The 133510-nt window shown below is 41.3% G+C and overlaps 1 pseudogene; it reads left to right on the forward strand.

The window, feature by feature from the left end:
• The first annotated feature begins 53231 nt into the window (after nt 1-53231).
• Nucleotides 53232-112690, forward strand: LOC128518714 (uncharacterized; annotated as a pseudogene).
• The last annotated feature ends 20820 nt before the right edge of the window (nt 112691-133510 follow it).

Genomic DNA, 133510 nt, shown 5'->3' on the forward strand with positions numbered 1-133510 from the left:
TTTATATGCTGTGCATTTTGTACAGCATTTAAAAAAAATCAACTTACAGCAATTCATAAAGTTCACAAACCTTAAGTTACATTTAGTTTTTATTGACATTAAGGCTTTGCTTTGAGCATTCATAATTTCTTTCAGGAAAAAATACATAGGAGTATAACACTGTTTCTGGTTATCAAGCTGCATAGTCTACCATCACTAGCACAAAGCAATGCTCTTGTCCAATCCAATCTAAAAGACCAAAGAGGTCTATGTCAATTTTCTCATTCTTTCATTCCTTAATCAGAAGGAAAGTGCCTTTGTGCTTTTGGGAGGGAGCTGCATATTTACATTTTGCATCACTTGATACAGTACCAGAAGGAAGGTAGAGCCTGCCAAAAAACACATTTAAAACCAGTCACTATAGCACTTTCAGCAACAAAATACATAAAATACAGCAATATAGCAAATGTCATCTTAACCAACGCCTTATGAATTGCTTCTAAGTCATTTTGAATTGCATTTGAACCTTCCACATTGTGTTTCAGTCTTTCATTAGTCCAATGTGCTGACTCCCCTCACTGCTTTTTTCTCATAGCTAACATGAGCTACAAAACTAACTAGCTTCTAACGCAAAGCTGAACCCCAAATCTATTTTTAAACCCTTAAACAAAGGCATGTTGTGTGGAATGGTTTATTTATAGCTTTTTTCTATTTTATGTTATTTGGGATTCAACCATAGGTGTGATTTATATTGTCATAATGATAAACTAAAATTAAACATTTTTATGAAATATGATAAAGTGATTGGATTGCCTGTTTCAATGTAATTGGCAAGCAGATTCCCCCCACACCTGTGTGTAAGACTTGGTTGTGTCCAACCCATTCTCACCGTTCTAAAGGATGCAGCAGGAACTTCAGGAATGAGCAATAGAGGACTCAATGAAAAGAAGAAGAGAAAGATACACTGTCTGTACAGTACTGTAGGTCAATATAAAAAAAGAAAGAAAAATCTGTTCCCAATTAAAGGCATGCTTCTGCGATGTCCCTTACACTCATGGATAAAATAATTAAATGAATGTCTTATTTACAGTTGTCATTATGTTATATCAGCTGAACTGTAAGCTAGCTACACTAACAACTACTTTTGGAGTTACTAGACATTTGTCATTTTCTTGCTAAAATTACATAGAACTAGGTTACATTTTTTGGTTAAATTCTATTTGTAACATACACAGTCATACACAGTATAATATGCAGTGAAATACTTATATGACCACCAGTGATCTTAAAAAAAATAAAAGCTTATAGATAAGAAATAAACATGAATAAGAAGAAATAGGATAGAAAATAAATTTAACTAAGATAAAAAATTTACTGTGGAAATAAGAACATTCACAATCTAACAAAATATAGAAAGAAAAAATAGAAATTTGTAAAAATTTAGAAATTTAGTGTTAAAAAAATTTAAGTAAAAATGACTAGGGGTGTGCAAATATGCATAAAAAGTGTCTTATTAAAGTGTCTTGTAAAACGGTCCCAAAATTAAAATATAATTTGTAATATATAAATATAAATTGTAAAATGAATATGTAAGTGTAGGTGTGCATGAATGTGTCCATAGTGTCTATGAAGGTCTAGTCATTTTTGGATGTTAAAAAGATGGCATTAGTCCTGTGTGGTGGTGTGGTTGAGAGACCTTATCGCCTGTGGCAAGAAGCTCCTCCTCAGTCTCTCTATGTTGGCCTTCAGGGAGCGGAATCGCTTCCCAGACCGTAACAGAGAGAACAGTCCATTGTTGGGATGGCTGAGGTCCTTCACGATCTTCTTGGCCTTGGTCCTGTACCGCTTGCTGTGGATTGAGTGCAGGTCAGGGAGCTTGGTGCAGATGATGCGCTCAGCTGATCGCACCACCCACTCTAGAGCTTGTCTGTCCTGCACGGTGCTGTTTCCAAACCAGGTCGTGATGATTCCCTTTAGGATTCTCTCTGTGGTGCAGGAGTAGAAATTTCTGAGCACCTTGGAGGGCAGTCTGAAGTCTGAAGGCTGCCGGGCCTTTTTCACCACGGTGTTGATGTGACAGGACCATGACAGGTCCTGTATGATGTAAACACAGAGGGATCGGAAGCTTTCCACTCTCTCCACTGGGCTTCTGTTGATGACGGGGGTCTGATAGTTTCTCTCCTGCTTTGTACTAATGTCCACTGAAAAGATAGTAGCGGAGCAGCTATGCTTATATCTACATAGAAATGGCATACATGAACTGTATCAGTCAGGATTTAGGCCTCATCACAGTACAGAGACAGCACTAGTTAAAGTAGTAAATGACATCCTATTGGCCTCTGATCAGGATTGTGTAACTATGCTTGTATTACTCGACCTCAGTGCAGCTTTTGACACCATTGATCACGCTATTCTTCTTCACAGATTAGAAAATGTAGTAGGAATTAAGGGAACCGCCCTCCCCTGACTCAGATCCTATCTGACCCATCGTTATCAGTATGTCGACTTAAATGGTGATTATTCTGCATGTTTCTAGTGGAGTTTGGCGTTCAGCAGGGTTCAGTTTTAGGTCCACTGCTTTTTTCCCTTTACATGCTTCCTCTGGGCAACATAATCCGTAAGCATGGTATTAGTTTTCATTGTCTTTCATTGTATGCTGACGATACACAGTTATATGTCTCAGCAAAACCTGAGAAGAAAAAACAGCTTACTAAAATTGGATGCTAATTAACTTCCTTCTGCTTAATCCGGATAAGAAAGAAGTTTTAGTCATAGGACTGCATACAGCTAGGAGTAAAATTTTAGATCAACCCGTAACTTTAAATGGCCTTTCTGTTCCATCAAATGCAACAGTGAAAGACCTTGGTGTGATTATTGATTCCAGCCCTTCATTTGAAACTCATGTAGATAATATTACCAGGATAGCATTCTTTCACCTCAGAAATATTGCCAGGATAAGAAATTTATTGTCGCTAAACGATGCAGAAAAACTAGTTCATGCTTTTATCACCTCTAGGTTGGACTATTGTAATGCCTTACTGTCTGGTTGTTCAGCTAGATGCATAAATGAGCTTCAGCTAGTCCAGAATGTAGCAGCAAGAGTCCTCACTAGAACCAGAAGATATGAGCACATCACCCCTATCTTATCTTCACTGCATTGGCTCCCTGTGAAATTTCGCATTGATTTTAAAATACTACTCTTGACATATAAAGCATTAAATGGTCTCGCGCGGCAGTACCTGAGCAAACTGCTAGTGTCTTACGATCCGCCACGCCTACTTCGATCAAAGGATGCAGGCTGCTTGTCAGTACCGCATATTATGAAAAATACAGCTGGGGGCAGAGCTTTTTCTTACAAAGCCCCAAAATTATGGAATAGTCTTCCAAATAGTGTTCGGGACTCAGACACAGTCTCAGTGTTTATGTCCAGGCTAAAAACCTATTTCTTTAGCCAAGCATTTTTATAAATAGATTTGCCGTAGGTAAAGGAGCTGATCTGGGGGACTCATGGACGTAGAGTATTATGGTGAACTGGTATGTTTGGATGCTGTCTTCCTTACTCTCATTGATCACTCAGGTTTGCTGACGGTGAGGTGATTGTTTGCTTTACATCTCAGGAAGCCCTCATGTTTGTGTTTCCTTCTGGCTCTCCCTTTTAGTTATGCTGTCATAGTTAGTCCTGCAGGAGTCTCTGCTTGCACTCTACAGTTAATATACATTCACCTTATACATTGTGTGACTGTGACCATACCTAACTGCCATCTTTCCTCTTCTTCTCTTTCCCCCCCTCTTTCTCTTTCTTCTCTCCTCCTGTTCCCCCCTTTCACTCTTTCTCTCTCTCTGTTGAGCTACACATGTCGTTCCCGAGCTGCCAGTGATCTAGACTCCCTCTGCCCTCCGGACCTGTCTGACCCATCCTGGTGCCCCGCTTCTGGCTGAAGATCTCGTCACATGGATGCCCCGTGTGTCTCTCTGGGATGCGTCTGGTGTCTGGGGATTAATCTATCTACCCAGAAAATGGTTCTGGCCTTGACTGGTGTTGGCAACTGTTTCTCTGGGGACTTGACAGTTCGATAGCTCAGGACTGGAACTTCTTACAAGTCTACCTGGGTCTTCAATAACTACCTGGACTCCATATAAACATCAATTAACATCAGCTATTATAGCTGAACTGCCTGCCACCTAACACACTGTATAAATGCAAATCATTTACTGCTTTCTGTCACATACTGGTGTGTGGTCACAGCTAATTCGGGAGGCCAGAGAGAACAAAGGCAACCTGTCAGTGTCATGGCTTGACCTAGCAAATGCGTTTGGCTCCATTTCACACAAGTTAGTCCAGCTCACTCTGATAAAGCATCATGTTCCAAACAGGTGCGAGACCTCATTGTTGATTACTACAACAATTTCAAAATGAGTCAAAGTCAACCGCTACATGTACAGTGCATACATATAGAGAATTGAAATTACGTTTCTCTCATCCTCGATACAAATGACTCACGGAAGGGGGGGGGGGCCTTAAATAACACAAACTAAGAAAAACAACAGAGGTGAGGTAATTTACTGTCCTGCAAAAAGGGCCAGTTAACATCACAGAAGGCAGATATGTAGTTAGTCTCATCATTGTTGCTAATGAGACCCACCACAGTCGTGTCGTCCGCAAACTTGATAAAGAGGTTGGAGTTGTGTGTGTGATGGTGTGAGATTTTCCATTAACTAAAGTAAAAAAAAAAATGATATAGTTGATAGTAATGTGTAAATAAAGGTGGGTATCATTTTTATACAAGGGAAAAAATACATGTACAAGGGACATTCAAGTCAAAGCGGGACTTTGATTGTGCAGAATAACAACACACTTAAGTAAAGCTTCCTATATTTCTCTCTATATTATTTTCTCTATTTGTGGTTGTGCATTGTTCTGTAAAAGCAAAATGCTTTTGGTGATCAAAGCAGTCTGTTTTGTGTAAAACCATTCCACTGGAATGTTCACTGGAATTTTATTAGCAATTGTTTCTTTAAATTTAAATCAGTTTTACATCTTGGTTTCAGAGAACTTTCATCACAAGTCCCGCTTTGACTTAAACACCACTCGCAGATCAGTGTGATAATGTACAGTATATTAGTCCAAAGTGTATGTATTTGAATGAAAGTCCTATTCTACCAGTCTGGTAGACTTTATAGTAACTGTCACACTTGTACTTACTTGTATACTATTTTTTTAAGTGCCAGCTTATGGGATGGCGGTGTAAGCTCTGCACATTTGTCACGTCATTAAAAGGAATTTTGATCATTATCAAGTGAAGCATGGTACTGTTGGTCAATGATATTCAGTGTCCTGTCTTTATTTAGACTGTCATTGCTTCTTTAAGACCTGAGAAGGTCTGCACACACATTTGTATGGATCCGACAGTTTGCAGGAAACTGAAGTGTGAAGGTGTGCAAGCTTTCAGATGTAAAATGTGACTCATTAGATTCTAATACTGTCATGAGTCTGGGACTACGGGTTGATGGTATAGCCGTGGGCTTAAAGAGGCGTAACGCAGGGGTCCTTTTCAAAAGGAAGAGTCTTTTATTAACAAAACATAACTAAACACAGTGAAACTAAACAAACAAAATACTGGCTCAGTAAACATAACATACAAGGGTTTAGGAAACAAAACACACACAGGAATACAAGGAATAGACATACTGGGGTTCTGGGAACCCGTCACGGTTGACTGGCGCTTAGTGATGGAACCTCGGCTTTCTAACACAGGCAAACATTTAGGCTCTAATACCTAGGACACATACATAGGCTCTAACACCTGAGACAAACGACCCCTGGTATGCACCTATGAGCGGACCTCACACACACCTGCGCACCTATGAGCGGACCTCACACACACCTGCGCTCCTATGAGCGGACCTCACACACACCTGCGCTCCTCTGAGCGGACCTCACACACACCTGCGCTCCTCTGAGCGGACCTCACACACACCTGCGCTCCTCTGAGCGGACCTCACACACACCTGCGCTCCTCTGAGCGGACCTCACACACACCTGCGCTCCTCTGAGCGGACCTCACACACACCTGCGCTCCTCTGAGCGGACCTCACACACACCTGCGCTCCTCTGAGCGGACCTCACACACACCTGCGCTCCTCTGAGCGGACCTCACACACACCTGCGCTCCTATGAGCGGACCTCACACACACCTGCGCTCCTATGAGCGGACCTCACACACACCTGCGCTCCTATGAGCGGACCTCACACACACCTGCGCTCCTATGAGCGGACCTCACACACACCTGCGCTCCTATGAGCGGACCTCACACACACCTGCGCTCCTATGAGCGGACCTCACACACACCTGCGCTCCTATGAGCGGACCTCACACACACCTGCGCTCCTATGAGCGGACCTCACACACACCTGCGCTCCTATGAGCGGACCTCACACACACCTGCGCTCCTATGAGCGGACCTCACACACACCTGCGCTCCTATGAGCGGACCTCACACACACCTGCGCTCCTATGAGCGGACCTCACACACACCTGCGCTCCTATGAGCGGACCTCACACACACCTGCGCTCCTATGAGCGGACCTCACACATCCACGTTCCTATGAGCGGCACTCGTAGAGCATACCAAGGCCTAGAGCTTTGGTCAAACACAGGGGAATACATACAAACGGCATTAACATGAAACACTAGGACAATAAACACACGCAACATACTCACACATAAATGGTTTAACTCAGGATTAACTTAAGCCCTTAAACACATAAAACAAACCCACAGAGCCAGTACTAACAAACCCCCCTACAAACAAAACAAAACAAAACAAAACAAAACAAAACAAAACAAAACAAAACAAAACAAAACAAAACAAAACAAAACAAAACAAAACAAAACAAAACAAAACAAAACAAAACAAAAGCCCACTAGACAATACAGTAACAATGCTCGGCCCAGTTTCCCAGAACTAACAGCTACTTATAGTCTCACTAATTGGCTGCCTCGGCGCAGGTGAGCTCCTTCCTCACCTGACCGAGGTGCCTTCTGGGAAACTGGGTCTTTCCAACAAAACTACAAACAAACACAACACAGCCACAGTGCCCTCTAGGGGCAGTCCCTTAAAAATACAAATGTTTACTTTCCACATATTAACTGTATAATACTTGTGGCATAAGTATTGTTTGTGAGACTGTTTACTAATAAGATAAATTCAGCTCTTTGTTTATGATCTTGTTACATCTCATTTGCAAAGTAAACCAAGTTGAGTTTAGACTTCATGTCTTGTCAAATTTGGCAAATAAATGTTTAAATAAAATGGTAATGTGTGTATTGTTTCTTTCATTCAGTTAAAATATTTAGTAAATGTAGCACATTTGTTTTTTAAATAATAGTCTAATTTTTAGTTTCTTCTACCTTGCATTTTAATTATATCTACTCAATTATTTTACTAATTTTCACTTGGGGTAACCATTGCATTAACTTCTGATTTTTATAACATTTAATAAATTTTGTACATCATTGTACTACATATATACTCAGCAAAAAAAGAAACGTCCTCTGACTTTCAAATGTTTTTACTTTCAGTAAACTTAATGTGTAAATATTTGTATGAACACTAAAAGAGTCAACACCATAAGACATAAACTAAAAATGTTTCCCAATGTGTCCCTGAATGAAGGGAGGCTCAAAATCAAAAGTACCAGTCAGTATCTGGTGTGGCCACCAGCTTCTTGAAGTACTGCAGTGCATCTCCTCCTCATGGACTGCCTATTGCGGACAGTCTGAGCACTGATGGAGGGATTGTGTGTTCCCCTTTGTGACTCGGGCAGTTGTTGTGGCCATCCTGTACTTGTCACACAGGTGTAATATTCGGATGTACCGATCCTGTGCAGGTGTTGTTACACGTGGTCTTCCACTGCGAGGATGATCAGCTGTCCTTCCTGTCTCCCTGTAGCGCTGTCTTAGGCGTCTCACAGTGCGGACATGACAATTTATTGCCCTAGCCACATCAGCAGTCCTCATTCCTTCCTGTTATTGTGCATTTCGTGTGCATTTTTTAAAAGTGAATGCACGCACGGTGTGAGCAGCTTTAACTATTAATAATTAAATAATTATTCAATGTTGGACATAAACAGCAAGAAGCACTGTAGCGCAGCCAAGTTCAAGTTCAAGTTCAAGTAGGCTTTATTGTCATTACAACCATATACAGTTAGTACACAGTGAAAAGAAACAACGTTCCTCCAGGACCAAGGTGCTACATGGAACATAAATTTACAACATAAATTAACAGAGACACTAAACTAGCTAACCATGAGGCCTAGTTAACTGGCTAGCAGAGACAGGACAGAGAGACCTAACATAAATTACAACATAAATTAACAAAAACTAACTAGCTAAGTATAACTATTTTTACAGACAACATAAAGTGCACGTGCAAATGTGCAAACAAGAGCAACAACAAAGTGACAGTGCGCAACCACGACATAACAGAACATAAAATATGGTGTTAAGGTAATGGGTAAACGTAAACGTAACAGTTACAGAACATAAAAATATGGTGTTGAGGTAGTGGGTAAACGTAAACATTCTTTAAAAACAGCAGCAAGAATTGAGGAATTAGTGCAAAAATTAGTCCAGTAATGATCATTGTGCAAAAGATAAACAGTGAAGCATTTACAGGTTGGTGTGTATGATAATTTGTTGGTGTAGGTCAGTGTGTCTGCACTTGTGTTGATTAGTCAGTCCAGTCCCAATATTTTGAGGTAGTTGAGTTAAGCTGTGTGATAATGTTTGTGTTAGTGTGTCTGTGTGTGTGTGTGTTTATCAGTCCAGTTCCTTTTTGTTGAGGAGACGGATGGCTTGTGAAAAAAAGCTGTTGCACAGTCTGGATGTGTGTGCCCGAATGCTTTGGTACCTTTTTCCAGATGGCAGGAGTGTGAAGTGTGTGTGAGAGGGGTGTGTGCTGGTGGCTTTGCGGATGCAGCGTGTGGTGTAGATGTCTTCAATAGAGGGGAGAGAGACCCCGATGATCTTCTCCGCTGTCCTCACTATCCGCTGTAGGGTTTTGCGATCCGATATGGCACAATTCCCAAACCAGACAGTGATGCAGCCGCTCAGAATGCTCTCGATAGTTCCTCTATAGAAGGTGGTCAGGATCGGTGGTGGAAGCTGGGCCTTTCTCAGTCTTCTCAGAAAGAAGAGATGCTGTTGGGCTTTCTTGTGTAGGGAGCTGGTGTTGAGGGACCAGCTGAGGTCCTTCTCTAGGTGGACACCCAGGAATTTGATGTTTTCGACGATTCCCACAGAGGAGCCGTTGATGCTCAGCGGAGAATGGTCGCCTCGTGTCCTCCTAAAGTCAACAACCATCTCCTTTGTCTTGTCAACATTTAGAGACAGGTTGTTGTCTTTACACCAGTCCGTTAGCCTCTGCACTTCCTCTCTGTACGCTGACTCGTCGTGTCATCAGCAAACTTAATGATGTGGTTCGAACTGTGTGTTGCTACACAGTCGTGAGTCAGCAGTGTGAACAGCAGGGGACTGAGCACACAGCCTTGTGGGGCCCCAGTGCTCAGTGTGGTGGTGCTGGAGGTGCAGTTCCCGATCCGTACTGACTGAGGCCTTCCGGTCAGAAAGTCTAGGATCCAGTTGCAGAGGGAGGTGTTCAGGCCCAACAGGCTCAGCTTCCCGATCAGTTGTTGGGGGATGATAGTGTTGAATGCTGAGCTGAAGTCTATATACAGCATTCGAACGTATGCGTCCTTCTTGTCCAAGTGTGTGAGGGCAAGATGGAGTGTAGTGGAGATGGCATCGTCCGTTGAGCGGTTAGGACGATACGCAAATTGCAGTGGGTCCAGTAAAGGGGGCAGCAGCGTCTTGATGTGTCTCATGACGAGCCGCTCGAAGCACTTCATGATGGTGGGTGTGAGTGCAACGGGACGGTAGTCATTGAGACAGGACACAGTAGACTTCTTGGGCACGGGGACGATGGTGGTGGCCTTGAAGCATGTGGGAACGACGGCGCTGCTCAGAGAGATGTTAAAGATGTCGGTGAGAACATCTGCCAGCTGTTCAGCACATTCTCTGAGCACTCTGCCTGGGATGTTGTCTGGTCCAGCAGCTTTACGTGGGTTGACTCTGCGTAGAGTTTTCCTCACCTCAGCTGTAGTGAGACACAGCACCTGGTCGTTCGGAGAAGGGGTGGTCTTTCTCGCCGCCACGTCGTTCTGCCTGTCAAACCGAGCATAGAAGTTATTCAGCGCATCTGGAAGGGAGCCGTCACTGTCACAGGCAGTTGATGTCGTCCTGTAGTGAGTGATGGCTTGTAAACCCTGCCACATGCGCCGTGTGTCGCCGCTGTCCCTGAAGTGATTGTGGATTCTCTGGTCGTGTGCGCGCTTTGCCTCTCTGATGGCCCGAGAAAGTTTGGCCCTTGCTGTTCTGAGGGCCACCTTGTCTCCCGCTTTGAAGGCAGAGTCTCTGGTCCTCAGAAGTGCACGCACTTCCGCAGTAATCCACGGTTTCTGGTTGGGTCGTGAGATGATGTTCTTGGAGACAGTGACGTCATCGGTGCACTTGTTGATGTAGCTGGTCACTGATGACGTGTACTCCTCCAAGTCAGTGAAGTCGCCGTAAGTTGCAGCCTCCCTAAACATGTTCCAGTCAGTGCTCTCGAAACAGTCCTGAAGAGCAGAGATGGCTCCTGCTGGCCAGGTTTTCACCTGCTTTAGAACTGGTTTTGAGCGCCTGACGAGTGGTCTGTATGCTTGAATTAGCATAACAGAGGTGTGGTCTGAGTAGCCGAGGTGGGGGCGGGGCTCTGCCCGATATGCGCCGGGGATGTTTGTGTAAACAAGATCCAGCGTGTTTTCCCCTCTCGTTGCAAAGTCCACATACTGATGGAATCTAGGAAGCACTGACTTGAGATTTGCATGGTTGAAATCTCCAGCAACAATAAACAGTCCATCCGGGTGTGTATTTTGCAGTTCACTGATCTTTGTATACAGTTCCCATAGCACTTCCTTAGCATTAGCGCTAGGTGGAATGTACACTCCGATAATGAAAACAGTGGTGAATTCTCGTGGTAAATAAAAAGGTCTGCATCTAACAATCACAAACTCCACTAGCAATGAGCAATAACTAGAAACTAGCACAGAGTTCTTGCACCATTTCGTGTTGACGTAAACACATAAGCCGCCACCGCGATTCTTACCGCACAGAGCTGCATTTCTGTCGGCGCGTAACAAGGCTAGCCCGTCTAGCTGAATAGCGGCGTCCGGTACTCTGTCGCTGAGCCTTGTCTCTGTGAAAACAAAGACACAGCAGTCTCTAACCTCACGCTGTGTAGCCTGTTGGAGTCGGATGTAGTACAGTTTATTGTTCAGGGAGCAGACGTTAGATAAGATGATGGACGGGAGAGCCGGCCGGCTAGGGTTTGTTTTTAGCCTAGCACAGACTCCCGCCCGCTTGCCGCGCTTCCGCTTCCTTGCGCACCACTTCCAATGACCCTTCCTCTGGCCTCCGGCATCAGGCAACGCCGAGGCTTCGAGGCCTGGTTCACGCAGCAAGCCGAGGTCGCGTAGCTTTTCCCGCAGCTCATCGTCGATATTATTAACTGGGTTATTTAGGTTGAAAAGTGTCTGGCTGTTGTATGTACGGACACCAGTTGCGAAGATATCCATACACATATAAAAATAAACGCGCTACACACAAAACGTAAACAACGTAGCACCATTTTGGCTCCAGAGCGGCCACTGCGTGCTACTGCCACGCCGCCATCTTGGATCCAAAAAAAAAAAAAAAAAAAAGCAGCGCGCTGTAAAAAATCCACATAAAGCCCCTTTAAGCCACATAAAGGGGCATTTTAACTAACAGGGAAATGGATTAAGGAGCTAATGTTGCTCACCACAGTGTTGGTCACAGGGTTAAGCTCTCGCGAGCATGCGCGATCGCAGCACAAGAGGACCCGGAAGCGGCGTCGGGTCACGTGCGCCGGTATAAAGCCGGAACCGGCAAGCGGCCTGACACGGAGAGATTTTTTACAGCGCGCTGCTTTTTTGAGAGAGAGAGTTTGTTGGATGGTTGTAAAGGAGTACTTTTCCCCGGTTGGATTATTCCTCGTAGACACTAACAATTCACCTCTCGTTCCGTTGCTTGAGCTCCCGGATTTGTCATCAATACCAGTGAGGCCGAGCCAATCTCTCCCATGCAACATTTCACCCATTACAATAACATTGACTCTGGACAATCATACAGGCACTCACACACTCGCATATATCACACATGTTGTTTATATTTGTATATATTTTGTATATATTGGTTTTGGTGCACCTTGTTTGTTTGTTGGTTTGTTTTGTTTAATACACTTTGGTTTGGTTTATACATAGTTATTGTGTCATGTCTTTGCTTGTCCTGTCTTGATTGCGCAATACCTGAAGTGTTGTTTAAAAACCCGTATTTTGATTCTCGACCCCGTAGCAAAGTAACTAGTGGTTTAATTAAATCCAAGCGTTACAGCACGATGATAATTATTATTTTTATTATTATTATCATGTTCTTTTGCTGTTTGGGTTCAGCGTTGAATGATTCTGTAAAACTGAAGTGCTTTATGTAGATTTATGCCACGAGTAATTTTATCATACAAAGATTATTCTGTTGTGCTCGGACCACTAACCTTCTGCGGATTCAAAAATTCTGTTTAAAAAAACTGTTAAAAAATACAAATGTTTTTACAAGCCTTTGAGCTCTTGTTTGTGCTGTTTACTTCAATAATAACAATAGACAGATAGAAACAGAGAGCCTGTCTAAACAAAATTAATTGCAGCTGTTTTGCAAAATGTCCCTTTGCGACTTATTTATTTTGGCTGTTGCCGTTTAGCCGTGGCAGAGTGTGTGGCAGTGATAGACATTCCCCTTGAGTAACCATTGTAAACAGCAGTTATTATCACATGAGAAAATTCTCTTGGTAAATAATATGGGCAAAGTCTGACAGCCAGTAGTTCAATATTGGGACTACAAACACGCTTCTTAACAGTCACATGACCGGGGTTACAACACATGTTGTTGATGTAAACAGCCAGCAACCCTCCTTCCACCTCTGGATCCTCTCGTCCTCCTCCTCCGTATCTCAACCATGTTTAGAGTCCTATACAGAATCAGATCTCTAATGCCAGCTGGCTTCAGTGCGATCAGCTGTTCCCTGGTGTAAACAAAGGAGTCAGCTCCTTGCTGTTGCGCGCTGATCACCCGGAGCTTCGAAAACGTAATTGACATTGTGTAACTAAGAACAAGAACACTTTCAAAACGCATGGTTTAAAAGGGCGACCTTACTTGTTTAACACAAAATAAAGTTATAAATAAATAATAAAAGGAAAGTAGAATAAAAAAGTAAAAACACAAGAAAACTCTGAGAATAACCGCACCAAGCTGCTGCATGCTTGCGCATGCGCATAAAATAGAAAGTTGGAGATCCACTGACACATGGATGAGCTGAGTCCCAGGTGCTCCAGCTTGGTGGTAATTGTGGAGGGAATTATGGTATTAAATGCTAAGCTGTAGTCGATGAAGAGCATTTTAACATAATTCAAGTTCAAGTAGACTTTATTGTCTTTACAACCATTTACAGTTAGTACACAGTGAAACTGTGTGAGTGTCCAGGTGAGTGAGTAATGTGTGGAGAAGATGAAAGATTGCATCGTCTATGTTGTGGTTTGTGTGGTATGCAAATTGTTGTGGGTCCATTGTGTCAGGTAGTGAAGAAATGATGATGAGCCGTTTAAAGCATTTCATCACTACTGAGGTAAGGGCTACAGGGTGATAGTCATTGAGGGAGGCTCGATGAGTTTTCTTCAGGACAGGAACAATAATGGACTCTTTGAAGCATGTGGGAATCACCGATCCAGATAAGGAGATATTGAATATCTCTGATTGAATATCTCTGCAGGTGTTAGCTGGTCTAGGCAGGCTCTGAGGATACGACTCGAGATGCCGTCTGGTCCTGCTACTTTCCTGGTGTTCACTCTCTAATGGCTCATCTCACGTCATGCTCGGAGATGATGAACGCGTTTCCCGTGCTGGCAGTGTCTTCCTGCGTGCAGCCGGTAGCGCCGCTAGCATTAGCATCGCTAGCATCTTTATCTGCAGCTTTAAAGCGAGCATAGAAGGTGTTCAGCTCGTCTGCAAGAGTCACGTCCGCGTTTGTCATACCGGTTGTTGGTGCTTTATAGTCCGTTATTGTTCTTAGTCCCTGCCACAGGCTCTTAGAGTAACTCTGTTGGAGCTGTGACTCTAGTTTGCTTTTGTAGAGCTGCTTCACCTCTTTTAAATCCTTCTGCATGTTGCCGCAAGACGCAGCCTTGTACGGGTCCATGTACCCCGACGCAAGTCCCGCGTTATAGGCCACGGTGCGAGATCGCAGAGCGTCGTGGATGGTTTTATCCACCCATGGCTTCTGGTTGGGAAACGTACTGATAGTCGTTTTCTGCATGATGAATCCCCCAACCGCTTCCGTGAACATGCTGATGTCATCAGAGCTGTTTCGCTGGGATATAAACAACACTGATTATGACCGATGTAAACTCCCGAGGAAGATAAAAAGAACGACACATGATGGTCAGTAGTTCCAGGTTGGGTGTGCAAGGGTGTGTAAGAGGAACAACACCCGTGCTATTGCACCAGCTGTTGTTTACGCATGGGGGTGGGGGGATCTCAAATCCCCCAATGTTGAACCCAAAGTTACACTCTTGGATTCAACCCGAGAACAGTTATTTAGTTTCAACTATTCTACATTTTGTAGAATTTGTCTGAGGAGACAGAAAAAAGTAACAAGATTTACATTCACCACGTCTATCATTTATTTACTCCTTCAGGCTACTTAAAATCAGAAAGAAAAACTACTTTCATCTGCATCTAAGCAGTTGAAGACCCAACAGTGGCAGCTCATAGTGCTACAGATGGTACTCAAGAGGAATAATGATTTTACCACTGCGTCTCACTGCGGCAGCATCTGGGTTTAAATGTTTGCTGGCTTTTACCACTGAGTGGCGCTATACAACTATAGACTGATGCCTCAAGCCTTATATAATTCTCTCAGGGATTAATGAGCATAGTAGTAGATAAAATCAGGTGAATCATTGTAATTAAACAAATTTATAATCACTGTACTTAAATTGCAGTACAAATTTAGAATTTTAATTAAATTAAATCTTATTAGGTTTAAATTTAAGCAAAGTAAACTTTAACATAATGAGCCCTAAGATGTTCTTTAAATTCGTTGTAGATTTATTAACTAAAATGAATAAAACTAAATGACCACAAAATTTAAACATTGTCAGGACATTTTAACAAATTACATTTTTGCATATAAAATACAAGTAAAACATTAAACAAATTTACAATCATAGTACTAAAATTACAGTACAAATTTTAATTTTAAATTAAATATATGTTTCTTATTTGCATCAAAATTAAGCAATGAGAGCTTTTATATTTTAAGTGCAGTGTAACGCTCGCGTAGCTAGAAAACGTCTCGGGTTACTTTGCTGTAACCCTATTTCCTGAAAAGGCAGGAACGAGATGCTGCGTGAAAACGCTATGGGAACATCTTTTGGTGTTGCCAGTTGTGAAGCATGTGTGTGCCAAACACGCCAAATTTTTGGCATATATAACCTCGGTCAGGTGACGTCATCTGATGAAGCGCACCTGCAGGTTATAAATAGGAGTGAACCGGAAACATTCTTCAGATCAATTTTGTCTGAAAAGGACGTCCGTTCATGCAGGCAGTGCGGCATTGGAGCGCAGCATCTCGTTCCCGCCTTTTCAGGTAACAGGGTTACAGCAAAGTAACCCGAGACGTTCCCTTTCAAAGGCTACACTCGATGCTGCGTGAAAACGCTACGGGAACGAGAATACCAACGCCGCCGCACTGCAAGTTTCTGGACCCCAAGGTTGTAAAGCGTGTGTGCACAAAGGCCGAGAAGGTCTCAGAATGATCTCTGGGAGGCTGACTCAAGGACCTGTGAGCCCGGAGTAGCATGAACATCCAGACTATAGAATCTCATAAATGTGTGCGGAAAGGACCAACCTGCCGCATGACACACTTGCTGCAGGGGAAACCCTCTTGCCAGCGCAATAGATGAGGCAATCCCCCTGATTGGATGAGCCCTGATTCCTCGAGGCGAAGTGAAACCAAGCGCCTCGTAGGCTAGGGCAAAAGCATCTTTCCCTGATGTGATGAAAAAAGGCTGCTCTGACTTACGCCACTAGCTAGTGCGGTGGACGTAAATCTGAAGAGTGCATACTGAAGATAGTAGTTGAAACCTATCCTGCTCCGGAGCTGTAAAGGCGGAGGACAAAAGGCTTCGAGGAAACTGGGTGCATTGTCAAGAATAAAAATAGTTTGGGTGAAGATGCTGAATAGCTCTGACAAGCCCAGGGACAAAGTCTAGGCAGGAAGGAAAGCCTGCAGATCTCCCATAGTGATTATAAGAAAAACCATCTTGAGGGTCAGAAGCCAGACAGGCGTTGACTCTAGTGGTTTGGGAGGGGTGTCAGCCAGTCCCCATCCGTCAGAACATGACAAGCCGAAATAGCAGCTACGTACATTTTGAGGGTACTAGGGCATAAGCCTGAGTAACTTTTTGCAGAACTCCAGCACTGAAACAATTCGGCAGTGGACTGGGTCTACATTTTACGCCATGCACCACTTTCCAATACCCTCTCCTTGAGGGCATAGATTCTTCTAGTGCGTTGAAGGTACCAGGGCTCCCAACTCTATATGCCCTGAAGCCTAAACCGCCTTAAGGGCCAGAAACTCATCCTGTGCCCAAAGCAGAAACTGGTGCGCTAGCTTATTGAAGCGGCGCAGCACAGTGCGCTTTGGCAATCATGGGCTAAAATGTACATCGCCTTGAGGGACAGGGACCCACCCTGTGCCCAAAGCAGAACTGGTGCGCTAGCTTATTCAAGCGGCGCGAGCACAGTTTGCCCCGGCGATTATGTACGAGACTACCCTAGTGTCGTCCACTCTCACTAGGGCATGATAGCCTCTTGACTGCTGGAGGAGGTGTTTCAGGGCCAAAATAAAGCCATCAGTTTGGGGCAATTGATGTGCCACGGGAGAAGATGGCCTCTCCAGCTCCCTTGGGCTGGACGGCCATCTAAGACCGCACCCCAGCCCATGAGGGAAGCGTCTGTCGTTAGCATCTGCGACGACAAAAGGACGCACGTAGAGTGGGACCCAAAGTCAGAAACCGGGGTCTGAACCACATAGAAAGGGTATGAAGCCATCTGGCGCTTAACCCATATTTGCCTCCGGGGATTGGCCCTTGAGTAATCCCCTGGCTTTTAGCTATAATGTACATCGCCCTGCGGGACAGGAACTTGTCCTGTGCCCCCAAGGGGAACCTGGTGCGCTAGCTATTCAAGCGGCACAAGCACAGTCCGCCCTGGCGATTATGTACGAGACTACCGTAGTGTTGTCCACCCGCACTAGGACATGGTAGCCTCAACTGCTGGAGGAGGTGTTTCAGGGCAAAATAAAGCCATTAGTCGGGGCAATTAATGTGCCACGTGAGAAGATGGCCTCTCCAGCTCCCTTCGGGCTGGACGGTGATTCAAGACCGCAACCCAGCCCGTGAGGGAAACGTCTGTTGTTAGCATCTGCAACGACAAAAAGACGCACGTAGAGTGGGACCCAAAGTCAAAAACCGGGGTCTAAACCACATAGAAAGGGTACGAAGTCCTTGGTGCGTAACCCTTATTTGCTTCGTGGGTATGGCCCTGAGTATAATCCCCTTGCTTTTAGCCACAACTGAAACAATCTCATGTGTAGAGGCCCAAAGTTTTCACCGTGGACACAGCTGCAATGAGACCTACAAATATCTGAAAGTGATGAACAGTCACTTTCTGGCCTAGCTTGGTTTCCTTCAGGGTGTTGGAATGGATTTGACACACGCAGGAGACCCCTGTGCCCGCATTGTGATCGCATCCTAGGTGACACCCAAAATGTTGTGTTCTGAGCAGGAAAGAGAACGCTTTTATGGCGTTGAGTCTCAATCCAGGAACAGAGATGAGCTATGACGACAATCCGATGTCGAAGCGCTAGCTCCTGAGACTGAGCCAGCATAGCTAGTTGTCTAATGTGCGGGTTAGCTAGACCAAATGGAAAAACCAGATACTGGTAAGCTTCGCCCCCGAAAGCGAACCTCAGGAACTTCCTGTGTTGTGGCAATATTTCCGTGTGAAATATATGCGTCCTTCAGATCGATTGTCACAACCAATCCCTTGGTTGGATTGAGAGCAATCACTTTGACAGTCAACATTTTGAACTTGCCTTATTTTGGATGACGGTTCAGCCCGCAAAGATCCAAAATCGGACGCAGCCCCCCCTCCGTTCAATTTGGGAAAGAAGAAAAAAAAAAAACGACTGTAGTAGCCTGACTCTCTGCCTGGTAGGGGAACATGTTCTATGGCCCCTATTTCCAGGAACGTCTTGTAACTTCAGAGTCAGCAGATGCGCCATTTCCGGTTTGACGGAACTGGAGACCACGCCATTGAAACGCAGAAGGTAATGTGAGAACTGGATCCTGTAGCTCTCACTACAATGCTCAGTACCCAAAGAGATATACTTGGCAGTAGCTTTCATGCTGCCAGTTTCTCCGAAAGGGGCAGAGTCTTTGCGGTTAGACGGGGTGGGGGGTTATTAGCTGTTCGGCATTCTGAACATGGCAAAGAAAAACCGAAAAACTAACGACCTGGAGGTGCCAGGGAGAGCACTTCATCCCTGAGAGGAATTCTACATGCCCCTCCCCGGGGGGAGCCATCCCCACGGTCCTGGACGACCTCAGTACTTCTTCTTTGTGATGGAGACAGTACGTAGGTCCAACTTCTTCAAAGCTGATTGCAAAGCGTGGCGTGCCGCAAAGCGTGGCGCGCCGCATGCACGATCCTTATCCTTGATTCTCCAGTGAGATTTAGCCACAGGTAACTCTGTGGAACACCATCGAAGCCATAAAAACAGCCAATAGGTCGGACTGTCTGCTTTGTTGCACGAAGAGACAGGTCTGTGGCTCAGCGTAATTCAAGGAACGACGTTGTAGAGCCCCGTCAGTGCTCAAGTCTTTCAGCAGGTCAGCCTGGTAAGCCTGCAAAACCGCCATGGTGTGCAGTAGAGCACCAGCCTGATCAGTTGCCTGAAGCTTTTCCCCCACCAGGGAAGATGTCAGTCTACACAGCTTGGTGAGGAGTGTATGCTTCTTTTCAGGAAGGATGATGTCCCAGGAGAGATAGCCCAAGCGTCTCTTCTAACTGGGACATCATCCTATAACCACGCCTTTGCATCAACATCATTCGAATAATTTGAAGATGATGGCATGAGAACATGGGATAAATAAGGCTATTCCATGAAAGGGTTAACTCGTCATGAAGGTTGGCAAGAAAGAAGGGAGAGAGAGAGCGCTGTTTATCCGAGGCTCCCCCAACCCCCCCCAGCAACCCACTGTCGGGTTTTTTTCTTTTTTTTTTCTTTTTTTCGAGCGCTTGGGGAAATCCCGCTCGAAAAATTGCTTGATCGCATGCGTTACTTACCTGCGGAAGCGAGAGTAAGTCTTTCCTACTGTATCCATTCACAAAAAGCGCCGGAGCACGCTTAAGAAGTGGACGGAAAAGAGCGGAGGCATGGATCTCATAACAAAATTCACCATATCGGTGAATTAATATTTTTTAATTCGCTTGCACACATCACATGCAAACACAATATTCGGTCCTTGATGACCGCGATTATATATGCCAAAAATTTTACGTGTTTGGCACACACATGCTTCACAACCAGCAACACAAAAAGATGTTTCCATAGCGTTTTCACGCAGCGTCGAGTGTAGCCTTTGAAAGGGAACTCTGGGTGTGTATCAGAGAAAGTGGGTGTGCCACAGGTGTTGTCAGATTAATGTGCAAAAACTATATAATAAAACTTTATAAGCTACATAGCCTTTATAAGACTCTACTTTTATTTATGTGCACTTACAATGACAACTAAAATATATGATTTTGTAAAATAATGAAAGCAAACAGGGTGCTTTGTGCCACCTGGCGGTCATTTTATGAATGACACAAAATGCTTATTTTTACTCTATAGTTTGTATTAATTATTTTATATGAACATTTATTGTTTATATACGAATGTTTTTATATACAACCACACTTCTGGAATAAATTATGCTCGCAATCCAAGGTTCCTGTACTAATAAATTATGTACTTAATAAATATGCTGCATCTTTAAATGCGTGAGTTTCCATTATATCTTATGGGGGAAATTTTCGTTGATATATAAGTGTTATAATATACAACCACGCTTCCAGAATGAGGAATGCTCACAATTCAAGGTTCCTGTACTAATAAACACAGCTGAACACACACCAGCCGATTCAGTTTTTTTTTAATATCAGATTTCCCTAAAAACACCAGAGCAGTGGTTCTTTCCTCTTGAGACACAGTGGAGGGGGATTTAGTGACTCTGAGCTGTAGCAGTGATGCAAACTCTCCTGTTCAGCAGAGAGCAGCTGCAGACACACTGCTGACAACAGGTCAGAATTACAGCATCAGCAACATCAGCTTCCAACACAGTGGACTGTACTACTGCACTGCTCACAACCAGCTGGGACAGCACAACTCCACACCAACACTCCTGGATGTGTTATGTAAGTGCAGTGTAACACTTTTATAAAGATATATATATATATATTTTTGAATAAACATAAAATAACAAAGTTGAAGGCATATTTTGTTTTGTGATTAGTTTCTGAAGGCTCAGAAGAGAACACAGTGTTAAAGCTCATCATGGTGGGACTGGGTGTCTCTCTGGCATTGACACTCATCCCAGGAGCTCTGTGGATGTAGTATGTAAAATGTGAACATGCAGAGGATGTTTAAAACATGATTTACAATTAAATACTCATTTTCAAAAAACAAACCTATGCTTCCTGTTTCATAGGAAAAGAAAGGTTGAATTCAGCTAATGACCACAGCAGCACTGGTGAGAGTGTACAGGTGAGTGTAGGTCAAAATCATTATCTAATATAAAAAAATTAATAAATCCTTACATAAATTTTGTATAAATTGTTGGATAATTATTAAAGTCATTTTCTCCTTATTTCTCTCAGAGCGTTCCAACACCTGGAGATGACACATACACAACACTGAACCTCATGACTGTCTCCAGATTATGACACACTGAAAGCAGGTATACTGTTCTGCTGTTTGTGTGTGTGTGTGTTTCATGCACATAAAATATACAAATTATATTTAGTTCTTTAAACTCTCATTTTCCTTCTAGAATAATAACAGCTCTGCCAGTGACACACAACCCTGAACCCTGCAGCCATGTCCTCTGATTATGACACACTGATGGTAAGTGTGTACACCTGCTTCACCAGACTAATAAATAAATGCCTTTACTGAGACTGACACTAGATGGTGCAGTTTCTTAAGACTTATATTTTTTTCAACTATAAGATCACGTGTGTGTTTTGTTTTTAGGGAGTGAGGAGAACTGGAGAATGATAACAGTTGAGTTTGGTTAGTGACTTTACCTTCAGCATCATAAACAGCACAGAAAGGATGCTGAGGGTGAGAGTTTTAGTATTAGAGTTGAGGATTAGAGTTAAATAGCATGAAGACGTCACAAAGGATTAATTTCGGTCCTCAGTAAATATCATTCAGTTGTTATTCAGGCAGCTCCTTTTGTTTCTTTTGTAACATGTTATCTATTATGAACGCATACATACTGTATATAGTGGTCTAGAATAATCCTTTATATTTTGAACTATACCTACTGTATCGCTCCATCGTTTTCTGATCATCATCTTTTCACTCACTTGATTCCAGTTCATGCTGGACTCAGTGGGGAAATGATCACTGACAGTTCTGATCTGTTGGTTATTATTATTTTTTTTACTATATTTTTATTTTTCTGTATTTTGTTTAAACCTCTTACAAATTTGTTTGCTGTTGTCTAATCCTGTTTTTTATTTTCATGTGTGTGCTGCAGTAAAAAACTGTTTAGTAATGGGTAAAATGGCCAAAAAATATAAACCTCCTTCAACATGAATTTGACTGTTTCTGACCTATAAAAGTAGATAGTTGAAAGAGATGTTTTGTCAATTATTATTATTGATATTTTTTTTTTCTGTTTTATAGAGCATCTTTAAACAGCAGTACAACTCTTGTTACATAACATAGGAGCAATCCTGATCATTTGAAATGTGATATTAGGTATAATGAATACAATTAAGTAGATATACTGAACAAAATAAATAGTAATTTTTGGCCCCATATCTAAAAGCGCATAGAATTATCCAAAGGGGTTTACAGCGGCAGTCACTTCAAACAGACTGACTGGTGCAGTTTATGCGCAAACGGTGAGCATCTGGCGGCCAAGCGACGTGAGCCTCCCAGGATACCGCTGCCTTCTACTGCCAGAAATGCGAGTCTAGACTTCACAGTAAACATGCCTATTGAAGCCCTATATATTAATTGGCAGGTTGTCAGGACACGGTGGCGCTTTGTTCTTAAAAACAAATTAACACATAAACCAATGCAAGACATTTTACAAACAGAGACTAAAATCAGGGTTGGCCGTTAATTACAGTTCGGTCCTCTTGATTTACAGATGTCGCCATTGACACTGCGCATGTTTTCCCGCGAGATGCCGCAATTTATCTAAAATCCAGACCAAGTACAACGATGAATTGTAAATCCTCTGTAAAGGCATAAGCCCCGAGAGCATCTTTAGTTTTTTGTTTTAGTTTCCAGAATCCTGTCCGTTCTCGCGTAGACGGCAGAGCTCTGTTTATTTTGTGTTTTTAGTTTTCTTTTGGTTTCCTTTCAAATTTCTTAATTTATAATCCCACGCTATCTCCAAACGGAAATGTTTTTACCCTGTCTGTTATAGGCACTCACAGCCAGGACCGGTTCTAAACAGGCACATATGCGGGGGGGCAGTGAGAAATGTGAATGGGGCATCACGTGTACACATCATGTTCGAGCACTGTTTTTTTTTCCCTGTGATTATAGTAACAGTATTGTCCTTGCTGAATTGTGTTGTTAGCTGCATCAGAAGCCTGGAGAAGTGGAATGCACTTTGTCAGGCCTCTACCTTCAGACCTGTCCCACTTGAAGACTAAGATTTTGCTGGTATAGCTCTTATGGTCACTGAGGCATGTAAACCCCCTGACCACAATAAGGTGGCAATCCCTCGGGGGAAACTAAAAAATAAAAATTAAATAAATAAAACAAAATAAAATAAAATATTCTTAATCCAGATTTTATCAATCAACAATTAACATTTATCTTAGCTGGATGGTCTAATTCTCAAAAAAACTTTTAACCTAAAGAATGACTTAACACACTATAACTAGAATATTTACAAAACTGAGAGGTTGTCTTATGAATAATAAATAGGATAAAGCAGTTGGGATATAGAAAAGATCATATTATGTTTTTATATATTTTTTAGATTTTTTAGTTATTTTTTTATAGTAAACACTCCTAAACAACAGTCTCCTATTTCTCTGTGTGTGCGCTACAGCCTGTGATTGAATACACGCAGCGAAGGGACATGAGGGAAATCTAATACCGTATTATGTATACCCTATACATTAAGGAAAACTTCGGTATTCATCACCGTTTTTTTCCAGGACAATGACCCGAAGCACACTGCTGCAAGAAAAGTGATCGCTGAAGAGAGAATTCACTGAACCGAATCTCCTGACATGAATCTCATTGAAATGGTGTGGCATGCTATGAAAGACTAGATTTGAAAAGAAGCAAAACCGACTACAAAATCCAATTCAATTACTGCCAGTAATACATTCTGTTTTGAGATACTTACAGAAGAGGCATGTAATAAATACATAAATAGGTTGTTTAAAGTCGTTCCAGTAGTGGTTAAAAATCAGGGTGGACACACTGGAATGTAACTGAACACTGCATCTATGACCCAAAAAATAAAAGCTTTGAGATGATATATTTGCCGTATGTTGTGTTTATTTGATTAAACTTAAACATAAAGTAAAAGTGCAAGCCACGGGTTTAACCATGCCGGTTTTAAATGAATTTTAGAAAATGTTTAATGCACTGTAAACCCGAATAAGTTGGCAAAACTCAAAAATTTATTAAATACTCAACAAGGTCTATTAATTTGAACTAATTGTAAATTGTAATTATTTAAGTTAACAGTACTCCATATGTTTAAAGACTTTGCGCACTAGGATTTACAGTGTTGTACAAAAGGTCTAGAAAGGAAACAGGTTTAGTTATTTTACACAACTTGAATATATTTAGTAAATTCATGAATTACACTCAAAGTATCAAATCCAACTATGAAGTCTGATTTAATTGTTATAATTAAACAATTTATATCTACTTATGTTTTTTTTTCTATTTATGTTTTGCTGGCAAAATACATTTTAGGCAGAGACGTCTGCTCGGTCTTCTTAATTTGTTTTAAAAACCCCAATTCTGCGAATTCCCCCATCAGCGAAACCAGTAAAACTTCACACCTATCGTGAATGAAAGGTGACAAAAGGGATTACAATAACTGAGGTCTGTGGGGGTTCACTTTGGAGCGTGTTGTATTCAGCGTATAGAATAAAACACAATCATGTTTGCTTCAGCATTGGAAACAATATTGTATTAGGCTAACTTTATTAAAGATTATTTACTTTTGTATTCTTTTTAAAAGTTATTTTTCATATAACTTAAACGGCTGAATGAAGTTAAATATACACAATAAATTAATAATTGCATTTCCTTTACATTTGAGCGCTCATTGAGCTTTTACATTTTATATACTACCATATCATATATTTGCATCTAATACGGTTTTATTTATATTTTACAACATTACATGCTCTTTGTAATTTACTTCCGCTTGTACTTTTAAATGTAACATACGTATCTACAGTATAAGGATATTTAACTACTTCAGGAGTAAATGAGAAATTTTGTCAGCCTGGCTTTTAGATAAAGTTCTTATTTAATATAATTGTATTATTTTATTAATTATCTTATTATAAATATGATTCTTATCCTCTATAATCTTGTCGAGTATAGTCCTTCAGAGCAAGCACTGTGTCAGGATTCTGCGGAATCTCTTCTCACCTTTCATTCACGATAGGTGTGAATTTATCAAACTGTGTAGCAAATACTGTAGGGGCGTTTTAGATGAATTAAGAAAACAGAGCAGACGTCTCTGCCTAAAATAGATAAAAAAATAAATAAAAATGATTAATGAAAGCAATTAAATCATACTTAATAGTTGGATTTGATACTTTTTTTAATTTACTGTACACTCAAAAAAATAACTTGTTGAATGAACGTAATTAAATTATGGAAAGAATTTCCACCTGATTTAATGGCTCTCTTTCAACATTAAGTAATTTTGTTGGCCCAACTTAATGTTCTTAGGTTCAGTCAAATTAATTTTATTAGGTTCATTTAACTTATTTACTACAGCTGCGTCCAACATAATTTAATACTGTTAACATAAATGAATAGCGTTGGTACAACACATTTTTAAGTTGTAAATTAAGTTGATCCAACTTAAGTAAATAAATTTCAAGCCCTGGTCAACAGAATTCTGTGAAGGAAGGAAGCATAAGACAAACGGGATAAAACAGATTTTTATTTTACACCAGCAGCAAATTACAAATGAAGTCTAAATTTGAAAAGATGTACAAAATATAAAACACCACAAATAAGTATTAATCATAGAAAAAAAAATAAACACCAACAGAAAGTTTTGTACTTTATAACTGTTCATTATGACTTAAATATGACCGTTAGAGACGGTTGGTCAGGAAACTCCTGAAGTCAGATGCAGACAGGACACTTTCACTCACAAACTCCTGTGAAAAAATACAGAGATAGATTTAATTTAAATTCATGATACTTAATTTATCAAATAAACAATATTTATACTTTCTTCCTCTCGCTTCACAACTCATGAGAACAGACCGAAACCAGAACCAAACCGCAGATTAAGCACGTGCATATAACCGTCGGTATTTTTAGTGTGATTAAAAATACAAGAAATAGCTTAAACCAAAATAACGTGACTAAACATCGCTAAACAGCAGGTGACATTTATGTTCAGTATTTCGTTTCTATTTAGAAAGATGGGAATTAATTCCTGCTTACCTTTTCCACACGCGCGCCAAACGTTTGTCTTCTCAACACGCTGTGTTCTCTTCTCGCGATGTCTTATCGCGATATTTCCGGTTTTGCTATTTCCGGTTTTCATAGTGACAAGATCTCTTTGGTTTATCTCAACATGATTAAATCTAATACATGTTAAGTTGTTGAATTTCATGTAAATACAACATAATTTATCTATGTTCATCTTGGAAACATGAAATTATTATGTACAAAACACATATTACATTTTAGTACATGTAACAGGTAGCCATGTTCATTTTTTTGAGTGTATGGACAGTTGTATTATGCTTTTTCTATGTTGTTTATCTCTCTATATACTCTCTAATTATGACTTGAATAAATCGGCTCACATCAGAGCACGCTGGCGTGTTGGAAAAGCCAGCGTTTATCTAGCGAGTAGCCTATATATTTGTGTTTGTTGTTTTTCTGGTGTGGGGGGTTTTATGTCTGCATTTTTATCGCTAAATCGCATGCGTTTATCATCCTTTTAATCAAAACGCTGCCTCTTGTTAAGTGAAAGTGCGAGCCGCGGGTTTATACACGTCGATGAATGAATTTTAGATGGATTTTAAAGCATTTTTTAGGCACTGTCACGATTAGCCCCTAGAGGGAGCCAGATGCAGAGACTCCATTTTGAGTTAAGTTGTGTTTTCTTGTGTTAGAACTTCATTTCCTAGAGTACACCTCGGTCAGGTGACGGGAACGCTCACCTGTACCGAGGAAGCTAATTAGAAGAGACTGATTAGTTTTGTGATAAATAGCCCTTTGTTCAGTTGCTCTGCGTCTGGCTTTTGTTGTGTTAACTTCTGTTGTGTTAAGTGGGTGTTAGGTTTTAGTGTCAAGTGTCTTAGTGTCAAGCCGCATCCCGTAGCTAAGTCTTGGTGTCATGTCACTTCCCTTAAGTCCTGAATTAGTCCATGTTTAGCCTGTTATGTGTAGTCCAGGTTTAGCCTCAAGAGGCAGAAGGAACCTAATAGAACAGAAGACCCCTGAAAAAATATGCCAGGTGGTAATACTTTTATATTGTTGTATAAAGAGGACTTAATATAACAATATAAAACTTTATTGCTTATGATTAGTTTCTAAAGCTCAGAGAAGAACACAGTGTTAAAGCTCATCATGGTGGGATTAGGTGTCTTCCTGGCAGTAACACTCATCCCAGGAACTTTGTTAATGTAGTATGTAAAATGAGTAAATTTAATATGTTAAAAACATGATTTACAATTAAATACTTATTTAAAATTATCCTGAAAATGTGCTTGGTCTTTTTAAGTAATAGGAAGTCGAGCTCAGCTAACAGCCACAGCAGCACTGGTGAGAGTGAACAGGTGAGTGTGGGTGAAAGGAGAGACTGTTTGATCATGCGACATGTTGATGCTGTGTACGTACAGTACATCAGATGTCGCCTTAGATGATTAGGATAACATTTACTATGCCAGTGTTGATTTTATAAACTCCTCCACACAAGAAGGGTCTCTGTCACCCAGACTTCCTCCGGACATCACAATAGTGATGGGTCGTCTATGCATGATTCATTTTTTTTAATGAGTCTTTAAATTGACCTAGAAGAGTGATTAGACTCAGAGAGCTATTCGTTCGTTTTCTACTGAGCGCGCATGGTCAAGGCATCACAAAACTCTGTAGGATATGTACAGGAAATAGAAATGAATAGTGAACTCTCAAGTCTTGGTCCAAATGGTAGTGTCTTGTGACTTCCATAGATGCTATGTAGTCCATTACACAGAAAAAAGAATTGAGCGGTTCTTTTAATAAGTCTTCTGGTCCGAAAAATTTGTTTTTTTGCCGACAATGAATGGAGATCACTTCAAGTTTGTGAAGTGCCATGGTAAAAGATCTACAGCAGAAAGTTGTGTTGAAACTGAAAGGAAGATGATTTCCACATGCAGAATGTGACAAACACTCACAGGATTGGGACGAAACAGATGTGTTTTCATAAAAAGTTAGTGAGAGTAACGAGAAAAAATCCTTCAGCTTACTATGGAGCATAAATATTGGATTTTGGACGAAGGAAAAAGTGATTCACTCATTTTACAACATTTTGTCACATTATAACCACAAAAAGTAAATGTATTTTATTGGGATTTAATGTAATCGACTAATATGGGGAATATTTCATTTTTAGTGTGTTTCATGATATTATGAGAACAGAGTGTTTTCTTTCTTTGACCTCGACATGCTGCGCTATCAACAAACACATTCCTTAGTATAATCTATGTTCAGGTCATAAAACTGTTGGAAGCTCCTAACTAAAAACAACTCCCAAGTTCCTGTTCTTTTCTATGTTATCTTTTATAAACCTTCCAGACCAGGCCCCGTATCCCTAAAGATTCTGAGAATCCTCTCAGGGAGCTCCTAACTTTACCTAAAAATTCCTTGCCAGGAGTTTTAGCTTAGAAGTGATTCCAGAACATTTTCAGTGAACTCTGAGCAAGGAATGGATGGAAAATCCTATCTTAGTGAGGAGGTGTGGTTGACCCCATTGCTAGCTATGAGTCATCATTGTAAAAGCCGTGATTGGTTGATCCTACAAGTTTAATGAAAATGAACTTTTGGTGATAATGAGCAAATGATGTACATCCAAATCAATAAACATAATCATACACTCTAATCTTATGCAGACTGTAATTGTAAATAATATTTCACATTCAAGAAAATATCTGGAAAATGAATAGTAACATTACAACTTAGTGTGGCTTAACAAGGGTAACACGGCTCAGCTTTTATTAATGTCTGTGATTACTTTCTTCTCCGGTGTAATAGCGTTGTGGCGTTGAGTTGGTGAAGTAATTGCATCTCTAAAGAGATCCACCACAAACATGATTCCTGCACAATCCAATCTGTAGCGTCTCAATAATTCCCTGTCATCCAGTGTTTGCAGGACATCTCTCCTGCCTCCTCTGTTGGCCATTTTGTGCAGCTGCTTAGGGGAACTCCTAAGCCACTAAAAGTCCTCTTCCCTGCTTTTAGCAGATCTCGCCTTAGGAGCCCCTTTAAGCGCTAGGAATCTTGAGGAATAGCTTTTATATTAACTGGGATTTTTGTGTCACTTTTAGGGGAAATTCTAAGAAAACGTCATGACTGAGAATTTTCTTAGAATTTGGCGGCTAGGAGCCACTTTTTGCACAAAAATTCTTTAGGGATACGGGCCCAGATGTACCCACTCCTACACCCCTCCTTTTTGGTTCTTTGTGTGTGTGTGTGTGTGTGTGTGTGTGTGTGTATATATATATATATATATATACTCCTGTCTTCCACAATAAACTTTGAACATCTCACTGAACACTGACTTGTGTGTTTCATTGAGGGGTTCCCTGAGCTCAGGCGGGACAGCAGAATACAGGCGGAGCACTGAGTAGACCAAAGGGAATCTACCAATTTAAAAAAATCCTTACAACTAACACAAAATGGCACATAATTATGAAGTGGGAAAAAAATGTTAAATGGTTTTCAAAGCTTTTACTAATAAATATCTGAAGAGTTACTCTGATACCACTAAGTAGAATCCAGTGGAACCAATTGCCATCAGAACTTACCTAATTAGTAAACGAAGAACATCTTACAAAGCACTGCTCAATCCATTATCCCAAAATTGTGTTTGGTCATAAAATCTCCAAAAATGTATTTGGATTTGTTTTTGTAACATGGCAAAGTGTGGAAAAGTTTAAGGGGGGGTGAAAACATTTGCAAGGCACTGTATGTACTAGGGTACTGGTGACTCAGCATTAGGATTTTTTTTTTGAAATGCCATTGGCTTGGACTGGCATCCTTAGTGCTGGTCCCAATCATACTGAGGGCAACTGTGAACATAGCAGTTCAAATCTAAAAAAAAAAAAAAAAAAATGTGGCTCACGTTTTTTTTTTTTTAAAAAGAGGAAAGTAAAATTCATAATCTCAAGATGTTGGATATTGTTGGAAAGTACAGATGGAGCCACGCCAAATAGCCGCGGAAGTGTGAATTGCGTACGAATGGCGTACGGCTGCCCCATGCACGCCGTAGTCCCCCCTCCTTTTTCTTCGAGAAAGGCGTGTCAAGATTTCACAGTAAACACGCCCATTCAAGCCCTATTTATGCATTGTCCTGGTTCCACCACTAGATGGCGCTTCGTTCTCAAGGACACGTTAACACAAGCCAGCAATTTAGCTGCGCTGAGTTGCAATCACGTGATTTTAACAACACACCCCCACCGAACTGATGCTGCCAAACTGCACTAGAGATGAAGATGGCGGATTAATGGACTATTTGCGGTAAGTGGTGTTTTAATTTATAAAATTTGTTTGGGATTAGTTTAAAGTTTATTTCCCAGTTTAGTTTTTTTATCGGCCATTTTGAAAATCACTGGCAGCACCAGCAGCGGTCGGATGTAACTTTAGATAACTTAATGATCTGTTTACCATGTCTGGAGTTAACATTACAGTTTACTGTCAGTGTCACAAACTCACAATGTCACTCCTCTTTAACTAAAAAAGACACTAAAGCTTTAAAAATACTATTAATGTCCATATTACAAAAGCTGCACTACCGGATGAAGAGTGTTTGTGCTCTATAAAAATGCCTTTAGAGTCTGACTGCGTGTTGTCTGGATAAATTCAGCATTTATTTATTCTTAGGGTAAGAGTTAATCTGCAGGTTATTTCTGTGAATATAATGTGATGCAGTTCATGAAGGACACAAGCTGAGGATAGATGTACAGGAGCTCGCGAGCTAAACGCTCATAACAGGGTTTATATTTTTCTCAGTTTGGCCGTGACTTTGCGCGGTAGCGCGAGCGCTTAGTTACCGAGCTGGATAAAAACTCTGAAGTGTTTATCAGTTAAGGGGGAGGGGGAGGTGTGTGTGGGGGGAGGTGAGGGGGGCTTCAGTACTCGGGAAGTTATAGTTTGGCTTCAGAGATGAACTAATATATACGAGTGTTATATCGCCTAACTTATTTGTATGAAAAGCGCATTTTAATTTAATGCAGACGATAATACAGACAGACCGGGCTTAACACTAACAAAGTTCACTGGTTAAAGTTATCCCAGTTTATTTACATCCCAGAATTCCCCAAAGCAGTAGGTTTACTAATATCTTTTATATTTATTACAACTAGATATTCTGTAAAGTTTATTTATCTTTGTCTTCACTAAATTCTCCTGTTGTCTTTAAGCAGAGCTCCGCTGTGGAAGATTGGGGGGTCAGACGGATAACGGTTGGCCTTTTGGAGCTACTGGAGGAGCCTGAACAAGCTGTTAAAGGGAGCTGTAGGAGGGATGACGTCACAGTGCAACAGCTTTAGAATGATGTTTGGTCAGGTCTACTGTATATTCTGAACATAGAATTGCAAAACGTCTGATACTTTAGGGGGGGAAACAAAGAATTAAACTGTTCCATCTTTAATATTTTTTAAAAATGATATTTTAATATAAAAGAACCAGATAGAGACTGATAAGCAGCTGGTGTTATCCGGGTATTTTAATGACCTTTAAGCAAAAATTAAACATGTTTTCACCTGTTTTATACAAATTATTGTTTTACCTTTGACTAGTTTTGGAAGAATAAATGTTATTTTTAAAGTCATGTGTGCGTGTTTTAATTGTTGGGGGATTGTTTGTGTATTTAAAAATACATTTACTTAAACCAACAACTTCAATGTGCAAAAAATGGGACCTGACGTTGTTTTAAATAGTCAAAGAGTTGGGCTAATAATAATGATAATTATTATTATAATTATTATTATTATTATTATTACTGGTTATAGAAACAAATAAAAACAACAGTTAAACACTTGATCATATGTATCTGTGCTAGTTTGTGTTTGTGATTATGTGACCCATAATCATTTTTTTCTCAGTATAAATTTTTTGGGGGTTTTAAGAACTCCATTAAAAGAGCAAAGACAAACTTAGAAGGAGTGGAAGGTAAGAAACCTCAGTGAAGAATACTGACTAAGACATGGTGCTAATTGCTCTGTGTGTGTGTGTGTGTGTGTGTGTTTGGCGGGGGGAGGGGTACTTCAGGCTTACTTGTCTGCGCAATGTTTGTGTTAAACCAACGGAGAAATGCAAAGAAAACGGAGAAACACACACACACACACCTCTCATCCACAAACGCTTTAACTGTTGTCTTGTAAATCGTTGATTAAACCTATGAACACAGCTGTTCAGCATCAGTCCTAAACACAAGCGCAGGGTCTGTTTTTGTCCTTAATTAAAAGACACCAATATGTTAATAATTTACACAATGATAACATGTTTATGTATAATGTTTATTTTGCGGGAAAAGGTAATAAGCAATATTTAAAATAAAACAAACCAGGAAGTAAGTGTTTCATACATTAAAGTGCTGTGTATAACCAAGTGCCCCAACAGACATAGCAACAGCGTGGAGAGTGTGTGCGCTGTGGGGGATTGGAAGGTGAACGAATATAATCATTTACAAGACAAAAGATGTTCAGAGGTGTGTTATGTCCTAAAACGCCACCCCCCCCCCTCCCCCGCCACGGATTGCCCCCCATTACGCAATCGCTATCTTCAAAGAAAAGCCGCCGCCCCTTTTCATTCAAACGCGTTAGCGAGTGTTTTTTCTTTCCCTCCGCTCGGTTTTGTGAACACAGTTGCGTTCAGTAACACGATGGAACCAATTACCCAAACAGCAGCAACAACAACCATTATGATCACACTTTGTTGAATTTATATTGCTTAAATATTTCGCAGCTCTTTCCTCTTTGCATTGCTACGTGTTTATTTACTTCCTTTTCGCATCGTATAATGCACTCTAAAATCGACACTATCAAACTTGGAAATGATATAATATTCAATCAAACATCAAGTTATTAAAAGTAACGAATTTGTCACTACTCTTCTCTTATGCAGCACGGCTAAAAAGATAATAAAAGTTACACCAAAGTGCTGCAGGTTTGGTGTCTGTGAGCTTTTCCTAATCAGAGTTACACAGGGGGCATTTTGTGGCTGATCCAGTTACACTCTACTTAGATATTACACAGAGGGGAGTTCATTTCTGTTCTCTTCATCCTAGCTTAATTTCATCTCATAAAATAATAGTAAGTTTTGTAAAGTCTGAGTTCATCTCCCCAGCCAGTGTTGTGTATGGGCAGGGTAGCATTATGGCAGGATTGGTGTCATTTTATTTTCTTTTTAGCCGTGCTGCGTAAGAGAAGAGTAGTGACAAATTCATTACTTTCGTTACTAGACTATTTTGTCTGCAAGTGAAATACATCGATACGTTAATAATTTACACCACGATAACATTACTGCAGAAGGATAATGACGTGACTTCGAGACGTTCACAGTATATTCGAACCGTAGACAGTGTTTATTTTGCAGAACATTACAAAACAGCCATGTCCAATAAAACAGTGCATCTTTAATAAGCCACATTGGTTTTGAGTCAGTAGTAAAATTAACGAAAGACTGAGAAGCCCCGTGATTTTTATATATATATTTTAATGTTCAAATTAACGTTTCAGAGTAGCCTATATAATTTGTCTTGTCATCTGTTTACAGCGTTGGCTGATTTTGTGATTGAGACCCATGGGTTACATTGAAATATTTTATTAGTAGTAGTAAGCCAGTCTTTAGTAACCTTGGACAAATCACAATATAAGCCCTCTCTCACGCACGCTCTCTCTCTCTCTCTCTCTCTCTCTCTCTCACACACACACACACACACACACGTACACACACAAACAAATAAAACATAAAATCGCGTAAAACCAAATGAAACTATGGCAAAAATATATAAGCAGTAAAAATTACAGTAGTATCCTGTAGGTGATTCCTGTCCTGATAACAGACACTGACCCTCTGGACCTGTTTAGTTCTGTTACTATTGTGTTCAAGTGTGAATGTTTATGGGGATTTAATCTGTCTCTGCTGCCGCATCTATTCACCGTAGTGATAAGTGATTAATGTCCCATCAGATCTTTCATGGGGGACGTTATGCTGGTTAAATGACTAAAGACATACTGATCCGTATGAACAGATATTTGTTTCAGATATTATGCGTTATTAATCGATTTGTTATGCCAATTTTTGACTATCAGCGAAACAAAACATCAGCGAAAACATCAAAAATATAACGAAAACAAACCCAAGCAGAAGTTAAATTTTAAGCTTTACTTTGCAGCAAAATATTATCTACCAGTGTATTAAACGGAAAATACATCGTATTTTACAGATGTTAAAAATTAACAATTACAGATTGTAAATTACAGATGTTACCGTGTCTTTAAGTATTATTAAGGATGTCGTGAAAAATATTGCAATAAGTAGTTTTATTAATTAATTAATTTAATCATTAATTAAAAATAGCATAAGCATCATGGATTGTGTATTGAGGGATTTAAATCTGTTTTTTGAATCGTTTTTATCCCTCTTTTTTACCACATCATCTATTGATGAAACTATGTTGACGTAAGTTATGTTATATATATTAAATATAGTAACCGGATGCTTGGACACTGCAGAAGCAGTCAATGCTCCATCTGGCGGAATTATACAGCATTGCAACCATCTTTTTAGAAAGCGCATGGGGGCGTTTATGGGGCGGGGCATCGTTAACTACGTCATCGCGGGGGATCACATTCCGTGCACGGATCGATCATGGTCCTGTCACGGTCCTGTCATGGACCTATCATGCTCCAAGCGGCTGTTTGACGTGGCTCCCACTGTATAGACTGCTCAAAGGGTTACTTCTCTGTTTGGAGAATTCTCCGTAAAAGTTATGATAAGATGGAGATTCAACATGAGACGATGATGGTGAGGAAGATAGACGATAGGAAGATAATCAATGAATAAATGTACTCCATTTTTTTGTCACAGTTCCTCTAGCACCCTGAGGTGAGGCACCGCTGGCAAAGTAAGAGTGTCTTGACCAAGAGACCCAAAGTGAAATGAACAGAATGACCTGTTGAGCCAAGCCCTGATGGAAAGGTCTTAAATCAAAGTGAATAGTTCTGGAAAACCTCATATCCTATGGGAATTTTCATAAGAGATGATCTGCACAAAATGAGTGGGAAGAGCTTCTGGACCTAAGAAGGCTTCTAGTTTCAAACTTTCTCTGAAGAACTATAGAATAAATCCTGTTTTAATCAGACTTTGACAGGAAAAACAAACAGGAAGCTGAGTGGGCTGGTAACCACAGAGCTAAGGTAAGTGCCCTACTCAACTTCCATGTCTTTAATGCTAGTGTCATGTAGAAGCTCATAACTGCTTACAAGTGCAGTACGAGTGAAGGCCTGATTAATGTATTTGTATTTACAAGGATAGTTTAAAACTAAACTTTACACCTGGTGGATCTTCAAGTGTCAGCTGTCTGAAGGCTGATGTCAGTGTTTTACAGAATGTGGAGAAATATTACAGTAGCAGCAATCCTCATGTTACTGGCAGGTAAACTTTTCACACATTTCAGCTCTTTCTACTGTTTTTATGTGCTGTTGTGTCACTACTGTACCAGTTCAAGTAAGCTCTCAACATGTGTGTGTGGTTGAAAGTGTTTTAAATTAATTTGGCAAGATTTTGGTGCAGACATGAACATTTGTATGACTTTGTGCAAGACAAGCATCATAGAGCAACAATAATCATTACAAATTTCATGTAAATATACCAAATTATTAGATTGTATTATTAATGTTAAAAATCATGTTTATAATCAATTATTTTTAGTTTGTGTGAGTTTATTTGTTATTTCTATAAGTAAATATATCAGTAGATAATTAGCAGTTCTATTTTTATCATCTTTTTCGCACGTCCTGGCTCATGTGTGAAAACGGCTCATATGCTTTGTGTGACTAAGAACAACAACAGCAGCAGCAACAGATGTTAAAACTGTGGTTAACACTCTTCCTGGTCAGTGCACCAGTCTGGCCTCAATGCTTGCACTGTTTGTAACACACCCATATTAGACGCAACATTATTATTTTTATCATTATCATCATCGTCATCATCAGAATATCCATTAGAAGTGTACAAGGAACTTAACAAAGAGGTAATTTCGACTGCTGGATTCCGACGATTTACAAACAAGCCTACAGTAAAATCTACAGCGCCATCGTGTACCTGGGTTGGCCATATTGTCCTTAACGCTACTATCCATATTGCTCCTGAATACTTACAACAACACCAGAACACTCAAAATAAGCTCCTCACATGGGAATATTTTACGTGAGAATATTTAAGATATACTGTCTTTATCTTATGTGGTAGTGTTGCTTTAAAACACGCGGAGCAAAAAGGGACAGAGACACAAGCAGGTAAACCAAACCAAAAGTGTATTATACAAAAAATCTAAAAAGGTGTACCAAAACAAACTAAAGAAACAATATTTACAAAATATAAATAAGTGAATGTGTGGGGGTATGAGTGGGTGTAGAAGTGTCCAGAGGCCGGGTTATTATGAATGGGTGTGTATGTGGAGAAATGAATCGGCCTCACCGGGGTTAATGAACAATGTCCGGGAGCACGATGACGAAGTGTGTGAGAAGTCCAGGAAGTTTAAATAAAAAATCCATAAAAAAACGTTTTTCACAGCTTTCTCCCAAATCTCCGTTTTTCAACAAACTTGTATACAGTGAGCTGCTCCACCATACTTTCTGTCCTCCCCACCTATATTTAAAAAAACCCTTATATAGCTGTGCTACAAGTAAATATAGCAGTAGATAAATAGCAGTTTATAAGTAAAGTTGAGGTGTTAACTTAGTATGAAAGGTTTGAAACTGAATTCTATTTTCATCATCTTTTTTACATGTCCTTGGCTCACTTGCTGTGTGTGACTGAAAACAACAGCAGCAACAGCAGCAGAACAGCTGTTAAAACTGTGGTTAACACTCTTCCTCGTCATTGCACCAGTCTCTGCTTCATGTGTTTAATTCATGTTACTTTGTGCTTCGTATGCATGCATGTGTGTGTGTGTGTGTGTGTGTGTGTGTGTGTTCCAGGAGTTCAGGATGATGATCCTGTGGATGTGGTGGCACAAATTATACAGGTTTTTTTTTTTTTTTGCGGGGAGAGAGTTATAAGGCCGCGTATTATATTTCCTAATGATTATTTGAAACAGCGTTATTGGTTTTCAATGGAATCGTTAATTTACTTAACACATCTCTTGAAACCGCATATTGCAAATGTCACAAACCGCGGGTCTGGGCTTAGAAAACATTCTGTACATAGCACTTTGTTTTTGCGTCAGGGCATTCTTTGTACAATGTGAGCGATGCAGAGCATGTGGGAAAGGCAACTGTATGTCCGGCACTTCTTACACACGTGTGTACAGTTCACTGGCCATAAACCTCTGCATGGTATTAAAGGAATTCCACAGAGTGGCAGGTTTGTCCTTTGTTGTAAAATCGATGACCCATATTTAATATGTAGTCATACTATTTATCTACTGTATACATGTATTAATACTGCACACACTTGATCCTTCCATATATGACTTTCTATTTCAGGGTTGCCAAATGTAATTGGGTGCGTTGATGGCACCCACATTCCTATTAAACCTCCTTCAATAAATGAGGGAGACTATGTTAATAGGAAATCTATTCATATTAGCAATGTACAGGTAACAACTTAATTTTGTGTGCTTAATTTTTTGCCTTGTTAAAATCATTAAACTCATTACTTTTTTAATATGTGAGGCAAATCACATCATTGCTAATGATGCAAAATGGCCAGAATCTGTGCATAATGCCAGAATTTTCCACAAGTCATCATAATGCCAGGCATTTTAGCAGGGTATGTTTTGCTCTATACAATGTTTTTCTTTTTTTTATTACACTTACAGGAATCAGTCATTACAGGACAGTAGAATGGTTACTTGCTGGGGGACAGAGGATACCCTTGTCTGCCCTATTTAATGACACCCTACCCTGATCCTGGACCACAGACACACTATAACCTGGCTCACAGCCAAACACGGGCCAAGGTGGAGATGACCATAGGGATCCTTAAGTCTAGGCTCCAGTGTCTGCGTGGGCTCTGGGTCAGTCCAGAGGGGGCATGTGACATCATAGTGGATTGTGTTGTGCTTCACAACATTGCCACTATAAGAGAAGAGATCCACCCTCCTTGTATTGAAGATGGCCCAGAGGAACCTCTACAGATTTTTGCATACAACGAAGATGGAAGACAGGATTTGTCAATTACTTTTATTAAATTGTTTGCACTGGTCTGCTGCGCAGTTCATTTCTTTATTTCCTAAAAAACAATGAAAATGAAATGAAATGTTTTTTTTTAATGACATTGCTTTATATACAAAACACTTTTACTTTCTTTTTCTACTACTTTCTTTACTTTTTTTTTACCTTAAGGTGACGCTCCAGTAATTCAATTTCTAGTGTTGCTTTTTTAATGGAGAGCCTTTACTTTTTCATTTAAGGTCCATCTCAATGTCACTTTTTCTTGTTTGTTTTGGAAGATGGACCTTATACAGCTCCTTTGCTGGCAACTAGGAAGGAAACTAGAATTTATTATTAAAAATAAATAAATAAGATTCTGTCAGACAATAAAATTAAAATATGGACAACTGCACACAAATTCTTACATTAATTAGATTGTGCATTGAGGTTAAAGGACCTTCATCGTGGGTAAATCCCCAGGTATGTACTGTGAAAGCACAATGACAGTTTGTTACTCTAATGTAAAAAGGGGGCATGCATTATAATAGTATGCATCCTACCTCAGTGGATCTACCAGCATTGTCCACTTCTGTCACAGCAGATGTGGTCTCTACATCCTTATCCTTCAGTGAAAATATGCAAGTATATGTTATCTGGCAAAAAATAAAATAAAAGCAACTAAAGGTACCTGACAACAAAACACTTACAACTGTGACAGACTGTTCTTTCTGTAGCGTCCAATAATACAATCCCTCTATTAGTATCTATAAGAAAATACAACCCATAGAATTCTCAATATTATCAAAGAAAAAACCAATAATGCAGGAAAAAAACATGACAAAGTAATACAACTAAGATCACAGTAGCCTATACAACATAAAGCATGTTTAAAACCCTTTAAGTGACAGAGATAGTAATTTATTAAGTCATATAATGAAAATAAATCATAATGGTAAACTTGAGGGGAGGTGGTGGTGGGCCGCCGCCAGTTAGATGGGCTTCAGCCTTCTTTCTATTATCTACATGACAGAAAGAATATACTAAATCATGTTTAATAAATAGTTCAATGAATGTGTTATCAAATATTACCTTTTTGCAGAACGTTTTTGTGTTTCATTTTCACTTGGCTTCTGGCTCCAGAAGGATTACACCTTATTGAATAAGAAACCATATATTCCTAGTCAGTATACATTTTGCATTATAATTAAAGGGGAGGCGATGTCAAATTTGCAATTTAATACACTCACGCATTTACTCTGTCCATCATTTTTTTGCCAAGCCAACTCTCTTTCTTTAGCCGGTGCAGCCGTATTGCTTTTTTTCATTGTTATTGGCTTGAATTCCTCATATGTGTGCATTAAAACCTCTGTGAAGTACGCCGCTCTCTTTTTTTCACTTTGATTTTTCATTTTGACTCGTGAAATCGGTGATCTATTAAAAATGTCTTTATAAATGCACCGCGCATGCGCACTAACTCTGGGTAACCAGTAGGAGATTGATTAAACTTACTCTTATCAGGTGTTTTGGAACCGACATACTCGCGGTATGCGGGTTTGGGGTTAATAAACCCAGAGTTTAAGATTAACTAAATGGTAAGTTAACCAAGCTTTCTGGAATACCCCCCTGGATGTGTTATGTAAGTGGAGTGTAACACTTTTTAGAAGTTAATTAAAGCCTATTAATTAAGTTAATTAATTAAAGCCGCATATTGTTTTGTGACTCGTTTCTGTAGGCTCAGAGGAGAACACAGGGTTAAAGCTCATCATGGTGAGACTGGGTGTCTTCCTGGCATTAACACTCATCCCAGGAGTTCTGTGGATGTGCTTTGTAAACATAAACACACAGAGTATGTTTGAAACATGATTTAAAATTAAATACTAATTTTTAAGTAACAAACATGTGGTTCCTGTTTTTCAGGAAAAGGAAGTTGAATTCAGCTAATGGCCACAGCAGCACTGGTGAGAGTGGACAGGTTATTGTGGGTGAAAGGCATGTCTTTACCTACATAATGTTCGTATCAAGTTGTTGAACAAATAGTAAAGACATTTTCTTCTTATTTCTCTGAGTTCCAACACCTGGGGCCTGTTTCAGAAGGGAGGTTCAAACAACTCGGAGTTTAAACTTGAACTCTGAGTTGATTGACCCAGAGATTAAAAACTCAGAGTTTTCGGTTTCAGAACAGCTGATCTGAGTAAGGTCAATCAACTCTGAGTGAACTAACTCAGAGTTAAGTGTGGACACCGCGACTCTAAAAAGCCATTATCAATGGAGCGCAGATATTACGAGTCACCATGGCAACAGCAGAAAAAAGGAGATCTGCATTTTTTAACCAGCTGAACTTGATATGCTCATGCAAATTTACAGCAAATATAAGCACATATTTAAAAAAAAAAAAAAAGGTAAGGTGTGTATTGTGATTCGTGGATTATATAAAAGTTTTTAAAGAATATAGAAATTTACCAGTTGCTTTTTAATTTTTAGGAAATAAAGAAGACCAAATAAAGTGTTGCGACTTGTGTTTATTTCATTTATTTTATTTTACTTTATTTTATTTTATTTTATTTTATTTTATTTTTTTTGTGGTGGTGGTGGTGGTGGCTGAATTAATCCGAGAATGAATTGTGCCATATAAGGTCTCGGACCACCCTTCCATCCTGGAAATCTGCAGGGTGGATGGGGTCTTCCTCTGGGTCTTGTATCTGTAGGGCAGGATGTTGTTACTCGCTAAAAATGGCAATATTATGGAGAACTACACATGCCACAATGATGTCACAGGCCGTTTCAGGGGTGACCCTGAGGTGACGTAGCCACTGGAAACGTGCTTTCAACAGACCTATTGTCATTTCCACCCTGCCTCTAGTTTTGCTGTGTGCCACATTAAATCGCTGCTGTGGCCCTTGTTCAGATTCTGGGTAAGGGGTTAGCAGCGTAGGCTGGCATGGGTAACCCCTATCCCTCAGCAGAAAGCCATCAATCTCTCCTGTAAAAAAAAAAGTTCACATTGGTTTAGTGCTGCATTGAAGTGCTCAAGTGTGTAGTGCATACATTTACTTACCACTTTGCAGTCTGTTGCTTAGGGTAGACTCACGATATATCCGTGAGTCACGAACAGAGCCAGGCCACTTGGCCTCAACATTGGTGATGATATGTGCAGCATCACATATGATCTTCACGGTGGAGAAAATAAGATATGACATATAGTATACAAGTCCTTTTCAAAAAATTAGCATGTTGTGATAAAGTTCATTATTTAAACATACTGTCCTGTGCTGTTGTGTGTTTATATACCATAATTTACATACCATATTTAGTTCTTTAAACTCTAATTTAAAATGTTTAAAGCTCTGCCAGTGACACTTGCACAACCCTGAACCCTGCAGCCATGTCCTCTGATTATGACACACTGATGGTAAGTGTGTACACCTGCTTCAACAGACTGACATCAATGAATGCCTTTACTGAGATTGACACAAGTTTCTTAAGACTAGCTATGATTTTTTTTTTAACTACAAGATTACATGTCCCCCTTAGCAATGGTGTAGGTAGAGAAGGCAGTATTAAGTCAGCACCGCCCAGTGTCACTGCCTCGCCTCTTACAGCATATTTACAGATTATATTTTATCTTGTCTTGTAGGTTAGACTGAGCCTGATGTTATGGATTTGTTCTGTGTCTGTAGTGAAGTGTTAGAAAGTGGAAGAGTAGTTGTTGAACTGATTTACTTAAAATCATAATCTTCTGTAATGTTAAAGTTAAATGTTATATAATGTTTATTGAATTTTTGGGGGCAATTTTTAGAAGTGATGCATACACATATTCAAAACCTGTAAATTTGTCCTTTGATAGGAAGTGAATAGTGTGTGTTTATACACTATAATGAACACTATTTTTTCACAATGTGATAATGTGTATTTTGTTTTCAGATTGTGCCCACTCAACTCTGTCAGAAGTACTAAAGAACTAGAGAATAATAACAGTTGAGTTTGGTTAGTGACTTTCAGCATCATGAACAGCACAGGAAGGATGCTCAGGGTGAGAGTTTTAGGATTAGAGTTGATTAGAGTTAAACAGCATAAAGACGTCACAAAGGACTAATTTCTGCCTTTTTTTTAAACAGCTCTTTTTGTGTCTTGAATGTCTTTTGTAACATTTGATCTATTATAAACTCATACATACTGCATATACTGTGTATAGTGGTCTAGAATAATCCTTTATATTTTAAACTATACCTACTGTATCACTCCATCATTTTCTAATCATATTTTCACTCACTTGATCTCTGTTCATGCTGGACACTGATTAATTCAGTCAGTTCTGATCTTATGTTTCTGTTATTTGTCTAAACATTTTTCAAATTTGTTTCCTGTTTTCTGATTATCATATATATTTTTTTATATCTGCAGTGAAAAGCTGGTAAATGATGGTTAATAATTAAGCCAGGAATAATAACCTCCATTAACATGAATTTTAGTCTGTCTGTAAGGGACCACCACTAGAGGTTGCTGTTTGTCTGTGTAGTTTTTGTTGGCTGACTCAGTTTCCCAGAAGGCACCTCGGTCAGGTGATGCGAGTGCACACCTGAGTCGAGGTAGCCATTAATCCATGGCGTGGCATTTATATTTTGATTTAAGTTGTGTTGACTTGGGCTCTCAGTTTGGCAATGTCTGTAGATATTCTGTGTGTGTCTGTGTTGGTGGAGCTGATTCAGTCATGTCAAGTGTGGTGAAGTTCATGTGTATGTGAGTATTGTGGTTCTTGTCGCACTGTTTTCTTGTGTGTTCAGGTAGTGCAGGTAAGTAGTTTATGCACAAACTGGGACGAGCTGGCAGCCAAGCATCGTGAGCCTCCCAGGATACCCCTGCCTTCTAATGCCAGAAGGGTGTGTCTAGATTTCACAGTAAACACACCCATTGAAGCTCTATTTATTCAAGGTATAATTATTTGTCCACCATTCTTCACCAGCCGAAGAAAAATGTATAAGCCGATTAAACAACCTGATTGAAAATGTTAGAGAGATCACAAGGAGAGAAGTTTTATTTAACCTTTAAACTCCAGATAAACACCAGAAGGGGCCTAATACAACAGAGGAAGCCTGATAAAATATTTCGGGCTTCATTTAACAGAAGCAATGTGTGTGTGTAAGAGAGGGAGAGAGAGAGCAGCAGTGCCACTCCGCCATTAAGATATACTGTATGATGTATAAGAATTAAAAACCAAGATATGCTTTTAACAGGGATAAAACAACCATAAGAAATCCAACTTTAAACTGAAATGTGGGTGAAAAAACTGTATAAGCCAATTAAAGAAATTGTGCATACGATTTATTTTGGTAGTTGCAGGGACATCACAGCAAAAGGAGTTTATTTATCCAAGTCAAAAAAACAAGGACTGAATGCAACTGATTTGGGATAAACTCACTCACCGTCTATACTGCTTTATCCTTTAGTCAGGGTCGTGGGAACCTGGACCCCCCAAGAGGTTTAGGGCACAAGGCGGGATACAGCCTGGACAGGAACCTGGACCTTGGGGGGTCCAGGTTCCCACAATCCATAGCAGGGCACACACACATAGACACACGCTCATTTACACACAATGGGCATTTTGGGAACACCAATTAGCCTAATCTGCAGGTCTTTGGACTGTTGGAGGAAACCAGAGTACCTGAAGGAAACCCATCAAGCACGGTGAGAACAGGCAAACACCATGCGATTTAGGACATACATTATATATAAAAACCCTGTAAGAATATTATATAAATAAAAAAATTCTGGCTTATATAACCTCAGTCGGGTGACGTCATCTGATGAGACGCACCTGCAGGTTATGAATAGGAGTGAACCGAAAACATTCCTCAGATTGATTTGTCTGAACAGACGTCCGGTCACGTAGGCAGGACTTGTGAGCCCGGAGTGGCATGAACATCCAGACTATAAAATCTAACAAATGTGTGCGGAGAGAACCAACCCGCCACGTCACACACTTGCTGCAGGGGAATACCTCTTGCTAATGCAATAGATGAGATCCCTCTTGTTGAATGAGCCCTGATTCCTAGAGGCAAAGAGAGCCCACGCGCCTCATAGGAGAGAGCAATAGCATCTCTCACCCAGTGTGACAAGGTCTGTGTAGTAGCTGGCTAGTGCGGTGGACGTAGATCTGAAGAGCGCGTACTGGACACAGTAAGTGAAGTTTCTCCTGCTCCGAAGCTGTGAAAGGCGGAGGACAGAAGGCTTCAATAACAATAGGGTGCATGGTTGAGAATGGAACTTTCGGAAGATAGTTTAGGTGAGGATGCAAAATGGCCTTGATTAGCCCAGGGGCAAAGTCTAGGCAGGATAGAGAGACGGACAAGGCGCGCAGATCTCCAGAAAAAACATCTTAAGGGTCAGAAACCTGTAAGGCGCTGACTCTAGTGGTTCGAAAGGGGTGTTAATTCGACCTTCGAGCACAATAAATAAATCCCACTAAGGGGCCGTGGCTCTAGTGGGTGGTCTCAACCGTTTAGCTTCATGAATAAAACGGGCAACTAAAGGGTGTCCCCTGCGCCTGAGACAGAAGATCCTCCTCACTGGAATCACCCAAGGTAAACCGTGGAGGAGAGACATTAGATCTAAGAAACCATACTCTGGCCGGCCAACTGGGCGATATCAAAAAGAGGCGCAAACAGTGTTGACAGACCTTCGCCAAGACTCCCGGGAGCAGAGCTATCGGAGAAAATGCATAAAGGCGTAAATTTGGCCATATATGGGCCATCGCGTCCAGACCCAGTGGAGCTGGACGAGTCAGAGAGTAGTAGAGGGGACATTGTGCTGTCTCTTAGGAGGCGAAGAGGTCCACCTCTGCTGTAAAGAATCTCTCCCAGATTTGACTGACCACTTCGGGGTGGAGCCTCCATTCCCCGTGTGTCACAGCCTGTCTCGACTGTAAATCTACTCCCACATTTATGTGCCCTAGAATGTAAATCGCCCTAAGGGACAGGAACTTGTCCTGTTCCCAAAGCAAAACCTGATGCGCTAGCTTGTTCAAGCGGCGCGAGTGCAGTCCGCCCTGACGATTTATGTAGGAGACTACCGATGTGTTGTCCACCCGCACTAGAACGTGGTAGCCTCTCAACTGCTGTAGGAAGTGCTGTAGGGCCAAAAATAGAGCCATCATTTTGAGGCAATTGATGTGCCATGCGAGAAAATGGCCTCTCCAGCTCCCTTGTGTCTGTTGTTAGCATTTTGTGATGACAAGATGGACCTAGAGTGGGGCCAAAAGTCAGGAACCGGGGTCTGAACCACATAGAGAGGGTCCAAAGTCCTTTGCGCGTAACCCTTATTTGCCTTTGAGGATTGGCCCTCGTATGAAATCCCCTGGATCTTATCCACAACTAAAAAGCTCTCATGTGCAAAAGGCCCAAAGGTATCACCGTGGATGCAGCTGCCATGGAGCCTAAACATCTTTGAAAGTGATGTACAGTCACTTTCTCGTCTAGTCTGATTTCCTTCAGGGCGTTGGGGATGGATTCGCTACGAGCGGGGGACAATTGTGCCCGCATAGTGGTCGAGTCCATAGTCCATAGTGGTCGAGTCCCACCTGACCTGTGGGAGAAATTTCCCAAAAGCCTGTTCATACAGCCTACAGTAGCCTCTCGAAACCTAGTGGCGACAGAATTAACAGCGTGGCCGAATAGGCCGGAAGGTGAGACAGGGGCATCAAGGAGGAATGTTCCTTGATGCCTGTCAGATTTAACCATAGGTGTCTTTCAGCGGACACCAGGGAGGCCATAGAATGGCCGATAGCATAGGCTGTTTGTTTAGTCGCACGAAGGGACAAATCAGTAGCTCGGCGTAATTATGTGAATGCTTCTTAATACACGGTGCCACCTGTGCTCAAATCCTTCAGCAGATCAGCCTGGTAGGCCTGCAAGACCGCCATGGTGTGCAAGGAAACGCCGGCCTGACCTGCTACTTGGAACGCCTTCCCTACCAGGGTAGAAGAACTTCTACACAGCTTGGAGGAAAGTTTTGGCTTCTTTAATGAGGATGATGTCCCAGGAGAGACATAGCCCGCGAGCGTCTCTTTTATCTGGGGCATCACCATATAACCTTGTGCCTTTGCATCAACAATGTTCGCATAAAATGAAATCGATGTTACAAAAATACGGAATGAAAAAGGTTTACTCCAAGAAATGGAGATTCTCTATTATCCTTAGAGGAGCATTCTGAGGTAGCTACAGTGGTTACTCAAGCGGAATGTCTATGACTGCCGCGCACGCTGTCGTGGCCAACTGGCAACAGCCGAAATAAATCAGTCGCAATTCAAAGTAATTTGTGAAATGTGGCGCAAAGGGACATTTTGCAAAACGGTGGCAATTCATTTTGTTTAGACAGACTCTCTTTTTTTTAAAAAAACAAACAAAAAAAAAAAAATTTTTATTTTTAATGGTAAAAATGTCAATTTTGGAGTCAGTGGTCCGAGCACAAACGTAATAATCTTTGTATGATAAATTACTCGTGGCATGAATCTACACAAGGCGCTTCAGTTTCAAATAATCATTTAACGCTGAACCCAAACAGCAAAAGAACATGATGATAATAATCTAAAGAATAATAATCATCTTGATTTTAGCTGTTTATGTCCAGCATTGAATAATTATTTAATTATTAATAATTAAAGCTGCTCACATCGCGCGCCCTTTCACTTTAAAAAATGCAGTGTTTAATTAGCAAGTATATGTCGCCTCTCTTTATGAGAGATAAATATTCTGACTGAAACAAAGCTGCTCATGTCGGCTCATATAGGGAGCATTTTAAACAAAGAGAGATTATAAGGGGAAAAGTAAATGTGTGTACAAACAACATAGCACAATGCATGTGTGTGAATGGCCGAAATGTGGTTGTGAATAAGCCTTTTAGTGAATGTAAAATGTTCGCGTGAACCCGCGGCGCGCGTGTACGCTTTTTTACTTTGCCGAGTTTTGATCTGAAGTTAGATGAACGCGCACGCTGATATGAGAGATTTATAAGAGATTTCTCTTTCCCAGAAATATAACAAATACAAATTTATACATGTTAAATAAGCGCTGTCTTTGCGGCGCTGTGCGAAACGCATGCCGATGTGAGCCGCCTTATCTCATAATATACAAATATGTTTTATCTGTGTAGTGGACCGCGTGCGCACAACCTCTCGCGGGCAAAGGTCTAAAAACGGGGCGAGGATAAGAAACAACACACTGGCAGAACTAGACTAATGATTATGAATGCATCGGGGAAAACAGCAAGGAAACTGACTGGCCAAACAAGCACTAACAACAGCTCAAGGGCTTGTAGAAAAAAAATATTAGTTAGACTAGTTAATTAAGTTCACTAACTAACGATTTTATTTGTACAAAGAATGAACTGTTATATAGCTTCTGTTTGTATCGGTTAATTGTTATTATAAAAAAATTAAATTTAAAGACAACAAACTTTAAATATATAAAAAACTGGAAAAATAGACCTACAGACTAGAACATTAAAATAACTTAAATATACACTTCTATCTTTAGTATAACATGGTTATAGTGTATATATATCGCGGCTGGAATTTTACTAAATATTTAGTTTAACTAAATAATATTTATGCAGTATAATCAGGGCCTCTTATTTCTATTTACTTTAGGTTGTTGTTCTTGCAGTGTTACTGACTGTGCTTTGCAATGTCAGACACATTTAAATTCAAATAATACACCCTGCCCAGGTGTGAATCGGCTGTTCTCACCTTTACACTCAGAGAAACTAAAATGCACCGCTCCCCACTGTGCATGGTTTTAGCAAAGTGGAGGATCTTGGATCTTGCTTCAGGCCTCTTCTTAAATTTTGTGTAAATTTAAAATCTTCTGGGTTCTACATTCCAAAATTGACATTGTTCCTGTTTTTAATCCCTGGAATGAGATTTTTTTTATCATAACATGCATGTTATTAATCACTCTACACTGTTTTTAATTACTCTACAATGTTTTAATTTTAGATTTTATTTAAAAATTAATAAATAAACCAAATAAAATTATTCTATTTGTATTTTCTCTTTGTAAAATAGCATAAAAAATGTTGGGTTGTGTATCGAACAATTAAAAAACAATACAAGGCGTGTTATGATAAGGAAACTTTCTTTCTCTTTCATTCCAGTGATTAAAAAACGGTTTAAATGTCAATTTTGAAATCCACAGAAGCTTAGTGGTCCGAGCACATTGTAATAATCTTTGTATGATAAAATGACTCGTGGCATGAATCTACACGAAGGGCTTCAGTTACAAATGATCATTCAATACCATGATAATAATAATCAAAAGTAAAATAATATTGTTCTTTTTGTTGTAAATGTAAAATGTTCGCGTGAACCCGCGGCGCATGTGCGCTCTTTCACTTTACCGAGTTTTATCTAAAGCCAGATGAACGTGCGCGCCGATAGACCGTTTTAAGAGAATTAAAATAAAATCAGGGTGCAAAACAGTTATTGGCATGAAAATAACAGCATACTACCCCAAATCCTGATTACCAGTTACCTTGTTTAGCTCCACCTCCTTGTTACACGTCATGTGAGTGACAACGAAACGCCGTAAATGAGGAAGAGAGATGAGAAATGATTGAGTTGTATAACAAAACCTTTTGCTAATCTCTTGCCTGATTGGTAATTTAATAGTGTTTTGTGTTACACTGTTTGAGTGAAACCAGTGACCTTGACGGATACAGGTATCCGGGATTGTCGTCAAGATAATAAGTGAACTTGTAATTAAATTACACAAATCCCCTTTAGGTCTTACTACTGGATTTATGGACTAAAATGGGGCAGTAAATATCTCCAGTAAGAATCACCCCAATGTGAACCATACATACACACAATTCATTGCAGGAAGCAACAGGAGTGACCAGCACACACACACCAAAAGGGAAACCATCACCAAGCAGGCCACACTACTGCAACATCTGGCCCACAGCTTTGTAAAAGAGGAACACAAATTAAAAGGTCGATATCAGCTCTGATCAACAAAATGGAGATGACCTGCTCGTGATGTAAAAAACAGACTGAGAAGTCAAATAATAAAACAATAAAACAAATTAAATTTGGTCCTTGAAAAGAATCACTAACTGTGTGTCTGCAGGCATGTGTGTGTGTGTATGTCTTTAAGAATACTGAAAAATAGAAAACTAGAGCACCTGCACAAGTTTATCTAAGCCTTGCCTCCAATTTCCTCTGAACTGAGAAAGGCACAGGAGCATATGAGCTCTCAACAATGCTGAAACACCAGAAACACCAGAACCATGTACATCTGGCATTTATATTTATTTCACAGCAATTACTAAATGACGTGTCGGTGAAACTATAATCTTCTCATGTTATTTAATTAGCATTGGCTATATTTTGTTATGTTAAATCACTGTTCCCTCAAAACTTAAAAATATGGGTCAGAAACCAACAGGTTTAACAGCAGAATATAAATTGTGCAGATATTCTGCCTAAACAATGTTTTGATTTTACTAAATTCAATATAATATAATTTTATTTTTATAGCGCCTTTAACAATGGTCACTGTCGAAAATTATGGAAATGTGCATGAAATGTGGGAGAATGTGTATGAATCAAAATGCTTCATAGATAGATTGTCCCTGATGAGCAACGGGTGGCGACGGTGGAAAGGAAAAACTCCTTGAGATGGCAATATAAAGAAACCTTAAGAGGAACCAGACTTAACAGGGAGCCCAAACTCCCTATAATAATGAATCATGGATCACAGGAATTGTTTTGCAGTCATACTGTGCGTTAGGCAGCTGAAACTTCAATATTACAGTTAATATCTTTAAGTTCATATGGAGTTCAGTTCATTATTGGAGATTCAGGAAGACTGTAGGAAATTTCAGTCCTGTACAACTGAACAAGAGTCACAAGTCCTCAGAGAGCAGCTGTCCTCATAAGTTGAGGCCAAGACCGTCTTTATGGTAAAGTGGAACCGTCCCCAGTCACCACATGCATCTCACAAGCAGACCACACTATACCTCCTGCCCCAGGATGAGTCAGACAGGTCCAGAGGGCAGAAGGGGTCTGGATCACTGGCAGCTCAACAAACACCAAACATTAAAACTTTACCTTAAAAAGTATTCAGTGATTCATTATTATCTGGTTTGGAGGAGTTATTTGCGGCAGACACGAATACTTAACAAAATAAAGGCTGTTTAGATTCTCAATCACGTGACTGCAAGAGCTCTATAGAGACGCCTATAGAGATGAGGACGGAGTAAGAAAGAGGCGTTAATCACACGTATGTATGTCTGTTCTAATGTAAAGAAAAGGATGAGACCAAGCTGAAATAGAGAGGTGTGATAACACAGTGCTAAGTGCACTACTCTACTTCTGTGTCTTTACTGCTAGTGTCGTGTAGAAGCTCATAACTGCTTACAAGTGCAGTACGAGTGAAGGAGGAACAGGCTGATTAATGCAGTTAATTCTTAAGTTCATTAGAAGTGTAAGATCGATTTGTTTTGTATTTATAAGGATATTTTTGTTCTAAACTTTACACGTGGTGGATCTTCAAGTGTCAGCTGTCTGAAGGCTGATGTCACCGTGTTTTACAGAATGTGGAGAAATATTACAGTAGCAGCAATCCTCATGTTACTGACAGGTAAACTTTTCACATATTTCAGCTCTTTCTACTGTTTTTATGTGCTGTTGTGTCACTACTGTAACAGTTCAGGAAAGCTCTCAACATGTGTGTGTGTTTGGAAGTGTTTTAGCATTTAAAATTAAAAGTGTGAATTCTCCTAAAACGTACATAAATCAAAATATTATATTTTATTATTAATGTAGGAAATAATAAATTAATGTCCTCCACTTTTATTTATTGAGTTTATTGGTACTGTTTTATGAACCCAGATGAAGTTTATGAACTGTTTCAAACTAAGTTCTCCTTTTATCTGCGTTTTCACACGTTCTTGGCTCTCGTGCTGTGTGTGACTGAGAACAGCAGCAGTGTTTAAAAGTGTGAATACACTCTCACTGTCCAGTGCATGAGTCATTGCTTGATGTGTTTAATACTAATTTGTGCTTTGTATATGTGTGTGTGTGTGTGTGTGTGTGTGTGTTCCAGGAGTTCAGGCTCAGCACAGTGTAACTCTCTCCTCTCAGAGTCTCTGTGTTGTTTCTGGATCTACAGTAAAAATCCCCTGTACATTTCCAACACCTGATCACTCCAGTGTCACACAGAGAGAGTGGTATCGAGTCCAGAGCTCTGAAGGAGAACCACAAGACCTGAGCACAGATCCACAATACTCAGGACGAGTGTCTGTAAGCACAGTGACGTCTGACTGTGAGCTGACAGTGAGGAATGTGAGAGTGAGTGACTCTGGAGTTTATAACTTTAGATTTAAAAAACAGAGAAGTGACTGGATATCAGCCTCATCTGGAGTTTATCTGACTGTTACAGGTAATACACACACACACACACACACACACACACCCTGAGGTGTCAAGATTAACGCATTAACACGCTTGATTAATCTACACATTTTAACGCGTTACTATTTTTTCTTTGTTTACCTAGCTCTGTATGATAACGACACATTTAATGTGAATAATAAGATGACTGAGGAAACAACACCAGGTGTGCAGTGTTTTTATTATAAAAAGCTTCTAGATGGAAGTTTGGATAAAACGAAAGTTGTGTGCTCCAGCTACCTTCAAGGGAACTATTGTTACAAGAGAACATAAAATGTAAGATGTGATAGAGGTGGCTCAAGAGGCTCTAAGTAGTTGAATTTTGAGCCCAGGTTGTCGGTTTCGAGCCCCATCATTAGTGGGTTGCCACACCCCATACTACCGAAAGACTGCATGCAGGTCCCATTCGAGAGATTTTAATTCTAACATTGGTTAAATATTAATATTTGAGATTAAAAACTGCATAATGTTTCCACTAACCAGTTTATTATTCACTTCTTTCCAACATTGCATGTTTATAATACAAGTAAATCTGAGCATTTAAATTTTTTTATTAATTGTGATTAATCACAAACTATGGGTAGATATATAACTAATGAGTAGAAACACGAGTAAATGAGTAGATACAAAATTTTACAGCACTAATAAACACCACAACAACAATAACAATAACATTTTTTAACTCTTAATATAACACCAAACTCTTGATTGTTTGCAGATCCTAAGGTTACATACAGCAGTAATTGGTATGAATGGCTGAGCTGTATCACCACCTGCACTCTGTCTAACAACCCCACTTACATCTGGTACAAGAACGGACAGCGTGTTACTAATCAGAACAGAAATGATGAGTATCTGTATATCAGTAGTGGGGATGCAGGCAGCTACTCCTGTGCTGTAAGAGGACATGAGGATCTTCGCTCTCCTGCTTTCTGTAAGAACTCACTTTACACTTCACTCGCTCTGTCATCATCTCACTGCAGGTTTATGTTTATAGGGCAACAATTGTAAAAAAGTGTAATACTCTTTTCTCTCTTATTTCTTTTTTAGTAGTCGAGGCTATTATATAATATTGGGATACAGTTAGATACAGTAGTTTGCCGAAAATGGAGAAACACAGGAGTGTAGTGTTGCCAGGTTCATACAATACTCAGTTATTTTTAGAACAGTGTTGAAGATGTGAAAACACATCTACTCATGGCATTTTAAACTGATTTAAAACAGTGACGCCTGACTTTTTGAAACACGATCTTAGGTCTGAGGCTTATTTTTAAATCAGTTTTAATAATATTCACAAAGAAATCATTCTCAAGGAATCATAAAAAAATCTAAACAGTTTCTACAAACATCCTGTGTGCCAAGTCAAAGGATTAAATGTATCTACAATGTACAGACACATTTGTTGTTTTTACAACATTTTACATTTTACCTGCTATCTGTAAGACTGCAATAAACTCATGACATTCATGAGTAGATTTACATTTCTGTTCTCATTTTGTGTTTCAGGTGTTTTTGAGAAGAGCTGCTGGAGTGTGACTTACTCCACACAGACTATCTGCTCTCTGATTGGCTTATCAGTGGACATACACAGTTATTACACCTTCCCTAATCATTTAAAAGTCACAAAAGTGTTGTGGTTCATTAAAGAGCAGGCTGATGGTGAGCCTGTGAATGTAACAGAGGATGAGGAGTATCAGGGCCGAGTGCAGTACACACAGAGCTCCCAGAATAACTGTAGTCTGAGAATCACTAACCTGACAGAGAGAGACGCTCAAACATACAGATTTAAATTCTACACTGATGATCCTAAAGGCAAATACAGTTTAAAATCTGGAGTCTCTCTGTCTGTTACAGGTAATGTCACATGATTACATTTACCTGGCATGATGTTAACACAGATTAAATGAATAATAAAATAAAAACATTATAATAACAAAGCTAGTGTATTATTTGCAGATCTGAAGGTTACAGTATCAGACAGCGGTAATTAGTATAAAAAACTGAGCTGTAAAACCACCTGCACTCTGTCTAACAACCCCACTTACATCTGGTACAAGAATGGACAGCGTGTTACTGATCAAAACAGAAATGATCTGGATGTCAGTAGTGGGAATGCAGGCAGCTACTCCTGTGCTGTAGGAGGACATGAGGATCTTCGCTCTCCTGCTGTCTGTAAGAACTCACTTTACACTTCACTCACTCTGTCATCATCTCACTGCAGGTTTATGTGGCAACAAATGTTTAATATTCTTTTCTGTTTTATTTCTTTTTGTTAACAATTTAAACTATTGCGATACCGTTAGATACTTATCTATTTTTCTGAATATTTGTTTAATGTTTTGGTACAAATTTTACCTGAAAAAAACCTTAAAATGTACATATTGAACTTAAATGTTATATCTAAATATTAAATATAAATGCTACAAGTGAATGAACATAAAATATAAATGTAAGTATTAAATCTAATCCCAAATCTAAAATTTTAGAACTTGAATGATTATTCGTTTATATTGTAACGGGTGGATAATTCAATAACCTGGTTACACTAAACAGGATCTTTAATCTAGACTCTGGTAAAGCGCGAGCCGCTCAGAACAAGAAAAGACACACAACCATCATACAAAGTAATAATAATAATAATAATAATAACAATAATAATAATAATAATAATTACAAAATGTATAAAACTAGATGATGTGTAAGTGAGTGGAATTATTGTCCCGATTATTTATGAAGGGTGGAGTGTGAGGTGGGAGAGCTGAATCGGCTTTACCGAAAGTGTTGGTAATAATCCGGTCGCATGATTTTGGAGCTGGAGTGAAGTAGTAAAGCAGACGGGGGGGATTTATAAGCAAGCTTCAGTCACCAAGATCATTTTATAATTATTTTTAATACCATCCTATATTCTAAGGGAAAGGGAAAAATTTTAAATCGGACAGGATTTTTCTATAATCTACAGGACAATTTCAACTCTGTTCTTGTGATCTCAGACAAACAAGAGATAATAAATTATTTTCACAACATTTTACATGTGGCACCAGTTAGATAAACTCACATGCAGTGACTCATGAGTAGATTTACATTTCTGTTCTCATTTTGTGTTTCAGGTGTTCCTGATGAGAAGAGCTGCTGGAGTGTGACTTACTCCACCCAGACTATCTGCTCTCTAATTGGCTCATCAGTAGACGTACACAGTTATTACACCTTCCCTGATCGTTTAAAAGTCACAAAAGTGTTGTGGTTCATTAAAGTGCAGGCTAATGGTGAGCCTGTGGGTGTGAGAGAGGATAAGGAATATCAGGGCCGAGTGCAGTACACACAGAGCTCCCAGAATAACTGTAGTCTGAGAATCACTAACCTGACAGAGAGAGACGCTCAAATATACAGATTCAGATTCCTTACTGATGATCCTGCAGGCAAATACACTGGAGATCCTGGAGTCTATCTGTCTGTTACAGGTAAAGTCATACAAATATAGAGATAAGATAAACTAAAGTAATTATTAAACTAATTTATTACATTTTGCAGATCTGAAGATTACAGTATCAGACTGGAGAGACCAGTACATGACACTGAGCTGTATCACCACCTGCACTCTGTCTAACAACCCCACTTACATCTGGTACAAAAACGGACAGCGTGTGTCTGACTGTAAATCTGCCTCCTGCTCTGTAGCTGCAGTCAGTGGTGCGGTCAGTTACAGCTGTGCTGTTGAAGGCCATGACAGTCTCTTCTCTTCTTTAGTGTGTGAGTGTGGATTTTACTCTCCTCAATCTATAATTATATAATTTCAATAATTTCTCTTACGTGACTGTAAGGGTTTACCCCTAGAGGGCGACAAACGCCCAGACTTGTTTCTAGTTTTTGTTATGTTTTTTGTGATGTTTAGTTTGGGAACTTCATGTCCCAGAATGCACCTCGGTCAGGTGAAGGAAACACCCATCTGAACCAAGGCGAGTGATTAAAGTCATTATAAATAGCCTGACTTGAGCTTCAAGTCAGGCGTCTAGCTTTTGTTATTATAGTTATGTTGTGTTGGTGGTGTTTCTGTAAGTTTTTCCAGGTGCTCCAATAAAAGAGCTTTCGTTTGGTTTCTGCCTTAAAAATATCAATAAAAGATACGTGAGAACCAACAACTTGCCTCTGCGACTATGCCACGCAAACAATTATGCCGGCAGCATGACAGAAAGCTAGACCGTACAAGTGGCAAAGCGGAGGTCTCTCCCCTAGACGTTTTTTGGGGAAGAGCTATCACCATCTCGCCCGTGCTGGCGGAATAACTGGACAACAGCGAGGAGCAAGAAGAGAGAGAGACGTGGCAGAACTGGGAAGGCTGCAGACCCGCCATCTGGCGGACGGCGTTCAGAGGTGAGGCAATCACCATCTTACCCGTGCTGGCGGACTTGCCGGACGACAGCGAGGAGCAGAGAGAGAGAGAGGCGCGGCAGAGCTGGGAGGGCTGCAGGCTCGCCATCCGGCGGACGCCATTTAGAGGTGATACAGCTGGGGGAAACAGGTTTCCATGCACCAACAGTGAGGTACGGGCCGAGGAGGTTAGGTACAACGGTGACGAGAGTGATAAGGAACCCCAGACTGAGTGGCAACGGAGAAAGAATGGCACGAGAGATATCTGCAGGTTGTTGGCGAAGCAGAAGGAGAAGCACATTAGAAACCTGCGGGAGCAGGTAAAACAGCTCCAAAATCTGCTCATTCAGGTTCGTGAGAGCCACGCTGCAGGCCCTAATGTGCTCCCTCTCTCTTCTACTCGTCATTGAGGACGATGTGCCACAGCTGAACGGCGAGGACGACGCGCTTCCTCCACCTCCGCCTCTGCTTGTCGTTAAGAACAATGCGCCGCCGCTGAACGGCAAGGACATCGCGCTTCCTCCTCCTCCACCTCTGCTCGACGTGGAGGACTACGTGCTGCCGCTGAATGGCCAGGACAACGCACTTCCTCCACCGCTGCTTGCAAGCGAAAGTGGGGAGTCAAGGCGCAAATGAGACGATGGAGAGCATCGCCCTTGCTTTGCCTTCCGACTTTGAGGACTTCGTGCCCAATCCTCAGCCAAGTTCCGCGGACGTTGCTTCAGCTCTGCAGCCGCTAAGCCCCACTGACATGACATTAGCGCCGCTGCCGCCAAGCTCAGCAAACGTTGCGTCAGTTTCTCAGTCACCAAGTTCTGTGGACATCGCATCAGCTCCGCTGCCACAGAGCTCTGCAGCCATCGCATTAGTACAGCAGCCACCGAACTCCGTGGTCATCACTTTAGCTCTGCCCGGTTCTGAGGACGTCGCACTTCTCCCTCCGCCTTCAGGCTTAAAGGGAATTGGCCCAGAGCCGGTTCAGCCACAGCTAGGCTTTGGAGATTGTGTGATGCAGGCGTTGCAGCCCTGCTAACGGGAAGGGAACGACCGCTTCTGTGTTGGGGGGGCCAGACTTAGATCATTGAGACGGATGTCTTGGACCTCCGTTTACGCTCTGGAAAAGCGTTTTTTAAGGGGGGGTACTGCAAGGGTTTACCCCTAGAGGGCGACAAACACCCAGACTTGTTTCTAGTTTTAGTTATGTTTTTTGTGATGTTTAGTTTGGGAACTTCATGTCCCAGAATGCACCTCGGTCAGGTAAAGGAAGCACCCACCTGAACCGAGGTGAGTGATTAAAGTCATTATACAGTAAATAGCTTTTGTTATTATAGATATGTTGTGTTGGTGGTGTTTCTGTAAGTTTTTCCAGGTGCTCTAATAAAAAAGCATTCGTTTGGTTTTTTTCCTTAAAAAATATCTTGAATCGACATCTTGCCTCTGTGACTATGCCACGCAAACACGCACCACGAGTATATGACAGAGATCAATAAAGTCTATCTATTAGTGTCTGAGGCACCATTATCTGTAGTACAATTAAATAAAATAAAATAAAATTAAATTAAATCAGCTTTGCAGCAAAATGAATATACAAATTGAGTTTTGAGGTTCGGAGGAAATATGCTTAAATCATAAATATCAGTTTCTGTTGAGTACAAACGTAGTTATATACAGATGGAGCCACGTCAAATAGCTGCGGCCGTGTGAATGGTGTGCGAATGGCGTACGGCTGCCCTATGCACGCCGTGATAATCCCCCTCCTTTTACTGACAGAAGGCGTGTCAAGATTTCACAGTAAACACGCCCATTCATGCCCTATTTATTCATTTACCTGGATCCACCACTAAATGATGCTTTGTTCTCAAGAACACGTTAACACACGCCAGCAATTTAGCTGCGCTGAGGTGCAATCACGTGGTTTTAACAACCCACCCTCTCCAAACTGATGCTATCTAACTGCACTACAGAGATGAAGATGGTGGCTTAATGGACTATTCGCGGTAAGTGGTAACTTTATTTATTTATTTATTTATTTTTATAAAATTGGTTTGGGGTAGTTTACAGATTATTTCCCAGTTAAGTTTTTTATTGGCTGTTTTGAAAATTACTGGCAGGACCAGCAGTGGTCAGATGTAACTTAATGGTCTGTTTACCAAGTCTGTGGTTAACATTACAGCTTACTGTCAGTGTCACAAACACTCAATGTCACTCCTCTTTTAATCAAAAAAACGCTAAAGCTTCGAAAATACTATTAATGTCCCTATTACAAAAGCTGCACTACCCGATGAAAAGTGTTTGTGCTCTCTAAAAATACCTTTAGAGTCTGACTGCGTGTGGTCTGGATAAATTCAGCATTTGTTTCTTCTTTAGGAAAAAGTTAATCTGCAGGTTATTTTTGTGGCTATAATGACATGCAGTTCATGAAGGACACAAGCTGAGGATAGCTGTACAGGAGCTCACGAGCTAAATGCTCATAACCGCATAAGCGCGGTAGCGCGAGCGCTTTGTTAACGAGCTGGATAAAAACTCTGAAGTGTTTATCAGTTAAGGGGGAGGTGTGGGGAGGGGAGGGGAGGTTTTATAGTTTGGCTACAGAGATGAACTAATGCTCATATACTAGTGTTATATCGCTTAACTAATTTGAATGAAAAGCGCATTAAGTAAATTCTCGGTTAATTTAATGCAGACGATAATACAGACAGACCGGGGTTAACGCTAACAAAGTTCACTGGTTAAAGTTAGCACAGGCAGTTTATTTATTACAGTTTATTTTCCACTAGTGGGGAATAAAGACATACCGTGAGCAGGAGAAGCGCATGGTAAAATCTGCATCGGTGAACAGCAAAGCACAAATGGCTTCATTCAAAGTTGCATACAGAATTGCCCAGTGCAAAAAACCACACACGATTGCTGAGCAGCTAATTATCCCTGCTGCTGTAGACATGGTGCCGATTATGCTGGATGAGAAAAGTGCAGCAAAATTGAAAACTATTTAAGATTTAGAAAGCGCATGGGGGCGTTTATGGGGCGGGGCATCGTTAACTGTGTCATCGCAGGGGATCACATTCCGTGCACAGATCATGCATGGTCTTGTCGTGGACCTGTCATGCTCCAGGCGGCTGTTTGACGTGGCTCCCACTGTATGTTTATCATGGCAGCACAAAGGCATAATGGTTAGCACTCGCACCTCCAGGGTCCAGCGTTCGATTCCTTCCTCGAGTCTGTGTGCGTTGAGTCTGCGTGTTGTTCCCATGCTTCGTGGGTTTCTTCTGGGTACTCCAGTTTCCTCTCACAGACCAAAGACATGCACATTAGGATGACTGGTGTTCCTGGGACAGGCTTTAGGCCTTGCTGTGCAGTAGGTGCAGTATAAACAATTTAGAAGATGAATAAATGAATAAATAAATGTTTATTATGCCTGCATTATTATTTACATAAGCATTCACTATTTCCAAACATACCTTCAAAATTTATAAATAAATAACATAACAGAAAAAGTTTTGCATGCCTGTAAAGAAAACAATATATCTATCAGTAGAACTCTGGCATATTCTTCAGCACACTGATTAAAAACTCCAGCCACTTTACTTATTACCATATAATTATTATTTCCAGTAAAGTGTTTCCACACTTTATTACTCTTTAGTGAAAATGTTTTCAAAAGTATGTTTTCTTATTGCATTTTTTGTATTTGCCCCAACATTTTTGCACAGTACTGTAAGTAAAACAGCTGTTTGATTTTACTGATTGTATACTGGAGACTGAGTTCTTCTGGTCACACTTGCTCCGTGTGACCGTACAGTACATTAGTTTCTACTTTGTTTTGTTCCACCTGAAATCTGGTCTGTTACATATGTTGCTTTCTCTACAGACAAATGCCGATTTGAAATTCTAGTGGTTGTGCTGGTGGGTCATATGCGCTTTTGTTCACTCTGCGCTTTTTGCATGTGCTATTGAACAATATGGAGAACCTTGTGGATGTTAGTTTATAACTCTTTTTCATACTTGACCACTGACTGGAAAGGTAAAGGCTGCTTCTCCCAGGCTTTTTTTCACCACATCTAGCAGACCCCTGATGCCGCAACCTGCAGGTCATGCATGCAGGTGAATGGCATTGGATCGCGTGGCAGAGCACTGGTCGGATGCACCGAGGGATAGGCTAGTGTGATGACATTTCCTATGTCTAAAAACGTGCGAAGTGGAGCTCTGTTTACTTTGTTTTTACCCAGCACGTTGGTACCGATGCGTTGGAGCTGCTCCCACTGGAGCCACCTAATAGCAATTTGACTCAGTCGTCCAGCGACCAACTGAGCCAAAACTCTAGCCAGAGATCTTACATCAGTGTGTGGATATGACATGCATGCATGACATTTGGTTTATTCCAAGATGGCGCCGGTGAGGTGCCATCATGGCGGCTTCGGCCCATTTTTCTTTGCTTTTGTTCTTTAAGTTAGTTTTCAGTGATCTAAAACCAGCAAATTCATCATGATTGAGTACATTAGGTTTGATAGAGACACCCTTGTTTCTATTGGTATACAATGTACCCACAATTCGACGATTTTAACTCCGGATTTAAGCTGGCCAAGTGAGATCCTAAGGTAGAGCAAAGGACGCGACCTGAAGTGGTGGCCCAGAGGAAAACAAGGCGGCATTAGGAACAGGCTGAGAGCCCATGCACACCGCATACCTTTGCCTAGCATCCTGCTCGCCAACGTCGAGTCACTGGAAAACAAACTCAATAACCTCAGGGCCAGGGTAAATTTCCAGAGAGACATTCGGGGACAGGACACGAGACTCGGGGAAGTCAAGGGGAAGAGGCACGTGTTTTAATGGTAAACAGCATCTGGTGCAACAGCACGAGCGTTGTTCCTTTCACACGCTTCTGCACACCCAACCTGGAACTATTGACTATCTAATGTCGTCCTTTTTACCTACCTCAGAAATTTACATTGGTCAGAATCAGCGGCGTTTATATTCCACTACAAGCAGACACAGTCACTGCCTTATGCGAGCTGCATAAGGCACTGACACAGCACCAGACACAAAAATGGGAGCGCCAAACTTTCATCAGCACATCACCTGCCCCACCAGGGGTGAAAGGACACTGAATCATTGCTACACAACAGTCAAGGACGGCTTCAAGGCACTATTTGGTATATCCGACCATGCCGCCATCTTTCTTATGCCAAAATACAAACAAAGACTCAAACAGAAAGTTCCGGGTCAGAGGAAGGTTGCGCGATTTATCTGGAAACTAGCAGATAATACTATGGAAAAACCGAACATTAGAATGTTTCCCAATCAGAAGCCACTGGTGGTTAAAACCATGTGTAACGCTGTGACATCTTGCACCGCTGCCTATTACGTTGGGGGACATGCGTCGGGGGACATGAACTCGTACAAGGCTGCGTCATACAATGTCTGGAAGGCGGTATAAGAGGCGAAACAAACTAGAATCACAACTCCAACAGAGTGACTCTAGAAGCCTGTGGCAGGGACTAAGGACAATAACGGACTACAAAGCACCAACCTCTGATATGACGAACGTGACTCTGGCAGACGAGCTAAACAAATTTTATGCTCGCTTCAAGGCTGCAGCTAAAGATGCTAATGATGCTAATGCTAGTGGCGCTAATGCTAGCGGCGCTAATGGCTGCAGAGAGCCAGACACTGCCAGCACCAGAAACGCATTTAACTCCGAGCATGACGTAAGGAGAGCCTTCAGGAGAGTGAACACCAGAAAAGCAGCAAGACCAGACGGCATCTCAGGTCGAGTCCTCAAAGCCTTGCAGACCAGCTAGCACCTGTGTTCAGAGATATTCAACCTCTCCTTATACCAGTCGGTAATCCCCACATGCTTTAAAGAGTAAATCATTGTTCCTGTCCCAAAGAAACCCTATTCTGCTTTCCTCAATGATTATCGCCCTGTAGCCCTCACCTCAGTAATGATGAAGTGCTTTCAACCGCTGGTCAGAGACTTCATCATTTCTTCACTACCTGACACACTGGACCCACTACAGTTTGCATACCGCCTAAACCGCTTTACAGATGATGCCAACTCTCATCTCCTCCACACATTACACACTCACCTGGACACTCGGAAAGGGAATTATGTTAAAAAGCTCTTTGTCGACTACAGCTCAGCATTTAATACCATAATTCCTTCCACACTTACCACCAAGCTGGAACATCTAGGACTCAGCTCATCTATGTGTCAGTTGATCTCCAACTTCCTAATTGGCGGACCACAGGCAGTAAGGATGGGCGGACATGTCTCAGCCTCCCTCACTCTTAGCACTGGAGCCCCCAGGGTTGTGTTCTGAGCCCCCTGCTGTACTCTTTGTACACGTACGACTGCATGGCCACTACCAACTCCACCATCGTCATCAAGTTTGCTGACGACACCGTTGTGGTGGGCCTGATCACTAACAACGATGAGACAGCCTACCTGGAGGAAATTGGAAGATCTAAGAGAACTGGTGCCAGGGGAATAATCTCCTTCTAAACTCAGCAAGACAAAGGAGTTGATAGTGGACTTTAGTACAAAGCAGGAACTACCAGACCCGTGTCATCAACAGGAGCCCAGTGGAGAGAGAGGACATTTTCAGATACCTCAGTGTTCACATCACGTAGGACCTGTCATGGTCCTGTCACATCAACACTGTGGTGAAAAAGTCGCGGCAGCGTCTCTACCTTGAGAGACTTGAGACTGCCCTCCAAGGTGCTCAGGAATTTCTACTCCTGCACCATAGAGAGCATCCTGATGGGAAACATAACAACCTGGTTTGGAAACAGCACCATGCAGGACAGACGTGCTCTACAGAGAGTGCTGTGATCAGCTAAGCAAATTATCCACATTAAGCTCCCTAACCTGCACTTAATCTACAGCAAGTGGTGCTGGACCAAGGCCAGGAAGATCTTGAAGGACCTCAGCCACCCTCTGAAGGCCAACACAGAGAGACTGAGGGGGAGCTTCTTCCCGCAGGCGATAAGGTTTCTTAACCACAACACCACACAGGACTAATACCATCTTTTTTAAACATCCAAAAGTATGACACTGTCTCTTCGCACTCATTCTGTACACTTATGGACACATTCATGCACACTTACACTTACACATTTTCATTTCTGGATCATTGCACAAGTCACTTTAATAAGACAATTTGCGTTTGCAATTATGCATATTTGCACACCCCCTAGTAATTATTCTTCATTTTTTCTTTATTTACACTAAATTTCTATATTTTACACTAAATTTCTATTTTTTTCTATATTTCCTATATTTTGCTATGTTGTACAAAATGTCCTTATTTGTACAGGATATTTAAATTTTTATCCTAGTTAAATTTATTTTCTATTGTACTTCATTTTCATTAATATTTATTTCTTATCTACTTTATTTTTTAAGGTCACTGTGTATGACTATGTATGTGACAAATTAAATTCGAATTTCCAGTGGAATTCTAACGCATCCTGTGTTCTGGAAAGGCCGTGGCGTGTAAGAATTTCATTCTTGAGCAGATCATACCTTTCCATGTCCTAATAAGCACTCTGTGCCTCACCTGTGAACAGGAGGATGATAATGCCTCTCCATTCACATTGTGGCCAGCTACCTGCTCTGCTGTTATTTAAAAGTCAATAAAAGAGCGTCTATAATGTCATGCCATGTAAGTTTGGTTAACAGGTGCTATGCATCTCTTTGTGGAACAGCGACAGGCACCTCCCCTGCAATGTTGAAGGCATGAAAACTCGGGTGCCGTTGCCTGCAGACGCTGTGAGAGTTGCTTTAAGAGTGCCTGACTTTGAATGCTGGTTTCTAGGAGGTGTCCTAGATATTCTTCTGAAGACCTTTTTGGGCCCACTTCCAGTCCGCTTTTTTTATCAACAGTTGTTTAGAAAACAGCCTATAAATTGTGCTAGATTGTTTTCTGGTTCATGGTTTAGAGCAGAGCAGTGGTCTCAGAGAATCCTAGGAGGTTGGCACAGGTCCACAGTATGAGGCAAAGGTGGCAGGTTGTGCAAGAGTGCATGTGGCAGGCAGCTTCCTTCTAGCCAGAGTTCACAGAGTCTGAAAGCATAGAGAATGTGTATGAACTTATGTTCGGGAAGGATCTACTCCCCAGCAAACCCTATGGTATAGGCTGCAGGTGACCAGAGAATGTTAAATGAGAATTGCGCTCCAGCCCAGGTGAATCAGTGAGCCCCATCCCTTTCCACACACACAGGGACTGTAGAGTAAATGCCTGCATTGCGCAGTGGGTGTAACATGTCGAGTAAGAAGGTTTTCCTAAATGTGAGCTCTAGCAGTAAGCCCGCCATCACATTCTGTAATTATTTTTTTAGTTAATTGTTAGGATATGTTTGGAAAATTGGATTTGTACATTATATATATATTCTAACAGGTTTGACCCTTTGTTGCACAGGCAGCACCATAAAGCACGGACATGACGCGAGGTCTTACGGGAAAAAGGGTAATTTATTAAGGAAAATGGGGAAGAAAAGGGTTAAAGGAGGGAGGATGGAAAGAAAAGTTTGCTCGTGCTGACTCTCCTCTTGGGGGATGGCCGGACTGGCCCCTCCCAGCTCTCTATGTGAGGGGAGTCCTCTCTGACATCCGACAGCTGGGCGGCTTTCTCCGGCTGGAAACAGGGGACGTGACGTGTACCTCCTTGCATCGCACTCTCTGCTGCAGAAAGTCCAGTATCCCAACAGAACCCGAGCTACACTTCCCGCTATGTTTTACAGTGTGGGGAGAAGCCCGGGATCATTAAGGATAATAGCTCACCAGCCGTGCCTAATTTCGTGCACATATATATATATATATATATATATATATATATATATATATATATATATATATATTGTGGCATGGGCGGGGTTTGGCACTAGTAACCATCATGCTTTGCGGGAGGGGTTGTTAGGTGTTTACCCTGTCGAGGAAAGGTGTTTGGGTTAGTGGCTTCGGCCAGGGTGTGTGTGTGTGAGTCAGAAGTGTGTCTTTAGTAATGTCAATGTGTGGTTTATGTGCTGTGATAAATAAATTACTCCCAGCCATTTGCATTGGGCAGCAAAGAAGCTCACCCGTCTCTCCAAGTGCCTGCTTAGCGGTGAAAAACGCTACATTGGTGTCAGAAGTGGGATGGAGAATAACGGGTTAGAGCGCACCCCGGAGGAAGCTACAGCTCCGTGCGCCGTCAGCCGGCGAGGCGACCTGCAGCTGCACCTGCCGTCCTACGATGGCGCTGTCGAGCCCCACGCGTTCATCGCCCAGGTGGAGCTAGCCGCCGACTTTGCGGGCTGGTCCCCGGCGGAAACAGCCGTCCGGGTGGCTCTCTCGCTTGAGGGCGAGGCGCTCCGGTCGTTGGAAGACCTCCGGGCGGATGAGAGGAAGGACTGGGCGAAGCTGCGGGAGTCGCTCCACTTCCGGTTCGGCGCGGGTGACCGTCAGGAGGCCGCGGGCGAAGAGCTAGCGACCCGCGAGAGAAGCGCCTCCGAGCCACTGGGGGCGTTCGCCATGGACGCGAGATCTCTCGCTCGCCGGGGCTACCCAGAATTCGGGCCCATCCAGCAGGAAGAGCTAGCTCGCCGTGCGTTCCTGCGGGGAATTCGGCCGGCGCGGCTGCGCGAGCACCTCCGGTTCGCGGCTTCCCTGTCTGAGGCGCTACGCGAAGCCGAGCGTGCCGAGGCCATCATGGCAGAACATCGCGGCGAAAGAGCCGAGCGTTTTCCCATGGCTCGGGGCCGCTCGGTAGGTGAACCTAGCCGGGGACAGGGCTACCCGTCGCGGCTAGGCCTCGATTCAGCATCCGAGATTCCGGGACGACGCCGAGGCCAAGGACAGCCGGACTACCGCTGCAACGTTCCCACGTCCTACAGTGTACCCCAGCAGCCATTACAACCAGCTGGGGGGAAGCCGCCTCCCACAGCCGTCTCTGTTTCCCCAACTCCCGGGCCTAACTTTCGGTCAGGACGTGTAGGAAATCGCGCGGGCGTCTACGTGAACTGTGGCCTGGACAACGTTTCGCTACGGGCGCTCGTGGACACCGGCTCTACAGTTTCGCTGCTGCGCTGGGGAGTATTGGAACAGGGCGAGCGCGGTTGTATGCTGCCGGCCCCAGCCTTGACCATTCACACCGTATCGGGGAGCTATTTGGAAATACGGGCCTGTCGCACTGTGCGAATACAAGTAGGTGCAATCAGTCTTTCTCATCCATTCTTTGTGGCAGACATTGAGGATGATTGTATCTTGGGGTTGGACATTTTGGAAAGGTGGGGTGCGGTACTGAATCTCGCTGACGGAACGTTACGTGGTAACTTCGGGTTAGCCAGGTTGCTAGTTCCCAAAGCGCAGCCGGACGTGTTAGTAGCGCGCACCTGGGGGGCGGAACTTTCGGTGGACGCGCCGTGTAAACATCCGGTAGCAGACCGAGCGAGAATAATGGCCGAGCTTATGCAGCGTAGCAGTGTGGGGCTAAGTCAGACACAGACCGACACAGTGAAGTCCCTGTTACTTGAGTTCGCGGACATTTTCGCGGTAGATGAGCGCGAGTGCACACATACTAATTTGGTGCAGCACACGATTGATACGGGTAACGCAGCTCCTGTTCGGTTACATCCGAGACGCCTTCCTTTAGCTAAACGAGCTATAGCCGAGCAGAAGCTGCGTGAGATGGCCGACTCGGGCGTCATAGAGCCAGCGTCCGGACCGTGGTCTTCACCGGTTGTTTTGGTGTGTAAAAAGGACGAATCGTGGCGGTTTTGTGTCGATTACCGGCGGTTGAACGAGGTAACGCGCAAAGATTCTTATCCGTTGCCACGAATAGATGATGCGCTGGAACACGTTGCGGGCTCGGCGTGGTTTAGCTCGTTAGATCTGCGTAGCGGGTACTGGCAAGTAGAGCTCGCCCCGGAAGCGCGACCTAAAACCGCATTCTCGATCGGGCAAGGGCTATGGCAATTCCGGCGCATGCCGTTCGGCCTATGCAACGCTCCAGCTACGTTCGAACGGTTGATGGAGAAAGTGTTGGCCGACATTCCTCGCAATCGTTGTGTCGTCTACCTGGACGATTTAATGGTGCACGGCAAAGAGTTTGAGGTCGCGCTAGCTAACCTACGGGAGGTATTTTTGGCTATCCGGCGGGCGAATTTGCGGCTTAACCCGAAAAAGTGCCAGCTGTTGCGGCAAGAGACCGTGTTTCTGGGACACGTGATTAGCGCTCAAGGGATTGCCACCGATCCAGCCAAAATTGCTGCGGTACAGAATTGGCCTGAACCGTTAACCGTGTCGCAGCTACGCACCTTCCTCGGGTTAGCCTCGTACTATCGTCGGTTCGTGAAGGATTTTGCCACGATCGCTAGTCCGTTGCACGGGCTCACGAAAAAGAATCAGCCGTTTCGCTGGGACGGGGTGCACGCGCGCGCTTTCACTCGGTTACGGGAAGCTCTGGTCACCTCGCCCGTTCTCGGATATCCTGACGCGTCGTGTATGTTTATCCTCGACACGGACGCGAGCGATGTAGGGCTAGGGGCTGTCCTGTCTCAGGTTTCCGAGGGTAAAGAGCATGTTGTCGCGTACTTCAGCCGCGCGTTGTCTGGGCCGGAGAAGAATTACTGCGTCACGCGGCGCGAGCTGCTTGCGGTCGTCGCGGCCCTTAAGCATTTTAGGCCGTATTTATACGGGCAATCCTTCTTGCTGCGGACCAATCACGCTTCGCTGGTGTGGCTGCTTAGCTTTAAAGAGCCCGAGGGGCAGTTAGCGCGCTGGCTCGAGCGGTTGCAGGATTATAATTTTACCGTTCAGCACCGAGCGGGAAAACTGCATGCTAACGCCGATGCTTTATCCCGCCGGCCGTGTAGCAAAGAGCGTTGTCGGCACTGCGAGCGGGTTGAAGAGCGCGTGGGTAGTCGCGACATCGAACACTCTCCGACCCCCGTGAATCAGAACATTCTCCCTGCGCAGTCCTCCGGAGCCCCCGTTAATAATCAGCCGACCGAGCCGGCGTGCAGCCGAGTTACTGCGTCGCCTACATCATCACCTGTAGTCGTTCCGCCGGTGCCGCAGATGGACTGTGATCAGCTCGTTGCCGAGCAGGAAAAGGATCCGGCACTGCAGCGGGTACTAGGTTGGGTTAACGCGGGCCAGAGACTGGATTACGCCGCTGTGGCTCACCTGGGACAAGAGGAAAAGGCCCTCCACTCGCAGTTTAATCGACTCGTGTTGCGGGGGGGCTTACTCTACCGCCACTGGGAACGGCCGTGCGGCGCTGGCGGATCTTTTCAGCTGCTGGTGCCACGGACTCTGCGGGCACGTGTGTTGGGGATGGTCCATGGGCACGCGGGCGCGGGACACTTTGGAGTCACTAAAACTGCGGCGGTTGCGCGCTCGTTTCTACTGGCCGGGCTGCCACACGGATAGTGAACTCTTTGTTCACAGATGCGACGTCTGCACGGCAAAGAAGGGCCCTACCCAGCGCTCGCGCGCACCCCTGCAAGACTTTCGGGTGGGGGCACCTATGGAGCGTGTGGGCGTGGACATTCTCGGGCCGTTTCCCATTTCCGATCGCTGGAACCGGTATGTGCTAGTGGCCATGGACTACTTCACCAAGTGGCCGGAGGCGTTTGCTGTGCCTGACCAGAGCGCTTCCACCACCGCCCGAGTGCTGGTGGATGAGGTGTTCAGCCGGTTTGGCGCCCCGGAGCAGTTACACAGCGATCAGGGGCGTAACTTCGAGGCGGAGGTGTTTGCGGCGGTGTGTGAGCGCCTCGGGGTGAAAAAGACCCGCACCACGCCCCTTCATCCACAAAGTGACGGCCTCGTGGAGCGGTTCAATCGGACGCTCACCACCCAACTCGCCGTGCTGACCAGCGACCGGCAGAAGGATTGGGACGAACATTTGCCTCTCGTGCTGTGGGCATATCGCACAGCAGTGCAGGAGTCCTCACAGCTGACGCCAGCTGCGTTAATGTTCGGGCGCGAGTTGCGCACGCCTGTGGACCTTGTGTTCGGGCCACCTCCACAGTCTGATTTACCCACGAAGCCTGGGTTGGATTATTTTTGTTATTTGAAAGACAAATTGTTCCGTGTTCACGAATTGGCGCGTAGACACTTGGCGGACGCCGGTGTTAAACAGCGCCGCGTGTATGACACTCACAGCCGAGGGCGAGACTTTGCTACTGGGGAGCGGGTTTGGGTGTATTCCCCCGGAAGGATACGGGGGCTCTCGCCTAAGCTTATGTCCCACTGGGTGGGCCCCTGTACGGTACCCGCCGACCACCGTCACGCTTTCAGGACTGAGTGCGCCATCGTAACCGAGGACGGTCACAGCTCGGGTGGGGGCAGTGTGGCGTGGGCGGGGTTTGGCACTAGTAACCATCATGCTTTGCGGGAGGGGTTGTTAGGTGTTCACCCTGTCGAGGAAAGGTGTTTGGGTTAGTGGCTTCGGCCAGGGTGTGTGTGTGTGAGTCAGAAGTGTGTCTTTAGTAATGTCAATGTGTGGTTTATGTGCTGTGATAAATAAATTACTCCCAGCCATTTGCATTGGGCAGCAAGGAAGCTCACCCGTCTCTCCAAGTGCCTGCTTAGCGGTGAAAAACGCTACAATATAATTATATATATATACTGTATATATATATATATATATATATATATATATATATATATATATATATATATTTATATATATATAAAATATACATTTTGTACTACAGTTAATTTGGTGCCTTAGACTTTTGCACAGTACTGTATGCATATATCAAATATCTCATATATCAAATGCTGAACACACACCAACTGATTCAGGTGTTTTATTTCTAAACAGATTCCCCTAAAAACACCAGAGCAGTGGTTCTTTCCTCTGGAGACACAGTGGAGGGGGATTCAGTGACTCTGAGCTGTAGCAGTGATGCAAACCCTCCTGTTCTCACATACACCTGGTTTAAACAGAGAGCAGCTGCAGACACACTGCTGACAACAGGCCAGAATTACAGCATCAGCAACATCAGCTCCCAGCACAGCGGACTGTACTACTGCACTGCTTGCAACCGGCTGGGACAGCACAACTCCACACCAACACTCCTGGATGTGTTATGTAAGTGTAGTGAACTAAATGTTTTGGGTAGCTGAATAAAGTAGTGATGAGAAGTTTGGATCATTTTAGTGACTCGATTCTTTGAATCCTGTTCATCAAAATGAATGAGTATTTTATGAGTCATTTAGTTTATTTCATTCTTTTGATTAAAAATAAAATAAAATGTAGCCTTTTCAATAAACAGACCCCCAGTATGTCTACATACAGAAAGTTTGGCTATACAATAGTAATGAAAATATTACAGTGCAGCTAAGGACATATTATGATAAAAGAATAAACGATTTGGACCAGAAGAAATGAAAGTTGAGCTGCTCATTTAATATGACAATATGACAATATGCAGTGCATTTACGCAATTGGATTAACCCTCTGAGGTCCGAGGTGATTTTGGGGCCCTTGAGATGTTTGGACATGCTCTGATATTTGTGCTTTTTCAGCTACTTATAATATATTATTGACCAACCTGTATTTTTCTTGTAATCAGCACAAATGGTCTACAATAAGACGTGACCAAAATGAATGTATGTGTTTGCATTTTTTAGGAAAAAAATATTATGCGTGGTTAGTAAGTTTTGTAAAAATAAAAGTAGCTTAAATAAGGCCATGAAACTCACACAGAACATTTGTTCACAAGACTTTTTGAGAACTGGGCTGGTGGACTAGTGTTTTTGCTTCAAAATGATGTTAAAATGATCTTGTTTACTTGCTCACAGAAAACAATATAGTGATTAACATTTTTTAAGTCACTTTTTGAGTGTAAAGGGTCTATGCGAGAAGGCGTGAACTTTTATTACTAATACAGTGATTCATACCTAAGAAGAAAAAGGCCTGCATACTGATCTGCATAATGAGCCATCAGACAGGTCTGTGACTGAGAGAGGAGAGTTACAAGAAAGAATCTGAGGACAAAATAAGGTATATATTTTCAGTGTTTAGGTTATTTGAGAATGTATTTGACACACAACAAAAAACTGAAGTTAAAATGCAAAAGCTGACCTTGTTATTCAATTAAAACAACTTAGTCACTAGTTCTGGTGCCATGCCTCTTTTTCTGGTGCCATGCCCTGATTTTTGCTTCTGCATCAAGTCTACATAGTAGTTCTCCTGTAGGTACTGCATAGATGTGAACCCTACATCATAGACTGATGTGCAACTCCGTGTAAATGTAACTACAGGTCACAGTGATGCAGACCACAACAACTGTGATTGGTCCACCTGGTAGCATTGTACTTCTGGCTTCTTGTACCATTCCATTTTTAATTGAGATGAAAGTTGAATAGATGTGGGCCAAAGTTTGTACACTTGACTTCTCTTTCTTTGTCATTACAGTAATTTCAGTAAGTAACTGTTTTTCAACATCTTTTAGCTCCAACTTCTACAAGATCCATTAAGTTTAATTTACCATTGTTTGTAGCACAACACACACTAGCGCACAAGTATAAATGCTCACAATGGTGTAGACCACTTGCCTAACTAACAGCCTAGGCTCTGCACGGATTCGACACAGAAACATAAATCAATCGTTAATCTCACAAAAAATAGGGACAGCTAAAAAAAAGGTAACCCATCTAATAATAGGTGTCAAATTTTATCCAGAAAGGGCCAATGTGAAATCAAACTTTTATTTCAACAAAGCAGAAGTCACACTTGATAGTTGATTGAAAGCTAAGAACGACTAATTAAACAGGTGGAATCAGGTATGGCTTCTGCTTAGTTAAAATTAAAGCCTGCACCCACACCAGCCCCTTCTGGATAAAATTTGAGCCCTAAGGGAATCTTATTGCTTGATTGCTTTATTAATCTTAATTAACTATATTATTTTGTCACAATTATCTAAATTGTGGTTAAAATGATACCTGTTCATAAAATCTGGGTTATTCCTAAATATGTTGCAAAACCTATAATGACAGCCAGACATTCAAAGTGCAATATAGGTTCACTTTTTTTTTTATATATATAGATATATTTATTTATTTATCTATGTAAATATGGGCAGACCATCAGACAGCAGAATTAAGAAGGGAGAGATGGGGGAGGGTGGGGTAGAGCAGATTATCTGGTATGTAGTTTAAACAGTCGACATTGTACATGCAAGCTGGGACTCTGGGAGGACTAGTTATGACAACAGGACTAGATACAAGAGCCAGACATTTCAACTAACCTGAGTGATTGGAAGACAATTAGTTTAAAAGGCTTTAATAGCATCAACAGGAAGAATATAACTGTGGACTATAACTGTATAAGACATAAAAATGCTTGTACTAACAAAGATGCTGATTCAGGTGTTTTATTTCTAATCAGATTCCCCTAAAAACACCAGAGCAGTGGTTCTTTCCCCTGGAGACACAGTGGAGGGGGATTCAGTGACTCTGAGCTGTAGCAGTGATGCAAACCCTCCTGTTCTCACCTACTCCTGGTTTAAGCAGAGAGCAGCTGCAGACACACTGCTGACAACAGGCCAGAATTACAGCATCAGCAACATCAGCTCCCAGCACAGAGGACTGTACTACTGCACTGCTCACAACCAGCTGGGACAGCACAACTCCACACCAACACTCCTGGATGTGTTATGTAAGTGCAGTGTACACACTTTTATGTAGCTGTATAAAGCTAATGTTTTTTACATTTTACATAATGTTTTTTAAACCAAATTTGGTCGCTGTTTATTTAATAAAAGCTATGCCAGTCCTGAAAAAAATTTTTAGTTTCGTAAAAAAAAATAACTCAAAATACTAATATATACTGCTTTCTGGAAAAAGTTGGCCTACATCAAACAAAGAAAACAACTAAAGAGATTTAAATTTACTGCATTTGGGTTAAGAACCTTCTGACACATTATTAAATCAAGGAAGGACAGTGGTGATCTATTAACTCTGTGGAAGGAATGTGGTTAGATAAACATGGAGACTGCATAGCCTTTGAAGCTCAGAGAATTTTAGCCATTATTATTTTGCTGTTTTTTTTTTTTTTTTTTTTTTTTTTTAATAAAACACACATTTGGTGCAGGATTGTGCAGTATAGAGTCTACACATGGACTAGGGCGATGGCGCTAACAGTGTTAACAGCGACACGTTTGTCTGTCAGGATTTGGATATTGTTTGTTTTACTATGTGGAATTTTTGGAAATGTCTCAGGACTACTTGTGTATGATTGCCAGTCACTTCTTAGCATCAAAGGGTCTTATAAACTAATTCTGAAACAAGTTGCTAGAGGACAAGAGTATAGTTTCCCTCCTCCACCTTTTGAATCAGCTGTTCCGGCTTACTTGCGCGGCATCCATTATGTCATACCTTGGAAAAAACGCCAGAGAAAATGCGGAAAGCGAGCCGGTGTGCGAGTCATATTATAATCTGATATAAAATGTAAAATAATTTTGCTGCCTCCTTTTTTATAGATTAACCTCTAGATATCAGGACAGCCATAAGGCGGAATGTCTTCTTGCATGTTAGTCAATGCAAAAGCTGACCTTGTTATTCAATTAAAACAACTTAGTCACTAGTTCTGGTGCCATGCCTCTTTTTCTGGTGCCATGCCCTGATTTTTGCTTCTGCATCAAGTCTACATAGTAGTTTTCCTGTAGGTACTGCATAGATGTGAACCCTACATCATAGACTGATGTGCAACTCCGTGTAAATGTAACTACAGGTCACAGTGATGCAGACCACAACAACTGTGATTGGTCCACCTGGTAGCATTGTACTTCTGGCTTCTTGTACAATTCCATTTTTAATTGAGATGAAAGTTGAATGGACGTGGGCCAAAGTTCGTACACTTGACTTCTCTTTCTTTGTCATTACAGTAATTTCAGTAAAAGTAACTGTTTTTCAACTTCTTTTAGCTCCAACTTCTACAAGATCCATTAAGTTTATTTTACCATTGTTTGTAGCACAACACACACTAGCGCACAAGTATAAATACTCATAATGGTGTAGACCACTTGCCTAAATAACAGCCTAGGCTCTGCACGGACTCGACACAGAAACATAAATCAGGCTTTAATCTCGCAAAAAATAGGGACAGCTAAAAAAAAGGTAACCCATCTAATACTAGGTGTCAAATTTTATCCAGAAAGGGCCAATGTGAGTTCGAACTTTTATTTCAACCAAGCAGAAGTCACACTTGATAGTTGATTGAAAGCTAAGGACAACTAATTAAACAGGTGGAATCAGGGGAAGCTTCTGCTTAGTTAAAATTAAAGCCTGCACCCACACCAGCCCTTTCTGGATAAAATTTGAGGCCTGGGGGAATCTTATTGCTTGATTGCTTTATTAATCTTAATGAACTATATTATTTTGTCACAATTATCTAAATTGTGGTTAAAATGGTAACTGTTTAAAAAATCTGGTTTATTCCTAAATATGTTGCAAAACCTTTAATGACAGCCAGACATTCAAAGTGCAATATAGGTTCACTTTAAAAAATATATATATATATAGATAGATATATTTATTTATCTATGTAAATATGGGCAGACCATCAGACAGCAGAATTAAGAAGGGAGAGATGGGGAGGGGGGGTATAGAGCAGATTATCTGGTATGTAGTTTAAAACAGTCGATATTGTACATGCAAGCTGGGACTCTGGGAGGACTAGTTATGACAACAGGACTAGATACAAGAGCCAGAAGTTTCAACAAACCTGAGTGATTGAAAGACTATTAGTTTAAAAGGCTTTAATAGCATCAACAGGAAGAATATAACTGTGGACTATAACTGTATAAGACATAAAAATGCTTGTACTAACAAAGATGCTGATTCAGGTGTTTTATTTCTAATCAGATTCCCCTAAAAACACCAGAGCAGTGGTTCTTTCCCCTGGAGACACAGTGGAGGGGGATTCAGTGACTCTGAGCTGTAGCAGTGATGCAAACCCTCCTGTTCTCACCTACTCCTGGTTTAAGCAGAGAGCAGCTGCAGACACACTGCTGACAACAGGCCAGAATTACAGCATCAGCAACATCAGCTCCCAGCACAGCGGACTGTACTACTGCACTGCTCACAACCAGCTGGGACAGCACAACTCCACACCAACACTCCTGAATGTGTTATGTAAGTGCAGTGTACACACTTTTATGTAGCTGTATAAAGCTAATGTTTTTTACATTTTACATAATGTTTTTAAACCAAATTTGGTCGCTGTTTATTTAATAAAAGCTATGCCAGTCCTGAAAATTTTTTTTAGCAATGTTCGTAAAAAAAAGAAAAAACTTAAAATACTAATATATACTGCTTTCTGGAAAAAGTTGGCCTACATCAAACAAAAAAAACAACTAAAGAGATTCAAATTTACTGCATTTGGGTTAAGAACCTTCTGACACATTATTAAATCAAGGAAGGACAGTTTTGATCTATTAACACTGTGGAAGAAATGTGGTTAGATAAACATGGAGACTGCATAGCCTTCGTAGCTCAGAGCATTTTAGCCATTATTATTTTGCTTTTTTTTTTTTTTTTAATAAAACACACATTTGGTGCAGGATTGTGCAATATAGAGTCTACACATGGACTAGGGCTATGGCGCTAACAGTGTTAACAGCGACACGTTTGTCTGTCAGGATTTGGATATTGTTTGTTTTACTATGTGGAATTTTTGGAAATGTCTCAGGACTACTTGTGTATGATCGCCAATCACTTCTTAGCATCAAAGGGTCTTATAAACTAATTCTGAAACAAGTTCCTAGAGGACAAGAGTATAGTTTCCCTCCTCCACCTTTTGAATCAGCTGTTCCGGCTTACTTGCGCTGCATCCATTATGTCATACCTTGGAAAAAACGCCAGAGAAAATGCGGAAAGCGAGCAGGTGTGCGTGTCATATTATAATCTGATATAAAATGTAAAATAATTTTGCTGCCTCCTCTTTTATAGATTAACCTCTAGATATCAGGACACCCATAAGACAGAATGTCTTCTTGCATGTTAGTCAATGCAAAAGCTGACCTTGTTATTCAATTAAAACAACTTAGTCACTAGTTCTGGTGCCATGCCTCTTTTTCTGGTGCCATGCCCTGATTTTTGCTTTTGCATCAAGTCTATAGTAGTTCTCATGTAGGTACTGCATAGATGTGAACCCTACATCATAGACTGATGTGCAACTCCGTGTAAATGTAACTACAGGTCACAGTGATGCAGACCACAACAACTGTTGTGTAATGTATGACTGGTCCACCTGGAGGCATTGTACTTCTGGCTTCTTGTACAATTCCATTTTTAATTGAGATGAAAGTTGAATGGACGTGGGCCAAAGTTCATACACTTGACTTCTCTTTCTTTGTAATTACAGTAATTTCAGTAAAAGTAACTGTTTTTCAACATCTTTTAGCTCCAACTTCTACAAGATCCATTAGGTTTAATTTACCATTGTTTGTAGCACAACACACAAGCGCACAAGTATAAATGCTCACAATGGTGTAGACCACTTGCCTAACTAACAGCCTAGGCTCTGCACGGATTCGACACAGAAACATAAATCAATCGTTAATCTCACAAAAAATAGGGACAGCTAAAAAAAAGGTAACCCATCTAATAATAGGTGTCAAATTTTATCCAGAAAGGGCCAATGTGAGTTCGAACTTTTATTTCAACCAAGCAGAAGTCACACTTGATAGTGGATTGAAAGCTAAGGACGACTAATTAAACAGGTGGAATCAGGGGTGGCTTCTGCTTAGTTAAAATTAAAGCCTGCACCCACACCAGCCCTTTCTGGATAAAATTTGAGGCCTGGGAGAATCTTATTGCCTGATTGCTTTATTAATCTTAATGAACTATATTATTTTGTCACAATTATCTAAATTGTGGTTAAAATGGTAACTGTTTAAAAAATCTGGTTTATTCCTAAATATGTTGCAAAACTTATAATGACAGCCAGACATTCAAAGTGCAATATAGGTTCACTTTTTTTTATATATATATAGATATATTTATTTATTTATCTATGTAAATATGGGCAGACCATCAGACAGCAGAATTAAGAAGGAAGAAATGGGGGAGGGTGGGGTAGAGCAGATTATCTGGTATGTAGTTTAAACAGTCGACATTGTACATGCAAGCTCGGACTCTGGGAGGACTAGTTATGACAACAGGACTAGATACAAGAGCCAGACGTTTCAACTAACCTGAGTGATTGGAAGACAATTAGTTTAAAGGGCTTTAATAGCATCAACAGGAAGAATATAACTGTGGACTATAACTGTATAAGACATAAAAATGCTTGTACTAACAAAGATGCTGATTCAGGTGTTTTATTTCTAATCAGATTCCCCTAAAAACACCAGAGCAGTGGTTCTTTCCCCTGGAGACACAGTGGAGGGGGATTCAGTGACTCTGAGCTGTAGCAGTGATGCAAACCCTCCTGTTCTCACCTACTCCTGGTTTAAGCAGAGAGCAGCTGCAGACACACTGCTGACAACAGGCCAGAATTACAGCATCAGCAACATCAGCTCCCAGTACAGCGGACTGTACTACTGCACTGCTCACAACCAGCTGGGACAGCACAACTCCACACCAACACTCCTGGATGTGTTATGTAAGTGCAGTGTACACACTTTTATGTAGCTGTATAAAGCTAATGTTTTTTACATTTTACATAATGTTTTTTAAACCAAATTTGGTCGCTGTTTATTTAATAAAAGCTATGCCAGTCCTGAAAAAAATTTGTAGCAATGTTCGTAAAAAAAAAAAAAACTCAAAATACTAATATACAGTGGTGTAAAACTATTTGCCCCCTTCCTGATTTCTTATTCTTTTGCATGTTTGTCACACTTAAATGTTTCTGCTCATCAAAAACACCGTTAACTATTAGTCAAAGATAACATAATTGAACACAAAATGCAGTTTTTAAATGAAGGTTTACGTTATTAACAGAGAAAAAAAAATCCAAATCTACATGGCCCTGTGTGAAAAAGTGATTGCCCCCCTGGTTAAAAAATAACTTAACTGTGGTTTATTACACCTGAGTTCAATTTCTGTACTGTAGTCACCCCCAGGCCTGATTACTGCCACACCTGTTTCAATCAAGAAATCACTTAAATAGGAGCTACCTGACACAGAGAAGTAGACCAAAAGCACCTCAATAGCTAGACATCATGCCAAAATCCAAAGAAATTCAGGAACAAATAAGAACAAAAGTAATTGAGATCTATCAGTCTGGTAAAGGTTATAAAGCCATTTCTAAAGCTTTGGGACTCTAGCGAACCACAGTGAGAGCCATTATCCATTTACATTTACATTTAGGCATTTAGCAGACGCTCTTATCCAGAGCGACTTACAAAAAGTGCTTTAATGTTTACATCATTGGATACATACTTACACTGGGTTAACTAGGTTAATAACTAAGTGCCAGTGCCGAAAGTAATTGAGATCTATCAGTCTGGTAAAGGTTATAAAGCCATTTCTAAAGCTTTGGGACTCCAGCAAACCACAGTGAGAGCCATTATCCACAAATGGCAAAAACATGGAACAGTGGTGAACCTTCCCAGGAGTGGCCGGCCGACCAAAATTACCCCAAGAGCGCAGAGACAACTCATCCGAGAGGCCACAAAAGACCCCAGGACAACATTTAAAGAACTGCAGGCCTCACTTGCCTCAATTAAGGTCAGTGTTCACGACTCCACCATAAGAAAGAGACTGGGCAAAAACGGCCTGCATGGCAGATTTCCAAGGCGCAAACCACTTTTGAGCAAAAAGAACATTAAGGCTCGTCTCAATTTTGCTAAAAAACATCTCAATGATTGCTCAATGATACTTTTGGGAAAATACCTTGTGGACCGACGAGAGAAAAGTTGAACTTTTTGGAAGGTGCGTGTCCCGTTACATCTGGCGTAAAAGTAACACAGCATTTCAGAAAAAGAACATCAAACCAACAGTAAAATATGGTGGTGGTAGTGTGATGGTCTGGGGTTGTTTTGCTGCTTCAGGACCTGGAAGGCTTGCTGTGATAGATAGAACCGTGAACTCTACTGTCTACCAAAAAAATCCTGAAGAAGAATGTCCGGCCATCTGTTCGTCAACTCAAGCTGAAGCGATCTTGGGTGCTGCAGCAGGACAATGACCCAAAATACACCAGCAAATCCGCCTCTGAATGGCTGAAGAAAAACAAAATGAAGACTTTGGAGTGGCCAAGTCAAAGTCCTGACCTGAATCCTATTGAGATGTTGTGGCATGACCTTAAAAAGGCGGTTCATGCTAGAAAACCCTCAAATAAAGCTGAATTACAACAATTCCGCAAAGATGAGTGAGCCAAAATTCCTCCAGAGCGCTGTAAAAGACTCGTTGCAAGTTATCGCAAACGCTTGATTACAGTTATTGCTGCTAAGGGTGGCCCAACCAGTTATTAGGTTCAGGGGGCAATTACTTTTTCACACAGGGCCATGTACTGTAGGTTTGGATTTTTTTTCTCCCTAAATAATAAAAACCATCATTTAAAAACTGCATTTTGTGTTTACTTGTGTTATCTTTGACTAATAGTTAAATGTGTTTGATGATCAGAAACATTTGGTGTGACAAACATGCAAAGAATAAGAAATCAGGAAGGGGGCAAATAGTTTTTTACACCACTGTATACTGCTTTCTGTAAAAGGTTGGCCTACATCAAACAAAGAAAACAACTAAAGAGATTCAAATTTACTGCATTTGGGTTAAGAACCTTCTGACATATTATTAAATCAAGCAAGGACAGTGGTGATCTATTAACTCTGTGGAAGGAATGTGGTTAGATAAACATGGAGACTGCATAGCCTTTGAAGCTCAGAGCATTTTAGCCATTATTATTTTGCTGTTGTTTTTTTTTAAATAAAACACACATTTGGTGCAGGGTTGTGCAGTATAGAGTCTACACATGGACTAGGGCTATGGCGCTAACAGTGTTAATAGCGACACGTTTGTCTGTCAGGATTTGGATATTGTTTGTTTTACTATGTGGAATTTTTGGAAATGTCTCAGGACTACTTGTGTATGATCGCCAGTCACTTCTTAGCATCAAAGTGTCTTATAAACTAATTTTGAAACAAGTTGCTAGTTCCCTCCTCCAACTTTTGAATCAGCTGTTCTGGCTTACTTGCGCCGCATCCATTATGTCATACCTTGGAAAAAACGCCAGGGAAAATGCGGAAAGCGAGCCGCTGTGCGTGTCAGAGCCAGGGCTTACCTTCGGGCCTCTGGTCACGTAAAGTTAGTGGACTACACTCCTCGTTGGATCCTGCCTATTGTCCCTGGAGGCCTCGATCGGTTTCCTCCAGACGGCCTTCCCAAGCGGCCTCAAAACCGCGGACGTGGCGTGGATCTTACTAACCTCCACTCCCTGGCTCGTGCCTGTCCTTCAGGCATTTAGGACTGTTCCCTTCGGATGGCTCTATTCAATGCTAGATCGCTAGCAAACAAGAGTTTTACACTGAATGATTTCTTCAGATTGAGGCAATTGGATTTTCTGTTTTTGACAGTGATGTGGCTTCAATGTGGTGAGTCTGTAGCCTTTTCTGAACTTCTTCCTCCAGACTGCACATTCTTTAGTTCTCCCCGGACCTCAGGTGGAGGCTTGGCCACAGTCTTTAATTCTTGCTTTCGCTGTAAACAATTATTCCAACCCTATTTAGTCTCCAGTTTTGAACTTTAGTTATTTGAGCTGTACCTGGATACTCCTGTCCTGTGTGCGCTTGTTTATCTTCCTCCCAAATTTAATAAAAATTTTATTCATGAGTTTTATGATTTTATGGCAGGCATTGTTCTTAAATTTGATCGCTTTTTCAATTCTTGGGGATTTTAATATTCATCTCTGCTGTGAATTTAAACCCTTGGTCAAGGATTTTTTTGAATATCATCGACTCGTTTAATTTGGTGCAGTGGGTCGCTGCCCCCACCCACGAAAAGGGACATATACTATACTTGGTGTTGTCACAGGGCTTAGATGTGTGTATCACGGAAATATCTAACGTCTGCATTTCCAAATCACTTTTCTGTGCTGTTTAATTTACCACTACACTCTCCGGTGGATAACCAACGCACTTCAGCGCGTAAGAGATGGATGCTTAGCGCCCTCACGGTTTCTCAGTTCTCTGATGCTTTTAATGACTCTGGACTGATCAATTCTGACTGTGAAAGCGCTGAGGACTTGGCTGAAAATTTTTATTCCACCTGTGTTGATATATTGGACTCCATTCCTCCCCTAGCGCCCGCGCGCTCTAAACCGATGGCCGAGCTTTGGTTGAATGAGCGTATGCGCGCTCTCAGACGCGAATGTAGACGCGCTGAGAGGAGATGGAAAAAGGACAGGTTGCATGTGTCTTTACAAATATTAAGAGTGTTTATATACCTATCAACATGCTGTGAAGACCGCTAAGACCCAGTTTATGTCTAACATTGTGTCTGCTAATAGCCACAGGCCCAAAGTTCTTTTTAATGTATTTAATTGGATTATTAATCCATGTGATACTTCTGGTGCTGTGCCCTCACCTAGTATGTGTGAACAATTTTTGGTATTTTTTTATAGATAAGGTTTTAACAATTAGGTCCTCTGTCTCTTTAACTTCTGTTGTGGGCCCTAGTGCTCTTCCAGTGTACACAGCTGTTTTGCAGCAGTTTGAGCCCGTTTCTCTGAGAATGGGAATTATTTAAATTAATTCATCACTTAAGACCCTCTTATTGCCCACTGGACTGTCTTCCACTCAGCTTGTTTAAAAACACTTTTAACACTATCGGGCCCTATCTTTTAAAATTAATTAATGCTTGCATTGCTAAAGGTTTTGTTCCATCCTGCTTTAAACAGGCCGCAGTGCAACCACTTATTAAAAAAACACAATCTAGACCCGACTGTCATATCAAATTATAGACCAGTCTCGAAGCTGCTTTTTCTCTCAAATTTTAGAGAAAGTTGTCTATACCCAGCTGCAGGCTTATCTTGATTTTTAATGACATTTCTGAAAAATTTCAATCAGGTTTTAAATCACGGCGTAGCACTGAGACTGCACTTTTAAGAGTTTTTAATTATCTCCTTTTAACTACAGATTCTGGCAATTCTGCTGCCCTCTTATTGTTAGACCTAACAGCAGCTTTTGATACGGTTGACCACAATATACTTTTATCTCGCTTAGAACTGTGTGTTGGCCATAAGGGCACTGCTCTTCAGTGGTTTCATTCATACCTTTCCCAAAGATCATTTTTTGTTAATATGAGCCCTTATAATTCTAAAGTAGCCCATCTTAATTGTGGTGTGCCACAAGGTTCTATCCTTGGCCCAACTCTTTTTGACCTTTATTTGTTGCCCTTGGGATCAAACTTCTCCAAGTACAATATTACTTTACATTGCTTGGCTGATAACATACAAATGTACTTGCCACTAAGATCAGGCACAGGATCTTTTAGCAACCTAATGGACTGCCTTATTGAAATTAAACAGTGGATGTCCATTAATTTTCTTAAGTTAAATGAAGAGAAAACGGAAATAGTATTTTTTTGTGATACTGCAGTTACAAATAAAGTGGATACTGCTTTGGGCACATTATCCTTGTATTGCAAATCACATGTAAAAAACCTGGAAGTGTTCTTTGACAAGTCTCTTAAATTTCATAAGCAAGTTAGTGTCCAGTCCAGTGTTAGTCCAGTCAAGTTTTTTTCAACTTAGACAGTTAGCCAAGGTAAAGCCATACCTTCCAGCTCACGTTTTTAAACAGGTTATTCACCTTTTTGTTACCTGTCGACTGGACTACTGCAACTCCCTTTATTACGGCCTTGACCAGTTGTCATTACAGCATCTCCAACTTGTTCAAAATGCAGCTGCTCGGTTTCTGACTGGTACCAAGCGGCGAGAGCATATAACTCCGGTGCTTGCCTCTCTTCACTCGCTTCCTGTTGCATACAGGATCCAATTTAAAGTCCTGCTCCTGGTTTTTAAATCTTTGAATGGTCTAGCTCCTTCTTATCTTTTTATCTAGCACTCAGCTTCAAGCCACTCCAAGAACAAAGTTAAAAACCAGAGGGGACAGAGTTTTTGCTGTGGCAGGCCTCAAACTTTGTAACAGTTTGCCTCTAAATGTCAGATCTGCACAAACTTTGGAGCATTTTAAATCATTATTAAAAACACACTTTTATAGACTGGCTTTTAGCACAGGTTGACTTGAATGTTTTTTTTTTTTTTTTTGCTTATTTTTATTTATCTTACTGTAAGTGTTTTTCTCTTAATTGCTTAATTTTTTCTAAAAATGTTTTATTTTCCCTAAACTAGTGTGATGGTTTTTTTTTATTGTCTGTTTGTACAGCACTTTGGGCAGCACAAACTTGTTGTAAATGTGCTATATAAACTTGACCTTGACATATCTGCACAAAATATTTAATATGATTAACTTCATTTTGGCCAACTTCCAAAACATGACTGAGCAAAAATGAAAAAAACTGGGTCGCATAGGCAAAGAAATATTGTTTTTTTTTGTTGTTGTTGTTTTTTGGTTGTTTTAATGACTAAATAATAATATGCAAATCAAGAGACAATTTAGCAACATTTGTCCCATATTCTGGTTGTGGTAAAACTTTAAAAAATAACTTTTCTTGTACCTGACATCTCCGAAAATCCAAATACACAGTTTGAAGCCACTCTGTAAAAAAACACACTGGTAAGGCTTGCATAAAAGCACATTTTTTATTTGTCATGCTGTGCTGCTTAAGTTTTAGGAAAGGGGGGGACCTGTAGGATGATTTTCATACACACACTTGGATGGCGGCGCGGCAGTAGAATGCAGTGGCTGCTCCAGAGTCAAAATAGTGCTACTTTGTTTACTTCGTGTTGTAGCGCATATATTTTACTCTGTATATGGACATCGGCGCAAACAGTGTTCGTATTTACTATTGCCAGACACTTTTACAACTTGGTAAAATTAATTTAAGATAAGCTGCGTGAGAAGCTACGAACCAGGCCTCCAGTCCTCGGCGTTGCCTGATGCCGGTGGCCAGAGGAGGAAACATTGTAAGCGGTACGCGAGGAAGCGAAAATACGGCAAGTGGGCGGGAGTCTGTGCTAGGCTAAAAACAAACCCTAGCCAGCCGGCTCGTCCGTCCATCATCTTATCAAACGTCTGCTCCCTGGACGATAAACTGGACTACATCCAAGTCCAACAGACTACACAGTGTAAGTTTAGGGACTGCTGCGTCACAGAGACATGGCTCAGCAAGAGTTCAAGACGCCGCCATTCAACTAGACGGGCTAGCCTCGTTTAGCGCCAATCAAAATGCACCTCTGGACGGTAAGACTCGGGGTGGTGGCTTGTGTGTTTACATCAACATGAAATGATGTAAGAACTCTGTGCTAGTTTCTAACTTTTGCTCATCGTTGCTGGAGATTGTGACTGTTAGATGTAGACCTTTTTATTTACCACGGGAATTCACCACTGTTTTTATCATCGGAGTGTACATCCCACCTAGCGCTAATGCTAATGTAAATTTATGTCGTATGAAGCACCTATGTCCTTGTTTTGTTTCATTGTGTACTAAAATGTATATGGTTGAAATGACAATAAAAGCCTATTTGACTTGACTTGACTAACGAATTGGGAATGACTGCTATCTGGCTCACGGATTACATAAATTGTCTGAATAACGGATTACATTTAAAAAAAAATAACTAAATAACTGAGCACTTAAATGCGTTAGATTACTTGTTACATCAAAAAAGTAATCCAAGTACTTTGTAACACGTTACATTTAACACTGATTAGCAGGCACTGTTAGTCATCACTGACTCTGCTGCATTTGCAGCTTACACTGGTGAGTGGTATATCTTACACTGCATCCAGATAATCCCCCCTGACTAGCTAAAATATTATCTTTTATATGTTGTTTGCCTTATTGTTCTTTCCTTTTTTTATTGTTTTACAAATATGACCCAATGTATGTTTAGTAATACTTCAAATATGTTTAAATAGCATTTTTTTCGATATTGTGTTATATTTTTATACTAGAATCAGAATCAGAATCAGAATTACTTTTGATCCCCGTGGGGAAATTCTCTTTCATTACAGAACAAACTCCTGATGAAAATAAAGATTTAAGAAGACATATAAAGATAGTAGAGAAGATTTAAATAAAAATAAAACAATAAAGTAATTAAAATAAAAATATATACAAATAAAAATAGAATAATATAAACATTAAAAAAAATTGTCAAATAACCAATAAAAGTAAAACCTATAGCAGCAATAACCAATAAAGTAAAACCTATAGCAGCAATAACGAATAAAAGTAAAACCTATAGCAGCAATTATATGGACATTAAATTATATTGACATTGTTATTACCAACAGATGTATACACAGTATACATGGTTATTAAGGTGAACTGTGCATATGTGTGTGGTTTATGGTTTGGTGTGATCAGATATGCGAGTTAAATAGTTTTATTGCGACCGGCAGGAATGATTTCCTGTGTCTCTCAGTAGTGCAGCGTGGAAGTTTTAGCCTGTTGCTAAATGAGCTCCTGTGGCTGCTTATCATATAGTGTAGTGGGTGTGAAGGAGTGTCAAGTATTGACCTTATTTTGAACAATGTTCTCTTCTCCAACACCTTGTTGAAGGAGTCCAATTCCATTCCTACAACTTGACTGGCCTTCTTAATGATCTTGCTGAGTCTGTTAATGTCCATGACCCTCAGGCTGCTGCCCCAGCAGACAACAGCATACATAATGGCACTGACCACCACAGACTCGTAGAACATCCGCAGCATCGTCCGGCAGATGTTGAAGGACCTTAGTCGTCTCAGAAAATAGAGACGGCTCTTATCCTTCCTGTAAACGATGTCCACATGTTTAGTCCAGTCCAGTTTTTTGTCCAAGTACACTCCCAGGTATTTGTACTCCTCCACCCTGTCCACACCAACACCCAGAAATAGTATAAGTAACAACACCCAGTAATAGTAAGTAGTGTTAAAGATTTATCTCCATATTAATGAGCGCATGTATTATGATGTGGGATGGGGTGGGCTGCTGTGGGCCTGGAAGTCCCGGGACATTTTTTGGTCCCAGTCCGCACTTGCTTCATGCAGTGTGTCCAGCATCCCCAGTCAGGTTGTCCTTTTCTTTGTAGGTTAGAGAACGATATCCAGTAGAAGAGAATTTGGATATAAAGCACCTGCAGTACCCGGCCAGCCTGAGGAAGGCACTTGCATACTTCTTCATCATGGGCTGAGGGTAGGTGCAGACAGCTTCCACTTTTTAGTTTTAAGTCTTAAGCAGACCTTGGCTAATGCAATACTCTAGGTACCATGCCTTGGTCAGTCGGAGGTGACACTTTCATGGATTTTCAGTTAGCCCCATCTTCTTGAGTTTATTTAACATCTTCTACAGATGAGGCAGATAGGCAGTCCTGAAGCTGGGATGAATGACAACGTTGTTCAAACAGATGGTCGTGTATGATTGGTAATGGCACATCTAGACATCAATCAGTTGTTGAAATGTGACTGGGGCCACGTGCAGGCCAAAAGGACGGGCCCTGTACTGTCAGTGCCCCCTTGCTGTGCTGAGTTATTCCTAACACATTTTTCCATTGCTATTATAATTTCATATAAAAGGTAAAATTATTTTGCTGCCACCTTTTTTATGGATTAACCTCTAGATAACAGAACAGCCATAAGGCGGAATGTCTTCTAGCATGTTAGTCAATGCAAAAACTTGTTATCCAGTTAACACAACTTAGTCACTAGTTCTGGTGCCATGCCCCTTCAACTTTTGCCAGATTTTTGCTTCTCCATCAAGTCTACATAGTAGTTTCCATGTAGGTACCCGTGGTAACTCCAAGACCATGGAGTGCTTTGAAGGTGATAAGGAGAATCTTGTATTGAATGCTTAAATGCAGGAGCGAACAGGTAGCCAATGTAGTTTGTGGGAGTGATGTGTGAGGATTTCTTTAAATAAGTAAGGACCCTAGCAGCAGAGTTCTGAATGTATTGGTTCTTATTTAATGTTGTATTTGGTAGACCATAAAAAAGAGAATTACAGTAGTCAAGTCGAGAAGTAATGAAAGCGTGAACCAGTGTCTCAGCATCTTTGACGTTTAAGAAGGGCCGTAGACAAGCTATATTACGGAGGTGATAGAAGGCAAATTTAGTACGTGAAGAAATGTGAGGTATAAAGGAAAGATGGGAATCAAAAATTATACCCAGATTTTTTACGGTAGTGGAAGTTATAACCAAGGTCCCGGAAATGTTAACAGTATCAGTACAGAGAGAAACAACGTTTTTAGGTGAACCAACAAGTAAAAAATCTGTTTTATTAGTATTGAGCTTGAGAAGGTTACTGGTCATCCAGGCATTTGTCATCAACACAAGCAGAAACAGAGTTGGTGGTGTCGAAAACTGATAAAGTTGAGTGTCATCTGCATAAAAGTGGAAATTGAAACCATGACGGCGGATGATTTTACCTAGAGGAAGCATGTAGATCATAAACAGTAGTTGATTGAAAGCTAAGAACAACTAATTAAACAGGTGGAATCAGGTGTGGCTTCTGTTAGTTAAAATTAAAGCCTGCACCCACACCAGCCCTTTCTGGATAAGATTTGAGCCCTGGGGGAATCTTATTGCTTGATTTCTTTATTCATCGTGATGAACTATATTATTTTGTCACAATTATATTTCCAGAATTGTATTTAAATTGTAATTTAAACGGTAACTGATCATAAAATCTGGGTTATTCCTAAATATGTTGCAAAACCTTTAATGACAGCCAGACATTCAAAGTGCAATAGAGGTTCACTTGTTTGTTGTGTTTAAACATAAATATATATATTGTAGCGTTTTTACGCCGGAAGGAATGCTGGAGAGACGAGTGAGCTTATTTGCTACCCAATGCAATGGCTGGGAGTACTTTATTTAGCACACAGCATGTAAGGCATGAGCAGCACCTTCACTCAGGAGCCTGCATCCAATTCAGCGTCAGCCTGAACTGGAACACATTTCACACGTCACACCCGCCTCACACACAACAGGGCCTAAGCCACTAACCAGAACACCTTTCCCCAACATGGTGAACACACACCGACATCCCCGCAATTTATTTATTTATTTATATAAATAAATAAATAAATAAATAAATAAATATGTATTGTGAAACAATGTATTATGTTGGGCAGAAAAATCAATCTGGGACAGGAGCATACCAGCAGAATTAAGAAGGGAGAGATGGTATAGGGAAAAAGGAGGCAGAGCAGATTATCTGGTATGTAGTTTAAAACAGTCGACATTGTAAATGCAAGCTGGGACTCTGGGAGGACTAGTTATGACAACAGGACTACATACAAGAGCCAGAAGTTTCAACAAACCTGAGTGATTGGAAGACAATTTGTTTAAAAAGCTTTAATAGCATCAACAGGAAGAATATAACTATGGACTTTAACTGTATAAGACATAAAAAAGCTTGTACTAACAAAGATGCTGATTCAGGTGTTTTATTTTTAATCAGATTCCCCTAAAAACACCAGAGCAGTGGTTCTTCCCTCTGGAGACACAGTGGAGGGGGATTCAGTGACTCTGAGCTGTAGCAGTGATGCAAACCCTCCTGTTCTTAATTACACCTGGTTCAAGCAGAGAGCAGCTGCAGACACACTGCTGACAACAGGCCAGAATTACAGCATCAGCAACATCAGCTCCCTGCACAGCGGACTGTACTACTGCACTGCTCACAACCAGCTGGGACAGCACAACTCCACACCAACAGTCCTGAATGTGTTATGTAAGTGCACATTCACTTTGTAAATACATACACTTAAAAAAAATAATAAAATAAAATAAAATCTTAAAATACTAATATATTGCTTCCTGGAAAAAGTTGGCCTACATCAAACAAAGAAAACAACTAAAGGGATTTAAAATGACTGCATTTGGGTTAAGAACCTTCTGACACATTATTAAATCAAGGAAGGTAAGTGGTGATCTATTAACTCTGTGGAAGGAATGTGGTTAGAAAAACATGGAAATTGCACAGCCTTTGAAGCTCACAGTATTTTAGCCATTATTTATTTTGCTGATTTTTATAAACACACATATGGCGCAGGATTGTGCAGTATAGAGTGACATATCTGCACAAAATATTCAATATGATTAACGTCATTTTCGTTTATTTTACCCAACTCCCAAAACATGACTGAGCAGAAATGAAAAAAAAAAAATGGGTCACATAGGATAAGAAATTGTTTTTTTTTTTTGTTTGTTTCCATGACCAAATGATAATATGCAAATCAAGAGACAATTTTGCAATATTCTTCCCATATTCTGTTTGTGGTAAAACATACCTTTTGTAAGAGTAAGGATAACTTTTCTTGTACCCGACATCTCTGAAAATCCAAATACACAGTTTGAAGCCTCCCTGTTAACACACACTGGTAAGGCTCACATAAAAGCACATATTTTTTAAGTGTCATGCTGTGCTGCTTGAGTTTTAAGATTAAATTTTTGTTGTGTAACAAACTACCTACTATTATAAAAACAGTAACTAGCTGTTAGCAAAAAAAAGGTAAGGACCACCAGAGATACCATATATGCATTAAACGTGTATATACATTTAATATTGTGCTGTACACTAATCATACATCCACCTCGCATACAGCATCCACACAGTTTGTCATTTGGTTAATGTCCTTGCTCACTGTCCATGAGTTTATAAATAAACAATACGGGGAGCATACTGCTCCTCTTACAATGTCCTCCATGAGCGACGTCTCCTTAATGGTGGTGCAATCGATGCGGAAGATTCGGTCCTGCATACACACAGTCAATGACGTGTTTAAATCCGTCAAACAACAGACGAACACACAAACACACACAAAAAAAAAGAAAGTAAGAATAACCCTCCTGCATAACCACAGCAGAAGGGACATCGTAAATACACAGTATAATCTGGGTAGGGGCAGACTGGGACCAAAAAGTGACCCTGGACTTCCTGGCCCACAGGAGCCCACCACATCCCACATTATAATACACTGGGTTATTAATGTGAAAATTAATTTTTAACACCACTTTATTTTATTTTTATTATTATATTTAAGCATATTATTTGGCGTATCACTAAACATATATGCTTTTTTTATTATTATATTTAAGCATATTATTTGGCGTATCACTAAACATATATGCTTTTTTTATTATTATATTTAAGCATATTATTTGAAGTATCACCAAGCATACCCTAGTAAAAAAAGCATACTTAGATGTACTTGCAGCCAGACTAATGACTAGTATACTTGAAGTTTGCTATTTTGGAACAACTAATTTTGTACTAAGTGTATTTAAGTTGTTATTAAATTGTACAAAAGTACAATTTGACGTGTATTAAGTATACTTTTGTGTGCTAAGGAGGAACAACTTTAAGTATACTTGGTACACTTAAAGTATATGCCTGTGTGTGTACTAACGTACATACCTGACAGTAATTTATACAATTTAAGTAAATATTTAATATATTATAAGTACATTACAGCTATTTTTACTGTGTTACAAATACATGATTAATATACTATGAGTATATATTTTTATTACAGCAGTAACTGTTATACTTCTGGTCAATTACAAATACTAAAAAAGTACACTTTGTGGTTAATACAAATATACTTTATTGTATCATACAGTACATAAAACCTTCTATATTACAGTATTGCAAATGTATTACCAGTACACTAAAGGTGTTTAGGATAATTTACAAATGCTGAATGTATTTTCTACACTATAACATGTTTTTGAAACACATTACATTAGTACAGTAATTATGAGGGACATTTTATTCATGAGTTCAACAGATTTAATTTGCACAAGGTTACAAAAAACAGTCCTATAGTTTATTTGTATTTAACAAACACACAAACTAAAATTTAAACTGTAGTCTGAACACAGACAGACATTAGTATTAGAGTATACAGGTACAGTATTAGTTTAAACCTGGTGTGTTGATTCTAGCTGTTACACAGAGACTGAAAACAGGCCGAGAGCTACGGTACCATTATACCACAAGCAAAATACATGAGATTTAGCAACAACACATTTACAGACAATACATTCTATAGTTTAAAGTATGTACTTAATTACAAATTAACTAACAAAAACCGTTAAATTTACCTTATGCCGATGGTCTGTGGTTGGCTGGAATAGATACAAAGATATCACACTGCTGCAGTGTCACTTTATTCTGTGAGCGCACAGAAGAGTGAGAGAGTGCAAACATAAATTATCTTGAACAGGAAAAAATTATTTTCAGCGCACAAAAATTAGTTTAACATCGCGCGCACAAGAGAAAGATTTAGCGTGCAGAAACGAGTCTAAAAGCCCGAGAGAGTAGTGCACTAAATATAAGTACATTTAAATTTAACTGATAATATACTGAGACTTCCGAATATTAAAAATTGTCTTCTAATGTATACTTTCTGTACATTTGTACAATGATTATTTCGAGCATATTTTTTAAAAATATACCAAAAATACATTAAAAAACAAGTTTAAATAAGTATACATTGAACATTAGACCAACCTTTCACTTAAAGTATATATTTCAATAATATATTTCTAAAAAGTGTACTATAATACAATTATTTTTAAGTATATTAAAATTTTAATTCCAAAATTTGGTAAAAGCATGATGTTAGTATACTTTTTATATATTAACTGATGGTACAATTTTTTGTTAGTATATTTGCAGTGTACTATCGAGGATTTCAATATATTTGTAATACACTAAAGTGTATTTTTTCTTCACTGGGGTATATTGGGTCATATTTGTAACACAAAAAAAAGCAGTATCCCGCATTCGGGTTTACAAATATTTTAGCTTTAGCTCGGTAATGGCTGCTGTTACCTAGCCCAGCCTCTCTTCTTCTTTCATTGAATTAACAGAAAAGGTTCCCACCACGCCCCCGCCAGCCGGGAGCCTGTAACCAGACAACTGTCTGTTACAGTTGAAAATGCATCATTAAAAAAAGAAAAGTAGAAATTAGAGGTATGTAATGTAAACAAAACTTAGGATACAGACTACACCAGTGTGTTGCCATAATGTATGCCAGATTATCACATCTATGAATTTAGTTTCTCTTCCCTGATGGCTCTGGCATAATCCAGGACTCAAACTATGAAAGAGAGGTTCTTTTAGAATAAGGAATCTTTTTACACATAAATTGGCTACAAAATTGCGCACCATAATCAAAGCAAAAAAAAAAAAATGTTAAGTTAGGAACACATATAATATCTTGCATGAAAAGAACAACTCTAGAACGAACTGTAAGGCTCAGTGCAAATAAGAGTGTGCAGGCTGCGGTGCAGTAATGGGGATGCAGAGAAGAGCCCAGCAAGATGTCACTGTTCATCTGCTGATCAACATGCTGGGCAGTATGGAGGCTGTCCTCATTTTGTTACGTGCACACGTTTCTGTTGCACCCGTGTATTTAACAAATGGAAAGTTGAAATTCAGGTTCCCATCCTTGTGAGGGCCTCCTGCAATGCCTATAATGCCCACCCAATGTGCACCGGGCCAATCAGTATGCAAAAATATATATTTTAAAAATTGACAGAAACCATAATATTGCCAATCAAACTGAAGAGGGAAAAGAATCTGTAGCAGTATTAGCTCACACTAGTAAACTTGTTACTCATTTTAATTATTATGTTATTCAATATTAATAAAAAAATAAAATAACATTATTATTATGTTATTATTAAGTAACATTATTTTGAAATAATATTGACTACCATAATACTGTATTTACTAGCACAAGCTAATAATGCTACCGATTTTATTCCAGCTTACCTGTTCGGTTTAATGGCCATCCTTTTCACTTGCCTCATGTAGGGAAGGGAAAAGGTGTTGGTCATCATTAGCAGCAGTGTTGGGGGACATTACTTTTTAAAGCAACTAATTACATTACAAAATTACTGTCATTAACACTAGAAGTGCCAAGCAGCGGTCATTTGACCGCAATGGGGTAAAAAAAAAAATACTTCACACTCGATCACATTCCAGGACTAGATCTGTGATCTTAATCACCCTGTATGCTTACATTTAAAAAATCGCACCAGTAAAACCCAGTGTAAAGCCATTTTGCTTTTATTTACGTGAAATTGCTGACAGCTGCCCGCCGGTCATGCCGTTTCCTGCCTTTTCCAACCTGCAAATCTCATTTATCTCAGCAGATGGCGCAAGGGATCATGCCAACTATTTATGCATCATTCAGTGCGTATATGTAACTATCTCAGGTTTCATTCCAAATATGCAGTTTATATATATATATATATATATATATATATATATATATACACACACATATATAATGCTTTCGTGAAATATCAACAATTCGCCATTCATTCTGGCGTTGATAATCAGTGATTAAACAATGTAATGACCCCTCCTGAGGATATAAAGCTTTATTATTGTGTTTAAATAAATCAGATCTACCACAGCAGATAATAAACTATGCTATGTCATAACCAAAGCAAACACTACAATTATGCCTCGTTTTGTTCAGTGTTGCTAAGCAACGGACCACGCACCTAATCGGCGGGAACGTGGTTCACTTGGCCCCGCGTATTATAAACATGAGTAATGTTTCACTGTTTTGGCTCACATAAGAATCATGTAATAAAAGCGTGGGAAATGTGGAAGTGATGTGTGGCCACTCAATGAGAACTAAACCAAAGATTACGGTAACTACACTGAGTGTAACATCTGCATAGTGACACTGAACAGCTGAATAACTTCACTTTTCCGTTTACCTTTAAAAAAAAAGCTGTATTTTGTTTGTTTATATTTAGAACTTTTTTAACAGTACAAGAAGTATGCGACACACACACACACACACACACCCCTCCCCTGAGCCCTCGGTAAACATCCCATCACCGTCTGTATGCAAATGATTTAAGACATAGCCTAACGTAATCTCATGTCGGATTTCAGCGGTCACAGAGTTGCAGCGTTTTTTTCAGTTACAACAAGCACAGTGATGATTATATTTATATATATATATATATATATATATATATATATATATATATATATATATATATATATATATATATATATATATATATATATATAATGTGTGTGTGTGTGTGTGTGTGTGTGTATATATATATATATAAAACGTGTGTGTGTGTGTGTATAATGAAGGGTGGCTCTATTTAGGGCCAAGAGGGGGCAGCGCAGTAACAAGAAGTACAAGAAGGTTACAGTTTGGTCTGTATCCACACTCAGCGGTCACGAAGTGGAAAGACTTTAAGGCAGTTTATATATTAATCTAAGCTTAAACTTATCAACATTGTTTCATTCAGATTCCACTTTAGTGTGTTTCTTAATCTTTCCCCACATTTTTGTGTCAATTAAAAACATTATATATATATATAACTTTATAAACATATTATATATAATACTTTTTAAATAAAATCGTTATTACTTGACCCTGAAGTTTAGTTTAGCACACTGAAAAGTCCTTTTTGGTAAATCAACTGCATATGTAGTTTATTTACAGAAATTCATAAAAAAATAATATACATTGTACTGTACAAGGTGAACACAAGAAAGATTACAAAATAAAGAAAAACAGTGTCTACTTTATAAACAGCTTAGTATACTCTGCGTCGAGATGCTGAAATCCCTTGCATGTTGCCCCTCAATTTTGTGCTTCCATTTCAAGTGGAAAGACATTTGACCGACATCCTAGAACAAAAGAACTGTAGGTGTGATCACAACCCCCTCCGAACGACCGTGCCATCAATCACTAACCACCTCAGAAGTTCCCTCCAATTTATGCTGATGTTTTGCAAGTATTTTTGCAAAACTATGGCACTCTTTTGAGAGGTGGTTGGAAGGTGTTATTCATTTATTTATTCTCTACAAGGGCACTAACTACACAGACCAAACTGTTACCTTCCTGTACTGTTATAAAAATTCTAAATATAAACAAACAAAATACAGCTCTGTCACTGTTAGAATTCATTTATATATAAAGGGGTCATTTTTACTTTGTTGCTCTCTCCCTTATAGATCTGATATTAACGTGTTAAATCTTTCCTTCTGCTATCTTCCTGTCTCCTCTTGCATCAGCTCTTTAAGGTGTGAACGCTCTCACGCTCACCTTTCCATTCTCTCTTTATGTCTCTCTCCCCCTCTCTCTCTCTCCACCTCTGTCTCCTTCCCCCGCTCCCCCCAACTCGAGCCAACATCTTGTGATCTGTCTCTGGACGGACCTCTCTATCTTATGGCGCTTTTCCACTGCGTGGTATGACTCGACACGGTTCGTTACGGCACCGCACGGCTCAGTTCGACTCAGTTTGCGTTTTCACTGCAGTTTAGTACCGCTTTAGAGTGGCCGTGATTATTCATGTGTCGTCATAGCTGCGCCGCCTCTACTGCCGTGACATCATCTAAACGTGCCACAACAAACACACAAAGTGGAAAACCCCCCAAAAGTAAGCTGTACTGAACCGTGCCGTGCCGTACTATGCAGTGGAAAATCCCCATTACTTTCCTTCTTCAGGATCTCACCAGGACATTTACAGCGGTTCATGTTCTTCGTAGTAACATATGTCTATGACACAGGCGTTTTGTCAAACATATATAAACCCCATCTTTTGCTGTTAATAAACAGAGACCTTTCTGACAGACAATGTGTCATCTCTCCTGGTGTCAGAAAAGCTTACCGAAGCACAGCGGACAGACCGAGCAACTCGCCTCTCCTACTACATAACTTTAGAAAAACTTTACAGTCACTAAGTCATAAACAGTGAAACATAAATAAATAGAACTAAATAAAATAAAATATCCTTAATCCAGATTTTATCAAGAAACGACATAACATTTATCTTAGCTGGATGTTCTTCTTCTCAAAAACGTTGAACCTGAAGTAAAACGTATCACACTATAACTAGAATATTTACAAAACTGAAAGGTTGTCTTATGAATAATAAAAAAACTTAAGTTAAAGCAGATGGGATATAGAAAGGATCGGGTTTTTTTCTTAGTATATACACTGTGTACTGTATGTATGTATGTATGTATATACTGTATATATATATATATATATATATATATATATATATATATATATACACACACACAGTATATATATATATATATATATATATATATATATATATATATATATATATATAAAGACATTATCCTTTCTATAGCCCATCTGCTATACTATAAAAAAATTATATTTATACTATAAAATTAAATATATATATATAGTAATTGAACAGCTCTAAGTAGATGAATATAGTCAAATTTACTATAGGCTTCTACCATAGTGGATTCCTGCCAACAGGACAAGAACTTAAAAATGTAACGCTTAGCTTAGATTTGGTTTATGATATTTTTGTAGTTGAAAATACGATGTAAATTTGACTATATTGATTTACTTAGGCTTTTACTATAGGCTTTACGTAGGCGTCTGTCAGACAACAGTAATTTGTCTTCAGTCTGTCAAATTCAGCGGACGTGGACTCATCTCTGTGCTTGATGTAACTGAAAAAGTACTGCAACTGCTTCAGGGGAGCTGTGTGTGTGTGTGTGCGCACGCTGTGAATGAATACGCACAGCAGACGGACATAGACATGAGGGAAATCTAATACCGTATTGTGTAGTGTCCCTTTTTTTTTGTGGATTTTTCCGCTACCACAGATCAGTTTATCAACTTGTAGTATATAAATTTTAGGAATATACAGTGGTGTGAAAAACTATTTGCCCCCTTCCTGATTTCTTATTCTTTTGCATGTTTGTCACACAAAATGTTTCTGATCATCAAACACATTTAACTATTAGTCAAGGATAACACAAGTAAACACAAAATGCAGTTTTTAAATGATGGTTTTTATTATTTAGGGAGAAAAAAAATCCAAACTTAAATGGCCCTGTGTGAAAAAGTAATTGCCCCCTGAACCTAATAACTGGTTGGGCCACCCTTAGCAGCAATAACTGCAATCAAGCGTTTGCGATAACTTTTTTACAGCGCTCTGGAGGAATTTTGGCCCACTCATCTTTGCAGAATTGTTGTAATTCAGCTTTATTTGAGGGTTTTCTAGCATGAACTGCCTTTTTAAGGTCATGCCACAACATCTCAATAGGATTCAGGTCAGGACTTTGACTAGGCCACTCCAAAGTCTTCATTTTGTTTTTCTTCAGCCATTCAGAGGCGGATTTGCTGGTGTGTTTTGGGTCATTGTCCTGCTGCAGCACCCAAGATCGCTTCAGCTTGAGTTGACGAACAGATGGCCAGACATTCTCCTTCAGGATTTTTTGGTAGACAGTAGAATTCATGGTTCCATCTATCACAGCAAGCCTTCCAGGTCCTGAAGCAGCAAAACAACCCCAGACCATCACACTACCACCACCATATTTTACTGTTGGTATGATGTTCTTTTTCTGAAATGCTGTGTTACTTTTACGCCAGATGTAACGGGACACGCACCTTCCAAAAAGTTCAACTTTCGTCTCGTCGGTCCACAAGGTATTTTTTCCAAAAGTCTTGGCAATCATTGAGATGTTTTTTAGCAAAATTGAGACGAGCCTTAATGTTCTTTCTGCTTAAAAGTGGTTTGCGCCTGGAAATCTCCCATGCAGGCCGTTTTTGTCCAGTCTCTTTCTTATGGTGGAGTCGTGAACAGTGACCTTAATTGAGGCAAGTGAGGCCTGCAGTTCTTTAGATGTTGTCCTGGGGTCTTTTGTGGCCTCTCGGATGAGTTGTCTCTGCGCTCTTGGGGTAATTTTGGTCAGCCGGCCACTCCTGGGAAGGTTCACCACTGTTCCATGCTTTTGCCATTTATGGATAATGGCTCTCACTGTGGTTCGCTGGAGTCCCAAAGCTTTAGAAATGGCTTTATAACCTTTACCAGACTGATAGATCTCAATTACTTTTGTTCTCATTTGTTCCTGAATTTCTTTGGATCTTGGCATGATGTCTAGCTTTTGAGGTGCTTTTGGTCTACTTCTCTGTGTCAGGTAGCTCCTATTTAAGTGATTTCTTGATTGAAACAGGTGTGGCAGTAATCAGGCCTGGAGGCGACTACAGAAATTGAACTAAAAGTGTGATAAACCACAGTTAAGTTATTTTTTAAAAAGGGGGGCAATCACTTTTTCACACAGGGCCATGTAGATTTGGAGTTTTTTTTCTCCCTTAATAACATAAACCTTCATTTAAAAACTGCATTTTGTGTTTGATTATGTTATCTTTGACTAATAGTTAACGGCTTTTAAGTGTCACAAACATGCAAAAGAATAAGAAATCAGGAAGGGGGCAAATAGTTTTTCACACCACTGTGTGTATATATATATATATATATATATATATATATATATATATATCAGCATGCATCTTTATACATTTGGAATCTGCGTCTACATTTTCTGTTACATGTATAAAATTAATTTCAGCTAAAACTCATGATCAATGGTGTTGGGGTACTTTATATAGTGATAATTAGTTTCTGCCAAATCACTAAAACTACAGTAACAATGAACTATGAGAGGTGGTTGGAAGGTGTTATTCATTTATTTATTCTCCAAAAAGGCACTAACTACACAGACCAAAATGTTACCTGTCAGAGGTAAACGTAAAAGTGAAGTTGTTCAGCTGTTTATTGTCACTATGAAAGTTTACATCATTGGATACATACACTGGGTTAACTAGGTTAATAACTAAGTGCCAGTAGTCCAACTAATGTAATCCAACATTTTTTTTTTTTTTTTGGGGGGGCAGTTAGTCCAAGTACTGGAGAAACAGATGCATCTTGAGTCGTTGTTTAAAGATAGTCAGCGTCTCTGCTGTACGGACATCTAGAGGAAGTTCATTTCACCACCTAAGTGCCAGAACAGAAAAGAGCCTGGATAAATGCCACCCTCGATTCCTGAGAGATGGTTGGATTAGGCGAGCAGTGCTGGAGGATTGGAGGAAACGTGGTGCAGTGCGTGGTGTAATTAGAGCAGAGAGGTAAGTGGGTGCTGGGCCATTTTTAGCTTTGTAGGCAAGCATCAGCGTTTTGAATTTGATGCGGGCAGCTACAGGAAGCCAGTGCAGGGAGCAGAGGAGTGGGGTGGAGTGGGAGAACTTGGGAAGGTTAAAAACAAGACGTGCTGCTGCATTCTGGATCAGTTGCAGAGGACGAATCGTGGAGGCAGGTCTGCCAGGAGTGAGTTGCAGTAGTCCAGTCTTGAAAAAACAAGGGACTGAACAAGCACCCGAGTAGCCTGTGAAGAAAGAAATAGGCGAATTCTTCTGATATTGTAAAGAAGAAATCTACAAGAGCGGGTAAGTTTAGCGATGTGTGGGGAAAATGACAGATGATTGTCCATGGTTACCCCAAGATTGCGGGCGGTGGTTAAAGGAGTGGTTTGTTTGTTGTCCAGGGATATCATAAGGTCCTGGGGATAAGTCACAAGGGATAAAGAACAGTTCTGTTTAACTGAGATGGAGCTTCAGCTGATGAGCAGCCATCCAGGATGAGATCCCCTCCATGTTACCTCATATTACCTATTTTCTAGGTAAGAAGCAAACCATTGCCACACTGTTCCACAAAGGTTGTTCTGTGAGAGATAAAGAGACACAGTTCTTTCAAAGATTTTAGAAATAAAAGAGAGCAGTGATACCCGGCGATAGTTGTTAACTTCTGATGGGTCCAGGCAGGGTTTCTTGAGGATGGGAATAACCCTTGCCTTCTTAAAAGCAGCAGGAACATGACCAGATGATATGGAATGGTTGATGACGGTTTTGGTGAAGGTAAGGAGGTCTCCTGAGATGGCCTGGAGCATTGTGGAAGAGATTGGGTCTAATAAACAGGTGGTGGGGTTAGGTAACGAGATGATCTGTTGAATCTCATCAGATAACAGGTTGGAAAATTCTGCTAAGGGAGGGAAGGAAAGGTCCTGAAGTTCTGCCATAGGAGTTTGGTTGGGAGCGAAGGACTGGCGGATTGCTGCAATCTGCCCATCGTAGAATGTGGCAAAATCATCAGCAGTCAGAGAGGAAGGGGCAGGAGGAGTCGGTGGGTTGAGTATTGAGTAGAATATGTTGTGGAGTATGTTGCCAGGATCATGTGCAGAGGCTTCCAACTTTTCTCTGAAGAAGGTAGTTTTGGTAGAAGTCACGTCACAAATTTGAAGAGAAGAGTCTGGTAAGAGATGAGATCTGCATCAAGTTGTGATTTCTTCCATCTTCTCTTTGCAGTTCTTAAGTCTCTCCTGTTGTTGCACAGTACATCAGATAGCCAAAGAGCAGGACAAGATTTCTTCCTTGGTTTAGATGACAGCGGACAAAGGAGATCTATGGATGAGAAGAGAGAGGAGAGGAAAGTTTCATCGCCGGGCTCTAGTGGTAGAGAGGAGAAGGAGTCTGGGTCTGGGAGGGATGATAGGGTGCAGGAAGACACAGAGGAAGGGGAGACGGAGTGAAGGTTTCTGCGGGTAAAAAAGACATTTTGGTGGTTAGGTTTACATAGAATAGGAAGGGATATGGTGAAGGATACCAGGTAATGATCAGATTTATGAAGAGGAATAGTAGTGATATCTGTGACTGGGGAAGGGCGGCAAAAAACGAGGTAGAGAGAATTCCCTGCCTTGTGTGTAGGAGGGCAGCTGTTTAGAGTTAAAGAGAAGGAGTTAAGGAAAGGAAGAAGAAAAGAGGATTTAAGCTTGTCAGATGGAAGGTTGAAATCTCCTAGAACAGTGAGAGTAGTGTTAGCAGAAGTAAAAAGACTAAAAAGCATGTCCATTTCATCTAGAAAGTCTCCTAGAGAGCCAGGAGGACGGTAAATAACTAAGATGTGGAGGTTAATTGAAAAGGTTACCTTAGCTGCATGAAATTCAAATGATGAAAAACTGAGATGAGACAGGGTGATAGGCGAGAAGGACCATCTCTTGGACAACAGAAGACCCGTACCACCACCTCTGCCAGTTTCTCGTGGAGAGTGAGAGAATACATAGGCAAAGGATAGGGCAGGCTGTGTGGCTGAGTTCTGAGGAGATATCCAGGTCTCAGTTAGTGCCAGAACGTCAAAAGAGTAATGGGTAGCTAGGGCAGAGATAAAATCTGCTTTCTTTACAGCAGATTGGCAGTTTCAGAGCCCACCTACCACCAGTGCAGGGCAGTGAGACAGTACTGGAGGGTAGATGAGGTTTCTGGGAGATCTGCCTCTGCTGTGTGAGTAAAAGCATCTTGGTCTGTGAGAACTGACAGAGATAGGTTGAAGACACATGCTAGACTGAGGTAATTGTCTATAAAACTTGTAATTTCTTGGTAAACAAGAGTTTGAGTCAATTCTCTGTGCACTTGCTATCTAGAAAGTCGACTAACTTTTTTGCAGGATATGCTTATTAACCGCAGACACCTTCAATATATGTAGCTAAGCCCTGCCCACAATTCACACCTTCAGGAAGCCTGAAACTACTCTTGCTTAATTACCTGAGGACAAATTGCTTTAGACCTACTTGAATCACACTGCAATCAACACTACCAAACAGCGGAAACTAGGTACAGTATACAGTAAGAACCAATCGTGTTTCAAAAACAGTACAAATGTTAAAAACCTACCTTACCAGTGGAGAAGAATGCAATTTAGAAAACTAAAGCACACTGAATTATGTTGCCCAGAGGAAGCATGTAAAGGGAAAAAGCAGTGGGTCTAAAACAAAAGACAGTGGAACACCAAATTCAACTTGAGAACGTGAGGAATGGTCACCATCTAAATCTACAAACTAATAACAATCGGTCAAATAGGATCTAAGCCATAAGAGTGCCGTTCCCTGAATTCCTAGTACATTTTCTAATCTGTGAAGGAGAATACTATGATCAATAGTGTCAAAAGCTGCACTGATGTCGAGTAACAAGTATAGTGATGCAACCCTGATCAGAGGCCACTAGGAGGTCATTTACTACTTTAACAAGTGCTTTCTATGTGCTGTTATGAGGCCAAAATCCTGAATGATACGGTTTGTTTATGCTATTTCTATGTAGATATGAACATAGCTGCTGTGATACTACCTTTTCCAGAATTTTAGAGATAAAGGGGAGGTTTAATATCTGCCTGTAATTGGAAAGCTGACAGGGGTCAAGGTCAGGTTTTTTGATTAGTGGTTTAATAACTGCTAATTTAAGGGATTTAGGAACATACCCACTGCTGAGTGAACAGTTAATTACTTTCAACAGGGGTTCTGTTATTGCTGGAACTATCTGCTTGAGAAAATGTGTTGGTATAAGATCTAATTTACAGGTTGACTATTTTGAAGAGAAGATAAATAAAAATAGTTCTCTCGCTTCAAGGGGAGTAAAGTATTTTAGGTTCTGATGTGATGTGATTAATTAATCATCTCGATCACTTAAATTGTCTGGTTTCAAAGCCTGATTTTTTTGCCTAATATTTATTTTGTTATTGAAAAAGTTCATGAAATCCTTACTACTGTATGTTGTTGAGATTTCTGCAGTGGTCGTGTTTTTAGTTAATTTAGCTATGGTGTTAAATAATTACCTAGGATTATTTTTGTTATTTTCTATAAGAGTGGAGAGATACATTGATCTAGCCGCACTGAGAGCTTTTCTATAGTTCTAATTTCCGAGCGGTTCGTTTTAGAGTGCGTGTGTGGTCATTATACCAAGGAGCGAGTTTCTTATCTCTAAACATTTTTCTTTTAACTAGAGCTACATTATCTAAGCTATAACAAAGTATTGACTCTAGATATTCAGTCACTTGATCGAGTTCTGTGGAGTCAGATGGTGATCCAATCAAAGTTGTTAACTCTGGGAGACTATTGATAAAGCTCTGGGTAGTATTCGATGTGAACGTACGTTTAAGGCGGTAGCACGGTGCTGTGCATACATTATTACTATTACACACTTTAATCATGACAAGACCGTGATCTGAAATAACTTCAGACTGTGCCTGACGGATCCAAAGGATAATATTAAGTCCATAGTGTGACCTGCTTCATGAGTCGGTCCTACTACACACTGATTTACTCTTACTGAGTCCAGAATGGACATAAATGCTGTTCTCAGAGGGTCTTCTGGATTCTCAAAATGAATATTAAAATCTCCAGTAATTACCGCTTTGTCTACGGAAACAACAAGGTTTGAGAGGAAATCTGCAAATTACCAGAGAAACTCAGAGTACGGTCCTGGGGGTCAGTAAATGATTATTAGTGGAATCGTCTGAGCTGACTTTGTTCCTATAGAGAATTTTAAATGCATTAAATTTAAATCTGTGTTTTTGTACGATAGCCAGATAGACATCGTTGTAAATAACTGCGACGCCTCCTCCTCTACCAGTTAGACGAGGCTGGTGTATGTAGCTGTATCCAGGAGGACTAGCTTCGTTTAAAGCTACATACTCGTTCTCTTTAATCCAGGTTTCTGTTAAACATAATATAATAAACTCCTGGTCTGTGATAGTTTCGTTAACAATAACTGCTTTAGATGCAGGAGATCTAATATTTAACAGTCCTAGCTTCAGAACAGAGGTGCCGGCTGCGCATTCAGTATGATCCGGGTTTGTGGTATCTATGGTAATTAAATTACTAAAACAGACATTGAGTTTTTCTAAATTTTTGTTTAGCTCGGGAAATAGACACAGTCTCAATACAGTGAACCTTGAGTGACGACTCTATGCAGCTAGCAGGCAGTTGGTTTAGCCTGTCTGTCTGCTCCCTGGCCTGGGCTCTAGATTGTCACCGGTTAACTAGGTCTCTTCTGAGACTATGAGCTATATTACAGGAAATGAGAGCAGCACCTTCCTGAGTGGGATGGCCTAACAGGCCAGTTTTGCCCTCAAAGGTCTTCCAATTATCTATGAAGCCCACATTATTTTCAGAGCACCATCTGGACATCCGGCGGTTCAGCGACCATAACCTGCTGTAAGCTATGTCACCACGTCTCATTGGGATGGGACCAAAGCATGTTACAGGTTATAACAGCAGGAATAAGAGAAACTGCACTAGTTAAGATTGCAAATGACTTGTTTTTAGCTTCGGACCATGGCTGCATTTCAATACTAGTCTTGCTTGATCTTAGTGCTGCATTCGACACTGTAGATCATAATATTCTCATAGATCGCTTACAAAATCACATAGGTATTCAGGAACAGGCATTAAAATGGTTTGGATCATACCTGTCTGATCGATACCATATTGTAGATCTAAATGGAGAACTGTTTGGTGTAATGCCAGTGAAATATGGGGTCCCACAAGGGTCAGTTTTAGGACCTCTGCTGTTCTCAATATACATGCTTCCCTTGAGTAACATCATTAGAAGACATGGGATTAGTATCCATTGTTATGCTGATAATACCCAATTATATATCTCAACAAAACCAGGCGAAATACCTAAATTGCCTAGATTAACCGAGTGTGTCCAGGACATAAAAGATTGAATGACCAATAACTTTCTTTTACTAAACTCAGACAAGACAAAGATATTACTCATCGGCCCAAAAACCAGCACACAACAGCTTTCACAATTTAGCCTGCGTTTAGAAGGATGTACTGTTACTACTAGCTCAACAGTAAAAGACCTGGGCGTAATATTAGACAGTAACTTGTCATTTGAAAATCATATTTCCAATATCACGAAAACAACCTTTTTCCATTTTAGAAATATCGCCAAACTTAGGAGCATCTTATCCGTATCTGATGCAGAAAAGCTAGTTCATGCATTCATGACCTCCAGACTGGACTATTGTAATGCATTACTAGGTGGTTGTCCTGCATCCTCAATAAACATGCTTCAGTTAGTCCAAAATGCAGCCGCCAGGGTTCTCACTAGATCCAGAAAATATGATCATATAACCCCAATATTATCATCCCTGCACTGTCTACCTGTTCAGTTTAGAATTAATTACAAAATAGTATTACTTACATACAAGGCTTTAAATGGTTTAGCTCCCACATACCTAACCAGTCTTCTGATACGCTATAATCCACCATGCTCCTTAAGATCACAAAACTCTGGACTTCTTGCAACTCCCAGAATTTCAAAATCTACAAAAAGGGGTGGGGCTTTTTCATATTTATCCCCAAAACTTTAGAATAGCCTTCCAGACAGTGTTCGGGGCTCAGACACCGTTTCTCAGTTTAAAAGTAGACTCAAGACGCATCTTTTTAATCTGGCATACGCGTAACTCATCCCATAACTTCATACTTCAGTACATCTATCCTGAATGGCAACTATGCTAATTCTCTTCATCTGTTCTGTACTTTTCTACCCATTCCGAGGCATCTGGAGAAAGGCCAACCCTGCGAGGATCCTGAGGCATCCAGAGAAGGACCAACTCCAGCTGAATTCTGCCTTATTATGGTTGGAGCTAAACATCTTGCTCCTGTGCTCCCAGTAATCCAGATCCCATCTGCCCTCTGCACCTACGTACCTACTATACTCTATGTTGAACTGGACATGTTAATTTAAAGAATTTCTGTTATATTGTACTGTACTTTCAACTGCATAACACACATGTTGTGTTATATCATCTCTATCTGTTATCACCCAAATGAGGATGGGTTCCCTGTTGAGTCTGGTTCCTCTCAAGGTTTCTTCCTATTGCCATCTTAGGGAGTTTTTCCTTGCCACTGTCGCCGTCACCCTTGGCTTGCTCATCAGAGAAATTTCATTCATTCATCTCATTATTATCTAGACACATTTTTCTCACACATACACAATTTATTATATATTTTTTTTTTATGAATGAATAATTTTTAATGAATGTCTTCATTTTTGTGAAGCTGCTTTGAGACAATGACCATTGTTGAAAGCGCTATATAAATAAAATTGAATTGACTTGAATAACAGAGGGGGGCTGGGGTTATTGGGGCGGGGCCTGTACGACGACTTTCACACACACACTAACAGGTTGGGAATGACTGTTGTCTGGCTCACAGATTACATAAATTGTCTGAATAACAGATTACTTTTTTTGAAAAAATAACTAAATAACGGGTAATAATGAGTACTTAAATGGTGGCCCTAATGCGTTAGATTACTCGTTACATCAAAAAAGTAATCCAAGTACTTTGTATCATGTTACATCCAACACTGATTAGCAGGCCCTGGTTTCATCATCACAGACCCTGCTGCTGTTTTGTTATTGTTTTTCTTTTTTACCTTTTTTTGATTTATTCAAATATTATGTTTGTTAAACATAAGGACATGCTGATAGATTTATTAAAGCTAAGGATAACCTTTATGATCGGGCCATTGACATGTTCATTCCGATAAAAAGATGGACTTGGTTTTCAAGTAAACCGCAGAAGGATCCTTATTAAATTGAATTTGTTTTTATTGTTGATTGGTAGAAAAAAATAGTGTGTAACTGTTCTTCCTTTAAGTTCTGTAAGGTACATATTGAAGGCTGAGCATATTATCTGGTATGTAGTTTAAGATAGTCGACATTGTAAATGCAAGCTGGGTTTCTGGCAGAATTACACTATGTTCCAAATTATTACGCAAATGATATTTTTCTCTAATTTCCTTAATTAGTCAGTGCAAATGACAGTCAGTATAATTTTCTAGTTATTAACCATAAGTGTATACTTTTAATTTTTTTGAACAAACATCCTATTGATGATAATATTTATTTCAAAAATAAAAAACTGAAAATGCACTGTTCCAAATTATGCACAACTGAGTTAAAACAATTTATAGGCTATAAAGAACTGAAAATGGGTTTTTGTTAAATTTGCAGCTTTAGGGGGTTATATTTACTGAAATTAAAAGATATTTTAATCAAAAACATCCTAACAGGGCATGTTGCATCTTGACATAGGACCCCTTCTTTAATATTACCTTCACAAACCTTGCATCCATTGAACTTGTGAGTTTTTGGACAGTTTCTGCTTGAATTTCTTTGCAGGATGTCAGAATAGCCTCCCGGAGCTGCTGTTTTGATGCAAACCGCCTCCCATCCTCATAGATCTTTTGCTTGAGGATGCTCCAAAGGTTTTGGGTTTGAGGTCAGAGGAGGATGGTGGCCACACCATGATCTTTTATGCCCATAACAGCCAACGACATAGAGTTATTCTTTGCAGCATTAGATGGTGCATTGTCGTGCATGATGGTTTTGTTACGGAAGGCACGGTTCTTCTTTTATTACCATGGAAGAAAGTGGTCAGTCAATATACTTTGCAGAGGTCATTTTTACACCTTCAGGGACCCTAAAGGGGCCTACCAGCTCAGGGGTAGCTCAGTGGTTAAGGCATTGGACTACGGGTAAGTCGCTCTGGATAAGAGCGTCTGCCAAATGCCTAAATGTAAATGTAAATGTACCAGCTCTCTCCATGATTCCGGCCCAAAACATGACTCTGGCACCTCCTTGTTGACATCGCAGCCTTGTTGGGACATGTTGGCCAGCCACCAACCATCCACTATTCCATCCATCTGGACCATCCAGGGTTGCACGACACTCATCCGTAACCAAGACTGTTTAAAAATTAGTCTTCATGTATGCCTGGGCCCGCTGCAACTGTTTCTGCTTGTGAGCATTGGTTAGGGGTGGCTGAATAGTAGGTATATACACAACTGCAAGCCTCTAAAGGATCCTACACCTTGAGTTTCGTAGGACTCCAGAGGCACCAGTAGCTTCAAATACCTGTTTGCTGCTTTGTAATGGCATTTTAGCAGCTGCTCTCTTAATCCGATGAATTTGTCTAGCAGAAACCCTCTTCATTCTGCCTTTATCTGCACAAACCTGTCTGTAGACTTAATCAGCCACAAATGTCTTCACAGTATGATGATTACGCTTAAGTTTTCTTAAAATATCTAATGTTTTCATACCTTGACCAAGGCATTGCACTATTTGATGCTTTTCGGAAGCATAGAAATCCTTTTTCTTTCCCATATTGCTTGAAACCTGTGGCCTGCCTAATATAAATAAAATGTGGAACAACCTTCTTCATTACTTTTCCTTTGATTGGGTTTATCTAGCAAACTAATTATCACACGTGTCTGAGATTCATTTCAGTGATCCAAAGAGCCCCGAGACACAATGCCATTCATGAGTTTAATTTAAAAACTAAACATTTAATGTTTGACGCTTACATCCACTTTGCATAATAATTTGAAACAGTATAGTTATGACAACAGGACTAGATGCGAGAGCCAGAAGTTTCAACAAACCTGAGTAATTGGAATACAATTTGTTGACCAATAGAAAAAATATAACTGTGTAGTATAACTGTATAATTCTATTTATGTAGACAAAAAATGCTGGTACTAACAAAGATGCTGATTCAGGTGTTTTATTTCTAATCAGATTCCCCTAAAAACACCAGAGCAGTGGTTCTTTCCTCTGGAGACAGAGTGGAGGGGGATTCAGTGACTCTGAGCTGTAGCAGTGATGCAAACCCTCCTGTTCTCAATTACACCTGGTTTAAGCAGAGAGCAGCTGCAGACACACTGCTGACAACAGGCCAGAATTACAGCATCAGCAACATTAGCTCCCAGCACAGCGGACTGTACTACTGCACTGCTCACAACCAGCTGGGACAGCACAACTCCACACCAACACTCCTGGATGTGTTATGTAAGTGCAGTGTACACACTTTCATTTTGCTGTATGAAGCAAATGTTTTTAACCCAAATTGATTGATATTTATGTAATAAACACTATACCAGTCATGAACCACAAATTGTGGGCATATTACTACATAAAACATAGATCATGTAATTGATCTAATAGATCTAAACTAAGTGACATTTACTTAAGTAAACCACGCCTCTTGTATGTATGTGTGTGACCTGTTTTGAAGCATGAGTTCTGAGTAAGTGTCTGTTATCTCTCTTCTGAAGCAGCCTCCTATCAAAATATATTACAGTGGCGACAAAGATTAGGAGTATTTTCAGAGACTGTTAGTGTGGAAGAAACACTGTGTTGCACTTGTCGTAGAAGTAAAAAGGAACATGGCACAAGTTGAAAGCCATGGCTTTGAGGCAGCTATCAGTGAGCTGTAAATTTGGACAGTATTTAAGTGATGCGCTCAGAGACAGATTTGTGAGGGGACTCAATGCAGAGTCGATGCAACGCAAACTACTGAGTCAAAAGGATTTGACGTTTAACCAGGCTTGTGAAATTGCGTCGTCCATGGAGCTCGCACCGAGAAACACGCTGGAAATTGCGCGTAAAACTAAGGATTTACAGTCAGTGAATGCTGTGAATGAAGCAAAACTTTTTCATAAGAGAAAAAAAGGGACGTTTAAGGGGTGAGATGATGCTGAAAAAAAAAAATACCAGAAACAGAGACAAGAAGAAAGTAATAAATGTTACAGATGTGCTGGGAAACATTCTGCTAGAGACTGCAGGAAAATATGTTGTGTGTGATAGAATCGGACACATTTCTAGAGCCTGTAGAAATAAAAGAGCATATATATATATATATATATATATATATATATATATATATATATATATATATATATATATATATATATATATAATACCACGCACCTAATCGGCAGGAACGTGGTGCACTTGGCCGTGGTGTATTATAAACCTGCGGAATGTTTCACTGTTTATGCTCACATAAGAATCATGTAAAAAAGTGAGGGAAATGTGGAAGTGATGTGTGGCCATTCAAGAAGAACTAAACCAAAGACTTCTGTAACAACACTGGGTGTAACATCTGCATAGTGACACTAAACAGCTGAACACTCTCACTCTCATTTTTATAAAAGTACAGTTTGGTCTGTGCAGTTAGTGCCCTTGTAGAGAATAAATAAATAAACACCTTCCAACCCTCTTTCAAAAGAGTAATATAGACCATTGTTAGTTTTAATGATTTGGCTAAAACTAATTATCACTAAGTACCCTAACACCATAGATTATTCCAAATTTCAATTCCAAATGTATAAATATGCATGCTTTATATATAAAATACTTTTCAAATAAAATCGCTATTACATGACCCTAAAGTTTAGTTTAGCACTGTCATGCACACTCAGAGCGCGACCGGCACTAGGACCCGGAAGTAAGGCGGTCGCGAACCAGGAAGTATAAAAAGGGTAAACAAACCTCTACACTCTGCTCAGTCATTTGAGTTCGCCCATGTCGCCTCGGACCGTTTCACCGAACCGTGAGTACTCACCCTCTTGGGTTTACTTCCAGATTGAGTGTGTGTTTATAGGACGCGGGTTAGATTTGTGTCTCTCCCTTGCTCCCCATTTGTGAGAGTCCTTAGATCAAATAGCGTGATTATCCTGCCTATTCGTGTCACTCCGCGTTTGGGTTTACCATTCACGCTACAAAGGGCTAACCGCTAAAGCTACGTCTTCTGCTCTCCTCGGGTTAGTTCATGACAGAATGACTGAGCCTTCCGCGGTAAACCCAGCGGAGCACGCGCGTCTTTGCGATGTGGTGGATCGGCATGCCAAGCTAATCGACAAGCTAACCGGAGATCTTACTGCTCTGCGCCGGAGCATCCGAGACGTCGCAGAGGTGGCGGAGCTTCGGTGGGAGAACGCGGATCTCCGCGCAGCTGTTGCTGGCGCGGCTAGCCGGCCCCCCGCCGCGGAGGCCGCGGCGCCGCATCAACCCCCCCCCCCTCCTTCTGACGTTTTTCTCGCGCTTCCAGATAAATGGAATGGCACGGACGGGAAATGTAGTGTGTTTTTGACAGCGCTAGATCTGGTGTTTGAGTTTAATTCCACCAAATACTCCACCGATCGGCTACGCATTGCTCTTCTCGTCTCGTTGCTAACTGGGCAGGCAGCTGAGTGGGCCACGGCGGTACTGCGCTCCGACTCAGACACAGCGCACTCCTACAATGAATTCTCACGTCAACTACAGCTCACTTTTGAACATCCTGCTGGTGAGGTGGAGATCGGTACCAAGCTTTATCACTTACGGCAGGGAGAGTCGTCCGTGAGTCGCTACACGGCGGATTTCCGAACCCTCGCCATCCAGACCACCTGGGGAGATGCCGCCCTCCGCACGACCTACTTCGAGGGACTGGCGTCTCGCATTAAGGATGAGCTAGCCGGACGAGAGTTGCCCGCGACCCTGGAGGGTCTCATCCAATTGGCCCTCCGGATTGACCAACGCATGCTCTCGCGCCCGAAGCCGGCTCCTCGGACCCTGCCGCCCTCCATGTCCTCGCCCACCTTCTTCACCCCGGCCCCGGTTTTCGACGCCCGATCTACCGTCACTTCTACAACCACCGGACCTGCCGGATCTCCACCTCCCGCCGTGGTTAACACAGGAGCCGGGGAACCCATGCAATTAGGACGCGCCTCCTTGACCGCTGAAGAACGGGAGCGACGATTTAAGGAGGGACTCTGTGCCTATTGTGGGTCAGCGACGCACCACCGAGCTATCTGTCCAGTTCGACCGGGAAACGGCCAGACCCGGTAAGGAAGGAGGACCACTCGCCGGGTCATATCCAACTCTCCTCCACTTCGACCGATTCCTCCCGTCTCACGGTTCAAGTACACCTCTATTTTGGCCACAAACAAGTTAGGAGTACTGCGTTCATCGATTCCGGTGCCGCAGGTAACTTCATTGACTTCTCTTATGCCAAAAAATTGGGGTTAGAATTCGAGGCGTTATCCCAGCCGGTTCGGATTACCGCCGTCGACGGTCGGCCCCTCTCCACCAGTCCCATCAACACCCAGACTCGTCCCATCACCCTTATCATCGATAAACATCAGGAACAGATCAACTTTTATGTCACCCCCATCTCCTCTCCTCCAATCATCTTAGGTTTTCCGTGGCTCATCCAACATGACCCTCTCATCTCCTGGAGACAGAACCGGATTCTACAGTGGGGCGCGACCTGTACCGAACTGTGTCTACAGGCTGCGGCTGGGACGTGCTCTAGGGAGTCCGAGGCCCCCGATGTCGATGTCAACGCCATCCCCGCCGCTTATCGGGACCTGGCGGAGGTCTTCTGCAAGAGACGGGCCACTCATCTTCCCCCTCACAGACCGTACGACCTCGCAATAGACCTTCAGCCGGGAACTGTCCCACCCCGCGGCCACCTCTACTCATTGTCATCCACAGAGATGCAGGCTATGGAGAAATATGTGACCAACGCTCTACGCCATGGTACCATCCGGCCATCCTCTTCGCCTGCTGCCGCGGGGTTCTTCTTTGTGAAGAAGAAAGGAGGCGAACTTCGCCCATGTGTTGACTATCGGGGGCTCAATAACATCACCATCAAGAATCGACATCCGTTGCCTCTTACCAACTCAGCCCTGGACGTTCTCGCTGGTGCTACCATTTTCACAAAGTTGGACCTCAGGAGCGCCTACAACTTGGTACGCATCAGAGAGGGCGATGAGTGGAAGACGGCTTTCACCACCCCTACAGGACACTATGAGAGTCTAGTGATCCCATTTGGACTGTGTAACGCCCCCGCCGCTTTCCAACATTTCATAAACGATGTCCTCCGGGACATGCTAGGCCGGTGGGCATTCGTTTACCTGGACGATATACTCATCTACTCCCGTTCTGTTGATGAACACATCCAGCACGTCAGGGCGGTCCTAAAGAGATTACTTGCCCACCAGCTGTACTGTAAGTTGGAGAAGTGCGCCTTTCACGAGCGCTCCACCACGTTCCTGGGTTTTATCATCTCGCCCCAGGGTGTGGCCATGGACCCGCAGAAACTCGAAGTTGTGCGTCATTGGCCCCTACCCAAGACCCTCAAGCAACTTCAGCGGTTTCTCGGGTTTGCGAATTTCTATCGTCGCTTTATCCGGGACTACAGTACAGTTGCCGCGCCACTGACCGCCCTGACTCGCCCATCATCCTTCCCTTTTCATCTAAACCAGACCGCCGTCTCTGCCTTTAAGAAACTCTGCTCCCTTTTTACCACTGCTCCTATCCTCCTCCACCCGGACGCCAGTAAACCCTTCGTTGTAGAGGTGGACGCTTCAGATGTGGGCGCTGGAGCTGTTCTCTCTCAACGAGGTCCAGATCAGAAACTACACCCATGTAGTTTCTTCTCCAAAAAATTCGATTCCACTCAGCAGCGATACGGGGTAGGGGACCGCGAGCTGTTGGCCATAAAGTGGGCTTTGGAGGAATGGCGTCACTGGCTCCAGGGCGCCAGGGACCCATTCATCATCTGGACGGACCATCAAAATCTAATCACCATCCGAAACCTCAAGCAATTAAACCCCAGACAGGCGCGGTGGGCTCTATTCTTTGAGCACTACAATTTCCATCTCTCTTACCGCCCGGGGTCTAAGAATACCAAGGCAGACGCGCTCTCTCGTCAACATGAAACTGACAGCCCCCGGGCAGACCCCGCGCCTGTCCTACCACCCTCAAAGATCATCGCACCCCTACTATTGGATTTGGAAACGAGGGTTCGCCAGGCGCAGACCACAGAGACCGAACCGGCAGGTGTGCCGCCTGGACGGCTCTATGTGCCCACCAACATGAGGTCCGAAGTACTCCAGTGGGGCCACTCCTCCCCCATCTCGGGACACCCGGGCATCCGACGCACTCTGCAGTTCCTCCAACGGGACTTCTGGTGGCCATCCATCGTGAAGGACGTCCGGGAGTTCGTTCAGGCGTGCCCGGTGTGCGCCAGGGCAAAGGACACCAACCAACCTACCTCCGGCGAACTCCAACCTCTCCCCGTCCCTCGCCGACCCTGGACGCACATCGCCGTCGATTTTATCATGGGCCTGCCGGCCTCCGAAGGAAAAGACACCATCATGACCATCATCGATCGGTTCTCTAAGGCCGTGCACCTGGTGGCCCTCGCCGGACTCCCATCAGCCAAAAAGACAGCGGAACTGATATTAGAGCATGTAGTCCGTCTGCATGGGTTCCCAAAGGACATCGTCTCGGACAGAGGCCCCCAGTTCACTGCCAGGTTCTGGAAGGCTTTCTGCCGTCTGATCGACTCCACCTGCAGTCTATCTTCTGGATACCACCCTCAGACTAACGGTCAGACGGAGCGGGCCAACCAACAGCTGGAGCGCTATCTGAGATGCTTCATAGCAGACCGACAGCGCTCCTGGGCTCGCTACCTCATCTGGGCAGAGCTTTCACACAACCTCCACGTCTCATCGGCCACAAAGCTCAGCCCCTTTGAGGTATGCTACGGTTTCCAACCTTCAGTGTTCAACCACCAAGAACCGGAGGTCGACGTACCGTCAGCCCAACAGTTGGTCCGCAGGTGTCGGCGGTTGTGGAACATCGCCAATCGGGCCATCCACCACGCCAACGCCCGCTACACCACCCAGCATCGCCGCCGACACCCCCCGGGACGATTGTACCACGTAGGTGACAAAGTTTGGCTCTCCACAAGAAACCTCCGCCTTCACACTGAATCCAAGAAACTTTCACCCAGATTCATCGGTCCCTACCGCATCTCCCTTCGGATAAACCCAGTCACCTACCGGCTCCAGCTGCCTGCGGCGCTCCGAATCCACCCAGTATTCCACATCTCCCAACTCAAACCTTTCATCACATCACCCATGATTCCACCCACCCCCCCAGCTCCTCCTCCCCGGATCATTGACGGTGGTCCCGCCTACACCGTTCGCCGGATCCTCGACTCGCGCCCTCGGGGTAGAGGAATCCAGTACCTGGTCGATTGGGAAGGTTACGGCCCCGAGGAACGGTCGTGGATTCCGGCTCGGTTTATCCTCGATTCTGAACTTATACGGGACTACCGTCGTCGGGTATCCTCCACCTCAGGACCGTCTGGAGCCGGTCCTGGACAGGGGGGTACTGTCATGCACACTCAGAGCGCGACCGGCACTAGGACCCGGAAGTAAGGCGGTCGCGAACCAGGAAGTATAAAAAGGGTAAACAAACCTCTACACTCTGCTCAGTCATTTGAGTTCGCCCATGTCGCCTCGGACCGTTTCACCGAACCGTGAGTACTCACCCTCTTGGGTTTACTTCCAGATTGAGTGTGTGTTTATAGGACGCGGGTTAGATTTGTGTCTCTCCCTTGCTCCCCATTTGTGAGAGTCCTTAGATCAAATAGCGTGATTATCCTGCCTATTCGTGTCACTCCGCGTTTGGGTTTACCATTCACGCTACAAAGGGCTAACCGCTAAAGCTACGTCTTCTGCTCTCCTCGGGTTAGTTCATGACAAGCACACAAAAAACAAAAAGGCCTTTCTGGTATATTAAGTGCATATGTAGTTTATAAATTTACAGTAATTTATAAAAAAAATTAATATACGTTGTACAGTACAAAGTAAACACGAAAATGTTTACAAAATGAAAAAAAAGTGTCTACTTTAAAAACAGCTTAGTATACTGGGCGTCGAGATGCCGAAATCCCTTGCATGATGCCCCTCCGCCTCGCGTTTTATGTTACTTCCATTTCAAGTGGAGAGATTTTTGAATGACAGCCTAGAACAAAAGCCTAATGACCGTGCCATTAATCACTTGGTCTGACCAGCTCAGAAGTTCCCTTCAATGTATGCTGATGTTTTGCAAGTATTTTTTATCGCCATTCAAAGGCTTACAATTCATTTAGTTTACATTTCTAGCAGATACCATAAGTTTTGTTTTCTGAACATCTGCCGACTTGATTTTCATTTGCTTACGAACACAAATTCCCTTTATTGTGAATTTTGCCCATGATGCTTGCATCAGTTTATTTACATTCCAAGCATAGCTTTGGTGCATTCTTTGAGCATTTGCCACAGCCAAGCCGTTGACATGTCTGGCAGATATAAGAGGTTTTATTCCCTGCACATCTGCCAATTTGGCACTGCCTCCTTTTAGCAGGTGGAGAAGAAGTTTCAGGTAAAGGTCGCTTGCATGCCGCTGCCCCTGCTGCCCTTGTCATTTTCTGGTGCGCACATAGCTCCTTTACCGACTCCAAAATAAATCTTCTCCTGCTTATGGTCACATTCATGCACTGTTTATAAAGAATATGTGCATTAAGTCCTGCCAGGTCTAAAAGGTTGTAAAACACAGCCAAAGTCCAGCGCCGGGTGCCTCTCTTTACTGAATATAGCTGCGCCATTTGATCCATAATATCAATGCCAACTTTAGTGCTGTTGTAGTAGGAAATTGTTTCAGGCAGTTTCTTTTCGCTATTATCAGTTGAAACTACCTGATGCATTGTGCTCAGAGTGGATAAATTTTTCTTTCGTTTTGCCTGATAAATCATGAGCGTGGACTTTCCACCCTTTACCAACCTGGTCGAATATCGTTCAGACTGGGCCTGTGTACAAGGGGGCATTTCTCATCTGATTTGATTCATTCTGCCAACAATGATGGTGGTTTTTTGTTTGCCAAAAGATTGTTTGCCAGTGCCAACGAGTGAAGAAATTGTCTGTTATATTTCTTCCTTTCCCCAAAAAAGGCTCCACAATACACATTACATATGCATGGTGTCTGATAACCGCTGACCAGCCGCCCTACTGTTGTCTTTCCCTAGATGGGAAATTCCGTTCAACATGTATTTTGTTTCAACATCAGCGGCCACCCAGAATTTGATCCCAAATTTGTATGGTTTATTGGGCATGTACTGCGTGAAACGGCAGCCCGCTTTAGTAGGGAACAGTTGCTCATCTACTGTTATGTTCACAATGGGTGTGTAAGAGGCAATGCTGTTTTTAACTAATTTCTTGAATATCTCTGAGATCATGGGAAATTTATCATTCACAAGTCGGGCAGCCCTTGTGTTCTTGTCATGATTGTCCCTGATGAGCAAGCCAAGGACAACGGCGACAGTGGCAAGGAAAAACTCCCTGAGATGGTAATAGGAAGAAACTTTGAGAGGAACCAGACTCAAAAGGGAACCCATCCTCATTTGGGTGAAAACGGATAGCAGGGATTGATCTGCATAATACTATGTGAGACTGGAAGTTCAGTATAAGAGCAGATGTGTAAAATTAAAATCCAGTTTGTTCCTGGAGTCTCAGGTAGGGTGTAAGAAATTCCAGACCTGAACTATTGAGGTCCTCAGAGAACAGCTGTCTGCATCAGTCGAGCACAGGACCGTCTTCATGGAAAAGTGGAACCAGTCACCACACGCATACCAGGCAGACCACATGGGGCATCCATGTGATTAGAACTTCAGCAAGAAGCAGCACTCCAGGATGAGTTAGACAGGTCCAGAGGGCAGAGGAGGTCTGGATCACTGGCAGCTCAGGGGGACATGTAAAGCTCGACAGAGAGATAAGTAGAGAAAAAAGAAGAGAGGGAGAGATAGTGATGAGGGAGCAGAGGTGGAGAGAGCAAAAGAGATTGAGAGATGGCAGTTACAGATGTCGTCATTAAGACTGCGCATGTTTTCCCGCGAGATGCCGCAATTTGGCGAGTGGTGTGCCGCGACTTGCTGCAAGCAACATTCGTGAATTTAAATAAATGTTTTGTGCTTCACTAAATATCCGCCAGATGGCGATATATAGGAAGGACTTTATCTAAAAGACAGACAAAGTACTGATGAATTGTGCATAATTATTTAAACCAAAAACCTAAAACAATCTCGTTTCCAATGCTGAAGCAAACATGAATTTTATTTTGTTTTACAACAGGTATTTCATAATGAACGTGTGTATATGTGCTTCATATTATTTTTATAATGAAGAAATTAGATGCCCAAATTCGTGCTTTAAAAGTTTCTTATCACCAGCAAAACATCGAAGAAATAGAAATAAAATTTTAATGGTACCAATCAAATCAGACTTCATAATTACTTTGAGTGTAACTCACAAATTTACTGAATATATTATGTTTTTATGTGTATACAGTATGTGTTTGTGCGCGCGTCTCATATGTAACATTCATATAAAATGCAACTCATGCAATGATAATTGTATGTTGTTAAAGTATTTGTAGATATGTATGTAACGCATAAACTGTTTAGAACGGGCCGGGTCTTGATACCGCGAGACTCCGTGTGATCATTCGGTCGCACTGGTAAAAGGTGTCAGGGCCAAAGACAAAGCGCCCTGAAGAAGACGCAGGCAAATCCCAAGCCTATGGCGAGAAAGTGAGGGATAGACACACATCAGTTTAGCGCTCGCTCTCGGGTTAAAGTGCACAAAGCACAAACTCTACTCTTTCTCTTCCTATAAATCCTCGGTAAAGGCATAAGCCCCGAGAGCATCTTTAGTTTTTTGTTTTAGTTTCTAGAATCCCATCCGTTCTCGCGTAGACGGAGGAGCTCTGGTTATTTTGTGTTTTCAGTTTTCTTTTGGTTTCCTTTTAAATTTCGTAATTAATAATTCCACGCTATCTCCAAATGGAAATGCCTTCCAGTGTCTGTCATAAGCACTCACAACCAGGACTGGTTCTAGACAGGCACATATGGGGGGCAGTGAGAAATGTGAAGGGGGCATCATGTGTACACATCATGTTCGAGCAATGTTTTTTTTCCCTGTGCTTATAGTAACAGTATTATCCTTGCTAAATTCTGTTGTTAGCTGCATCAGAAGCCTGGAAAAGTGGAATGTACTTCGTCAGGCCTCTACCTTTAGACCTGTCCAACTTGGGTGTCCCACTTGAAGACTAAGCTCCTGCTGGTATAGATCTTAAGGTCACTGAGGCACGCAAACCCCCTGACCACAGTAAGGTGGCAATCCCTCAGGGGGGAAACGGAAAAATAAAAATTAAATAAATAAAACAAAATAAAATATCCCTAATCCAGATTTTATTAATCAACGACATAACATTTATCTTAGCTGGATGATCTAATTCTCAAAAAAGTTTGACTTTAAAATAAGACTTAACACATTATAACTAGAATATTTACAAAACTGAAAGGTTGTCTTATAAATAATAAATAAAACTAGGTTAAAGTAGATGGCCTATATAACAGATCATATTATATTTTTATATATTTCTTTTTTGTTACTTTTTTGTTATTTTGTTATAGTAAATGTAGTAATGTAATGTAAAATGTATAGTAACTCTAAAACAACAGTCTCCTATTTCCCTGTGCGTGCGCTCCAGCCTGTGAATAAATATATGCAGCAGTGGGACATGAGGGAAATCTAATACTGTATTCACCTTGCAATATATTCATTTTGTGAGTATATTAACATGTGATTTCTCAACATTTAAAAAAATTTATTTGAGGGGGCAAGACATTTATTTAAGACATATATTTATTTTGCCCCTGCGTAGAGTTGGCTTCGCTCACAACTCCTATTTTACTAACCCCCTCTAAAGCCCTGCGTCAGAGCTCTTATAATCAGTAAAACATCTCTTGGTGTGGATCTCCACACCGCACAAACAATGTAACAATATAATTAGGAGAAAATGTAAATTAAGGATGTCTTGAAACATTATGCAGTAACTCTTTATTCATTTGAACACGGTAAAGGTGTTAATGTTTCGTACATTCCTTTATTCGTCCTATCTGTTTGAGCTTAGGTTTCACTGTTTTCCACAAACAACGTTTGGACAACAATGTTCCGGAAGCGATATTAAATAAGGAAAACGCACAATTTTGTTTCAGTACAGTTTTATTAAATAAAGAATCATTTTGTGTTTTGCTGGCGAAATACATTTTAGGCAGCGACGTCTGCTCGGTCTTGTTAAATAGTTCTAAACTCCTCAATTCTGCGAAATCCCCCAGCAGCAAAACCGTTTTAATAACTTCACACCTATCGTGAATGAAAGGTGAGAAGAGGCATTACAGTAACTGGGGGGTTCTGTGGGTGCGCGTTGTCGCGTTGTATTTAGCGAATAGGCTAAAAAAATCATGTTTGCTTCAGCTTTGGAAACAATATTGTATTAGGCAACTTTATTAAAGATTATTTACTTTTGTATTCTTTGTATTCATCTTTTTGTACATACGCGCGAGTTTCTTTAAATTTTAACAGAAAATAATAATGGGCTGGTGGGAACATTCTTTTTCATATATATACATACAACATAACGGCTGAATGAAGTTAAATATACACAATACATTAATAATTGCTTTACATTTGAGAACTCGTTGTTATTTACTTGCAATTATACTTTTAAAATGTAACCTACGTATCTACAGTATAAGCATATTTAACTACTTCAGCAGTGAATGAGAAATTTGGTCGGTCTGGCTTTTAGATAAAATTCTTATTTTATATAATTTTATTATTTAATTAATTATCTTATTTAATTAATTATATTATTATAAATATGATTCTTATTCTCTATATTCTTGTTGAGGATATAGTCCTTTAGAGCAAACACTGTGTCAAAAGATCCTGCGGAATCTCTTTTCACCTTTCATTCACGATAGGTGTAAACTTATCAAACTGTGTGCGCAATTGGCAAATACTGTAGGGGGGTTTAAGATGAATTAAGAAGAGCGCAGACGTCTCTGCCTAAAATAGATAAAAAATAAATAAATAAAAATGGCTAATGATAGCAGTTGAATCAGACTTAATAGTTGGATTTTATTACTTTTCTTTTTATTTACTGTATGGACAGTCGTATTATGTTTTGTCTGTTATTTATCTCTCTATATATTCTCCAATTATGACTTGAATAAATCGGCTCACATCGGAGTGTTGGAAAAGCTAGCGTTTATCTATCGAGTAGCCTATATATTTGTGTTTTTTTTATTTTTCTTGGGGGGATATGTCTGCATTTTTATCGATAAATCGCACGAGTTTATCATCATTTTGATCAAAACGCTGCCTTTTGTTAAGAGAAAGTACGAGCCGCGGGTTTATACACGCCGATGAATTATTTTAGATGGATTTTAAAGCATCTTTTTTAGGCCTAAATATTCATTTTTATTAATGGCCAGGTGTATTAGGAAGACCTGTTCAGTTGTTTTCTGCATGGTTTATCTGCACTGAGAGTTTGTGTGTGTGTGCACAGAGAGTTTGTGTCTGCGCGCGCGTCTCATACTGTACAGTAGGTGCGTATGCACGGAGTATTTGTGTCATTATCTTCTCCTTTAAACATGATTCCAACCAACCAACCAACCCTGGCCTCCAAACTTAGAAGTCTAAGTGTCATAGTCGATAACTGCTCCTTTGATCTGCTGGTTACGGCAGGGCGTCGACTGCTTATCAGTGTAAAGTAGCCTGTAAAAGCCAAGCTCTTCCCCAAAAATAGTGTACATCTCTGCAACAAGCACTAACCATTGAAATGTTAAGAATTTAATTAAACACAAATATATAAATTAGATTTTCTTTATACATAATATTTTCATTATATATAAACTCATGCTAGGGTACTTTTACTATGCTGAAGTACCATTTAAAGCTATTTATTCATTTCTCTTTTATTTGCTTTAGTAAAGGGCTCTAAAACTACGGCAGTATGAATGACAATGAAATATTACAGAACATGCAAGTTGATGCCCTAGCACCAATCACTAACCATTAAAATGTTGGTTTTGAATTAAAATGCCACTTATATATATATTCGTGTTAAATTAAATTCTTAAATCATGGTGTTCACCTATGGGTTTACTGCATAAACACTGGAACAAAAGGGAGGAAACTGAGAAGTTTATTTTTCCGTTTTTTGCATTAAGTTTAATCATGCAGCACTATTAGTACTCATGGCATAAGCAATGCAACAGTGTGATTAAAGGGTTTTTAATCTGTTTATCAGCCTTTTGATAAAAAAGCTGCACGTGCAACACACTTTTACTTTGCACAAGGCAGTGTTTATTGTTTAGTGTATATTTAAAGCCCATAAACACAATAAAACAATAATGTTTTAGGCTAACATATTATACATTTTTGTATTATTAGTTGTACTTTGTCTTTTCGCACACACGCGCAGGTGCATTACAATAATAATTAGAATAATAACAATAATAATAAATTCGGAGCACTACCACTACTACTATTAATAATAATAATAATCATAATAATACTGAATAAAAAAAACGCAATTACAGAAGTATCATCATTGAAGGAGAAGAAAATGAAAAATAACTACATATCAGTATTTACAGTTTGAGCTTGACACGTTTATGAGCTGTGCCGCTTAATGTCAATAGGCACCTAAGAGAGATAACACACTTTCGGCTTGAGTAGACACACAATACATTTACATTTAGGCATTTGGCAGATGCTCTTATCCAGAGCGACTTACAAAAAGTGCTTTAAAGTTTACATCATTGGATACATACTTACACAAAATTTTTTTTTTTTTTTTTGGGGGGGGAGGGGGGGGTTGTTAGTCCAAGTACTGGAGAAACAGATGCGTCTTGAGTCATCGTTTAAAGATAGTCAAAGTCTCAGCTGTCCGGATATCTAGAGGAAGTTAATTCCACCACCTAGGTGCCAGAACAGAAAAGAGTGTGGATGAATGCAGCCCTCGATCCCTGAGAGATGGTGGGATGAGGCGAGCATTGCGTGGTGTGATTAGAGCAGAGAGGTAAGTGGTTGCTGGGCCATTTTTAGCTTTGTAGGCAAGCATTAGCATTTTGAATTTGATGCGGGCAGCTACAGGAAGCCAGTGCAGGGAGCGGAGGAGTGGTGTGGTGTGGGAAACTTGGGAAGGTTAAAAACGAGACATGCTGCTGCATTCTGGATCAGTTGCAGAGGATGAATCATGGAGAGAGGCAGGCCTGCCAGGAGTAAGTTGCAGTAGTCAAGTCTTGAAATAACAAGAGACTGAACAAGCACCTAAGTAGCCTGTGAAGAAAGAAATGGGCGAATACTTCTGATATTGTAAAGAAGAAATCTACAAGAGCGAGTAAGGGTAGCGATGTGTGGGGAAAAATGACAGATGATTGTCCACGGTTACCCCAAGATTGCGGGCGGTGGTTGAAGGAGTGATTTGGTTGTTGTCCAGGGATATCACAAGGTCTTGACATGGGGATGAGTCACAAAGGAAAAACAACAGTTTGCTTTTACTGAGATTGATCTTCAGCTGATGAGCAGCCATCCAGGATGAGATGTCTGCCAGACATGCTAAGATCCGGGTGGAAACCTGAGTGTCAGAGGGAGGAAAGGAGAGAGTAAGTTGGGTGTCATCTGCATAACAATGGTATGAAAATCCAAGCGATGATATGACCTTACCAAGAGACCGGGTATAGAGGGAGAACAGAAGAGAACCAAGTACTGAGCCCTGCGGGACACCAGTAGAGAGTCTACGTGGGGCAGATGTAGATCCCCTCCAGTTTACCTCATATGACCTATCTTCTGGGTAAGAAGCAAACCATTGCCACTCCGTTCCACAAATTCCAAGGCTTGTAAAAATAGATTATAGAATCTTGTGGTTCTGTGTCAAATGCAGCTGACAGGGCCAGGACAATAAGGACAGATGACAGTTTAGCAGATCGAGCAGCATGGAGCTTCTCAGTGACTGACAGAAGGGCAGTGTCTGTAGAATGTGCTACTTTGAATTCAGATTGCTTGGGATCATTAAGGTTGTTCTGTGAGAGATGAAGAGACATTTGGTTATAAACAGTTCTTTTAAGAATTTTTGGAAATAAAAGAGAGAAGTGATACAGGGATAATTGTTAACTTCTGATGGGTCCAAGCAGGGTTTCTTGAGGATAGGAATAACCCTTGCCTTCTTGAAAGCAGCAGGAACATGACCAGACGATATGGAATGGTTGATGATGGTTGTGGTAAAAGGAAAGAGGTCTTGTGAGATGGCCCGGAGCATTGTAAAAGGGATTGGGTCTAATGAACAGGTGGTAGGGTTAGATGACGAGATGATCTGCTGAATCTCATCAGATGACAGGTTGGAGAATTGTGAGATTAGAAAGATGAGAGATGAGATCTGCATCAAGTTGCGATTTCTTCCATCTTCTCTCTGCAGTTCTTAATTCTCTCCTGTTGTTGCGCAGTACATCAGATAGCCAAGGAGCAGATAGCCAAGACACAGAGGAAGGGGAGACAGAGTGAAGGTTTCTGCGGGTAAAAGAGACATTTTGGTGGTTAGGTTTACATAAAATAGGAAGGGTTATGGTGAAGGATACCAGGTAATGATCAGATTTATGAAGAGGAATAGTATGGATAGGATTAAGAATGAGTTTATCAGAGGGACAACCCACGTTAGATGTTTTGGAGATAAAGTCGGAGAGGCCAGATTGAGGTGGTTTGGGCATGTTCAGAGGAGAGATTGTGAATATATCGGTAGAAGGATGCTGGGGTTGGAACTGCCAGGCAGGAGGTCTAGAGGAAGACCAAAGAGGAGATTTATGGATACAGTGAGAAAGGACATGAAGTTAGTTGGTGTGAGAGAAGAGGATGCAGAGGATAGGGTTAGATGGAGGCAGATGATTCGCTGTGGCGACCCCTGAAAGGGAACAGCCGAAAGACAAAGAAGAAGAATAGTATTGATATCTGTGACTGGGAAAGGGCCGCAAAAAACGAGGTCGAGAGAATTCCCTGCCTTGTGTGTGAGAGGGCAGCTGTTTAGAGGGTAAGAGGAGGAGTTAAGGAGAGGGAGAAGGAAAGAGAATTTGAGTTCGTCAGATGGAAGGTTGAAATCTCCTAGAACAGTGAGAGGAGTGTTAGCAGAAGGAAAAAGTCTAAGAAGCATGTCTATTTCATCTAGAAAGTTTCCTAGAGAGCCAGGAGGATGGTAAATAACCAAGATGTGGAGGTTAACTGGAGAAGTTACCTTAACTGCATTTTTGTGAATTTCTTTCATCTTTGTGAAGCTGCTTCGAGACAATGACCATTGTTAAAAGCGCTATATAAATAAAATTGAATTGAATTGAATTGAATTAAAACTTGTCATTTCTTGGTAAACAAGGGTTTGAGTCAATTCTCTGTGCACTTGCTATTTAGATTCTTGACTAACTTTGTTGCAAGATATGCTTATTAACCACTACAGACACTTGTGTCTGTAGCAGAGACACCTTCAATATATGTAGCTAAGCCCTTCCCACAATTAAAACCTTAAGGAAGCCTGAAACTACTCTTGATTAATTACCTGAAAACAAATTGCTTTAGACCTACTTTAATCACACTGCAATCAACACTATCAAACAGCAAAAACTAGGTACAGTATACAGTAAGAACCAATCCAGGGGCCAGGGGTAGCTCAGTGGTTAAGGCATTGGACTACGGTTCGGAAGATCCCAGGTTCAAACCCTACAACCAAGTTGCCACTGTTGGGCCCTTGAGCAAGGCCCTTAACCCTCAACTGCTCAGATGTGTAATGAGATAAAAATGTAAGTCGCTGTGGATAAGAGCGTCTGCCAAGTGACTAAATGTAAATGTAAATCCTGTTTCAAAAACAGTACAAAAGTAAAAAACCTACCTTACCAGTGGAGAAGAATCCAATTTAGAAAACTAAAGCACACACAATACTTTAGACTGAAACATGACTGCCCCCTACAGGCAATGAAGGGGCATTTTCACAGCTTGCCGTGCGCAGCCATATCGCGGGATCCCAAGACTAACTATGACAGCATAACTAAAAGGGAGAGCCAGAAGGAAACACAGACATGAGTGCTTCCTGAGATTTAAAGCAACCAATCACCTTAACGTCAACAAACCAGAGTGATCAATGAGAGTGGGGAAGACAGCATCTGAGCATACCAGTTCACCTAATACTTTAAGTCCATGAGTGCCCCAGATCTGCTCCTTTACCTAAGACAAATTAATTTACAAAAATGCTTGGCTAAATAAATAGGTTTTTAGCCTAGACTTAAACACTGAGAGTGTCTGAGTCCCGAACACTATTTGGAAGGCCATTCCATAACTTTGGGGCTTTGTAAGAAAAAGCTCTACCCCCCTGTCTGTAGTTTTAATAATACATGGTACTGACAAGCAGCCTGCATCCTTTGATCGAAGTAGGCGTAAAGACACTAGCGGTCCACTCAGATACTGCGGCGCAAGACCATTTAATGCTTTATACGTCAGGAGAAGTATTTTAAATATTCTTGCTGCTGCACTGGACTAATTGAAGCTTGTTTAAGCACCTTGTTAAACAAAAAGGATCTCAGCCATAAGAGGGCCGTTACCTTAATTCCTACTACATTCCTACTCCATCTGTGAAGGAGAATACTATCGATCAATAGTGTCAAAAGCTGCACTGAGGTCGAGTAACACAAGTATAGTGACGCAACCCTGATCAGAGGCCACTAGAAGGTCATTAACTACTTTAACAAGTGCTGTCTTTGTGCTGTGATGAGGCCTAAATCCTGACTGATACAATTCGTTTATGCTATTTCTATGTAGATATGAACATAGCTGCTGTAATACTACCTTTTCCAGAATTTTAGAGATAAAGGGGAGGTTTGATATTGGCCTGTAATTGGAAAGCTGACAGGGTTCAAGGTCAGGTTTCTTGATTAGTGGTTTAATAACTGCTAATTAAAGGGATTTTGGAACATTTCCACTGCTGAGTGAACAGTTAATTACTTTCAACAGGGGTTCTGGTATACAGGTTGATCTAATATACAGGTTGACTATTTTAAAGAGGAGAGGAGAGAAGAGGAAAGGCAAGAGTTTAGGAGTCATAGTAGGGACTTTGAATGTTGAGATCATGACAGGGAAGGGAAGAATGTTGGTTGATATGATGCAGAGAAGGAAGGTGGATATACTGTGTGTCCAGGAGACCAGATAGAAAGGTAGCAAGGCCAGAAGCTTAGGATCAGGGTTTACATTGTTTTACCATGGTGTGGATAGGAAAAGAAATGGAGTAGGAGTTATCCTGAAAGAGGAGTTTGTAAGGAATATTCTAGAGGTGAAGAGAGTATCAAATAAGGTGATGAGTCTAAAGCTGGAAATTGAAGGAGTAATGTTTAATGTTGTTAGTGGTTATGCCCCACAGGTAGGATGTGAGTTAAAAGAGAGGGAAAAATTCTGGAGTGGGTTAGATGAAGTGATGCAGATCATCCCCAGAGGTGAGAGAGTGGTGATTGGTGCAGACTTCAATGGACATGTTAGAGAAGGGAACATAGGTGATGAAAATGTGATGGGCAGGTTTGGTCTTCAGGACAGGAATGTAGAAGGACAGATGGTGGTGGACTTTGCAAAAAGGATGCAAATGGCAGTAGTAAATACTTTCTTCCAGAAGAGGCAGGAACATAGGGTGACATATAAGAGTGAAGGCAGAAGCACTCAGGTCAACTACATCTTGTGTCAATGTGGTAACCTGAAAGAGATCAGTGACTGCAAAGTGTTGGTAGGGGAGAGTGGAGCCAGACAAAACAGAATGGTGTGTAAAATAACCCTGGTGGTGAGGAAGGTGGAGAGGACAAAGGCAGAGCAGAAGACAAAGTGGTGGAAACTGAGAAAGGGAGAATGTTGTGTTGTCTTTAGGGAGGAGTTGAGACATGCTATGGGTGATCAGGAGGTGCTTTCAGTTGACTGGACAACTACAGCCAATGTGATCAGGAAAACAGGTAGGAGGTGGTGGAATAAGAAAGTCCAGGGGGTATACAGGGAAAAAGGCTAGCTAAGAAGAAGTGGGACACTGAGAGGACTAAAGAGAGTAGACAGGAGTACAGGGAGATGCAGAGTAAGGTGAAGGTAGAGGTGGCAAAGGCCAAACAAAGAGCATATGTGGAGTTGTATGCTAGGCTAGACAGTAAGGAGGAAGAGGTGGATCTGTACAGGTTGGCAAGGCAGAGAGATAGAGATGGAAAAGATGTGCAGCAGGTTAGAGTAATTAAAGATAGAGATGGAAATGTACTGACAGATGCCAGGAAGGTAATGGGAAGATGGAAGGAGTACTTTAAAGAGTTGATGAATACCTGTGGAGGTATGGAAGTGCTTAGGAGGTGGCAGTAGAGTTTCTGACTAGTTTGTTTAACAAGATCTTGGAGAGTGAGAGGATTTCAGAGGAATGGAGGAGAAGTGTATTGGTGCCAATTTTTAAGAACAAGGGAGATGTGCAAAGCTGTGGCAATTATAGAGGTATAAAGGTAATGAGCCAGACAATGAAGCTGTGGGAAAGAGTAGTGGAAGCTAGGTTAAGGGCAGAGGTGAGCATTTGTGAGCAGCAATATGGTTTATGCCTAGAAAGAGTACATCAGATGCAGTATTTGCTTTGAGGATGCTGGCAGAGAAGCACAGAGAAGGTAACAGGGAGTTGCATTGTGTCTTTGTAGATTTATAGAAAGCGTATGACAGGGTGCCAAGAGAGGAGCTGTGGTATTGTATGAGAAGGTCTGGAGTGGCAGAGAAGTATGTTAGAGTGGTGCAGGACATGTATGAGAGCTGTAAGACAGTGGTGAGATGTGCTGTAGGTGTGACAGAAGAGTTCAAGGTGGAGGTGGGTCTGCATCAAGGATCTGCTCTAAGCCCCTTTTTGTTTGCTCTGGTGATGGACAGGATAACAGATGAGGTAAAACAGGAGTCTCCATGGACTATGATGTTTGCAGATAACATTGTGCTTTGTAGCGAGAGCAGGGAACAGGTGGAGGAAAATTTGGAGAGGTGGAGGTATGCTCTGGAAAGCAGAGGAATGAAGGTTAGCCGCAGCAAGACGGAATACATGTGTGTAAATGAGAGGGACCCAAGAGGATCGGTGAGGCTACAGGGAGCAGAGGTAAAGGAGGTGCAGGATTTTAAGTACTTAGGGTTAACGGTCCAGAGCAACGGAGAGTGTTCAAAGGAGGTGAAGAGGTGGGTACAGGCAGGTTGGAATGGGTGGAGAAAAGTGTCAGGTGTGTTGTGCAATAAAAGAGTATCAGCGAGAATAAAAGGAAAGGTGTACAGGCCAGTGGTGAGTCCAGCAATGCTCTACGGCTTAGAGACAGTGGCGCTGAAGAAAAGACAGGAGGCAGAGTTGGAGGTAGCAGAGCTGAAGATGTTGAGGTTCTCTTTGGAAGTGACAAGGATGGATAGGATCAGGAATGAGTTTATCAGAGGGACAACCCACGTTAGATGTTTTGGAGAGATGTTCAGAGGAGAGATTGTGAATATATTGGTAGAAGGATGCTGAGGTTGGAACTGCCAGGCAGGAGGTCTAGATGAAGACCAAAGAGGAGATTTATGAATGCAGTGAGAAAGGACATGAAGTTAGTTGGTGTGAGACAAGAGGATGCAGAGGATAGGGTTAAATGGAGGCAAATAATTCGCTGTGGCGACCCCTGAAAGGGGACAGCTGAAAGACAAAGAAGAAGATAAGTAAAATTTGTTCTCTCGCTTCAAAGGGAGTAAAGTATTCTAGGTTCTGATGTGATGTGATTAATTTATCATCTCTATCACTTAAATTGTCTGGTTTTAAAGCCTGAATTTTTTGACTAATATTTATTATTTTGTTATTGAAAAAGTTCATGAAATCCTCACTACTGTATGTTGTTGTTGTGGAGATTTCTGCAGTGGTCTTGTTTTTAGTTAATTTAGCTATGGTATTAAATAAAAATCTAGGATTATTTTTATTATTTTCTATAAGAGTGGAGAGATACATTGATCTAGCAGCACTGAGAGCTTTTTTTTTATAGTTCAGGGTGCTCTCCTTCCATGCTATTTGAAATACTAACAATTTAGTTTGACATCATTTGTGTTAAAAAATTTTTTAGAGCGGTTTATTTGAAAGTTTTTGGGGTCATTATACCAAGGAGCGAGTTTCTTATCTCAAATTATTTTCTTTTTAACTGGAGCTACATTACAACTTCATGAAAAGTTGACTCTATATATTTAGTCGCCTGATCGAGTTCTGTGGAGTCAGATGGTGATCCAATCAAAGCTGATAACTCTGGGAAATTATTGATAAACCTCTGTGTGGCATTTGATGTGAATGTATGTTTAAAGTGGTAATGCAGTGCTGTGCATACATTATTACTAAGACGCAGTCTAATTGAGACAAGATAGTGATCTGAGATAACTTCAGAGTGTGGTAGTGTGATTATACAGTATTTCTTATACTTAATCCGAAGGATAATATTAAATCTAAAGTGTGACCTGCTTTATGAGTGGGTCCTACTACACATTGCTTTACTCCTACTGAGTCCAGTATGGACCCAAATGCTGTTCTCAGAGGGTCTTCTGGATTCTCAAAATGAATATTAAAGTCTCCAGCAATTAATGATTTGTCTACAGAAACAACAAGGTTCGAAAGAAAATCTGCAAACTCACAGAGAAATTCAGAGTACGGCCCTGGGGGTCTGTACATGATAATTGGTGGGATAGACTGAGCTGACTTTATGTTTGTACAGATGTGGCCATTAAGACTGCGTGTGTTTTACCGCCAGATGCCGGAATTTACCGCGCGGCGTGCGGCGACTTGCCTTAAGCAACATTCGGGAATTGAAATAAATGTGTTATGCTTTACTGAATATCCGCCAGATGGCGCATGGAAGAACTTTATCTAAAAGCCGGACCAAGTACTGTACAACGAAGAACTGTGTATAATTACTTAGCCTAAAACAATATTGTTTCCAATGCTGAAGCAAACATTAATTTCATTTTTCATTTTGTTTTACAACAGATATTTCATGATGAATGTGTGTATATGTACTTCATATTATTTTACAATTCGTGCTTTAATAATATATATATATATATATATTATCATATTAAGTAAAAAAAACTTCTTCTGGCTTTTTATAATAATCATCATATTTGCTGTTTGTGTCCAGCATTGAATAATTATTTCATCCATTATTTAACCACGGCTGTAAATAGTAGCTGGATTGTGAATTTATGACTGAAATAAAGCTGTTCGTCTTTTGTAAAGTACTTTCACTTTACAAAAGGCAGCATTTTTATCAAAAGGTTGATAAACGTGTGTTGTACAGTATATACAATGCGACAGCGCGCTCATTTACTCACTTCTCACCTTTCATGTAGGTCTGCTCGGAGTTATTAATTCGTTTTAAACCCCTCAAAAATGCGTGTGTATATAGCTCAAAACCTCCATCAGTTATTAAAGATAGCATCTATTTAGAAAAAATGCCCCAGCGATTTCGTAGCTTCAGGAAATCTCCCGGCGCTCTGCGCATAACACCGGGCCAACTCATGTCGGAAAGAATTTATAAACGGTTTATAAACGTTGGCTATTGTTTTTTACTCATAATATTTGTTAATTTAATTTAAATGAGATTTGGGCTCAGGACTTCGATTCAGCATCGTGATTCTCCTCCTAAATTTACTACATAGTTTTAATCAGCGCTCAGCCGCATGCAGAAAGGTTTTCAGAGCGCACTGGCAGAAGTAGACTAATGATTATGAACGCGTTGGAAAAACAGCAAGCAGACTGACTCTGACCATTTAAAAAAACTTTGCATTCATTTTCTGATGCGCTCAAGTTCACCAAAAATAATACAGAACAACCCACCTTATTTGCTTTCAAACCTTTACAAAATCACAAAGTTTCTTTGTTATTGTGAGTGCGCTTAAATAAAAGTTGAGTCTTATAAAGGCTATGTGGACTTATATAGTTTTATTATATAGTTTTTGCACATTAATCTGAGTGCTCATCTGTTACATTTTTGATGACAAAGTTTTTTTAGCCTGTCACGGCGTGCGCCCAAATCAATATCGCTCCTTGCTCACTAGTCACTATCCGAGGCGCTGAGCCCATAATGGCGGAACAGAGCCGAGCGACCGCCCGCAGCTCAGTGGCGCTCGGTAGGTGAACCTAGCCGGGGACAGGGCTACCCGTCGTGGCTAGGCGATGGGCAAGTCTCAAAGGTTTCGCGGCAATGCCGAGGCACTGGACCTCGAGACTACCGTTGCAACGTCCTCAGGCCTAAGGGACAGCGTACTCCAGCAGCCGTTAAACTAGCGCTGGGATTTACGTCAACTGTGTGCTGGACGGCGTCTTGCTGCGGGCGCTCATGCACACCGGCTCCACTGTTTCGCTGCTGCGCTGTGGATTACTGGGGCAAAGTGAGCGCGTTTGCAGACGGCCTGATCCTGCCTTCAACATCCGCACCGTTACTGGGGGCTACGTGAAGGTATGGGCATGTCGCACGGTGCAAGTCCGAATAGGTAAGCGAACTTGTTCAAACGAGTTATTTGTGGGGAATGTCGAGGAGGACTGCATTTTTAGGTTGGACATTCTGGAGAGATGGGGTGCGGTGCTGAATTTGGCTAATGGAACTCTGCGTGGTAACTTCGGGGTAGCCAGGTTGCTAAGACCCAAACCACAGCCGGACATGTTAGTAGCACACACCGGGGGGGCAGAACTTCCGGTAGCAGACCGAGCGGGAAACCTACACGCTAATGCCAGCGCGTTATCCCGACGGCCTGGTGGCATGTGGTCGGTACTGCGAGCGAGTGGAGCGCTGTGGCGACGTAGAACCCTCGACTCCGAACATTCTCCCCGTGCAGTCCTCCAGGCTCTCCGGCGGTGATCAGCCACCCGAGCCAGCGTGCGGCCGAGTTACTGCGTCACCCATAGTCGCTTCGCCGGTGTCACAGCTAGACCGTGATCCACTCATCGCCAAGCAGGAGAAGGGCCCCACCCAGCGCTTGCGGGCACCGCTGCAGAACTTTTGTGTGGGGGCACCTATGGAGTGTATGGGCATGGACACTCACAGTCGGGGGCGAGATTTTGCTGTTGGAGAGCAGGTATGGGTGTGTATATATATATATTGTAGCGTTTTTACGCCCGAAAGGATGGTGGAGAGACGAGTTAATTCAATTGCTGCCCAATGCAAATAGCTGGGAGTATTTTATTGAACTCACACAGGTGAACCAGCAGCATAACAACACACACCACATCACACATATCCTGGCTGAAGCCACTAAACCAAATACCTTCTCCCAACAGGGTGAACACATAACAGCCCCTCCCGCAAAGCATGATGGTTCCCAAGCGAAACCCCGCCCCCGTCACACTGCCCCCACCCGAGCTGTGACCGTCCCCGGTCACCATGGCTCAATCCAACAGACGTGACGGTGGTCGGCGCCGGCGTTGGGAATGCCGGAGTCTGGTTGCGGCGGTTGCTGGTTCCTCCTGAGGCGGACTGGCCTCCACAGCATCCGACGATGCCCTGGCGTGGGGCTGATAAGGAGCCAGACGATCCCGGTGGAGCACGACCAGTCGCGACCGCCCCGCCAACCGCACCCGGTAGACCACGTCAGAGAGCTGTGCGACGACCGTGCAGGGGCCCACCCAGTGCGACATAAGCTTAGGTGAGAGCCCCCTTTTCCTTCCGGGGGAATACACCCAAACTTGCTCCCCAGCAGCAAAGTCTCGCCCCCGGCTGTGCGTATCGTACACACGGCGCTGCTTAACCCCGGCGTCCGCCAAGTGTCTACGCGCCAATTCGTGGACACGGAACAGTTTGTCTTTTAATGAACAAAAATACTCCACACCTGGTTTCGTGGGTAAAGCCACTTGTGGAGGGGACCTGAACACTAGATCCACAGGCGTGCGCAACTCGCGACCGAACATCAACGCAGCTGGCGTCAGTTGCGAGGACTCCTGCACCGCTGTACGATACGCCCAAAGCACGAGAGGCAAATGCTCGTCCCAATCTTTTTGCCGGTCGCTGGTAAGCACGGCGAGTTGGGTGGTGAGTGTTCGGTTGAACCGTTCCACGAGGCCGTCACTTTGTGGATGCAGGGGCGTGGTGCGG

Source organism: Clarias gariepinus, chromosome 3, assembly GCF_024256425.1.
Source record: "Clarias gariepinus isolate MV-2021 ecotype Netherlands chromosome 3, CGAR_prim_01v2, whole genome shotgun sequence".
Classification (NCBI taxonomy): Eukaryota; Metazoa; Chordata; class Actinopteri; order Siluriformes; family Clariidae; genus Clarias; species Clarias gariepinus.